Consider the following 144,179-nt stretch of genomic DNA (forward strand, 5'->3'; position numbering starts at 1 on the left):
CCCATTCAAATAACAAATGAAGCATTAATTCAGTTTCATATGTGCAATAACAACAACGAATCGATAGAGCGACCATAGCTCATTCGTTGTAAGCTACCTTATTACTAACCTATTAACATACAAATAAAATAAAATACATAAAAAAAAGTTCGTGATACCAATACAAGATTTTGATACAACTGGCATACAGAAGCCAATGCAATGCTCTACCTCTTTAGCCTGTTGTTTCTCCCAGTCCTCTTTAGACAGAATATTTCAATAGTTATCCAAATACAATGGTAAAAGGGTTTTTTTTTCTCCAAATACAAGAAGACTCTACAAATATACATTATGACATAGACTGAATGTACACGAATGGTATGTTAAACTTTGCAAAGCCAATCTTGAATAGCAAGTCTCAGTGCATGGTTGGGAGTGAGATGCAAGTGATCCAGTCTCAAATTGGTCATCGGGGAAGTTTCTCGGCCATTTTCCAACCATCCACGCAGAGCATCTCCTTCGTAGGTGAATCCATCGGCTGCCACCTGAGGATCGTGCATTATCTCCTGAAAGCAAAACCACCAATAATCCGAGTCAGGTACGGTTCTGCAAAAGATTTTCACAAAAATTCACTAGATTAAATAAATCATCTTGCTCGAGAAAAACCACAGGAATGAAATAAAATTCTGTTCTCTATCCAAATAGGACCTACAAGGCTATTCCAATTTAGCTACTTCAATCACTTCTGAAGCTTAGTTTGTAGTTCACTTAGGGCATACACCAACTTGAAGATTCTTCATGAGCATTACTGAGGCTAATCAATCCTGCTCACAAGCACAACGCTCCCACTTGAATGAAAAAAAGAAAAACCTTGTAGTGTTCTCTAGAAAGCTAAAAAGCATCACAACACAACAGTTAATGCTACATAGCACCTATTACAATTGATGAGCCTTGGCAAGTCGAGCCCAGTATTGCAAATCAAGCAACATTTGGAGCATCAGTAAGATCTCATCTTGTTTAGGCCAGAGAACACGCTCTTGAAAAACCAGCTAGAAGCAAGCTCAAGTTTGAGAGCTTCTATTTGCACACTACAAAAATTCTCAGTTCACACAATTTTTTTTGTTCAGATATCAACTACCGAACGAAAACCCAATTCAGTACTCGATATTGAACAATTGGTTTTTGTTTGGTCGTTTATAATCGAATAATTGAATTTTGTTCAATAGTAATATCTGAAGAGAAAAATTGATGAATTGAGAAAAAGGTCGTGTACAAATAAAAGCTACCCCTCAAGTTTACATTTGCGCCCACAATTCCCCCAGGCAATGTTTTCATGACTCCCCAAGGCGATAGCTAAGTCCATCAGTAATTATTATAGTAAGCCAGTTACTCAAAACTATTTGTATCATACATGGAAAGAAGCACTCACCTTAAGGATAGGGCACAAAAAGAAAGATGGCACTGGTAGTTCTTCTGAGGTATGCAACTGCTCCAGTTCCCTAACCAAACTAGGTGTTAGCTCAGGCCTATCCCTACTGTTCAATTCACAGCATTGCAACCCCAAATCCACCAATTGCTTCGACACAACGTTAGGCCATTCTCCAGCCGATGAATCCAAGATCGACAATCCCACCGGAGTCCTTCCAGTGAGCAGCTGAAGAATGATCAGCCCAAAAGAGTAAACGTCAGACTTAGGTGTCAATGACCCAGTTCTGTGAACTTCTGGATCAGTATATGAGAAAGCACCCTTTGGCTCGGTATACCGCCGGAAACTTGGGCAACGGAGGGTCTCTCCTGGCATTAGTCTACAAATCCCGAAATCACATAGCTTGCAATTGAGATTGGAATCAAGAAGGATGTTTTCCGGCTTTAGGTCGCCGTGTACAATCTTTTCAGGTTTGAACGAGTGCAAGAACAAAAGGGCACTTGAAATTTCAGCAATGATTCGTACTCGAACTTTTTAGACAGAATATTTCAAAACCAGACAATGCAATAGTTATCTAAAGTGTACGGTTATGTCACAGAACCTACAGTGCTAAAGGAGAAAGGATAGATAACAAAAGGATAGATCCGTTTCCCAGACTCAGAGATTAGCACATTGTAAGGTACGTTGTTATCTTGAAGGCAAATGCAGGAATCCGAGACAGCATTGGACAAATCTTCCAGAGTATTTCCACCCTCAAAAACAAGACCTCTGACTGGATAATTTAACAGCTCAGAGATTTTCACCCCACCATTCAAAGTAGTTATCTCCCTAATCGGAGCTTTCTCAATTGGAAAGGGCACAGCCAAGTAATAAGCCTGTAGCCATAAAAATCATAGAACTTTCTTTCCTTTACCAACAGAAAAACTAACTAATTATCTATACTATCTATGCTATTATATAAAGTGCACGTGTCAGTTGGTGTGAATGCTTCCTCACACTTTTTTCGTTTTCCAGAAATGCCCACAACTGCCAATGAGTTTGAACACTGCCATGTGAAGAATCAAACTGACTGAAATATTTCGATTTCCACAAACATGAACGGTTTTACAGACCTTTGCACAACATTGCGTGTGCACCTGCTGCTAGTAAGAGATATGATGACAGAATTGTTATAATCAATTTGAGGGATACGAAAAAGGGGATATTATATGAACCTGGAAATGAAGGTGGTTGATTGTAGCAAATGCACCCAAGCTGTTGTAACCCAATCTGAAGTACGGGTTTCCAGCTTCTGCTGCCATGTAAAGTGCAAGCAAGAAACTCACCCTGTCGATCCTCTGAGGCAGGCATTCAAGAATCCAAGGGATCAAAAGTACATGACCATACTCAATAGGACTAACCTGTTGACGCATAATTAAAATAAACCAGCTTAGCTAAAACTTCTTCTATTCACAATCTTAACATGAAGAGCAAGTAAAGCAGGCATACATTGATGGCCACGACACTTGGAGAATTCTCAACATCGATGGGTGCATTTGGGAAGAACTGGGTTTCATTGTCTTCATCACTTGCTTCAAACTGGAAAAGCACCTTTTCCTGTCCAACTTTAGTGAAGTTGAATTTGTTCCCATCAAAGGGCTGCAGGACCTTATCAACACGAAACTCAGTTGGCCTCTTCTTAAGGTGTCTGCCCTCATTCAGCTGTGCAATGAATCCATACTCTCCCGGGATTACCTGAAAAATCATCATCTATTCTATTATATAAAACACAACTCAGAAAAGTTTTGAAGGATTGTTACACTTTCTTTCTTTTTTTTTCTTTCTTTCTTTTCAAAAGTGTCCATGTTGTTAACTAATCCAGTAAATAACTGTCAATACTTTTCAAATTCAACCCATATTTCCCATTCATCAAATCACCAAAAAAATTAGATCTAAAATTGAAAGCCCATTGCGTATGCACGCATAGCTAGTAATCATACAAGTCCAGATGAACCATATTGAGCAAAGTACTCAACTAAGCAGAATTTAGACTGAAAAATTTAGCTATAAACTATCAAAATGAAGAGAAAGAAAATGGCAAAGACCTTGGTTTCGCAAGCGGTGACATCATAGCGAAAGAGCCCTCTCTGCATACGATCCTCCCACTACCATCAAATGGTAACGATATCAGCTGATTATGATGATTGGTAAATACAAAATTTGAAGCTAAAACTTTCACAATTTACCTCCCCAAGAAGAAGAGAATCCAAGAAAGCAATGGAAGGCTCTATGTAGTCGTGAGCAATTAGACCCTTTTCACCGACAATCTTGTTCACCCTCTTGAAAGCATACAGAGGTAGCTTTGCTCCTAATTGCATGAACATTATGACCAATTTACCTGAATTTGCACTTTCTTAACTGCCTCTGTAAGCAACTGACACCCCATAATATCCTGCACAAGCCAGAGAAAGTTCTCACCAGCGATTTTATTTTTCTAGGAATAGCAATTACATCAGTCAACATTTCAACATTTGAGTATAAGGAATAGTTTAATCAATTTATGCCTAAGTAGCGAAGCAAAGTTGATAACTAAATCTATGCAACGACTCACCCGGAGTCTGAAAAATAACTTGTGTAGCTGTGTAGCTCTCTCATTATCAACTTGGGGAATTATAGATTTGAGCAATTCAGCAAATTGCACTCTAACTTGACACTCAGGTTGGCTACCTTTTGTGCATTTAGTATTCAACTTCTCTAGTACTGAATGTTGGTGTTGGTTGCCGAGAAACTGCTTTTCCATATCTGGGATGTTGGAAGGGTTTTCTTGAGAAACCTGGATCTCTTTAGTTTGAAGGAACCGGACAGAATACTGCTCACAACTTCACAAGATAACATGCAAACACTAGCTTATAATTTTGTAAGAATATCTGTAGTTATGAAGACTACAGATAACAACTTCACAAGATAACATGCAAACACTAGCTCATATTAGATATAGCAGAAGCCAAGTACAAACACAGCTTTAAAAACCACAAAAATGTGAGTTGTCTACTAGAGATCATAAAGACCACCACAAGATTCATACTTGACTGATGAAAAGCCAACATTCAACCCCTATCAAAGTTGGCCGACACATTCAAAACTTGGTAAATAAGAAAGCATTGTATATAGATGATTCACTAATCAAAAAGTGAGAAACCCATATCTTCATCTTCACTCTCCTCTTTCTCTTCCTTCTTCTCCTCAGCTGGAGGTGCTTCAGCAGCTAGGGCTCCACCTCCACCTGCAGGAGCTGCAGCAAAAGCGACACCTCCACCTCCACCAATAATCACCTGCAGTCGAATCAGTTTAGCAAAATATCGGATGGCTTTACAGATCATGAAAAGGGGCCACAGAACAATGAAACAGAAATTAGTATCAAAAGGCACTACATGGACTTGGAATACCCATTGTAGCTTTCTGGTGGCTTTTGAGTTCAGTTGGTCGGCCAAGTTCCTTAACAAAATGCCTCCACTTCAAACAAATATTATCTTTCGTTTTACTGAAACTCTACGCTGTAATATATAGAATAACCTTACATAGTACTTTTACCTTGTTAGTTATTCTTCTTCTTCTTATTCTTCTTCTCTTTCTTTGAAAGGTGAACCTATATTTAATAAGAGCAAGTATTGTAATTAATAAGATATGTTATTTGTCAAAAAAGCTTTGATTAAATGATTGCTCACCTCTTGGGATGAAAATGCATGAGATTGTTGTTGATGTGACATTGGCCGAACAGTGGGATGACTACTAAGTGAATCCATAACCTATCATTCAATAAGAGACTTAAGTTGTATATTAGCTCTAGGCAATTTAAAGTAATAACTAGTAAAAATAATTAAAATACCTGCTGCCTATGTAATGAGTTTGATGGTGCAACAACTGGGTCAACGGGCACGCCTGCAGCTTGCAATTGAGATTCCAAAAACTAAATTCGTGACTGAAAATCTGTGCGTATAGCCTGAATTTGTTTCTCCATTACTTCATTCATCTTCGACTCAAACTGCATTTGATACCGTTGAAGTTGCTCTTGAACTTGTTCCTGAACCTGAGTTTGGAAGAGACGATTCTACTCTTGTGACCGCCTATATCCACCTCTAAAAACATCAGTGGGTGACGGTCCCAATCCAAACGTCCGAACACGGCCAGGTCGCTCTGGGCCCATAACTTGTGTGAAGATTTGCTCCTGTAATGCTGCAGGGTCAGTAGAAGATCCCTCAATGTGCTCTGCTAACTCATTCATTTGAGTCTGCAAGTTTGAATTCAATAATGAGCCTCCAATATAAATATAAATCATATTAAAAGTCCAAAGATAAAGTAGTATCACATACCATAACCTCATTAACTGAATCACTATTTGACGTCCCATCTTTCATGTATGCGGCCATCCACACCTGTGACCGACTAGCAGGAACCCCATTGTTCTTTTTTGTCTCCTATAAATGAAAGACGACCAAAATCTTAAGATAAATAAGAAAATTAAATAATTAAGCAATTAAATATGTGAACAAGTTAAGTAAATAAAATAAACAACTAAGCAAATAACATCTGTTTTTGTAGAACTGGTATAAATTCATTATGGTGCAAATTGTTGACACCTTTTAGCACATATAGACAGATATAGTTGACAAAGAATGAAAATGATGAATGGAGAGAATAATTATACCTCCAGTCGAACTACTGAGAAAGGCTTTCGGCCTGTTCTATGATGTAATGTCTTCTTCTTCCGGATTTTTCTATTCTTCTTGCTTGATTTCTGTCAAATATGAAATTTATTTAAGATGTTATAAACAATTATCATATATAAACATTTTTTCACATAAATAAAATTTTACCGATGCACTCTGAGTGCCCCAATAGTAGACCAAAGCCCGCCACTGATCCTCATGTACTCTATCTGGTCGATGAGCCAACCTTTCTGCATCATTCTTGAAGGGTTTGTATCCCATTGTTTTCACTCGACTTTTCCAATCTCTCCATTTCTTTCCAAATGAAGCCATTATTGTTCTCTTCATGGATTCATCTGCATCCATATGAGCCTGCATTACAATTACAGACACTTGTAATATGCAATGTCAACTACACTTGTAATATGCATTTCATATGGAATACAATTGTAACTTATTTCATATTAAATATCCATATATACCTTTATCTCCCTCCATATGTTATCTTTGTTTTGTTTTGGAACATAATGCCAAGTCGTAAAAGTGAGTGGTGCAAGACTCCCATCTCGTGCCAATACGCCCAAATGTGAAGCAAGGGATGTGTGTCCTTCAACTACTTGATGCAACTCATTTGGAACAACTTTTAAAATGCCATCTTCACTAGTACCCCATTGACCATGCACATATGTGGGACCCCTTGTCTGCTTTTGTGTGGCTTGACTTGAGCTAGGACCTACAAAACAATAGCAGTAAGCTTCATATCAGTTTCTTTATGCTTTTAATTTCAACAAATTTCAACATATCATACCATGGGGTGTTAAAATTTTGCTATCCTTGCTTCTATACCACACATTATGCTTTTAATTATCCAAACTCAATTTTTTTTAAAATAACCATGCATGATGTATGATAGATAGGACTACAAATCTAACTCAAAAACACCATAAGAAAATATCAAGCAAAGTTGATACATACCAGCTGAAACAGAGCCATGTGATGTACTACCGCTACGTGATGTGGTAGGAAGACTGCCTGGTGGATGCCATGATGCCGGTGGATTGGGTATGACTTTCATCTTGAGTGTGGTCTGAGTCTCGTCTGGACTAGAACTACTAGAGCTTGATTGCTCACTTTCACTAGAAGAATGGTCTGAGTCTCATCTGAACTAGAACTACTAGGTGTACTGTTACACCTTGTCTAGTATGCACTCGGAGAACACAAGGAGTTGCTACACGAAATCTCTACGAGATGGACTATAAGCAGTAGAACTACTAATTACAATACAGACTTGTGCTCCTGAACTGTCCAACTGGACAATCCAAGAAGAGCTTCATTAAAGATGACTAGGTATCTCTAATGAAGATTCTTGGACGGGTCTAAGGCTATTTATGCATGCATGCACCATTAATGATTGCATCCCGGTGGTGCAATCTAAATTAGTACTATCAAGCATACTAGAAGCATATCTAGTATGAAGCATATTAATGAAGAAACCAAAAGTTTCTACAATGCTCTTGATAGATTATGATAGATTCAAGAAATACATTGCTCTCTCAAATCAATCAATAATGGAATAATTTTGGCAGGAACTCATGGATGTGGGAAGTTCAAACCCACTACCCAAACCAATAAGTGTACCAAAGCTTGAATTCTTCTAATCACAATCATAGTTATCCACGTTAATAACTATGAAGAAAACTTGTTTGAATTGAAGACCAAACTTCACCATATAATACTACAAATCAAGACAAAGTTACATGCAAGACAATTCTTTTACTTGTTGGTTGATCCATACAGATAAAGGTAAAACCCTTTTGATTTGAGACAGAGAAAGAGAGAGAGAGAGAGTGCAGTTTCACTAAAATGAAAGATCATTGATTTGAGAGTGCAGTTTCACTAAAATGAAAGATCATTGATTGGCTACCACTACACCACTTAATTAGACAGAACAAAACAGCTTCTAGCCCTTGTACTACTCACTTCCATCATCCATATTTCATCATAAAATAATAAATTCTTTTACTTGTTGGTTGATCCATACAGATAAAGGTAAAACCCTTTTTCAACCAACCAACCAACCAACCAACCAACCAACCCTTCTTCCAGTACTTACTAACCAGATACCAACCAGTAGAATCACCTATCAAATTCGTCTTACAATAGAGAAGAAAAGAAAACTTCGCAATCATGAAAAGACATCTAAAAGGGTTAAAGTAGACATACTATTGAAGGTATTTCATTTGGGCCTACCCTCCTAGGAAAGAACATCAAAAACCATATCATTTAAAAGGGCCAGTGTTGTCACATTTCGATTTCTTTTACATCAGTGTACTCTAATACAATCCATTCATGAAAAACATTAGTTACAGCATGCACAGTAGGATAAGTTTTCAAAAAGCTTTGGAACAGGAGAAAAAATAACAAGGAGAAACATGGAATTGAAAGTAAAAACAGAGAATTAAATGAGGAATGAAAAGCAACATGACAATGATTCAAGTAGTGGACATGTGTGTATTTTGGGAGATAATAAAGATATATATATATATATATATATGCATGCGCACGTGTGTGTATTTTGGGAGATAATAAAGACTTTTAACATTTTCCCTTCATTTTTTTTTATCATTAAACCCAGAAGACTTTGAGGCGCATCAGTTCTATTAGCCACTGCTCTCATAACAGACACAGACTCGGCGGTGGAATCCCTTTCGCAACAGCCAAACATAGCAGTATCATTATTAAAGTCTAGTTAATCTCTGGACGTAAATCTGACCATGTATTTTAAACAAAGTGTGTGTACTATTAGAGCAGTGTTTGATCGTTGTGGTTGGTCTCTCATAGGCAAAACATCAAACACCTCGTGGCCATGGCAGTAAAGCGAACATAACATCACTTTTCTTCACCCCCATGGCCAGTTTGCTTCTCATTTGTAATTAAGGATCAAGATGAGTTTCCACTTGTTCACAAACATTCGGCTCCCAGCGTAAAAACAGTAATAAATTTAGGCTATGTTTGGTTGTATGATTATTTTTGATGAAATTAAATAAAATAATTTTATTCAAAACACTGCATAAATTATATTGTGAAATCATATGAAGTGAAATATTGAGTATATGATTTGAAATAACCATCTATGTATCAATGTCAAGCTCTTATAAGTTATAACCCTAGGCAACTCAAACCAACATAATAGCATCTTAATCCTAATTAAAAACACAAAGCACAAGCAAGTGATGGCTAGCCTCCACCGTTTGAGAATGTATGATAAACAAAACCATTAACATTTAAATTACCAAGCATATCTAATTTGATAAAAAGGCCAGATCGGCTGTACAAAACCATTAACATTTAAATTATACATGCAAAATGTACAACAAATCAGCTTGTCAAATCACAGCAACAACAAATTCAAGTGAATTGTGAGTAAAATTACAAAGCTGAATCTCTGAATCACAGAGCTGAACTGACAGAGATAACTAGGGTTTAGACAGTACAAAGAGAGAGAGAGGGGGGGAGAGAGAGTAGCTCACCGATCTGAATCGATTTTGAGAGAGAACTTCGAAATGGCTCGGATGAATCACCGATCTGAATCGATTTTGAGAGAGAACTTCGAAATGGCTCTGATCTTAGACAGCGCAGAGAGAGAGAGAGAGAGAGAGAGAGAGAGAGAGAGCGCGAAAGTGAGAGTGAGAGTGAGAGTGCGAGAGTGAGAGTGAGATTTCCGCGTATACTCCTTGCTTATCATATTCAAAATAAAGGTGAAACAGGAGAGGGGTTGGATGAAAACCATTCCAAGGCGTTTAAAAAACGTCTTTGATTCTTGAAACGGCGCCGTTTCAATTACAAAAAAATAAGACGTTTATAAAACGCCGTTATATATTAGAAACAATGGCGTTTTACAAAACGCCGTTAAAAAAGCTCCACCAAACCCCATATTTCCTGTAGTGGTATTATCATATTATGTGCACGTGATATTTTCGATTAATGAAATTGCACAAAGAGGAATAGATATAAAGATTGACTTGTCTCTCACCAACTATTAAAATGAGTCAAGTTGATTCTATACATATTGTAATTATTACTTTTATTGATCTGAAAGAACTATATCAATCTAAAGTTATTAAATAATAATAATAAAAGTAATTTGGGAACATGCATGGGAGAAGGTTGATAAAACATTGCAAAATGGGTTGACTGTGGGACGGTGCACTCATCCAGATCTCAAAAGCTTTTTTTTTTTTAAATCATTTTTCATTTTTGATAAGAAAATTCAAGGTAGAGGATCTCATTGATGCCTCCATGGTTGGAGTTAGGGCCCCACTTTGAAATCCCCCATCTCACCACCATTCATCTTTTTAGACAAATGGCCCACTTCAAATTAATCAATAAAGATGATAAATGTATGGGCCTAGATATCTTGGTTTCAAGGGTAATATTAATTATTTCTTGATTAAAAAAAATTATTACAATGCGATGAACAATAATAATTTTTTTTAACTGATTAAAGGATCTCCATTTGTGGAAGAATCCGACATAAGGAACTTCAAAGAAGAATCGTAGGTGTCCTCACAAGACGGACTTAAATCATAACTTAACTTCAGATTTATCAGAGTTTGAAATTGAACATAAAAAAAGATAAGAACCATATTGTCATCGTAGAGTCTCAAATTTAGAGTCCTTTGCACACCAAACTAGTGAAGAGTGAGCTCTTCCAAAGCTATCATCTTAATTTGATGGCGGCTATCATCTAATTTATTGTAACCAAAAAAATCCAAACATACACTACCTCTAAAAAAATCCAAAGAAAAAACTATTGCAATTAGCTTAATAGTCAAATTTATGTATCTAATTAGAAAACTATGGTTTCGATTGCCCCTTTCCCATCAATGTAAACCCCACCCCCACCCCCCTCCCAAAAAGAAAAAAGAAAAAAAAAAAAAAACCACAATTTGAGGAAGAGGGATAAAGATTGGAAAATGATAGTGTTAGATAATATCTCAATGGGACCACATAATTAAATGTGGTGTTATCATTTATAAGAAGCCTACAATTTAAGTGATTCAATTTAGTTAATAGGCTTAAGGGTATATGTGTTATGGACCTAATGTGTAGATACTAGTTGTATAATTTCTATTTCTATGAGGGGCAGAAATAGAAATTAAAACATATTGGTTAAAGTTGGTTTTCATTCCTTTTGAACTTCCACAACCTTTCAGTTTTGAAAACCAATAAATAGAAATTAAAACCAATAATTGTTAAAGTTGGTTTTCATTCCTTTTGAACTTCCACAACCTTTCAGTTTTGAAAACCAATTACAACCTTTAAAAGGTTATGGTCCCTATTCCTTCCCAGGTGGAAATAAGAACACTGTCATTTTTTTCCTAAATCCTCTCAAAGAGAAACATAAGGCACCAAAGGGGAAAGGATTAGAAGGCAATAACATAATCAATAACAAAGAGTTCATTGATAATCACGCTTCCGTTTAACCGTTCATCAATGGATTCAGGTATGTCATTTTGTCTTGATTTCTTGATAATACACATGATAAATTATCCAAAGTGTAAGGTTTATGTTCTGAAATTTATGTTGACAATTGGTATCAGAGCATGCATATCATGTGTCTTATCAGAATTGATATGCTTTATTCATTCTATTTAGTTTCCTGGAATCAGATTCTGAATTTTCTTATGGATGTAAATTCTGTTTTTTCCTGTTTTGTTCTATGAAAATGGCAATCTGTTTTCTGGAATTGTAAAATGATTCGGTGGGCAGTTTTTTTTTTTTTTTGTTTAATTTTGAACATCACACCAAAAAAAAAAAAAACTATTTGTTTTTGGACCCGTCAATTCTATTTATATATGTATATATATAATTGGAATTACTGCAGCTTATATAACATATACGGGGTCACAAATTTAGAATTCTTTAAATTTAATGTAATTTCATACAACGTCTACAGAAATTTAATTTTCTAACATTCTCAATATCTGTCAATTCAAACAAGATGTCACAAAAGTGATCTCTCTTGTCTAGATTGTTTTATATGGAATGTTTTGAAGTTCATGTCTGTGTATCTCATGCGGGTATTTATCGGTCCAAAGACATGATTAAGACTTGGCAGAATTACACACACATTTTGTGGTGATAAACATGTGCCAATTGTCAAGAAAACCTAATGTGAATAATAAATCCATCAAAAGATAGATTTGTTATTTGACATAACTTATTGTCAATGTTTGATCATTACAACAAGAATACCACTTACAGTTAATATCACTACCCAAAGGCTTGGTATTAATGTTGTGCTAGGTATCTTGAGATGTTGTCATTAAATTAATTTATTTAGAGATTATCTGTTTGGTAACTTAATGTGAGCATAATTGTTTATTCCTTTTATTTTCTTTTCTATTCAGCTTTAATGTCAACTACTTCAATCTCTGCCAACATGAACAATGTTCCAATGTTAAATGGAACAAACTTTAAGGACTAGAAAGAGAACATATTGATTGTTCTCGGTTGCATGGACATAGACTTGGCATTAAGGATGCCAAAACCGAATGCTCTCACTGCACAAAGTACTCCTGAGGAAGCTGTGTACTTTGAAAAGTGGGATCGTTCTAACAGGCTAAGTATTATGATCATGAAGCGTGGGATTCCAGAAGTTTTTCGGGGTGCAATAACATAGGATGTTACCATTGCCGGCGAAAACGATAAGGCTGAAACAAGCACGCTTTTAGCAAGCTTGATTTCAATAAAGTATAAAGGCAAGGGTAATGTTCGCGAGTACATCATGGAAATGTCTCATCTTGCTTCAAAACTTAAGGCACTGCAAGACCACTTAAGTTATATTATGACAATAAGTCTGCAGTTTTATATTCCAATAACAACAGGAGCTCGACAAAATCAAAGCATATTGATATCAAGTTCCTAGTTGTAAAAGAAAGAGTGCAAAGTGGACAGATTTCCATAGAGCACATTGGGACAAACTCCATGATAGCGGATCCACTTACGAAGGGACTACCACCCAAGGTCTTTCATGAGCACACTGCTCAGATGGGTGTTGTTCTATTTGAGAACATTCTGGTTTAGTGGGAGTTTGTATTTATATTACTGCTTTATGTCAGCCTTGAGTTTTATCTATGTAATTAGATTAATTTCTGCAGAAATGAAATATTCAGTTTATTACGCTCTGTTACGTATTGGGAAGTATTGATCTCAATAAAGTTAAGTAGGACCAGTTGAAAATAGGCATGTATGGATCACATCACATGTAATTTCCATGCTACGCATCCATGATTGATCTATGTCATTTAGTTGTGTTAGTATACGTGACCATTGGTGGGTCGAGTTACGATTGATGTAACGAAGACCGCTTTGATCCTATATTAATATAGTTAATGGACAAGATTGTTTGGATACCCTCAAGTTATGATAACAAATTTCTGAGCTCACTAAAGTTAAGCACATTTTTCAGGATACATATGTAGTCCAGTGGGAGATTGTTAGATAATGTCTCAATGGGACCACATAATTAAATGTGGTGTTATCATTTATAAGAAGCCTACAATTTAAGTGATTCAATTTAATTAATAGGCTTAAGGGTATATGTGTTATGGACCTAATGTGTAGATACTAGTTGTATGATTTCTATTTCTATGAGGGGCAGAAATAGAAATTAAAACATATTGATTAAAGTTGGTTTTCATTCCTTTTGAACTTCCACAACCTTTCAGTTTTGAAAACCAATAAATAGAAATTAAAACCAATAATGGTTAAAGTTGGTTTTCATTCCTTTTGAACTTCCACAACCTTTCAGTTTTGAAAACCAATTACAACCTTTAAAAGGTTATGGTCCCTATTCCTTCCCAGGTGGAAATAAGAACACTGCCATTTTTTTCCTAAATTCTCTCAAGGAGAAACATAAGGCACCAAAGGGGAAAGGATTAGAAGGCAATAACATAATCAATAACAAAGAGTTCATTGATAATCACGCTTCCGTTTAACCGTTCATCAATGGATTCAAGTATGTCATTTTGTCTTGATTTCTTAATAATACATATGGTAAATGATCCAAAGTGTAAGGTTTATGTTCTGAAATTTATGTTGACAGATAGGATTACATATTTAAAAAAAAAAAAAAAAAAGCAAAAAAACAAAACAATGTGAAGAGAGGGAAAAGCACTCACCCACAACAAAGTCATTGTCCACCGTTCACACTTAGAAGTTAAAAGTTACCAACCCCATGGCCCTGCTCAATCCATTAGCTTTTTTGTCATTACTTAAAACCCAACCATGAACCATTCACTGCCCCCATAACTCCAAAATTGAAGAGAGAGAAAGAGAGAGAGTATTGGCTTCCTACATCCTCAATGACTTAAGATCTCTCTTGGAACAATCTTCTGTGTAAATAAAATAATTTGAAATGAATTTAAACAAAATAAATAAATAACATATCGGATTTATTTATCGAACTGAAATAAAATTAAGACCAAGTCGAGTGTGTGACACTCTGTCCTTAAGACAGATTCGCCCCGCTACGGTACTTACGGTTGAATGGCGTCTATCTCCCAGGATACAATGATCTTCACAAATTTATAGAAGCACTTCAAATAAATTTGTTCGGCGAACCAAACCTGTGATCTATACTCTCTTTTATTTATTCTAAAACTAAATATGAAGAATAAATGCACTTAGAGAAAAAATGGACAACAATGAGACCACTTGACTGAATTTTTCGGATCTGAAAATTAGATGCCAAACCTGCTAGAATTGATGGTATTTATAGGCAGCAAACAATTCCGAACAGGTATCAATTTAAAGAAGTGAAAAGGTGCATTATTTCAATTCAAATAAAGTTGACCGTTTGATCTCAAATTCAAACATTTGAAAAAGTGTTCCGTTAGAGAATGTTTCAAATCTGTAGGTAATTTATTATTTAAACTATTTCAAATATATATATATATATATATTAAACTTAATTATATATATATATATATATTAAACTATTGAAATAGTTAAATAAATAAATAAATGAAGAGGTACAAACTTTAAGAAACTTTTTTTAGGAACTTAATATTTGAATTTAGAATTAAATTAAATTCTCACAATTACAAATTTTAGGAAACCACTTAGGAATCCAAAATTTGAATTTAGAATTAAATTAAATTCTTATAATAATTTTTATTAAAAAAATCTAAAAAATTAATGTTAGACTCGAAAACGACGTCAACTTTCCATTCACTCATAAATGATTTTTGACGTTCCGTCTTCACCATGTGACTTGTCACGCGGCAAGGAACAGCCCACTCAAATTTGACCTCAAAATTAACCCAAAATAAACCATATAAAATACTATTTTTCCAACAATCTCAACATTAAGGAGTTTCATGTTGTTCCTGTTTCTCTTTGTAATAGTTGTGTTGGGGTTGAGAAGTCCTTTTGCAGAAGCTCAGAAAGTACCTGCAATTTATGTATTGGGAGACTCATTAGTGGATGTTGGTAACAACAATCACCTCAAGCTCTCTCTTGCTAAAGCTGATTTTCCTCACAACGGCATCGACTTTCTTGGCCAAAAATCTACCGGAAGATTCTGCAATGGCAAAAACTCTGCTGACTTTTTTGGTAACTAAAATTTCACCATCCCATCATAGCCACACTTCACTTTCACTTCTCATCAAGCAAATATCTCTCTCCCTTGAATTGAATCCTATCAATATTGTCAATCATCATATAAAAATATGGTTATTATAATATTATTGAAATCTTAATGCTTAATTTTCTACCTTTTGTTGTAGAAAAGGTAGTTCTTATATTTTTGATTATGTGTCAGTTTAGCTCATGCAATTTTAATTAATTTAGTTTTGACTCTAAATTTATAAGTGATTACCATTTTTTATGAAAAATAAACAAATAAGCGGCATATGTCAAGCGCTTGATGATTATTTTTCGTCAAAAATCGTAATAGCTTTATCAATTAGACATAATTGATATAAAATTAAAAATTAAAAATTAAAATTGAATCAATTGAAAATACATGAATAAATATAATATAAGAAGCAAAATGAGAAGGCTATCAGTATAATTTATTTATTTATTAAAAAATGACAGAATTTACCCATAATCAGATTGTGTGGTGAAGATTAATTTGACAAAATGTAAAGTTCATGAGTAAAATGAATTTAAGCCGTTGATTTCTATTTCAATAATTCTAAATATATAATTTTGAATTTGTAGTCTTCCTTTGAAAAGTGCTTAATAAATATACTTTCAAATTTTTTACAAAAAAATATAAAAAAAACAAATAAATAATATAAACCAATATATATATATATATATATATTAATATTACACTCTCCAAACACTCCTTTATTTTTTTGGTGCCAATTCTCTATTATATGTATCACCTTCATTTCGGTTTAGAAAAATGCTTAGTGCTCCCACTAATTAGGTGGCAGTGGGTCTCATCATTAATGATGTGATGTTTTAGTTTTGGAGTTGTATTTTTTTTTTTTTAAATGCATTAGTGCTATTAATGGTGATATTTTTAATGGAATGAATTATTGTTGTTCGGTTTAATTTTAGTAGGTGAGATAACGTCTCATCATGTACTAATTTTTCTGGGAATTCTATCAGATAAATTTGTCCATCATATGTCATATCTACCTAATGGCCCAGACTGTTTTTTTTTTTTTTTTTCACCAAGCGACGAAAACATTTTGTCCTCAAATTTTTTTATAACAACTTTTTAATATTTTCGCAATGATTTTTGTATTTTCCGATGTATCCAAAAAAAAAAAAAAATATGTCGCCAAAAATCGTACTTCTTGCAGTGAGCATAAAGATCTTCTGATGGGTTGTCATATATATTTGAGCATTATTTTAAATTGATAAGTCATAAGATAATAAGAATAATTACAAATACACTTTTTGAAAGTTTGTTTAAATGTAAATTATTTCTTTTAATTTTAAAAATTACATTTATTTCTTGAAATTTTTAATTTTGTAACAAATGATCTTTTTTATTAATAAATTATTAAATCAATTAACAGTTTTTAATTATATCAAAATTTTATTTCAATTAATAACTAAAATACAATAAATTTTTTTTATAATGAAGTATTTATAATTTTCAAAATTATAAGCGACAATCGAAATTATAAACAAATTTTATGAAGTGTGTTTATAATTTATCTTAATAATTATCTAAGAGGGTAATTTATATGCGAAATTGGGCCGAGCTAGGCCTTTATGGGCCTTAGTACGAAGGGCTGAGTAAAGAGACCATAAAGTTACTCCGGTCTTGAAGAGGCTTAAAGTTAGCCCAATCTCAAGCCCAGAAAGTAGACCGGTCCGAGTTACTCTTGATGTTAGTCCGGTTGAAGGACGCTTTGTGGTTAGACCGGTTTAAGGATGCGTTGAACTTATATCGGTTAAGGCACAGTATGGTTAGTTCAGTCTAAAAGCCTTGCTAAAAGTTAGATCGGTTTAGACTTAACACTGTTGACAATGGAGGAACTGGAGTAAGAACACTGAAAGTAGAACCGAACTAACGATAGTTCGGTCTACTCTGTGGCTCGGCGTAATCATGATTACTTCGGTCATATTGGAGTTCGGCCATGGTAAAAACCATCTCACTTGATTTAAGCAGTGAGGGGGGTGTTGAAGGATAAGCATTATCTTTCAGAAGTATGAATCCTAGGAGGACTCTGCAAGGAGGAGTAGAAGTCCTACTAGGATTGTGCCACGCAAAACCTATAAAAACTCACAAACATCACCCTTGGAGAGGTAACACAACTTTGTTTTCTGGATACACAGAGCTTTTGTCTATTTGTCAAGCTTACTGACTTAGGCATCAGAGAGGTTTCCGGCACACACCCGCCGGCTAGCTCACGTTTGTGTTTTCAGGAAGTAAAGCGACGATGTTTGGAGGAGCGCAGACTTGATCAACAGGATTATACGAGAAGGTTTATTTATTTTCGGTACAATTGGCGTCGTCTGTGGGAAAAACAGAAAACCTCTTGATCAAGCTTTACCTCTTTAGGAACAATGGCGCACATTGAAGAATTACCACAGTCCGTCATCGACGGGCAAACACCAGATGGGGGTGCAAGGCGTGAAGGATTACCTTCTATCCCTCCCATGGCGGACTTGGAGTCCCAACGACATAACTCCAGGAGAGATACTAGGGGGAGGCGGACTCACAGCCCCCGTCACTCTCATTCACAAAGTCCTGACAGGCAAAGGCGGAGGATTGATCCTCAAGTTCTGGAGGACCGCGTGAAGGAGCAAAACAAATTAATAAGGAAGATGGCGGCGGACATGGAAACCTTGAAGCGCCAGATGAAGGGAAAAGAAGTGGCGACAGGAGAGGGGCGCAAAACAAGACGCCCCCTCGCCGCTCAGAAGACCATGGAAGGCATTCCACACCTTCACGAGCAGAGAGTAGAAGTCTTAGGACAAGCGATACTCAGTCTAGAACCTCTAGAACTCGTTACTCCAGGTCTGAGAGAACGAGATCATTGAGGTCTTACACAGAGGGAAGTACTTACTGACCCTCACACTTGCACCAAACATCATCCAAACAGACGGAGTTGCCCAGATCATCCGATTTACGGATCATGCTGGAAGAAAAGGCACGATGGAAGGAGGACACCAGGGCGCGCGACCCACGCAGAGTTTCTGCCCTTCAACGATTGGCCCCTCGATCGCATGAAAGCGTCGAGGTTGGAATGTCATTACCACGCCCTGCCTACGAATCGACGGACAAAGCATTAACGAGGCTGCAGACCTCGCCGTTCGTTCCGGCAATTGAAAACGCGCCCCTACCTACAGGCTTCCTTCAGCCCAAATTCACTACATACGAGGGGAAAACGGACCCCTACATTCACCTAAGCCACTTCCGCCAGGTTATGGCGGTATATCGGCGAAACGAGGCTCTAATGTGCATCCTCTTCCCGTCAAGCCTTAGCGATCTAGGCTTGACTTGGTTTGAAAAACTTCCAAAAGGCAGCATAGCCTCCTAGGCGCAATTGGCAGAGGCGTTTGTCACAAGGTTCAGAACAAACACTAAAACCCCGGTGGAGATTGACCAGTTACTCTCCATTGACATGGGTGAAAAAGAGACGCTAAGGTCCTACAATAGTCGCTACTAGGAGACATTCAACCAGATTGGGGACTGCCCCACCAATCTCGCCATTGCACAGTACAAAAGAGGCCTTCCAGTCAGGAATAGACTAAGGGACTCAATCACCATGACACCACCCCTCACCATGGAAGCCTTGATGGAAAGAGTGCATCAGCACATCAGGGTAAAAGAGGATGGCGCACGTGCCAAAACAAAATCTGGCACGACCACAGTACCAGATAAAAAGACCTCAGCAAAGGTCAATGCGATAGATCGTCATAACAAAAACGGACGTGGTAGGCGAGACAACAGAGAGGACCCGGATAAAAGATGGTTGAGGGTCCGCACGGCCATAACCATGGTATTCAAGAAATCGATCTATCGAATTCTAAGTGAAATAAGAAATAAGCCTTTCGCCAGATGGCCAGCCAAACTAGGGGAAGCGCAGAAGGACTATGACGAAAGATCACGGTGCACCTTCCATAAAGAAAAGGGGCACCGCACTGAGAATTGCACGCCATTGAGACAGCACCTGGAGGAGTTGGTGGCAGCAGGACACTTGGATAAATACATTGAAGAAGGGACGCAACCAGCCCCCCAGGACCATAATAACCCCAACGGGATGCCAGTCGACGCCCCACCTCAAGGAATTATCAATGTGATACATGGAGTCTTTGAACTTGAGCATGTATGCGAGCTCAGGGGATCAATCAAAAAGGCTGAACACTTTAGAGAGGTGCTAAGTGCCCAACCTGCCATCAAGAAGGGGAAGACAGAGGCTACAAACGTCATGTCTTTTTCGGATAAAGACTTGGAACGGATATATTGCCCCCACAATGATGCCCTAATCATCACTCTCCGAGTCAAGGATTTTGACGTCAAGCGGATTCTGATTGACCAGGGTAGTTCATCTGAAATCATGTACTACGAAACATTTAAACAATTGAAGCTGCAAGACAAAGACTTGGCGCCTGCCGTATCTCCCCTAATTGGATTCAACTCTATGCCAGAATGGCCCGTCGGCAAAATAATTCTTCCAGTCAGAGCAGGAAGCGTGACGAAACAAATGGAGTTCTGGGTATTGAAGGTCCTCTCCACTTACAACATCATTTTGAGCAGAACATGGCTGCATGCCATGCGATCGGTGGCGTCATCCTACCACCAAGTAATGCGATTCCCCAACGATACCGGGGTAATTGAATAAGTCTATATCGATCAGATCATGTCGAAGCAATGCTTCATCACGGTGAATGGTAGCCACGCTGCCAAAGGATACGTTCATTCGGTGGAAGAACATGAGAGCAATGAGCTATTCACAGATGTCGGCAAAGTGGCTGATTAGAAAGCGGTGGAGGACTTGGTAGAGATAAGAATAGATGAAAAGAACCCGGATAAGTTCTTTTTGCTCGGTTCGTCGTTGTCCAGCACTGAGAGATTAGAGGTGTTGGAATTTTTGACCTCTAACATTGAAGTGTTCGCCTGGACGCCATACGACATGCCAAGTATTGATCCCAACTTCATCTGTCACCAACTCAATGTCCACCCATCCGCCAGACCAATATCCAACGCACACGCAGATCGGCACTCCACCATGCCGAGATAGTGGCGGAAGAAGTAGGTAACCTGCTGGAGGCAGGAGCAATTAGAGAAGTGCACTACCCAAGATGGATCTCCAACACAGTCGTAGTGTCAAAGAAGAATGACAAGTGACGTGTCTGCGTCGACTATAAAACAGTCAACAAGGCGTGCCCAAAAGACAGCTTTCCTCTACCACGGATAGATCAACTGGTAGACCTAACGGCGGGGCACAAACGACTTAGCTTTCTGGATGCATACAGAGGCTACCACCAAATCGCCATGCATGAACCAGACCAGGAGGTCACATCCTTTACAACTCCAAGAAGACTGTACTGTTACAAGGTCATGCCCTTTGGCCTAAAGAACGCAGGGGCAACATTCCAACGAATGATTACCAAGATGTTTGAACCATTGTTAGGCAGAACAATGGAGGCTTACATCGACGACATGGTGGTCAAGAGCAAGGATGAGAATGACCATCTCAAGGACCTAGGAGAGATGTTTAAATCCTGAAGAAGCACAAGTTGCTCCTCAATGCATCCAAGTGTGCATTCGGAGTAGGATCTGGCAAATTCCTGGGCTTCCTTGTGACCAACCGGGGTATAGAAGCAGATCCCTCCCAGATCAAAGCACTCCAGGATTTGGAGAGACCAAACTCAATGAAAGAAGTGCAGCATCTCACCGGCATGGCAGCTGCGCTCAATCGGTTCATAAGCCGATCATCAGACAGACTACGACCATTCTTCTATGCACTAAAAGCCAAGTTCGAATGGGACGAAGAATGCGACCAAGCTCTGGAAAGCTTGAAAGAATACATGTCTTCTCTACCATTGCTGGTCACCCCAACACCTGAAGAAGAACTCTTCCTGTACCTGACAGTCTCTCAGCACGCAATTAGCACAGTGTTGGTCCGTGCGGAAGGAATTCAACATCTGCCCCTCTATTATGTCAGCAAGACATTGCTGGGAGCCGAAACAAGGTATTTGCCGCTAGAAAAACTGGCATTGGCCTTGATGATGGCCTCAAGGAAGTTGTCGCACTACTTTCACGCCCACACCATAGTCGTCCTCACAGCTTTCCCATTAAAAGCTTTATTTGAGAGGGCAAACTTTTCCTGACGAATCTTAAAGTGGGCAGTAGAGTTGGGACAATTTGACATTAAGTTCCAACCCAGAATTGCGATAAAGGCCCAAGCTTTGGCAGACTTTGTCGCAGAATTCACCCCAGGAAGTTATCATATCTGCCCAGTCGACCTGACTGATACAAACAAACCAGGGATAGAAGTTTGACGCCAGAATAGCGCAACCCCTGGTGTAGGATACTCAATCAGATCCCATGGCAAACCAAACTAAAGACAGCAAGGAAGAAGCGAACCAAGCTATACCGAACCAAGACTCACCAACAAATAAAGACTTGGTGCAATCAGATAGCGAGGGGCAAACAGCAAGCATGGACCTTGAAGAAACCACCAGCAACATTCTTGACCCCACGACATCGTCTGACCCCTCCACTTGCTGGAAGTTGTTCGTTGGAGAGATGTGGAAGCTCTTTGTGGATGGAGCATCCAACCGGCATGGTGCAGGACTTGGCATAGTCCTCATCTCACCAGACGGCCTGGTTGTGGAGCAAGCAATCAACATTGGCTTCCCAGCATCAAACAACGAAGCGGAGTATAAAGCACTTCTTGCAGGTCTCAAAACAGCATTCTACATGAAGGCCACCGAACTAATGGTCTACAGCGACTCACAGCTGGTGGTAAACCAAATTTCTGGCGACTATGAAGCAAAGGATGATAGGATGGCCAAGTACCAAGAATTGGTCAGAATAGAGATCAAGAAATTTGAAGTAGTGAGAATTGAACAGATAGGCAGGGAAGAGAACGGCAGAGCAGACGAACTAGCAGGCTTTGCTTCAATAGCAGATACATCCATCCCTCATCCATTGCTCATCGACTACTTACCAAGACCAAGCATCGAAGACCCCGAAGCAGAAGAAGTATGCTGCGCCGATCTAGGCCCCTCATGGATGGATCCCATCATACTATTCTTGAAAAATGGCGTCCTACCGGAAGAAAAGAAAGAAGCCAACAAAATTAGAGCAAAGTCACAGCGATTTTGGCTCTCCCCATCTCTGGCATTATACAAAAAGTCATTCTCATGACCCTATCTAAAGTGTGTCCACCCCAGCAAAGTGGAAGCATTCTTATATGAGATACACGAAGAGGTGTGCAGAAGCCATCAAGGAGGAAGATCGCTAGCTTACTGGGCCATTTCGCAAGGATACTGGTGGCCATACATGCAGGCAGACTCAGAGAAATATGTGAAGAAATGCGAGAAATGCCAAAAATTCACACACCAAATACATCAACCAGCTAGAGAACTCCTACCATTAACTAGCCCATGGCCTTTCGCAATGTGTGGCTTGGACATAGTAGGACCACTTCCAACAGCACCCGGCAATAGGAAGTTCTTTCTCGCAGCAACAGACTACTTCACAAAGTGGGTGGAAGCAGAAGCATTAGCATCAATCAAGGAAAAAGATGTGAAGAAGTTTGTCTGGCAAAATATCATTACTCGATTCAGCATACCTAAAGCCCTCATATTAGACAACAGCACCCAGTTTGATGGCAAAATCTTTAGAAGCTTTTGTAAAGAATACAAGATAGAGTTCTACAATTCTACACCAGCATATCCTCAAGCAAATGGCCAAGCAGAAGTATCAAACAAAGTTGTCTTGGATGGACTGAAGAAAAGGTTAGAGAAGGCAAAAGGCAAGTGGGCGGAAGAACTTCCTCGTGTTTTATGGGCTTACCGCACCACACCTCGACAATCAACAGGAGAAACACCATTCTCCTTAGCCTACGGAATGGAAGCAGTAATCCCACTGGAAGTTGGCCTCCCCACAATTCGAAGCGAAAATTTTGATCCCGACTTGAATGGAGAAGCCATAACATTGGAGCTCGACCTCGCCGAAGGAAAAAGAGAAAGAGCACTAGTCCACATTGCCTCATATCAACAAGAGTTATCCAGGAAATACAACAAAACAGTACATCCAAGGCAATTCAAGATTGGAGATTGGGTGCTGCGCAAAGTGATGGGAAACACCCTAGTGCTAGGAGATGGCAAGCCAGGGCCTAATTGGGAAGGTCCTTACAAAGTGGTTGGGTTAGCAGGCAAAGGGGCATACCACCTAGAAGACAAGGACGGCAAAGCAATCCCTAGGCCATGGAACACCGCCAATCTCAAGTTATTTTATTTTTAGCTTTCCTCTTTCAAACATGTGTAATTTTTTCTTTCCTCAATAAAACAAATCGATTCTTTTCAGCATAGTTGTTCTCTGTAAAAGTTAGTTTTAGTAAAGTTAGGAACATTGCAAACATTTTATTCTAAGCTGGTTGGAAAAACCAACTTAGAGGTTGGCTGGATTAAACCAACACCCTTCCTAAGCCCAGGATAAGGATCTAGGCTGCAAGACGTTTGGTCAGAATAACTAAACACTTTACTTTAGGTTGGCTGGAAAAACCAATCTAAAGGTTGGCTGGATTAAACCAACACCCTTCCTAAGCCTAGGATAAGGATCCAGGCTGCAGGACGTTTGGTCGGAATAACCAAACACTTTACTTTCGGTTGGTTGGAAAAACCAATCTAAAGGTTGGCTGGATGAAACCAACACTTGGTACTCTTTAACCGAAGTAAAAACATCGGCTAAAAGAGTGGTTGGCTGGATTAAACCAACTCTTATTACTCTTCAGCCGAAATAAGGGTATAAGCTGAAGAATGGTTGGCTGGATTAAACCAACTCTTATTACTCTTCAGCCGAAATAAGGGTATATGCTGAAGAATGGTTGACTGGATTAAACCACTCTTGGTACTCTTCAGCCGAAGTACGCATATTGGCTAAAGAATGGTTGGCTAGTAAGGCCAGTTGGCACAGGTAAGACCGAAATAACGTATCTCGGCCGAAAAGTAGTATGCTTCAAGTTACAGTTAGAAAACATGCTCAAACAGGAAAGTAAACCAAGATTACAGTTGGAGCAATAGAAGTCATTAAAAAAGTCATTACAGGCACAAGCATACAGATCAAACCGGAATAACAGTTAGCACAAAAGAAGATGATTTTCATTGATCAAAGTTCAGAGCAATTACAAGGGAAGGGCTCCCAGCCCGGTTACAAGTCAAAGCAAAACAAAGAAAAAGAAAAAAAAATACAAATTAATTAAAAAGGTCTTCAAGATCGGCTTCAATATCAACCTGAACACCAGTTGCAGATGGAAGATCAGTCTCAGTAGTAACTGGCAGCACGGTGTCAGTCGGTGGCTCAACAGTTAGGTCTTCAAACGTTGGCTCCAACCGAGCTGGTTGACCATTGCCTTGCTTGTTGACTACCGGAGTGTCAGTTGGCTCGTTCTCTTTATCATCGTCGTCGGGCGCTTCAAGGAATTGCTTCTGTAGATCGGCTGCATACTCCGCCAGTGTGGCCGGAATAAAATACTGAGGAGCATTGAAGACCTCGATGTCAGGACCGCAACCGAGCTGCTCCACGGCACCCCTCCAGCCGCACTTGAAGAACAAGTCCTTCGCAGCTTCACACTGTTGGATATATGCAGCTTCGCCTTCCTTGAAGCCCTTCATCTCGGCATCTTCAGCTTTCTTCTTTAAAACGTTTATTTCGGCGTCCTTGACACCCTCAAGTTTCGCCAGTTCCCGCAAATACTTATCTTTCATCTCGGTTAGGGCTCTCTGTTTGTCAGCATCGGCCGAAGCAACTAGGCCGGTCAGACGAGTCACCTCGGCCTCCAGCTCGGCCGTCCTCACTTGTTCTTGTTTGAGCTCGGCGGTTTTGGCTTCGGCCTCTGCCATGGCCTCCCTTGACGTTCTCCTGAGCTCCAACACCCGCTTATGTGCAATGTGGTTCTTCTGAATGGCTTGCAATAGAATAGAAACTTTCCTTTTTAGTCGAGCTGAAAGTAGGAAGAATTAGAAAGGTACAAAAGCAAAAGAGAGTGCTACCTACCAGGATCATTGATTTTGTTGAAGACCGGATGGCCTTCGGCTCGGTGTTTAGCCGATTGTGGTGCTCCATGTCCTTTGGAAGGCACACACTTTTGGCAAGGTTGAAGGCCAGTATGTGATCCTTCTCAGCAACCACCGAATCAGTTTCCTCAATATCTCGGTTCTGATAAGTGAGCTTCGGTGCCCACTTGGAGGTAGCTCGGTCAGATGGCTCTGGTTGCGGACTCGGTGGGTGGCTCGGTGGTAGGGTGGTTTCATCTTCATCAACTAACCGTTGTTCGGTCTGCGTAGTCCGGGCGCGTTTAGTTCGGCGTGATGAAGAAGGTTGTTGAGAAGGAAGGGCCACCACGGTCTCTTGAGTTTGGTTTGGTGGTGGTACCTCGGCTCTGTTTGTCTCGGTCAAGAGGGCCCTGACTCTGTTTCTCTTGGCCATTTCTTCTTCAGTGGTCAGTGGGATTAGTCTAATTTGTGGCAAGGTTGGGTCCGGTTCGGGGGCCTCCTCTAGCAGAAAGTCGATCACTCTCGCTTTTCGGCGGCCGCTGTATCTGTATGTCGGTTCAAAATTTAACAGCTTGGCCCAACTCCGTTCTGGATACCGTAGTGCGGCGCGGAGAGTGCCTAGATTGGGGTAGCTGTAAAGTGTTTGAAGATGGGCTGAATCTGCATAAAGAAGACAAACTGTTAGTTCGGTTCAGGAGCAGCTAACCGAAATAAAGTAAAGCATACCAAAAACCGAAGTAATTATACCAGGTTCTCCTTTATTCCAGTTTATACTTCGGCTAGGGATCTGGGCTTGCTGGTCTTCAAAATTGCCAGACACCCAGAAAAAGTCATCATCGTTTAAGTCCTTATCCGGCGTATCTTTTATTATTTTTTCTCTGCGACGGCGTATCCTAAGGTAGTAGACCCAGCCGTCATCTTTGGAGCCAATGGAGTATTGGTGGAATATTTCGGCTAGACCGAGGTTAAGACCGGCTTGGCGGTTTAGTTCGGCTATACCCATTATTATACGGTAAGAATTGGTGGAAAGCTGAGTTGGGCATATTCTGGTTTGTCTTAGAAATTCACAAATCAAGGGTTGAACAGGGAATCTTAGTCCGATTTCTATTATTGATAGGAGGGTGAAAGGTACATAGCCCTGTTTTCCCCATGGAAGGGTATCTTGTTCGGCCAGAATAAGCTAGACGTCGTCAGGGATGTTGTAATCCCTTCAGAATTCGGCCAGGCCACCAGGGGTTTCTACCAAAAACCTATACTTCCCCATTTATTTTTTAAGTTATGGATAAATTAGTTCGGTCGCAAAATTGTGCTCAGTAGCTCGGTTGGGCGCGCCGTGGAGTGCCTGGGCAACCTAAGTCTGCAAAGTGAAAAACAAAGGGGTTAAGCACAGGTCATTGGACCATGCTACAAAATAAAAGCAAGAATAGGAGTCCTACTTCGGGTGTGTGGGATGCTAAAGGTTGTCTCAGTTTCAACAAGATGCTTAGTAGCTTGGATTAAGCAGGCGGTTCGATAGCTCGGTCTTGGCAAAGCGATTCGTTATCTCGGTTAAAGAGAAGGCTCAATCAGATCGGTTAAGCCTCTAGGGACAGCTTTCTGAGTTCGGTCTAAAAACTTAGAAAGCTGGCTTAGCCCCAAAGACCTAGCTCGGTCGAACGATAAGGTTTCATTATGCTACGTTCGGACTTAGTTCGGTTCGTTTACCTCGGCTAAGGTCTATCAAGAAGTGGTTTGACTTATTCAAACTACTGGTACCAACATGGAGTGCTAGTTCGGTTAAAGTCTCTGATAGAAGGACATTGACTATAAACTACTTTTTAGTTCGGTTATATGGTAATTGTGGATCAAACACTGTTTTATAGATTACTTCATAAAGTTTATGAGGTTCTTATGAAGTTTTTCCTAGAAAACGCAAGGTAGAGCAAGAATATATGTTTTGGAAAAACAGAAACAGTGTGCCAAGAATGAGAGAAAGCAAATGCAAAGACCACAAAACAAAGTACGAAAACAAGGAAAGCAAAATAGAGGTGCAGTGCTTACCAGATGAGAGCAGCAGCAATGGAGAACACGAGCTCAGAGGTTGAAGAGCAATGGAGGCAAAAAGAGAGAGAAGAGCTTGAAAACAGTAAAAATGATCGATGAGGGTGATTCAAAGAATGAAAGGGTTGTTTTGTGGAAAGAGAAGGGGCAAAAGGCGGGAACTGTTCAAATTTTGCGGAGTACGAGGGCGGCGCGACAGCTGCAGTTAGCCAATGTCAGCATGCCACGTGTCATAGGGATAAGAATCGATTCAGTTTCTGTGATTGAAGGGACGTTGTGACCGGACAAGCACAACTCGGCTTAGGTTTAGCTTGGCTGAGAGAGTTTTAGCTCGGCTGGAAAGGCTAAAGGGTTTTTTTTTAGCTCGGTTGAAAAGGTAAAACTTTAACCCGGTTTATAGACAGGTAATCCCTATCATGCTACACAGATGGAATTAAGGGGCAATTGAGAGGGTAATTTATATGCGAAATTGGGCCGAGCTGGGCCTTTATGGGCCTTAGTACGAAGGGCTGAGTAAAGAGACCATAAAGTTACTCCGGTCTTGAAGAGGCTTAAAGTTAGCCCAATCTCAAGCCCAGAAGGTAGACCGGTCCGAGTTACTCTTGATGTTAGTCCGGTTGAAGGACGCTTTGTGGTTAGACTGGTTTAAGGATGCGTTGAACATATATCGGTTAAGGCACAGTATGGTTAGTTCGGTCTAAAAGCCTTGCTAAAAGTTAGATCGGTTTAGACTTAACACTGTTGACAATGGAGGAACTGGAGTAAGAACACTGAAGGTAGAACCGAACTAACGATAGTTCGGTCTACTCTGTGGCTCGGCGTGATCATGATTACTTCGGTCATATTGGAGTTCGGCCATGGTAAAAACCATCTCACTTGGTTTAAGCAGTGAGGGGGGTGTTGAAGGATAAGCATTATCTTTCAGAAGTATGAATCCTAGGAAGACTCTACAAGGAGGAGTAGAAGTCCTACTAGGATTGTGCCACGCAAAACCTATAAAAGCTCACACACATCACCCTTGGAGAGGTAACACAACTTTGTTTTCTGGATACACAGAGCTTTTGTCTATTTGTCAAGCTTACTGACGTAGGCATCAGAGAGGTTTTCGGCACACACCCGCCGGCTAGCTCACGTTTGTGTTTTCAGGGAGTAAAGCAACGACGTTTGGAGGAGCGCAGATTTGATCAACAGGATTATACGAGAAGGTTTATTTCTTTCCTGTACATTATCTATCAGAAAAATGCCATGAAAATAAATGTGCCACATGTATGTGTTGTTCTGGTGATTATGATTCATATGTTTTGGAGTGTTGTTTGGCAGCTGAGAAAGTGGGGTTACCGACTTCACCACCATATCTATCCCTTGTATCTAACAAGAGTGGTAGTAATGCATTCCCAATCACGGGCGTTAGCTTTGCCTCTGGTGGTGCTGGAATCTTTAATAGCACAGATCAACGCTATGCAAGTGTTTTTGCCTTTTATGTTTTTATTTTTAAAAGATTATTTTAACAAAATCTCAAAATAAAATTTTAATTTTGTTAATTTAGATCGTAATCTTCTGATTTGTTCAGTGAAGTAAAACTAATGAAAAAAAATATTTTAATCATTAAACTCAACAGAAAATGATGCATACATACACTGAGTTTAATGACTAAAATATTTTTTTCCCGTCAATTTTACTTAATAAAAATTGACTGATAATTTAGATTGAAAATAAATTAATAAATTTTGATTTATTTTGTTACATAGTCAAACTTTGAGAATTTATTTGTAATTTTTCCTTCTATTTTTTATTTTTTATTTAGGAAGTAGTGAATCTACTTTGTTTTGATCCGTCTTCACCTTTAGAATAGATGCTATGGGGCCACACATGGGCTTTCAAAACTCCTTTTTTCTTCTTGGGGAACTTACTGATAAGTCCCATGTAATAAGTTCAAAACCCAACTAATCCCAAAACAAAATACTTGCACCAATTAGTCCAACACATTTTTAATTGTTACCAAAAAATCCTTTTTTTTTTTTTTAATTTATAGACACTGTTCACATCTTACTACCGTCGGACTTCCGTTTAACGGTCGCCGGAGACTCACCGGAATGTCTAGAATATTGCCGGAAAAAAAAAATTAAAAAACATGTTATGAAACTGTAAAATTTTACAGTTCTAAAGAATGTTATAAAACTGTAAAATTTTACAGTTTTAAACCATGATTCATTCCAGCACCAAAAAAAAAATTTGAAACTGCAAAATTTTACAGTTTTCACCGCCTGTAACTAAAACTCGAAAACTGCTTGTTCAGAATTCGAAAATTTTCTCCATTAGAACAGAAAAACAGAAGTGTATAGCAGAGAGAGAAAAAAAAAAAAAAAAAAAGATCGAAGGGGAAAGACGGATGTCTAACCAAATCTGTGTAGATCTACTCAGATCTGATGTAGATCTGAGTAGATCTATATCAGATCTAAGTAGATCCATTCATCTTCTTCGTCGGAAAATATATCATCTTCTTCGTCGGAGTTGATTTCAATGCTTGGTGGTTATCAATGAACCCCGATCAATGGAGAAAGATATGATCACCGGTGGTCCTCTTCCATGACAAACACGGTGACAGAAAAATGTAGAAAAAAAAACGAGAGAGGAAGGGAAGCAAAAAGCAGAGAGAGAGAGAGGAAAGGACTTTTGGGTGTAATGAAAAAGTTATGGGATTAAATAAAGATCACATGTTTCCCATGGGACCTATGGGTAATTTCTCCTTTCTTCTTTTTCTTTGCTTTTTTTCTTTGTGGATTAAAAAAAAAAGAAAAAAGAATCAAATCATGGTATGAGAAGATATGGGACGAACCATGTACTCTTATAAACGAAAGAGGCAAAATTTAAAAAGTTCGATTATAAACGAAAGAGGCAAAATTTAAAAAGCTATGGTTTATTATGGGGGCAACTCAAATTCAACTCTTAACTTGGGTATTGGGCTGAAGGGGCTTGTTGTACCTATTGGTGGGCTCACTGTCGGTTCTTTCTCTTGATTTAAATCATTTATTTTTATTGAGTAAATAATCTATGTAAAAAATAAATTAATTATTTTTAAAATAATTAACAGTTCAATCTCAAAATTACAATTATCATCTATTTTTTTAAAGAAAAATATTATTCATTCATATGGATTTAGATGTTCAATCAAACTTATTTTTTACATAAATTATTTTTACTTGACAAAGATTAACTGTTTAGAATGTAGATATGAGCTTGAAGTGAGCCCAGCAGTATTCCTTGTTTTAAAAAAAAGATAGTTACAAGTCAGTCGTACGAACGAAACTTATTTACTAATAAGTCCTACTTCAACTTTAAATGATAAATTTATCGGTATAAAAATATTTTTAAAAAATACAATTCAATCACTTACACTTCTCATATTATATTTCAATAAAAATTAACAAAATAAATCAAAACTCACAAACAAAATCAAAATGTCTTAATCATTTATCATTTTGATAAAAATTTCATAGTATCATTACTAGTACCAAATTATCATTTCACAACACAAACATACAATTATATTATATATAATAAAAGTTTATAAAAAAAAATAAAAAAAAAACGACCGTTGAAGATTTATGAGTAAATAAGTTAAGTAAATGGAGCAACAAAACGTGTTTGGTGCCAATAAAAAATGGTTTATTGGCTTGGTCTGTGAATCGTGGGAATAGCAACTAATGGTTGAAAATTTCAAAAACTTGGATTGCGGTGAACGTGGATCGAACACGTGACCTTCAGATCTTCAGTCTGACGCTCTCCCAACTGAGCTATCCCCGCTTGATGTTATCTTAGTCCAGTTTAAATTCTTTTACAGAGACAGTCAATTCCTTTAACCAAACAAGTTGAGTACTACTCCACGGTGTACGAAGATTTGGTGCAACAGCTCGGATCAGCTACTGCACTAGACCACCTGTCCAAGTCCCTCTTCGCGGTTGTGATTGGAAGCAACGACATACTTGGTTACTTCAAATCCGGGTCGGATCTTCCCAAGAAAATCACCCAACAGCAGTATGTGGATCTAATGGTTATGACCCTCAAAGATGTCTTGAAGGTAAATCTTGTAAAAAAAATTTGATAGCTAAAAATTAATTCCAACAATATACCATAGTTAGAGTAATACTAGAGGACGGTTAAATTTTTATATCAAATTTATGTATTATTGATATGACACCTTATATGTCATTCACATATTAGTATAATTGTGAAATTATTGCTCTATAATATAATAAATATAATTAATACTTAAATTTTTTGGTCATGTTAGTAGTCTCACTCCATTCAAGTTATTTACCAAATAAGCTATATATTTTGTCACAATTAACTAAAATTTTAATTTATTTAAGTTAATTTTAAATTATAAGCTATAACAAACAATTAGCATAAACTTCCAAAAAAATTATATAAAAATATAAGTTATAAGGAGTCCTTAAAATTGTACCAAATAGATTGTTGATGATTTAGCTATATATATCCAATGTTGCGTTTGAACTTAGCGTTCTTTATGTGTCCTTAATTTTAAATTTTACTTGCTCATCTAAAACCAGATTCGAGTCTCCTAGCTTTCTTTTGGGCTATACTCATAGATATATCGGAAAAAATCATTACACAAAACAAACAAACAAAAATGATTTCAACAACCCCACCTCAAATTGGAAATTTATGCCAATGATATTGGGTGCGTAAAACACTATTATTGATTTAAATCATATTAATTGATTCACATTTTTTCAAGGACATGACACTAATAATATAACCAAACCAAACCAAGCCTTAGCATTTTTTTTTTTATTTACTCTTTCAAATTGTTATAGTTTCCGTCACTTTTTCTTAGTGGTTGCTCATTTACCATTTTTTTCTTTTCTTACAACATAATATACAGCATATTAGTTATTTTTGTTACTCTCGAAATTGTTATAGATTGCCTCACTTTTTTCTCAATGGTTGCTCATTTAACATTCTTTTTTTTAAAAAAATGGTTTGTAGAGGATGCATAATTTTGGTTCACGAAAGTTCGTGGTGGCTGGGATAGGAGCAGTGGGGTGTTGTCTCTCACAGAGGAATCAGAACAAAACTAGTGAAGAATGCAATGAAGAAGCTAATTACTGGTCAGTTAAGTACAATGAAAGCCTTAAGTCAATGTTGCAAGGACTCAAATCGGAGCTCAATGACATGGACTACTCCTATGTTGACACCTACACCATCTTTTCTAGCTTCATTCAGTCACCCTCCACCTATGGTCCATTTCTTTTCTTCTAATTAGTTATCAAAATGGCAATGTTAGATCCTAAACCAAATCAGCGCTGATTTGTTCAAATTTTAAAATCAAAATGAACCAACTAAATTGAATTAAGCCAAGACGCATGAAAATTGAGATGAAATTGTGCCACTTTTAAAAACGAAACCAACCCAACTCACGAAAGATGAAATTGGTTCGATAATTGAACATGTTTGCCATTTAATCTGAACCATAACTGGAATATTCAGTAAAGCTCTCATGCCATGGAAAAATAAAAGAAGTGTGATCCATTCCTGGTCGCATTGATCCCAATATATATATATATATATATTCAAAAAGACCCATGAATCGTGCGCAGTAAAATGGATTCTCTTTTCTCACAAAGAAGTTTTTGCTCATCTCAAATCTTGGACTGATTAAAAAGTTACTAGAGAGGTAAACAAAAAGAGAGAATTGTTATATAAAAGACAATTTTAGTTTTCAGAATTTGCTTTTTGAAATTTTTTTAAAAAAAGTTTGACTTCTCTCAAATTGTTATCTTAAAATATTTCAAAAAACTTATTATTTTCTTATGATTCACTTTTTTGGGATGTAAATGATTTTTAAAAATTCAAAATTATCTTTTTTTTGGTATTTAATAGTGTTATCAAACTAGTTTCCAATTGTTAGTTTTAAAAAAAATCTGAAAACTAAACCAATCATTCACTTTTCTCTTCTCCACAAATCCAAAAGCCAATGGGTAACTTGCTCTTTTTGGAATTCTTCTCCAATAATTGCAATTAACCACAATATTTTGTCAAATATTCAGGTTTTATTGAGGTTAAATCAGCTTGTTGTGGGTTGGGGAACCTGAGAGCCCAAGTTCCATGCGTGCCCGTTGCCAAGTACTGCTCCAACAGAAGTGATCATGTCTTCTGGGATCTGTACCATCCCACTGAAGCAGCAGCTCACCTCTTTGTCAACGCCGTTTTTGACGGTTCACAACAGTTTGCGATGCCTATGAATGTGAACCAGCTAATCGCTGCATAAACCGAGTGGTGTAAACAAGTGTTAGGGCTGTCCTTAATGCCCTTAAACATAGAAAGGAATACAAAGGACAGCCCTTAAACATAGAAAGGAATACAAAATACATAGAACAGAGAGGATAAAGAAGATGGGATTGTTAACCAATTACCTGGATCAATAATATGTGCATGCATTAGTACAAATCAACTGCTTTACACTATTTGTTCATCGAAAAGAAGTTTTTCTGGAAAACATTTTCTGGTTTTTGGTATGATAAACAATAGTAAACTGAAAATTATTGAGAAATATCACCACCACCCTAAGCTCTATTTGCCTCCAACTGTTCAATTTTCACAAACTAATCAAGCATGGAAATTATTGAGAAATATCATTGTAATACACATTCTTGCATTAGAATGAGAAAAGTTCGAAAATTGTTTGATTCAGATTTAATAGAAATCTGATACCAAAAGGAGAAAAATGGCTTGCATTGGCAGAAATTACCCATTTGTTTACCTTCGGTTTCAGTAGTACTTCAATATTGATACCAAAGGAAGTTTACCTGTGTGTGAATGGTTCTGAAAAACCTGAGAAATTTACAATAGCATTTCGTGATGCCATTGATGAGCGGGAGAAAAAAAGAAGACAGATTTGATGCTTACATGAATCTAAGAAGGAAAGATATCTTGGAAGAAGAGGTTGAGATCCCCATTACAAGCATCAAATGATAACATCTTGTCAATTGTATCCTGCATTTGGTTTACACACGCACAATGATTCATGTGAAAGGTGACATGGAAATTTCTGAGTTTATTCTAACTACAAAACTAGTTTCTGAATAGAAAAGAAAGTACCTTGTATTGTCAATCTTGAGCTAATATTTTATCATTGCACAGTTGGTCAACATGATTATTATTTCCAATAGCATTCAGTAAAGACGCTGCTCTCTTTATAACTTCCTCTGGGACACCTGTATGAACCATTTTATCAGAAATATCAGATTACCGGAGACCTTGGACAATAAAGCCTCTAGTAAAACCTCCGCAATTTGTCATGGAAATGAATGCATGAATTTAAACCTATGACAAATCATGGGAATTGCAGAATGTTTAACGAGTGAATGTTTACTAAAAGATTAAAAAATATGGGCGGAGTATGAAACCCTTGTTTTGCATTTGCCTAGCAATAATAAGGAAGCTTAAGAAAAACACACACACACACACAAAAATTATTGTGAAATGCCTAGCATATTTTTTGAAAACCAGCTATAGTTTGAAACGTACCAGAATTCCCAACAAACACAAACACTATTTACTCACCATAGCTAAGAAGTGCATGTCCAGGAACAAGCCTGCAAGACCAAATTAAAAAATCTGAGTGGGGTTTGATAAAAGGTAATTTCTATTGGAAACTAAATCCGACAGATGATGTGTAACAATAACTGCATAAAGAGATGGTAGAATTTGTCTGAAAGTGTATGAAATTTTCCTTAAGAATACTACACGATATTAAAAATAACTTACCTATATAGAAATACAATATCTTCAATATCTGTACCATCGTCAGGTTGTAGCACACTCATGGTGTAATACTTAATGTTATCAGACTGCAAATAATATATATATATATATATAGATGTGTCACGCAGTTGAAATAGTTAATACTTAAAGTTTTAAAAAGTGCAATGTCTTGTTTATACCTCTTGTATGCAACTATCATTAAACATCTCGGTCAAGTGACTGCAAACCAAAACCTGCAAATTAGTAGAGCATATCCCATCACATGTTGTCTATCAAAACAAATGTGACTAGCAAACCTAGAGGTGGCCTCCAGGAATGCACTCTTAATATGAATTTGCATTTATTAGAAACTCTGGTTGGATAGCGAGTGAGAGCATCAAACCTTTGGAGGATCATAGCACGTGATAAAATGATTTATAGTTCCACCAAGGAGACCAGTGCCATCTGAAATGAATTTTAACAACAGCGTATGATAGCTAAAAAATTACATTTATTGCATGACATATCAAAAGGATAGAAATTATTCTTGGTAAAACCAACCTTCTGTTAGAGTGCCTTTACCAAATTCGTCCAACAAGCATAAAGATCGTGAAGTTGCATGCCTATGAAAGTTCTCGGAATCAATATATATAAATGACTAAGTTGTATACCCTATGGTTCCAGCACCCTTTCTACCATAGATGCCAATCCCATGTCCATTATTAGTAGGTTAGGAGAAAACTGTGTAACTATACCTTAGCATCATTCCAACTTGATGTAGATCAATCATGAATGTTGACTGTTCAGCATTCATAAATTTACTTCCCATGGCACAAAATATCCTATTTTTTGGAATTCTGGTAAGTTCTCATAGTAAAATATGCAAAAAATGCAGTACCAAAAAAATTAATGATACCTAAAGGCCAGGGATATAAATATCGAACTTGTCAGTCAAACCCACAGTAGCAGCATCTGCGGGTACAAAACTTCCAATGTGGGAAAGGAAAACAATTAAAGCTGCCTGAAAAAAAAAAAAAAAAAAAAAAATTATCTTTCGAGATGTGTCAAATAAGTATTTCTATTTATCAAAGATTAGCGCATTTATACAGAACATAAATGCAACATTATTCTTAAAACTTTGACACAAAGAGGAAGGTGAAACACTGACAAACCTTACACTTATAGTTGTCAGATAAAACTATTGAAGAAATAATAAAATTGTTAAAATTGATGTATTATTGATTGTAGTATTGATTCTGTATTACAAGATTGATTAATATCTGATTGATGTGTTACAAGATTTATAAATTACAATTCCTATACAATCTATATATAGAAGAGAATGTGGTAGTAGGTGTAGTGGAGGTGATAGTGGGTTAGGTGAAGTGGAGTGTGTGGTGAAGTGGAGGTAGGTGAAGTGGAGTGTGTAGTGGAGTAGGTGAAGGTAAAGATGGGAAATTCTAACAGCCCCCCGCAAACTCAAGGAGGAGAGAAACTAACCAACTTTAACCAACTTGAGTTTGGAGAGAGTAACAAAACAAGAAAATACATAAAAATAAAAAAGGATAGGAGACACTGTATGGTCGTGTCAGACCGTTGGTGAAGACACTGTATGGGGTGTCATAACGTTGTAGAGGACACTGTATGGTGGTGTCAGACCGATGTAGAAGACAGTTTATGGGGTCATGTCGGACCGTTGTAGAAGACAGTTTATGGGGTCATGTCGGACCGTTGTAGAAGACAATGTTGTGACAGTTTACGGAGTCTTGCTGGACCCTTGTAGAAACTAACCGGAATCAATGTCGGGACAGTTTACAGAGTCTTGTCGGACCCTTGTAGAAACTAACCGGAATCTATGTCGGGACAGTTTACAGAGTCTTGTCGGACCCATAAAGGAGCTAACCGGAATCAATGTCGGGACAGTTTACAGAGTCTTGTCGGACCCCTAAAAAATACACTGTATGATGGTGTATATAGGCTGCCCAAATATATAGATATATGGATATATAGAGTGAGCCCTCAAAAGTCGCGCCCTCAAAAGGCGCGCCCACTTCATCAAAAGGTGTGCCGGACATGATGGCGAGGCACGTGGGCGCCTTGGCTTGCGTGCCCGTTTGTCGGCTGGTGATAAGAGGCGCGCGATGCGCGTGGCTGCCTCGGCTATAAGACAGAGGCTGAGGCTGAGGCAGAGAAAAGCTGCGAAAAACCTCGGAAAAAACAAAAACTCTTCTTCGTTTTGCTGAGAGAGATAGTCCGTAACACTCTGTTGTCTGAGAGAGATTTCTGAGAGAGATACTCTGTTGCGCACGCACCTGCCTTGCTGAGAGAGATAGTCCGTAACACTCTGTTGTCTGAGAGAGATTTCTGAGAGAGATACTCTGTAATACTCTGTGGCCCAGAAAATGGCTTCATCTTCCCGGAGGCTGCTCACTCTCTTTCCCGACCTCAATGAGTCAACAAGAGAGACAACTGGTGCGGTGGCACTGGAACCTCAACCAAGCGCCTCAGGGTTTGCTCCGTTGAACTTTCCTATGCGGTCTGTTGAGCAAAGAATGGCAGTGCAGTCGGATGTGGAGGCCAATCAGTATACTCTGAAGGCATGTGTGGAAAGCATGACGGCGGTCACAAATTTGTCGAACCGGCTGCAGAGTAGGACAAATGAGGTGCAGCATTTAAACTCCCAGCTGGCTCTGCTCCAACGCATGTATAAGGATGCGCGAGCAGAGATAAGCGTGCTGAAGGCGGAAAATAAGGAACTGAAGCGGAAGGCCACCGTGATGTTCCGTTTTGGAGGTCCGCCATATGCTGCAGTGGAGGAGCAGGGAGTAGTGATCATGCCCAGTGGAGTGGGAAATACGGAGGCAACACCGGCAAGGGCCGCCCAGGACGGAGGCAAGAAGAAGAGACCGGCGGCAGAATAGGTTGGTGGGTGGCCGTCTGCAGAAAAGAAAACAAATCTTTTGGGGTTGTGTTTTGGTTTGTTGGTTTTTTTTTTTTTTTTTTTTTGGTGGTTTGGGGTTGTGGTGTAAAATAGTGATCGGGATTAAGCCCAACAGAAATAAAACAAAGATTGTGAGATGTAGAATGTGCTTGGTGATGATTTTGTTTTGGTTTTGTTTAATAATAATAATAAGAATAAAAAAAAAAAAAAAAAGGATAAAAAAGAGAGAATATTTTATGTTATTTTGTTTGTTTTTATTTTTTTTTATTTTTTTTTTTTTTTTATTTTTTTTTTTTTTTGGTAGAGTGGATCACATGGGGACGTAGGGATAATAAAAAACAATGTGGGTATCACCGAGAGATGTCTAGGGGAAATATATTATAATAATAATAAAAAAAGAATATATAGATATAGATTAAAATAAAAGAAAAGGAAAGGGTAACGTGGGTGGAAAAAGGACCAGAGAGAGAATGAGTGGGTTGATTAAAAAAACATGTTTTCATCATAAAGGGCATGTGGGGGACCATGGGAAGACAAGTCTGCATAGTGCTTCTCAGCAAAAGCACGCTCCACAGACTGGAGTTTCAAACCTGTCAAAGTGAAACCTTTCTTCTCAAATCTGCAAATAATCTCACCAACCAAGCCTCTTTGAACACCATCAGGCTTGATCATGACGAAAGTCTGCTCCATCCTTGGGGAGTTTTGAAGTTGAACAAGTGACGAATCAGTGAGTGAATGATTTTTGATTGAGTTGAGTTGAGTGAGAAAATGGGCAAGCGAGAGTGAGAAAGTCTATTTGTGTGGTGGCTCTGTGTGAATGTTGTGTGTTTGCTGTGTATCTGGTGTGTGCGCAAGGCAGGTGCGAACCGAGCTCACAAGCAAACAACAACTGTGATACCGCAGCAGAGTTGTTGTCGGAGCTGGCCAACCGTAGCAGCAGTAGTGGTGTCGCAGACGAGTCGGCGTCGGCGTTGGCAGACGAGTCGGTTTGGCAGCCGCGGGCTCCGATTGAAGAAGAATAAAGCTGGGCCAGTTTTGAGGAAGAAGAAAGAAGCTTGATCGCTCTGTTCCTATCGGAAGGGTTTAGTAGCAGCGGAGTCAGGGTATGTGTAGAGGTCCGGCGGGCGGCCAAGGCGAGGCTGCCGCCCGCCGGTGAAGCAGAATGACTAGGTTCTTAACCTTGCTCTAATACCATGTTAAAATTGATGTATTATTGATTGTAGTATTGATTCTGTATTACAAGATTGATTAATATCTGATTGATGTGTTACAAGATTTATAAATTACAATTCCTATACAATCTATATATAGAAGAGAATGTGGTAGTAGGTGTAGTGGAGGTGATAGTGGGTTAGGTGAAGTGGAGTGTGTGGTGAAGTGGAGGTAGGTGAAGTGGAGTGTGTAGTGGAGTAGGTGAAGGTAAAGATGGGAAATTCTAACAAAAATAGACAATACAATTGACTTAAAGCAAATATTATATAGGATTGCAAATTATACACTTACATCAACACTCAAACATATGACATATATCTACTGATACATGTGGGTGTGAATCATTCGAAGGAGAGAAAGAAAAAGAAAGTGAAGGAGAGCGTGTTAGTTCCATCAAGAGAAATATAATAACTACTAACCTGCTTTATGTAGATACTTTTCCCTGAATAATTGGGGCCAGTGATGATATTAATCCTTCCTGAAGAAGTGTGACTTTGTTAGTTTAACAAGAATAACTAGTATATTCGAATGAGAAAAGACTTTATTGGCGAGTGGAGTAAGAAACCAATATACTTAGAGATGTTTAACTACAAATACCATCATCATGAATCTTTGTATCATTGGGAATGAAAGTATCTACAGTCATTTCCTGCAAAACATGTCTGAATTAACTACTTGTTAGGATTCCTTTGGTGGATGCCCAATTTTTTCTCTAATCTATTATAATATGACCTTGCAAATAAAATCATTGACATATTGTAGACTGTACTAGACAACCTAACCTTCCATTCTGTATATCAAGCAAGTCTTCTGCAGTCAAAGTTGGCCTCACATAATTGTTTTGACGAGCAACCAATGCCAGTGATAAAAAGCTGGGTGACAACATGAAAAAATACAGTGAGGAATTTTCCTTTTCCTTTTTTTTTTTTTGAAAAGTGAAAAAATATCACGACATGAAAACCTAACAAGATATTGCAATGCAAATAAAATAGATGTTACTAAATTACCAGTCATGTTCAGCTGAAAAATTCAAAGCCTTGAGAAGATATGCTGAGAATAGAAGAATTTGTGACACCAAGTCCCCAGTAATTGCCCTCTCCATGTCTTCAAAAAAGGAATGGAAGATAAGACATTAATCTGTTTTTAATTTTTTTAAAAAGCATCATCAAATCACTCATAAGTAAACTGTTGGGGCTACATTAAGTTCATCAATGATTTGGTATAAATCCACATTATTTTTATTTTAATCATAGGTTCCAAAGTTAACTTTTTCAAACTGGCAATGTGTTTTATAAGCATTTAAGCAATGAACACGTGTTTCCCTCAAGTGTCCAAAGCATGTCTGGTTCCACAAAAAAAAAATGATAATAATAATAATAATAATAATAATAATAATAATTTGACACGTTTGGACACATGTTCGGGGTGTCCAATGAGTGTCAATGTTCAATATGCTGTCAGATGCAAACATGGCACTTTTTTTTAGTAATGTATGTGCTTCTTGGCCAAGCAGTTTAGAAATTGTCATCTGGAATAACAACACATAGCAGAAGAGTGAATTAGACTACAGACCTAGGATTTTGTGATATATATCCCCAAGAAGGTTGTCCAATTCTCGTGTCTTCAAGGTGCAATAGAAAAACTTTTCATGTCTCCATCTTCATTTGAGAACTACATTTGGTGGCACATTTTCTAGTATGAATGAAAATATGCAAATTAACTGCATAAACTATTAGTTCCAATTTAGGTCATTGATTGACTTACAGCAAATTCAAAATCTTGAAGATTTTCTAGTGTGGTTTCATCAAGTTTTTCTTCGAAAACACACATCAGGTAACCTACATATAAACAAAAAAGCCATAGCATTAATCAATGTACTAAAGCTTAAAATCAATAACCGACATAGCAATCCCAATTGGCATACTTTAAAAAAAGAAAATGAAAACGAAAAGAATCATAAAAAGTGTTCTTCGGATTAAGAATATTACAAGAAAGCTCTTGTTAAAGCAAGATTCTCATGATCTTTTAAAAGGAAATGTCATATAATATATCATGTCCATGTGTGATTCTAGGACAATTTCAAGATGGATAATAAAATCCAAATTAAAATTTTCAAGTTAATGTAAAGAAGATTACTTTCTATTAGGTGTAAGCAGCGGATATACTGATCCGCCAAAACCGACCGAACCGAACCGAACCGATCCACTGCATTTTGAATGGATGCGTGATGACGAGCGGGCGGTTGCGGATTGATTTTCTCTAATCCGCCAATTTAGCGGACGGATGGCGGATTTGAGGTTCCTTTGACCGCAATCGAACCTCCAAACCGCAAGCACTCCTAGTAATTTATATAAGACTTTGTGTTTTCAGTTTATTTAAATATTTTGTTTGTGTTTTCAATTAAAAAAGAGTTTAAATATTCTGTTGAAAAAAAGTTTTCAACTTGAATATCTTTTTTAAATTGAAAAAAATAAACGTATTATTTATCTATATTTTTTGGTTTTTAAATCTATCTCTAAAAATAATAAATAGAAAATATAATATATGCAGGTTGGTTTTTGTTTTCAAAAACAGATATAGATGTAACAATACAGAGACATACAACCTCTACTACTGCTCTATTCATGATTTTGGTGGTTTGAATTGTTTTTATATTTTAAGAACCATAAATTGTAATACTTTATGTGGATAAGACATGCTGTGATTGCAGTATGTGGATGAGACATGCAGTGATTGTGATATTCTAAAGTTTCAAACTTTCTTGCTTTGGATGAGGTATGCAGTGATTGTAATATTTTTTTAAGTCATTAACTGTAATACTTTCTTTTTTTTTTTTTGAGGAAGTGCACAAGTTGAATTATGTTGCAAATTTATAAAATGTTAAACCGCCAAACCGATTCGCATCCATCCGCCAAACCGCCAATCCGCTCAATCCACATCTGCCGGATTGGCAGACGGATGCGGATTGATTTTTCCCAATCTGGCGGACAGATGGCAGATTGGAGGTTCCGTGGCTGCAACCGACCCGCGCCCACCCCTACTTTTTATAGTTTTTTTTTATTATTATTATTTTGCTCTTATATGTTGCTTGTTTGGTCATGAGCCACAAGTTTTCACAGTTGGAAGACCTCCATGAATGGATGAAAGAAAATAAAGAATAGAAGAAACTAAAGTTGGATGGATCAAACCTGTTCCTCATCAAGAAATCTTCAATCCATATGAAGATGGGATCATTCATTAAATATCTAATGATATTGCTTGGTTAGATTTTTCAAAAAACACTTTTCAAAAAATTATACTTTCTTGTTTTCCGTGTTTTTTTTTGTTTTTACTGAATTTTTTTACTATTTTAAGCAATTTTTTTTTTACTTTTTAGACATACTTAACATAAATATACCTTAAAAGTAAAAAAATTGTGAAAAAAACCTTTTAAAAATTCACTAAATACCAAAAATACAAAAAAAATTACAAGAATTCAGTACGTTTTTTTGTATTTTTATGTATTTATTAATCTTTAAAAATACTTTTCACAAATTTTTTTATTTTTTAGATACATCTAAGTAAGGTGTATCTAAAAAAATAAAAAAAAAAATGTTTAAAATTTTAAAAATATTCACTAAAAACAAAAAAATATGAAAACCAAAAAACTCAATTTTTTAAAAATTTAATCCAAAAAACTCAAACCAAACACAATAATTTTTAAAATTGGTATTGAAACAGAGACCAACCTATTTGATGTAAGAAACTTGTCTCCAGACATAATAGGAAGCCTAGCAAGTTCCAATGATGATACCTGTAAAGCACTTGTGTTATCAAAATATGTGAAGTCCTATCAAATTCATTTCTAAATTTGGTCTGAAAAGAAAATAAGAACAAGCACCTCTTCCAAAAATTCTGGCAATTCCTTATATATTTGTCTCAGCTCATCCAACTGCAATTCAACATGGTGGAATGATTTGTCAGAAGTGGGTTGGGGGGGTTGAGGGGAAGAAGAATAGTTGCAGACATTAAGAAAACTAGCAGCAAGAATATGAAGGACCTTGTATCATCACTCATGAATTTTGTATAACAACAAACTCAATCATTTCACTACTAATCTTGTTATTTGAACATTTTATAAAGAAGGCAGTGGATAGAGTAGGTGGCTTAGGCACAAGGTAAACAAATTAAAATTTTCTAATTCATAACTGTGATAAATAATCCTACCCCATTTGATGGGACTTAAGGCTAGGCTTGATTTGGTTTGATTTGATTTGGTTTATAATTACAATAAATAAGAGAATACAATACTATAGAAAATACCTAAAGGCTTTAATTTTATGAAATAAGATAAGATCACCAATAGGAAGGGTGTATTACCTCATCACAGAACCCTTCTTTCACTATTGTCCCATAACCCTTGTCTTTACTTCTGCTCACATCAATAACACCAATCACCTACACAACACAACACAAACACAAGAAAGTTACTCAAAACGTAATAAAGAAAGAAGCAAGTACACAATTAAAGAAAAAAGAATAAAGAAGAAACTTGTAAAAAACAAAGAGATTAATAAAATCAGTGAATCAATGACTACAGAAATGCAGTACTTCACATTGAAAGCCCTTTTCAACTGCACTTGCAAGGTCACCTGTAATTCTTGCATTGCAAAAAAAAAAAACATCAACAATGGCTTCAACTAAATGATTCCCCCTCGGGCAAGGGATGTGGAGTGGGAATGTTAGGTTTAACATCTTGGCAGAAATAAGAAATGGGAGGTTGGGAATAAGAAAGGGTGACCCAGTGCACGAGGCCCCTGCCAAAGTGGGGCCTGGGGAGGGCAAGATGTAAATAACCAATATAAGGCCTTATGTATCATTTAGCTTCATCTAATATTCATCCATTTCTGTTTGTCTTAGCCACTCCACTAGTTTACATCAGAACTAAAGAAAGTTAAGAAAAGATTTGAACCAAATCAACAACATAGTCATTGGTTACACTGGCAACCAAGCCTTATTTCGTCATTTTCAGACCTTGTTCTAGAATAATAAAAATATATATATATATGTTGTTCTCAATCTAAAAGTTTCTCCAATACAATAATTTCCTCTCTTTTGCACTTTTTTTTTTTCTTTCCTTTTTCTTTTAAACGAGCAGACAGCTTTGAATAAGGCTCTCACAAATAATTAGGGATAAAATATCAAAAGCTTAGTTTCAAGCAAGAGTTCTAATGTTACTAGACTAAAAGTCCTTTAGACAGACACAAATAGAACTTTGAGCACAAGTAAAGGTGTATGGCCAGTAGAGCGGAGTGGGATACATTTTCAGGCATCTTATTGAAGTCATTGGCTACCCTAGATTGAAGGACAGAACTTCCTGATCTCGGAACTTTGAGGAATCTTAGCAAAGTACATACAAAGTAGCCTAATGAAATATTAAGGTCTATAGATAAACTAACCAATTCATATACATAAGCCAAGTCTGTCAAAATGCATGATCCAGCCTGTGACAAATTTAAACACATGAACAAGAGATTGTGAGTATATGTCACACAAATTTAGAAAGAATTAGTTAAACTAATAGTTTTCATACCTATTGAACAATGTCCAAATTCAAATATTTCATTTGCTCTCGAAGACTTCCAGAAATGCCAACTTCAAATATCTTGTTCACATGTAGGAGTGAACAGATGCTCTATAAGAGAAAGTGTAAAATGGATTATTGTAACAACTGTACACGGAACAAATACCATGAAAGAGGAAATTTTACCTTCAGAAAAGCTGTCCAATCGCCAGTTGTACATGCAGAACTTGGGGAGTTGAATTTCTTCCAGAAGCAAAAGCAAAAGATTCATAAATTTAAAATCTGATTAAATACAGATTCATAAAAGAAACATAATACAAATTTTTTTTTGTGCCCATCATTTTGAACCACATAATAGTAAGTGTTCAAAAGAACTAGTGGCAATGTGCTACAACTACAAATTTCAGGCAAAATCTCCATTTCAAAATGACTCTTTTCAGCAAAGCAAAAAAAGGGGCTGTGTGAGGTTATTAAACTGATTTAAAGGTTTGCACTTTTACAAACCTTTAAATCAGATAGAAATAATTAATATATTGAAAGTGTGAAAAATTGCTTAGTTTCCAGCCACTGATTCACGTCTGCAGTTACTAATTGAAAAATGAAGTTTAAATTCTTTATTTTGGAAATAATACAAATGTAGGATATAGATAGAAGAAAGAACATAGGTAAGATATTAGTGCACCTTGAGTATGTGGAGGATATCCTTGACCGACTTCAGAGTTTCCCGTAAAGAAGCCAACAGTTCTTCAGAACAAAGGAAGAATGATATCTTCATTCTGTTAAAGTATATGAATTTTTCGCAAGGTAGATTAAGGATACAGAATTCAAATGCAGGGGAATCCATTTATTAGTTCATGTTTAGTTATGTAATCACCCTTCATGGAATAGTTAGAAATGTGGATTTCTAAATTTCATGCTCAGGGCTTGATTTCAGCCAAACCTCATCTTACAATGCTTTCAGGTTAACAGCCAAACCTCATCTTACAATGCTTTCAGGTTAACTATGTCATGTTCTAGCATTTCAAACTAGTGATTTAGTCCTGATAACATTAAAGTAATCTTGAGGGGATGAAAGGATACAACATTAAGACGACTATTAAGGTCATCAAGATCTAGTATAGGCCTCAGGAACCAGCTCTTAGTGCAAAGTAAACCATCATCCAGGGGTCTTGGGTTAAAATGGTTAGAAGTAGTAGAACAATAAATTTCTCAATTTGAATTTACCTCAAGAGACGTCTACCCATTGGTGTTACACACTGAAATAAGCACAACTAATTTATTCCAAATCCAAAAGATACTGCAGAGTTGAAAAGCAAATGGCTTTTGCATACCTTATTCATCATCCCAAACACAGAGAACCTGCAGTTCAATAATAACAACAAACATTTGTAATCAACAAAAACATCAAGGGTTGTTTCAGCATTTACCCTTCTTTTGCTCTGCCAATGCCCATATGGCTTGGATGTTTGTCTATTTGAAATATTTATTGGCTCAACACTCTCGGTATCTCCATGGTCCGCATCGACTATGCTCCGTGGGGCCTTAACCCTCCTCACATACACCCTCGTGCCACTGAAATCTTCACCGTCCGTGAAGGCACCCTCGAGGTCGGCTTCGTTACTTCCAACCTTGAAAACCGTTTTATTAGTAAAGTTCTTTAGAAAGGTGATGTGTTTGTGTTCCCAATAGGACTCATTCATTATGAAAGGAAGTGCTATCGCGATTGATGGGTTAAGCAGCCAGAATCCTGGTGTTATGATGGTGGCCAACGCTGTTTTCCGATCAAAACCAATGATTTCTGGCGATGTTCTTGCCAAGACATTTCAAGTTAATATGACGGTGGTTGATGCAATTCAGGGAGGGATGTAGGTGATGAAAGAAGGAATGTGAGGAGGATGAAATTTCATTTAAAGTACTTTCTTTGTGATTTTCATGTATCTACTAGGGTTTGTCTTTTTACATTCATGGTATGATGAAGAAATGTTTTTGTGTGTGATAGAGTAAGTTTGGAGGTTTGAGATTTTTAATCATATTTTTAATTGCGTATTCATAATAGGAGCGAAATTTCATTTAAAGTACTTTCTTTGTGATTTTCACATATCTAGTAGGATTTGTCTTTTTACATTCATGGTATGATGAAGAAATGTTTTTGTGTGTGATAGAGTAAGTTTGGAGGTTTGAGATTTTTAATCATATTTTAAATTGTGTATTCATAATTGGAGTGAAACTTACACAATTATACCATGTGAGTTTTGCTTCAATTATGAGTACACAGTAGAAAATATGATAAAAATGTTCTGAGTAAAATTGTTATTGATAACAAAATTTGTATTTCCATTTATTTGTTGTAAGAGCTCACAATTAACTTATTGGATATTGCATTTGTATATTTTCATGATTCATGTTCCTTTCTCTCTTTTCATATTTTTTTTTTTTTGGGTAAAAGTTTAGAAAATAATTTATATACAAAAACTTCACATTACTTTAAATGAACTTATAATATTAATTCACAATCCATAATTAAACCAAATGCATGAATCACAAGGACACAATAATCTCATTAGTAGAAATGTAATTTTTGATATTTTTGTCATTCAAACATAGTTTCCAAACAAATAATGTGATTAGATTTGGAATGGTGTTTTTGATCATTCAAATATATATATATATTTTTTTTCTCTTTAGAGTAATGCTGTGACGATTAAATTTTTATACCAAATTGACTTACCAATCAGACGTGGCACCTTTCACTAAATTATTATTTGTTGGTAATAATTGAAGATGAGAACCCATTGTTGTCAACTTTTAAATTGTTCAATTTCTATCACGCTCCAAGTTCTGTGACAACGCCTCACACTCATTTAAGTGAGCATGCAAGACTAAGAGTCCAACACATAACCAATAATGTAAAATACTCAAATTAAATCCTTAAATATCATAATACTAAAAACCATACAAATAAATAATTCTCATCATATGAAACTGTCCACCAAGTCCACCAATAAAATAAAAAAAAAAAATCCAAGTGCTTAAATCATAATCCTACTCTCGGCACTCCTACAAGTAAAAACCCCGCGCAGCTCTACTCCTCAGAATCTGAAAAAAATAAAATAAGGGTGAGCTAGACAGCCTAGTAAATAACCAACCATTACCGCAAGCTGGATCAAGTATACAAATATATATATATATATATATTGCTACCATTCAATAAATGAACAATTATTTTGTAAGATGGTTTCATAGCTGAAAATAAACAGTGTAGCAATACATTTTAATTGAAAAGACAATGAGATGATTCGACGAAATTTCGTTGTTCAAATTGATGGTTCGATATTCAATAATTCAATGATGCGATTCACAAAACCCAAGTCTTGGTGACTACGGTCACTTAGCTTGTGACAAGGCCCAGAACCACACATAGGCCGGTGGTAAAGCCCCAAAAGAAACTAGTTTATGTGCTAATAAATAATCCCTATTGGCTAGGGTCCAAATCATAGTCAAACTAGAGTGATGTTCAAAATTTAAACAATACACAACTTTTAAATAAAATATTCGATATTTTCAGAATAAACATTTAGTACAATTTTCATAATAGTTCCATAAAATATTCAAATAATTTTCATAATAATATTCGATGCTATTTTATACTTGACCCATATTTTATTTTAAGAGAACATGAAGGTTACGAATAAATACTTATAATTTTAAACGATTCAATTTGAATAAAAAATGTACCAACAGTGATAGAGGGTTACTTACCTCAAACGCTTAGAAATAATATTCCAACACCAACTCCAAACACCCTACTCCACCACTTCAATCACACAAACCTAATAAATAAAACCTCAAATAAATTAATATTTTTATGTTACATAAACCCACAAAAGCCCCACCATTTTAGATTAATTGTGATGGCCCGGGTGTTATCCGTCTTGTTTCTTTTTATTTAACTTCTATTTTGCCTCGTTAGTGTGTCAAGTTCCACTTAAGTTTGGTTGATCTTTCGGGTTGTGGTGATTTGGGAACTCTCCTTGAAATTTCCATCCTTGTTCGTTTCAGTGTTAATGTTTTCCTTGCTTTGGAGGGTGCTTGGTCGAGTCCAGAGTGCCCAGGGGGTTTGGACCAGAAATTCTGGGCTGGAAACCAAGGCCCGCACGTGCGGGGGCCATGGGTCGCACATGCGGGAAAGGGCCGCACGTGCGGGAGGCCAAGCCGCACGTGCAGAATTCAGGGGTTTGTTTGGCTTGCATACTGCAAAATATGCAGGTGCGGAGCAAGGTGTGCGCATGAAGGGCCGTACGTGCGGGGATGGGAGCCGCACGTGCAGGACGTCTGGGTAGTCAGAGGCTCTGTTTTTCTTTCTCTTTTAGGACTGTTTGTATCTCATTTATTTCACACTTTTCTCTCTCTAAAAACACATTTGCTCCCCCTTCTCTCTAGAAAACATCATCAAACACCAAAACTCTTTGATTCCTACAAATCTTGGAGTCTAGATCCACCATCATCCCTCTCTATTTTGGTGAGCAAGCAAGAAGTACATTGTGTGGTGGAGATTGAGCTTTGACAACCTTTGATTTCTAGGGTTTTCCCCTCTCATCATCTCCATTTCTTCATCAAGCTTGAGGTAGGGATTTCTTGAGTTATATATACATGTTTTGCTACATTGATGGTGGTTTCAGAGTTCTCTCAAAGTTTTGTGTTGATTTTAGGGTTTGGGTCATAATGTAGAGAAATTTTAAATGTGGGTTTCCAAAACTCAATCCTTGTTACTCTATGTTGATTGTTCATTCATATAACCTAAGAAATGTGATTTTAGTTGGGATTTACCAAGGAAAGGAGAAGTGTTTTGTCTTGATGTTACCCCTTTCACATTTCCGTTAGTTCTCATTACAATATAATTCCCCTTAAGTAAACATGATGAGAATGCAATAATGGTAATCATTCATTTCATGCACATTAACGATAATTTATCAAATAAGAATGCGACGCAATAATCAATATCTCATAATATTTCTTTATTTTCAAATATCTCTACAACAAGATCAATTAATTTCAATTTCTCATTTCTTCTCTTGCAATGTTATTTCACAACATAACCATGTGCCTTCCATTCATAGCAACAACCACAATCAATCGCCATGCACAATTCATAGCAAGTTAGCCTCTTCAAGACTATATATATGATGTTCTCAACATAACTCTCCAAGATTTTACAATTCTTACATTTCAAGGCACACAACCACTTATCATTTTCCAACAATCCATGTTCTAGTGTTTAACAATTATATGAAAATAACATCTCATTTCCCTTACCTCACATAGATGGCTATTTCTCTAAACATTAATGAAATTTACTTTCATTCACCCTCTTGACATAAAAGAATAAAGAATTTCATAGGTATTTTTCTCATTTGCCAAAATTCCCAAATTCCCAAATTTTAGGGAGTGTAGATGACTTTGATAAGTTGGCCTAAGTGTCCTTGGTGAAAGACCAGAAACCTGTGCGGATAGGTGTCGAGCCTTCCGGTTAATACTGGTAAAAATGACAATTTCGTAGTACTTGTAGAGTCTACTTGTAGACACCAGCCTAAGGATTACCAGTGTCGTATTTACCGCCCCTTATTGATTAAAAATAAGAATGTTTGAAATAAGCTGAGATTGCAAATTTTATTGAAAGATGGTAATCTTTAAAAGAGCATGAAATGGATTTTCTTTAAAAGGTGCGTGACATGGCATTGACATTTGCATTTTTAATTGGAGTTGCATAACTGTATATACTTTGTGGGAATTCTCTACTGGGCTTTATGCTCACCCCTATGGGATTTGGTGCAAGTAAGGATGTTGTGATCCCACCAAGCTAAGGGTGTGGATATGTTTTTGTGAAGAGTAGATCACTCTTTCTTTTTTCGTAATTTTTGTAAAGCCTAGGGCTAATTTGGTATGGATCCGAAAGACCATTTTGTGTAACCGGACTATTGCCTTAGAAGATGTAAGCCCGTAAGGTCATCTCTTTTATTTTATTTTTATTTTGAGACTTTATGTTTCACATGCTATAGATTCAGGTGTTTTCTTATCATTGAATGTATATTTGCATGTGGAACCTTTGTATAAACCATGGAGATTTTTGATACAAAGAATGGAGAATGGTTGTAATTAATGAATGTATGTGGTTGATGTATAATTCATGTTGGGATTAATTCAGGGCGTAACAACTTGGTATCAGAGCTACCAGGTTTGAATACTTGGGGGCTCACGAAAAGTGGTTGCCATACCACGATGGGTTAATTTCGCATGACTAGGAAATGTTTGTTTATTTGAGATTATGTGATAGCATGTTTACGTGACTATGTGGGTATGTGATTGGACTTTTGGGATGTTATTTGCGCCTGTTAGATTCCTTGAAGTCTTCTTAGAAGGGTACTTGATCAATACTCATTCTACTAAGAATTCTTGGTTTTTCATAGGACGAATCTCATCACTAAAGGATATTTCGTATGTGTTTATGTGACTAAGTGCTTATGTGGAGTGAATTAAATTATTTGTGTGATAAAGTATATGGAATTGCTATAGTTTAACGTGTGAGGCAAGTTGCGAGCACATTTGGGATGATGTGCTAAATTATTTACCTTGATTCTCAATTAGAATGTCGGGAAGGATTCGAACACGAGGTGGTAGGGGTGGAAGGCGAGGTCGAGGTCGCCGAGGTGTATATGAGATACCGGTCCATGAGGTCCCAATACAAGAAGAGGTTCTAGGCCAAGTTGACATGGCCAAACAAGTGGGGCAAGCGGAAGTGTCGGGAGAAGCCGGCCAAGTCACAAAAGGGGCTCTAGCCTGGGAGATGGTTGGGGCATTGAGGGAGTCCATGAACATACTTAGGGCGGAGACCCAGGCTAGGGAGAATGTTGTGGAGACAAGGGCGAGCTTCCTCACGAGGGAGTTTTTGCGGGCCAAGCCGGATGAATTCCATGGTGGCCCCGAGCCAAAGAGAGCAGACGAATGGCTTGAACAAACCATGAAGACCTTCGAAATGCTTCACATCGAGGATAGTGAGTTGAGGGTGACCCTTGCTAGCTACTATCTCAAGGGTGACGCAGGCCAATGGTGGAAGTATGCCAAGGGCGGCATAGAACCTACATGGGAGGCATTTGTGGTGGCCTTCCAAGACAAGTACCTACCTCCCACGGCTAGGAAGAGATTGAGGCAAAAGTTCCAAGACCTTAAGTAGCTTAACATGATCGTGGCCAAGTTCGAAGCGGCCTTCTCTAGTTCGTCTCGGTTTGCACCGGAATTAGTAGCAATGGAGGAACGTCGTTGCTTTGAGTTCGAGAAAAGGCTTAGAACTAAGATCCTATTCAAGGTTGTCGGGAACATGATCCGAAATTATGACCGTCTTGTGGAGGCAGCTGCACATGTGGAGATTACGGTTAGGGGTGTGTGCAGTGCGGGTCGGTGCGGTTTAAGAGAAAAATAGAAACCGTATGGCGGGTGGCGGATTAATAAAAATGTCATTAGAATTTGCCATTTTCCTTATCAAAAACCGGCGGTTCGGTTGGCAAATAATGGCGGATTTGCCTTGGCGGTTCGGGCGGATTGGCGGTTTATAAAAAATATAATTCAAATTACAAAACTTAAATTAAAGAGTAAAAAAAAGACGAGAGATACCGTGATGTTAAGCATCTTGCGAAGCTTTCTTCTAATGCAGCAAGTGTAGCAACAACATGATAATATCAATGACTATGCCATCAGTTCATTACAAGCATCTATGGAAGCTACAATAATCAAATACAATACATAAAATTAATATCATTCAGGGTTTACAATATATTGAAAATGTTTACTGTTGAAAAGTATTTAGATTGAAAAGTGAGCTAATGCAAGTTTGCAACATGGCCAGAAAAAAAAAAAGATTGAAAAGTGAATTGGAATCGAACTTTATTTTTTGGATTACTGATATCTTGAATTCCCCTCGAGTAGTAATGTAATACTATATTCTAAGATATAGAACAACAAGCAAACTTAAGTAAAAAAGAATTTTTAGAATCTTATAAAACATGATTTAATAGCGGTGCGGGTCGGTGTGGTTTGGAAGAAAAATAGAAACCGGCGGATTGATAAAAGTGTCACTAGAATTTGCCATTTTTCTTACCAAAAACCGGCAGTTCGATTGGCAAATAATAACGAATTTGCCTTGGCGGTGCAGTTTGGTGCGGTTTTGGTAGTTTCGGCAGTTTCGGCGGTATTATGCACACCCGTAATTACGGTGGAGGTTGAAGAGGAGAGGCTTTGGAATTTGAGGTCTAGGGGCCAAGGGTCGCAAGGAGATTATAGGCCTAATAAGAAGAGTAAGAGCACCCTTTCATCCCAATCCCAGCCCTAGCAACAACAGTCTAGATCTACCTTTCCCTTGCCTAGCGCGAGGTTGGGAAGGGGTGCGCCGAGTGGGTTTTCTTGCTTCAAGTGTGGCCAACCGGGTCACAAGGCCTTTGCATGTCCACAAAAGGGAGGATGACAGCAGATGTTGCCACCACCACCACCTAACCGATCTCAGAGTCAGTCTTAGAGTAGAGGGCAGGGACCTACTTGCTATCAGTACGGTCAGTCAAGGCATATGACGAGAGCATGTCCGCAGTTGGGAGGCGCATCTGGCGCATTTGGGTCGAGGCAGACTCAGAGCCACCAGCAGGCTCACTCAGCTTAGACTTCACGAGTTCATCAGGGAGCCGCTTCGGTTCAGTCAGTACAGTAGGCCTATGCTCCGAGGGATGAGCAGGTTGACCAGAGGGCACAGGGGCGCATGTATGCTATTACCGCGCCAAAGCAGTTGTCAGGACCCTCGGTTGTGAGAGGTACTTTTATTGTATGTAATTCTTTGGCCAGTGTATTGATAGATACGGGTGCGTCTCATTCATTCATATCTGCTGCATTCGCATCTGCATTAGGGTTAGAGGTGGCACAGTTAGCATCTCTGCTCAGAGTAGAGTCACTATTTGGGGGTACAGTTGACTTAGATCGGGAATGCCGTGGTTGCGAGATAGGGGTTGCTGGTCGTAGACTCTCGTTTGCTTTTGTGTTGCTAGACATGTTGAGTTTTGATGTTATTCTAGGCATGGATTGGTTGTCTTTGTATTGGGCAATGATTGATTGTTTCCGACGGAGGGTCACATTGTGCATTTCGGGTGGTGATTGTTTTTATTTTCTGGGGGACAGGGTTGATCGGGTCTTATCACTAGTATTTGATCCTCAAAGTAGGAATGAGCTTAGTGGTCTTTTTGTTACTCTTTTGGATAATGAGAGTGGCGGGACTCAAGTTTAGTTGCCTAGGGTAGTGTGTGAATACTCGGACATGTTTTCCAAGGGCCTTACTAGTTTGCCACTCCACTGTGAGATTGAATTCACGATCGACTTAGTGCCTAGAACGGCACCAATTTCTATGGCGCCGTATAGATTTGCACCAGCAGAGTTGCATGAGTTGAAGATTCAACTCCAAGAGCTTTTAGACAAGGGCTTCATTCGCCCTAGTACGTCACCTTAGGGAGCGCCGACCCTCTTTGCGAAGAACAAAGATGGGTCGTTACGGTTGTGTATTGATTACCGCAAACTGAACCGAGTTATTGTCAAGAACAAATACCCTTTGCCTAGAATAGATGACTTGTTCGATCAACTTAAAGGGTCTTGTTGCTTTTTAAAGATAGATTTGAGGTCGGGGTACCATCAGTTGAGAGTCCGGGAGGAGGACATCCAGAAAACGGCCTTTCATACGCGTTATGGCCACTATGAGTTCCTAGTAATGCCCTTTGGGTTGACCAATGCACTGGCTTCTTGCATGGATTTGATGAACCGAATTTTTAGGGAGTACTTGGATCACTTTGTGGACGACATCCTAATTTATTCAACCTCCGAGGAGGAACTGTCAAGTGAAGGGGTGATCGTAGATTCTTCCAAGATAGACTCTGTACAGGATTGGGAGCAACCTAAAAATGTTTTTGAGATTCGAAGTTTCTTGGGATTGGCGAGGTACTATCGGCGGTTTGTGAGAGACTTTTCTAGATTAGCCACGCCTTTAACTAGATTGACTAGAAAGGGGGTTAAGTTTGTGTGGAGTGAAGCTTGTAAGAAGTCCTTCCAAGAGCTAAAAACTAGATTGACCACGGCACCGGTGTTGATAATTCCAGAAAGGGGTTTGGGTTATACTGTCTTTTGTGATGCTTCTCGGGATGGGCTTGGTTGTGTTTTGATGCAAGAGGGAAAGGTTGTAGCGTATGGTTCACGTCAATTGAAAACTCATGAGAAGAATTACCCCACTCATGACCTAGAACTAGCAGCGGTAGTGTTTGCCTTGAAAATTTGGAGGCATTACTTGTATGGTGAGAAATTTGAGGTTTTCTCCGACCATAAGAGCTTGAAATATTTGTTTTCCCAGAAAGATTTGAATCTAAGACAACGAAAGTGGATGAAGTTCTTAGAAGACTATGATTTTGAGTTGCACTGTCACCTGGGGAAGGCCAATGTAGTGGCCAACGCCTTAAGTCAAAAAATCGTGAGCAGATTGGCGAGTGTGGCCATTCGGGAGTGGGTTATGTTGGGTGAAGTTGGCAAGTTCAAATTGCAATTGGGTGAGTCCAGAGAGGGTGCAGCATTGTTTACATTGAGTGCTCAACCCACCTTAATTAGCAAAGTTGTAGAGGCACAAAAAGGAGATCGTGAAGTAGAGCTAATTCGTGATAGGATCTCCATTGGGAAGGAAGAGAAGGGTTTGAACATCCATTCGGATTAGAGTGTGCGCTACCTAGACCGTTTGTTTGTACCTGAACCATGTAGAGAAGAAGTGCTTCTAGAGTTCCACTACTCACGCCTTACGGTACATCCGGGAGGCACCAAAATGTATCGTGATCTTAGCCGTCAGTTTTGATGGAGGGGTATGAAACGGGATGTCGCATCCTTTGTGTCCAAGTGCCTTACTTGTTAACAAGTGAAGTCCGAACACCAAAGGCCAGTGGGTTTGTTACAACCTTTGCCTATAGCCGAGTGGAAGTGGGAGCACGTTACCATGGACTTTGTAGATGGGCTTCCTAGAACACAGCGGGGCAATGATGCCATTTGGGTAATTGTTGATCGGTTGACTAAGTCCACACATTTCATTCCAATGCGTACTAGCGACTCAGTTGAGCACATGGCAGAGTTGTATGTTAGAGAGATAATTCGGCTTCATGGGGTTCCGATAACCATTTTGTCGGATAGGGATCCTCGTTTTACCGCCTGGTTGTGGCAAAGCCTTCAAGAGACCTTGGGAACCAAGTTGACTTTTAGCACCGCTTATCACCCTCAAACCGATGGGCAATCGGAGCGCACCATTCAAATTTTGAAGGACATGCTTAGAGCTTGTGTCCTAGATTTCAAGGGGTCTTGGAAGAGGCACTTACCGTTGATTGAATTCGCCTACAACAATAGTTATCAAGCTAGTATCGAGATGGCGTCGTTTGAGGCCTTGTATGGCCGACCTTGTAGATCACCAGTCTATTGGGCCGAGGTAGGGGATGCACCATTGTTGGGTCTGGAACTTGTTAGGGAGACAACCGAGAAAGTTGCTCTCATTCAGAAGAGGTTAGCTATGGCCCAAAGCCGATAAAAGAGTTATGCCAATAAGAGGAGACGACCCTTGTCCTTTGAAGTAGGTGATCATGTGTTCCTTAAAATCTTACCTAGGCGGGGTTTGATGAGGTTTGGCAAGAGTGGGAAGTTGTCTCTGAGGTTCATTGGGCCTTTCGAGATATTGGAGAGGATCGAGGAAGTGGCTTACCGGTTAACTTTACCGCCACAACTTTCGAGGGTTCACAATGTGTTTCACGTGTCCATGCTTAGGAAGTACGAACCCGACCCTTCTCATGTGTTAGATTGGCTAGATTCAGAGGTAGATGAGGATGCCTCCTACAAAGAGCGGCCAGTTCAAATCTTAGATACCCGAGAACAAGTGTTAAGAGGCAAAACTATACCGTTAGTAAAGGTGTTGTAGAGACACTATGGGATGTAGGAGGCAACATGGGAAAGGGAGGCAGAAGTCCGCTCCAAGTATCCAGATTTATTTGAGCATGTTTGATTGCTTTCTTTTAATTGTAATGTTACCTTGTGTTGAAGGGAAAACATTTTGCATTGTGGATCACATGTTGTGGTATGTATTGTTGATTTGAGTACAAGGTTATGAAAGAATGATATTTTGTTCTAAATTAGGTCCCTTAGTCTTGTCAATCCCACGAACAACTTTGTTAATTGAGTTGTAAAATTTCCTTACTGTTTTGTCTTCCTCGCTCGAGCGAAGACTACGTCTGGCTTAAAACCTAAAAGAGATGAATGTGCGCTCGAGCGAAGCTTGCGTGGCTCGAGTGGAGAATTGTGTCTGTATAAAAACCTGAAAAAGTTGATTGCTCGCTCGAGCAAAGGTTTCGTGGCTCGAGCAAAGGCACTTATGGAAATCACACGAGTTAAGTTCCTCGCTCGAGCGAGAGAAGCTTCGCTCGAGCGAGCTTCAAAATCCAGGATTTCTATAAGTAGTTGTTTTTCTCCAAAACTAGGATTACTTTTCAGATTTACTTTGAGGTTTTCTAAGGTTTTCTTCTAGAGGGTTTTTGTGAGTTTTCCTTGATAAAATTGAATGAGTATTAAACTCTTGAATTGAGAAGCACATATCAAGGAGGTTGATCGAATACATACAAGAGTATTATTTTTCGGTGGATTCCGAAGATTCAAACGTAGAGTTTCAAAGGTGTTTGATTCTGTACGTAGTCATTGATTCGACAAGTGAAGTTGTGGATTCAACTTCAGGTTGATCAGTTCCGAGACGAAGGCTTGGTGAAAGAGTTACAGAAGGTTTGAAGACAAATTAACTGAGTTGGGTAATTTGTGTGTTATCTTTGTAATCTTTCTTTCTTCAGTAGTGGATTGATTCGTGGCGTTTCGCCCGTGGTTTTTGATTACAATTGAAGGTTCTTCAATTGTGATTTTTCCACGTAAAAATCGTTTGTGTCGATTTATTGTTTATTCCGAAAACAACAATCTAAATCACTTTTGTAAGTGCTTGATGATTTAGATTGTGTGTTTTGAATAATTGGGAATTGGAATATTTTAATCCCGATCTAATCACGAATTACTTAGGATTTTCAATTGGTATTAGAGCGGGTCACTCTTTGTTTTTATCAAAACTATAGGAGTGTGATTTTGTGTGACTAGTGATATGGATTCTATTCGTGAAGGTAACTCGACCCATAGACCTCCTTTACTTGATGGTACAAACTATTCTTATTGGAAAACTCGTATGAGAGCGTTTTTAAAATCCATCGATGAGAAAGTTTGGCACTGCGTGATCTATGGGTGGAGTGAACCTATTGTCACCATTGATGGTGCTGATATTCCTAAACCCCTTGATAAATGGGACACAACTGATTACCAAAACTCAAGTTGGAACAGTAAGGCTCTCAATTCCCTGTTTTGCTCCGTCACACCTGCAGAGTTTCATCATATCTGCACGTGTGAGGTAGCAAAAGAGGCTTAGGACATTCTTGAAACGATTCACAAAGGTATTACTTATGTCAAAAGGTCAAAACTTCAACGCCTCACCTCCGCCTTTGAAACCCTTTTTATGCGTGATGATGAGACGTTTGATGATTTCTATGCAAAACTTAGTGATATCGTGAATTCCTGTTTCACACTCGGTGAAAAAAATCCCTGAAGCTAAAGTTGTTGGAAAAATTTTGAGGTCTTTACCCGAGAGGTTCCAATCAAAAGTGACAGCCATTGAGGAGGCTCATAATGTTGATACCCTCAAGCTTGATCAGTTGGTTGGAAACTTGCAGACTTATGAAGCCCATCAGATTTCAAAGAAAAAACAAAAAGATAGTGTGGCTTTCACTAGTGCTCATGAGACTGCCAAAAGCTACGGAGACTGAATTTGATTTAGAGTCTGAGATGACGGCTATGTTTACTAAACAGTTTTAAAAAATTTTGAAGAAAAAGAAGCCTAACTTCAGAGACCCTATTTCAAAAGACAAGAGTAATGAAAAACCCAAAACTTTTTCACCAAAACTTGCTCCAAAAACTGAAAAGAAGATTGTAAAGGGGCAAGGGGTCAAGTGCTATGAATGTCAAGGGTTTGGTCATATTGCCCTTGAATGCCCTTCGAAAAAGAATCGAAAGAAAGTTTACACTGTGACTTGGGATGATGAAAGCGGGTCTAAGCAAGAACCCGAAGAACCTGAATCCGGTGAAGACGGGGATAGTGCTTTCATGGCATTTTGGTCCACTTGCACTCAACCTCTTCCAAAGCCGGTGGAATTAGCTCATGATCAGAACCTGCATCATGCTCCCACCTTTGATGGGAGTAACTACCTGTATTGGAATATCAGAATGAGGACGTTTCTGAGAGCTTTTGACCCAGATGGCTGGCAAGCCATTGAAGAATATATAGAAAGTGCTGACAATCCGAGCAATCAGAGAGCCTTGATTACTATTCTTGGAGCAATTTCTGATGAAGAACAGCAATGGGTTGCTCACTGCACAAAGGCTAAAGATGCATGGGAAATTCTGAGCCAATTTCATGAAAAAGGAGATTCACCTTCACTACCATCCAGCAACTTTTCTGCCTTAGTTGCCCGACTGGATAAGGTCAAGAAGAATGAGGAGCAAAAAGATGATGATGAAACATCTGAAAACAATGATGAGATTACTGCTGATGATCTACAACAAGCTTACGAAAAGCTTTATGATGAATCTTTGAAATTTGTCTAAAATCAATGACAAACTCACTCTCAAGCTCAAAGCATGTGAAAGCGAGAATGTCTAGCTAAAAGGAGAACTTGTAGCAGCAAAGCAGAATGTCATCAAGATCTCAAATGACAGGCAAGACCTATGTAGAAAACTTCTATCCTGTGAAACTGAAAGGAATGAACTTCTGAAAGTGTATTCCACATATGAAGAGAAGCTTGAAAGCCTTGAGATGTCACAAGCCACATTGGAAGAGATAGTCTGTCAGAAAGATGAAGAACTCCGTATTGCTAGAGCCACAATTGCTATATGGAACAAGGGTTCCAAATCTTTAGAAGACATCCTCAGGTCTCAAAAAATGGGTTGTGACAAAACTGGGCTAGGTTATGGTGCGACAGCTCACAAGGGATAGGCCTCTACTTCACATGACCTGAAGACTCAAGCAAAGGGAAAGTTGAAGGTAGACCAGGGTGATTCCTCTCTTCATTTACCTAAAGGGGGTAAGATCAACAAAAGGGAGGTAAAACCTGTTTTTATTTATCATCATTGTGGTAGGTATGGCCACATTCGTCCTTATTGCTTTGAATTGTTTGGTAAGGTGTCTCAAAAGGGTAGAAATTCGAATACTTTTTGGGTTAGGAGACAACCTTACATGTCTAGGCGGAATACCAAGATTCATGAGGGTGTTCACAACGCCAAGACATTTACCAAGACAACTAGACCTGATTTTGTTAAGACAAAAAAGATTTGGGTGAGAAAAGATGATTTGACTTGTTTAGTTGTTCACACTGCTCTAAAAGCACGTGACTCACACATATGGTATCTTGATAGTGGGTGCTCTCGTCACATGTCCGGTAACAAATCCTACTTCACCTCCCTTGAAAAATATAAAGGAGGAATTGTTACCTTTGGAGATGGCGGCACTTCTAGAGTCATTGGTAAGGGCTCTATAAGTGTTGCTGGTCTTCCCAAGCTTGAAAATGCCTTACTTGTTGATGGTCTTAAAGCAAACCTTTTGAGCATTAGTCAAATGTGTGATTCTTATCATGAAGTATTGTTTTCAAAAAATAAATGTGAAATTTTGGATAACAAGGGAAATACTGTCTTGCATGGAGTTCGCACATCTAATAACTGCTATGAGATTGTTACTACTAATGATCTCACTTGTCACTTAGCCATCATAAGTAACATTGATTTGTGGCATCAAAGATTAGGTCACATGAATTTCAAAGACCTAACTAAGATAGCCAACAAAGAGCTTGTGAGAGGAATACCTAAATTGGGTAAGAATCTGAATCATGTGTGTGGACCTTGTCAACTTGGGAAACAAACCTGTGGCCCTCATAAAAAGGTGAACAACTTTACAACCAAGCGTCCTCTTGAATTGGTTCACATGGACTTAATGGGACCTACTCGCACTGAAAGCATTGGAGGTAAAAAATATATTTTTTTAACTGTTGATGATTTTACTTGTTTTTTGTTGGTAAATTTTTTAAGGGAAAAATCTGATACGTTTGATGCTTTCCAGGCCTTAGTCCTTAAAATCCAAAATGAACAGGGTGTTTCCATTGGGCGTATCATAAGAATCCGAACTGATCATGGTCGTAAGTTTGAAAGTAGTTCATTTTTGAATTTTTGTGATATGCATGGAATTAAGCATGAATTTTCTGCACCTATTACTCCACAACAAAATGGAGTGGTTGAGAGGAAGAACAGAGTTGTTCAAGAAATGGCTAGGGTCATGCTCCTTAGTAAGAAACTTCCTCCAAAGTTTTGGGCTGAAGCCCTAAATACTGTTGTTTATGTCATAAATCGCGTGTATTTAAGGCCTGACACTTTACAAACTCTATATGAATTGTGGAAGGGATTGAAATCTAATGTAAAATACTTCAAAACTTTTGGGAGTAAGTGTCACATTTTCAAAGATAGAGAGCCTTTGGGCAAATTTGACTCCCGAAGTGATGAAGGTATTTTTTTAGGGTATTCAACCACTAGTAGGGCTTTTCGAGCCTATAACCTGTGAACTTCTTCTTTAATGGAATCTATCAATGTGGTTATAGATAACACAAGTTCACCTACTCCAGCAACAAATGAGGATGACAATGGTGAGTCTCCAATCTTGGATACTGAACCACAAAGTCAAAGAAAAGCTGAGGTCCAAGCACAAGAAGTTAAGATAGTACCATCCTCACAGGTAAGTCAAAGTCCAAAGAGTGCACAAAGTGACATCACTCTTGATGCTTCTGTTACCACAAGTCCTGAGTTCAAACCATCCAGTTCAACAGGTGATTAGAAGTGTATCGGATCGAATGAAAACCCGAAGACATATTCGGGATGAGGTATCACATATGTGTTATGTTTCACTAATTGAACCTAAGAATTTTAAAGAGGCCTTGCTAGATGATAGTTGGGTCAATGCTATGCATAAAGAATTAGGTCAATTTGAACGTAACAATGTTTGAACTCTAGTTCCCAGACCTAGAGACATGAATGTGATAGGTACCAAGTGGATCTTTAAAAATAAATCTGATGAGAATGGTACAGTGGTTAGGAATAAAGCTAGGTTGGTTGCTCAAGGCTACACACAAGTAGAGGGTGTTGACTATGATGAGACGTTTGCCCCAGTTGCACGTCTCGAATCTATTCGTATTTTACTTGATGTTGCATGTTTTCTTGGTTTCAAATTGTTTCAAATGGATGTGAAAAGTGCTTTTCTTAATGGGTACTTGAAAGAAGAGGCATATGTTGAGCAACCAAAAGGGTTTGAGGACCCTAAATGTCCAAACCATGTCTACAAGTTGGACAAGGCTTTTGTATGGGTTGCCCCTCGGGCTTGGTATGATAGACTTACTACCTTTCTTCTTGATAATAACTTTCAAAGAGGTAGTGTGGATAAGACTCTATTTGTGAAACATACTAAGTCTCATATTCTTGTTGCTCAGATTTATGTTGTTGATATTATGTTTGGATCCACTGCTGATCATCTTGTGAAATATTTTTCAGATTGCATGACACATGAGTTTGAGATGAGCATGATGGGAGAGTTGTCTTATTTCTTGGGTCTTCAAATTAAACAGTCTCCTTCTGGAATGTTTGTTTCTCAGACTAAGTATGCCAAAAATCTTGTGTCTAAATTTGGTCTTGAATCTGCCAAACATGCCCGTACTCCCATGAGCACCAGTCTTCACCTTTCTAAAGATTCCTCTAGTATTGATGTTGATCCTACCCTTTATAGGAGTATGATAGGGAGTCTTCTTTACCTCACAGCGAGTCGTCCTGGTATTGCCTTCAGTGTAGGTGTTTGTGCTCGTTACCAAGCCAGCCCTAAAGAGTCTCATCTTCTTGCGGTCAAACGCATCATCAAATATGTGAATGGTACATTGGGGTATGGGGTTTGGTTTTCTACTAATACTACAGCTAAAATTACTGATTTTTTTGATGCCGACTGGGCAGGGTGTGCTGATGATAGGAAGAGTACATCCAGGGGGTGTTTTTACCTTGGGAATAATCTGGTTTCCTAGCATAGTAAAAAGAAAAATGCCATCTCTCTTTCGACTGCTGAGGCTGAGTACATAGCTGCAGGGAGTTATTATGCACAAATGCTATGGATGAAGCAAATGCTTCATGATTATGGGATAGAACAGAACACTCTCACACTTTTCTGTGATAACACAAGTGCCATAAACATTTCAAAAAATCCTGTCCAACACTCTCGCACCAAACATATTGACATTCGTCATCATTTTATTCGAAAGTTAGTGAAAGAGGGCCTTGTTGTTCTTGAACATGTTCCCACTGAGCATCAAAAAGCTGATATTTTTACAAAACCCCTTGATCTTCTTCGGTTTGAGTTCCTTAGAAAGACCTTGGGAGTCATGCTCGATCACTAGAGTGTTACTTGTTTCTTGAGTAGGTGTGAGTGTTTTGGCTTTATGTGTGCTTGGATGCTATAATCTCATTGTCATTGATACCTGTTTTTCTTGCATCAAACTTTATATGTACACTACTCATGCTGTTTACAATATCACATTCTTCTTTGTTCATAGCTCATTTTGAATGCCCATGCTCAATAACCTCATGATCTCATTCTGTACACATCCTTAAGATAAATTGTTGCAGGGGTTTCCGCACGAGTGATCAAAGTTCTCTATGGACCACTAATAGTGTTTCTTGTACTTTTACAGTGGAATTGACTAATACTAGTATATCATGGGTGATGTTGAGTCTCTTAACCATCTACCATCATTTTTCACTTCCACGGTTTCTCCTTCAGTTCCTTAAAGTCCGTGCATTAGGAAAAAGGCTACCTTAGAGGCACCAACCAGGCCATCTTTTTTGATTTCATTCTTCTTTGGTTTGGTTTTCATACTCTTGAGCATGAATTCCACCAGTGAGTGCCTACAAGAAAGAAAAGAAAAAAAAATGGACTCATTGATTGAGGGGGAGCCTCCGCATTTACTCAACAAATACCCCATGATTCCTAGTGGTTTGACTTTTCTTTGTGATGTTTAGTTACCCTTGCCAGAGGTCCAGCCATCTGATCACTATGAGGATTAACTCTAGCTCAGTGGACTCTCATGGATTGCACACACACTTTATTTTGTGAGATCTCATGTTGGATTTTGAGTTGTACATTCTCATGTAGCTTATGATCACTGATTATATTTTATCTGCTTTGCTCATGATTTCCAGTGTCATTTTTTTAAAAATTACAAGTTTACATGATTCATGATGTGCAGATTATTTCATCTTAGTATCAATTTTTGCCAATTGTGATCATCTACTTGTGTTCCAGGTCTCACTTCATGATATTGAGTATCTTGCTTTTTGTTTAAAAAAAAAAAAAAGGTTTTTTTGGTTTTGTTTTTTTCTCTTCTTGGCTCGAGCGACGGAGTCCTTGCTCGAGCGTGCTTCTACTACTGCATTAGACCTGAAAGCGTGTGTTTTCGAGCGACAAGTTCTTGGCTCGAGCGACCTCTTGCGCATTTTTGTCCTTACTCGAGCGAGAGAGTCTTCGCTCGAGCGACCTGTCGAGATTCAAATTTTGAAACTATGTCTCTTCAGTTCATTTTTTCCCACCTCTTCGTGTTTCCTCTCTCTCTCCCTTAGGGTTTTCGTGGTCGTTATTGCTGCAATCTTCTGTTGTTTATCTCTTGATTTCGAAGCATTTTCCTTTTCTTCATCTGCATTCTCAGTGTTTGGTAAGTTTTTTTTTCTCTTTGTTTTTACTTCTTCGATTGTAATGGGATTGTGCCTCTGCTCTGTTATACTCTATGGTTTGCTTTTGGTTAGTTCATCTTGTTCTAGAGTTTGTCTCATGCTTCTAGGGTTCATGGTTTTGCACATGTGACTTGGATTTTCTACTAGGGTTTAACATTTGGGATTTCATTTCTGAGGGTTGTTTAATTTGTTTACTTAGTGTTTTAACCTTTTAGTGTTTAATTTGTGATCTTAGTACATTGTTTTTCTATTTACTCTCTTCCTGATTAGCCTATGTAGCATATTGGTGATCTCTATGATTTGTCCTGATATTGATTCTACTGATTCATGCCTTTCATCCATTGTTCCATCTATGATTGTTTGATTATTTCTCTCTCTGTGTTTAGTCATAACATTTATATTATGCATTTTGTTTCATTTTAACTACTGGACTACTAATGTTTGTTTACTTGGGTTTTTTTTGGTTTGGGTTTTGGGATTTCTAATATTTTTTTGGGGTCTCTTGTGTTGTGGGTTGCTAGTTTTTATCTGTCTTTGTCCTGCCTCTGTGTGTTGTTTAGTCATGGCTGAGTCTTCTAAACGTCGCAAGACTACGGTTTCCCATACTTCATTCAACACTGACAAATTCAAGTCTAAAGAAAAGTCTAAGTTGTTTAGGGAGTCATTTGCCACTCGTAAAGTTCATTTAGAGCGAAATGTCCTCCCTAGTGCATTTGAGGTTCTTACCATTCGGTCTTTATTTGATTCACTGGGATGTGATCAAGTGTTGCATTTTTCAGGGCCACAAAATCTGAGTCTCATCCGTGAATTTTATTGCAATATTCATTCAATTCGCAAAGAAATTCTGGTATCCTTTACCACTTGGGTTAGGAAGAAGTCTATTGTTATCACTGGGGATGTGTTTCAGCTATTTCTTGCTCTTCCTGAAGTTGGTAATTTTCATTTTCCATTTCTTACTCGGTCAGGTGTCGATTTTGATCGTGTTGCATCTGAATTATGTGGTGTTGACCGGACTTGGCTCGCCGAGGCACTCATTTAGCAAAATGAGTTGCTTCCTAGGTTCCGTCTTATGAATATCATAGTGTGTGCTAATCTTCATGTCACCACCCATTCCTCGCACATTACCCAGGACCAGGGATATGTGTTGTATTGTATTCATCATAGACTTCCCATTGATCTTTTAGAGATGATCGTTTCCAAGATGATTAGGGTCTTTGAGGGTAGAAAGTCTTTGGGGTTTCCTTATGGGTGTTTGCTTACTCGTTTTCTCACTTCTCTTGATATTCCTGTTTATGATGATGATGAGTTTGCACATCCTATAAAACCCATTACTAAATTGACAGTCTCCCAGAGTCAAGCTCATGTACGGGGAGGTGCGTCGGGGACTAGGAGTTCTGGTGCAGGTGATGATGATCCCCTTGCAGAGGAGGAGGAGTTTGAGGCAGCCACTGCCGGTGCACCTGATCTTCCTAAGATGCGGCCTCGCTCATTTCGTGGCCAGCTGCAGATGTTTGAGCAGTTTGTCACTCGTCACCTTGATCAGTTGGATGCTCACCTTGATACCCTTGACAGCCGACTTGATGAGCAGAGCACTATGCTTGCACAGATTCTCTCATTACTCTAGTTGCAAATTTTTTGTGGGGTATATATATTTGATGTTTTTGCAGGCAGGGTTTATTTTTTTTTTGGGTGCTATATATGATGTATATGGGATACTCATTCTCATGTTGTTTACATGTTTTTGGGATATATGTTTTTGCCTAATCATGATGTGTCTTTGCAGATAGCACAGGATTAGTTTTTTTTTTTGTATGGGCTATATGATGATGTCTTAATGGTTTATTATGTTGCATAACAAATTCTCTCCAAGTTTATGTTGTGCAGATTGGTTCTTTTGTGCAGATTGGTTGTTCCTCAAGATTGGTTTGCCAGTTGTTTTTTTTTTGGTTTTTAGTTGGTTTGTTTAGCTTGCTTGTTCGTTTGGTTAGGAAATTATGTTAGAAAGTTTTGTCCGGGTATTGATAAAGGGGGAGATTGTTAGGTCCCTTAGTCTTGTCAATCCCGCGAACAACTTTGTTAATTGAGTTGTAAAATTTCCTTACTGTTTTGTCTTCCTTGCTCAAGCGAAGATTGCGTCTGGCTTGAAACCTCAAAGAGATGAATGTGCGCTCGAGCGAAGCCTGCGTGGCTCGAGCGGAGAACTGCGTCTACATAAAAACCTGAAAGAGTTGGTTGCTCGCTCGAGCGAAGGTTTCGTGGCTCGAGCAAAGGCACTTATGGAAATCACGCGAGTTAAGTTCCTTCGCTCGAGCGAGCTTCAAAATCCAAGATTTCTATAAGTAGTTGTTTTTCTCCAAAACTAGGATTACTTTTCAGATCTACTTTGAGGTTTTCTAAGGTTTTCTTCGGGAGGGTTTTTGTGAGTTTTCCTTGATAAAATTGAATGAGTATTAAACTCATGAATTGAGAAGCACATATCAATGAGGTTAATTGAATACATACAAGAGTGTTATTCTTTGGTGGATTCTGAAGATTCAAACGTAGAGTTTCAAAGGCGTTTGATTCTGTACGTAGTCGTTGATTCGACAAGTGAAGTTGTGGATTCAACTTCAGGTTGATCAGTTCCGAGACGAAGGCTTGGTGAAAGAGTTACAGAAGGTTTGAAGACAAATTGACTAAGTTGGGTAATTTGTGTGTTATCTTTGTAATCTTTCTTTCTTCAGTAGTGGATTGATTAGTGGCGTTTCGCCCGTGGTTTTTGATTACAATTGAAGGTTCTTCAATTGTGGTTTTTCCACGTAAAAATCGTTTGTGTCGATTTATTGTTTATTCCGAAAACAACAATCTAAATCACTTTCGTAAGTGCTTGATGATTTAGATTGTGTATTTTGAATAATTGGGAATTGGAATATTTTAATCCTGATCTAATCACGAATCACTTAGGATTTTCATGTTTCATTTCATATATCTAGTTTGAGAAATTGTGTTTTGATGAATTGATGAGGAAGAAAATGATAAATGTTGGTTGAACATAAATGTTGTAACTTGAGAATGTTGTTAAAATGATTGTAGTTGCTAGAACACTTCGGTTTGGTGAGTCTATTTAAATTTCGGGGACGAAATTCCCTATGGTGGGGAGGTTGTGATGGCCCGGGTGTTATCCGTCTTGTTTCTTTTTATTTAACTCCGATTTTGCCTCGTCAGTGTGTCAAGTTCCACTTAAGTTTGGTTGATCTTTCGGGTTGTGGTGATTTGGGAACTCTCCTTGAAATTTTCATCCTTGTTTGTTTCTGTGTTAATGTTTTCCTTGCTTCGGAGGGTGCTTGGTCGAGTCCAGAGTGCCCGGGGGGTTTGGACCAGAAATTCTAGGCTGGAAACCAGGGGCCGCAGTGCGGGAGGCCAAGCCGCACGTGCAGAATTCAGGGGTTTGTTTGGCTTGCATACTGCAAAATATACAGGTGCGGAGCAAGGTGCGCACGTGAAGGGCCGCATGTGCTGGGATGGGAGTCGCACGTGCGGGAGTGAGGCTCCGCACGTGCGGGATGTCTGGGCAGTCCGAGGCTCTGTTTTTCTTTCTCTTTTAGGACTGTTTGTATCTCATTTATTTCACACTTTTCTCTCTCTAAAAACACATTTACTCCCCCTTCTCTCTAGAAAACATCATCAAACATCAAAACTCTTTGATTCCTATAAATCTTGGAGTCTAGATCCACCATCATCCCTTTCTATTTTGGTGAGCAAGCAAGAAGTACATTGTGTGATGGAGATTGAGCTTTGACAACCTTTGATTTCTAGGGTTTTCCCCTCTCATCATCTCCATTTCTTCATCAAGCTTGAGGTAGGGATTTCTTGAGTTATATATACATGTTTTGCTACATTGATGGTGGTTTAAGAGTTCTCTCAAAGTTTTGTGTTGATTTTAGGGTTTGGATCATAGTGTAGAGAAATTTTAAATGTGGGTTTCCAAAACTCAATCCTTGTTACTTTATGTTGTTTGTTCATTCATATAACCTAAGAAATGTGATTTTAGTTGGGATTTACCAAGGAAAGGAGAAGTGTTTTGTCTTGATGAAAAACCCTAAAATTTGGGGATTTTGGCAAATGAGAAAAATACCTATGAAATTCTTTATTCTTTTATGTCAAGAGGGTGAATGAAACTAAATTTCATTAATGTTTAGAGAAATGGCCATCTATGTGAGGTAAGGGAAATGAGATGTTATTTTCATATAATTGTTAAACACTAGAACATGGATTGTTGGAAAATGATAAGTGGTTGTGTGCCTTGAAATGTAAGAATTGTAAAATCTTGGAGAGTTATGTTGAGAGCATCATATACAATATATAGTCTTGAAGAGGCTAACTTGCTATGAATTGTGCATGGCGATTGATTGTGGTTGTTGCTATGAATGGAAGGCACATGGTTATGTTGTGAAATAACATTGCAAGAGAAAAAATGAGAAATTGAAATTAATTGATCTTGTTGTAGAGATATTTGAAAATGAAGAAATATTATGAGATATTGATTATTGCGTCGCATTCTCATTTGATAAATTATCGTTAATGTGTATGAAATGAATTATTACCATTATTGCATTCTTATCATGTTTACTTGAGGGGAATTATATTGTAATGAGAACTAACGGAAATGTGAAAGGGGTAAATACGTTGGTAAGTCCAGTTAGGGGGTGTAGATGACTTTGATAAGTTGGCCTGAGTGTCCTTGGTGAAAGGCCAGAAACCCGCGCGGATAGGTGTCGAGCCTTCCGGTTAATATCGGTAAAAATGACAATTTTGTAGTAGTTATAGAGTCTACTTGCAGACACCAGCCTAGGGATTACCAGTGTCATATTTACAGCCCCTATTGATTAAAAATTGGAATGTTTGAAATAAGCTAACGAGGAGTGATAGTAGTGGTAGTGATATGGAAGTAGATAGTGTCGACTGCCGGCGAGGAGTGATAGTAGTGGTAGTGATATGGAGAGATCGGTAGATTAGGTGGACAAATAATTGACATGTGGATACATAGGTATGATTGAACTGGCTGGTACCCCTGTCTTTGACCTTGGCCTGACTGATAACCCCTAGAATTTCGGGGCCCAGAAATGTTCCCCTTTCCAATCAGTTGTGGGCAAGACCTTTTAATGTGACCCAACTGTCCACAATAGTAGTATGCAGGCGATTGACCCCTTTCTTGGGTTGGACTTTGAGAATAAGCTTATTGTTGACGACTAAGATTTCGATTACAATTTGAAGCCTTGTGGCCCTGCTGGCCACATAGAAAACAAGTGACACGGTTGGGCTCGTACTTCCTGAACTTCTCATAGAAACGGATCTTGATGACTTGGTTAGTTGGGGCATGGACTGAGAAGATGAAGAAAATGAACTCTTCGATTTCTTGGAAGATTGAGAATTGCCTTTTGATTCGATATAGTTTAGCCTTTTATGCCTTTGCCTTGCTTCCTCAGCCTCTATCATAATCTCCACATGCGCTGCAGCTTCCTCTAGCTTATCATACTCCCGATACACATGACCCATCACCTTCATTAGTATTTTAGGCCTTAACCTTTTCTCAAATTCGAAACATCAACATTCTTCAGTAGCTATGAGTTTAGACGCAAAACGTGCCAAACTAGTGAACATAGCTTCAAATTCCGCCACTGGTGTGTCTAGTTGTCGCAACTCTTCAAATTGTTTCTGCAACCTTTCCCTGGCTGTAAGAGGCAAAAACTTCTCTTGAATGACATGAATGAACGCCTCCCAAGTATGCTCCACTTTGTGCTTTACTGTCTTCCACCATTGATCGGCCTCTCCTTTCAATTGATACGCCGCTAAGGCCACGCTAATCCCCATCATTGATGTCTAAAATCTCAAATGATTTAACAATATGCTCTAACCATTTATCCACCTTCATAGGATCAGGCTCGCCACTATACTCCGCAAGGTTAGAGCGGAAGAATTTCTTCTTCAAGAAAGAGACTCGGGTTTCCCCTTTGATTGTCCTTGCCGCTTGCTCGACTAGAAGGATTTCCTTGGATTCGTGGAGGGTGCCCGTCATCTCTCTGGTTAATGCCCTCATTGCATCTTGGGCCGGCGGAACGGCTGTATCATTCTGCCCTAGCCCTTCTTCTTGGCGAGGGAGATCTTACTGTGTCAGCGTAGCCCGACGATCTCTATGGGGTCTACCTCGACCCCCTTTTCCTCGTCCTGACATACTATATGAGAACAAGGAGAAGAATTTAATTCTCAACACACACACGATAGATGCTAACTATCATATTACACGCACCAGTTAAATGCACCATCAGGCAATTAAATCACATAAGGCACACCACATACTCACATAAACACATAGTGCACAGATGAATTACTCCCCCAGGACTTTAACTAGTTCCTTGGCACTCAGAGATTTCCTAGTGGAAAAAAGCATTGATCATGTGCCTTTCCAAAAGGATTTCAATGATTGCAATGGACACAAGTCGTGTCCGAAGAGTTTAACTCCATACTTACACAATCAAAGAAATCAATTTAAGACACACAAAACAATCCACTATTTCTCTTATCTAACGTAATAGCCCTATGTGGCAAAGCCGATTCCCACGAGCTTCAGGTATTCAACCCGGTTCACTCTGATACCAAATTGTGACGTCCCGAAAGACCCTTTTCATACAATTGCACTTCCAAGTAATGTCAACATACAAGATCTAGGCAAAATAAAACAATAGAACCATTTACTCATAGCTTTCTTTCTTTTTGAACTATTCCCAAAATGAAAGTTTACATAATTGTTCCATTACATTCCTCAAAATATTTAAAACAATTCAAAGAAAAGAGGTAAGAAGTTAACACTAGTACTCCAAAGGGCATCTTTCTTATCACAATGCTCTACCCAAAGTTAGGTCTAAAAATCAATTTAAAAAAAAATACAATCATCATCACCACGTCCCCAAGAAAACTTCAACAAAACATGCTAGCTCTATTGGCATCATCGCTTGATAGGTGCCTCATCCTCAATTCCTAAAAATTGTTAGTTTTTGGGGTGAGTATAAGCTCAGTAGGTGATACATTTAACAAATTATATAATCATTTGAAAAATTTATGCATCATGCAATGCCTTTTATGGGAATGTATGAATAGAAGGTAAAACAATGCCGGAGTACACTATTGTTATGATGCAATGTATTGTACATGTCTCATCTTTCCCACATTCTCAACAGGCAGTAACTCAACCATGACATCCACAGGTAAGAGCCCAAAATCAAACATACATGGATTATTATAGTCATATATAAAAAATAATCTCACATTTGCCAACTCTAGAAACGGCAGGACAATGGGCACCCAAAACATCACAACCTTCCACATTTGCCGACTCCATAAACGGTAGGGACGTGGACACCCAAAACCATCCGTTTTCTACATTTGCCAACTCTAGAAACGGCGGGCTCGTGGACACCCCAAAACCTTTTCCCACATTCGTTCAGCGATATGCACAGACAGGGCAATTGGGCACCTTGACTCCCCACTCGGGTACCAAATACAATACACAACTCAAATCCAACCCGACTCATTACCCAGACTCATAGACTATTTACCTTCTTCCAACTTTCAACCGTTTACACAAAGGTAGAACCAAAAAGAAATGAATAATGGATATGATGCATGAATTTATAAACAATGCATTATTTTTCTAAGATGATATCAATTCATAATAATCCACCTTTTCACATTTCATAATTCAAGGATCTACCATCAAGCAGTCATCATCTTCTTCTCAAGGCTTACATTAAGAAGGAACCTCCAATCTTACATTTCAATCTCAAAGTCAAGTAATTACACTCAGTTTCATGTTTTAGAAATCAATTAAGCAAAATCCCTGTTTATAAATTAAATTTGAAAACTAAGGTTTGAGTAAAATTAGGGTTTTTCTCTCTTTTATGAAATTGAGTTAACTATCCATCATAAACAATGACATTCCATCATAATAAGTTTAATTCCTTCAACAATGAAACTACTGGGAGCGTGAAATCTACGCTCAAGCGAGGCATGCAAAATTGCCATTTACTAGGAGCTAAAGATCTACGCTCGAGCGAGAAAAGCTATGCTTGAGTGGAGCGAAAACTCAGGTATCACTTGTGGTTCTTAGAGTCTCTACTCTGGGCATGTATTTCACTTTTCCTATAGGAAAATGGAAGATGAAGAAGAAGAACAAGAATATTCGTGTTTACATAGATGGTCCTTTTGATATGATGCACTATGGTTACTACAATACTCTCCGTCAAGCTTGAGCCCGCGACAACCAACTCGTCATCGGTGCGATTAGAGATTGTAGGGCGATGGTCAAAAGTGGAGGTGGAAGTGAGAGTAAAGGTAGATGAGTTAAGGTTTGAAGGTTATGGCTGCTAGAGGTGGTAGTTGGGGTAGGGTAGAGTTAGGGTTTGATAGGTTGGGGTGTAAGGATGGAGGTTATGATCGATATTATAATGTTTGTAATGAGAGAATTGGATTTTTTGTATTGTGTAATGAGAATTTTTTGTTGTGTAAGTAGAATTTCCTGTAATTCTTTAGTTGATATTCACTTAAAATTACATTTTGTCCCTTCCAATTTCAAATCAAGTTAATTAACTGTTTTAATTGATGTTAAAATATATTTCGATTAACAATTTTAGCACTTTTATTGTTGTATAAAAAAATAGTTTACAATTTTAATTTTTTGTTAATTTTCTTGCATAAAAAATATAAATAAAGGGATATTTATAATTTTAAAATTGCAAGAAATAATTTATATTTTAAACAAATCTCATGAATTGTATTTGTAATTGACTTTATTTGGTTTGGACTTTGGAGAATCAGCCTTGGCAACAACCTGTCACAAATATAAATTTTTCTTTTTCTCTTTTAGAAAACTAGTGGTAACCTGTGCTATGTATGACATGTAAAAAAATTAAGGGAATTATTTTTAAAGTTCTCTGATATTAAAATTTTATAAGATAAAAGACATACAATATTTTCATAGTAGTTGAGGGTCCTTCAACATTTTCATAAAAAAATTCAATTTAGAGAAATTCCAGCCCGACTCAGAGAAATTTTAGCCTCGATACAGAGACATTTCAAACAAATTTCAAAACACAGAGAAATTCTATGTTTTGAAATTTTTTCTGTGTTTTAAATTTTTTTTAATTTGAAATTTCTTTGGTTTACTCACAATTTTCTCTGTGTTTTGACCAATAGGGTTTCCTTAATCATTAACGCCCACTCACCATCTTAAAACGTCTCTTTCCCTCTTTCTATCCATTTGTAGAGAATCCATGGCCCTTTTCCCTTTCCAATCCCCCTCCAAAACCCAATTTTCTTCTTGAAATCATCACTCCACACTTCTTTCTCACCAAAACCCTAATTCATATCCATAGAATTTTCTCTCTCATTCTTACTCTCAGAATTATGTTCTGGATACATATTTTTATCTTTCTATAAATCTTAATTTTGGCCATTAAAATGGTGGTTGTGATTGGAGATCGTTACCTTGAATCTCTGGTGAAGTTCATAGAGAAGCAATCGGATCCCTTGATCGAAGGAACCCTAGTTTTGAGGTTGAACCCCGTCGGTCTCTGCTACATACAATCTAGACTAGAAGCGCTCAATGAGCTCAAGGGACTCCTCGCCGAAACTCTGGTTGATTATCTCCGCGCTTACGTCTACGTAAGAGAGTTAAATGGTAGAGAGAGAGAGTGTTGAGTGGATTAGTGCGAAGAAATGGACAAGGGACCTTAAGTTACAAAAAAAAATTATTGTGGACCTCTCTTACAACCAAAAGTTGGAAAGGGATATTAGACTAATTTTTCCTAAAATTAATAATATATTTTTATACAAAATAATATAAATAGTTAAATTTTTGTATGCAAATTATGAAAACAAAGAATATTAAAATTTAAAATTTAAAATAAAAGTTCCACAAATTTATCATAATTTATTTATTAATTTTTAATTTGTCACAAATTCAATCATGTAACTTTCAAACCCCTTGCTAGAATAACCTAATTTTTAATTAAGTAAGAATCTATGCGGAAATTAAAAAAATTGAATTAAATTTGAATAGGTTTGGGCAGAGATACCAAATAACTTGAGCAACCAAAACAAAATTGTATATATAAATATATAAAATTATTTACTAATTATTTTATAAATAATAAATAAAATTAATTAAAAATTTAATATTAATGAACAAAAGCTAAAGCAATACATTTAAGATTTTCTAACAGAAAGTTTCTTGAAAATATTTAAAAAATGAGTTGATATTAAAAAAATACTTTTTATAATGGCACAAAATAATTTAAATATGATTTTTCAGAAATTATTTTTAATTTAAAAATTACAATAAAATATTAAATAGAATAAAAATAAATTTCTTACAAAATAAAAGTATTTGAATAAAAAAAAGCATAAGAAGAAAATTTAATGTAATATTCTCATAAAATCTGAAAATAATTCTAGATGAACAGTAAATTATCACCTATAACTTTTTATTAAAAAATAAAAAAAAAAGACTTAACGAGTCATCACTTTTAATAAACTAGTGGTGTGGCACATGCGATGCATGTGCAATTCAGATAAATAAGCATAAAAACAAATAATAAAGAAATTAATGCAATAATATGTATATTGTCTAAATGGTAAGAGTGTTCTTAATGAAACCCAAGGTCTTGGGTTCAAATCTTACTCATGCCTTTGAATAACATTTTTTTATTTTAGGATAGAAAAATTTGCCACGTGGCAGAAGGAGAAGCTACCACACTATTAGACACCAACTCATGTGCTCACATATATAATAGTATAGATAAATAAATAAATAATGTTTTTTCTAATTTGTTTTAGCTAAAGTTACTTTTTAGCAATTTGCGCCAAAAATATTTTTATTTTTTTAGTTTAATTTTTTAATTGACAATTGAGATTAAAAAAAATTAGTAGGATCCACCATATTTGGCAAGTGCTAAAAAAGTCTAAATGAATTATAAATTATCACACGTAACCCCCATTTTTTTATTATAAAAAAAATAAATTTCACAAAAAATCACTTTTAACCCAAAAAAAAAACATTTATTTCTATTTTATTTTAGAAAAAAGTCACTTCTTAGCTATTTAAGCCCAAATATATATATATATATATATATATATTTTAATTTGCTTAATTGACGATTGAGATAAAAACAATTTAATAGAATCCACCATGTTTGGCAAATGCTAAAATAGTCATTCATTTTCTTAATTTTTTTTTGTCTTTTATTAAAAGAAAAATTTATTAAAAAATATTATTATTCAAATCCTTATAGTTTAGAAGGATATAATTTTTTTTATAAAATTTAAAACTAAAAAAGAAAATAAATAAAAGTAATTTTTTTTAATAGCGATTCATAATTTGAACACGTATTTTTAAAACAAATTATATTTAGACTAATAATATTATGACACATGTGAATATTGATCTCATTCTAATTATAATAATATAATAATTTGAAGAAGAATTTAAATTTGAAATTTTATTTATAATTTAATAAAAGATGCATGATTTAAGGAATGAATATTGATTACATTCCAAGTATGGTAACATTATTTAAGTAAAAATTCAAATTTGAAATTTTATTTTAAGAATGTACAATTAATATATAGACCAATCATATTGTGACACGTATTAATAAAAATTAAAAAAATTAAAAAAATAAGAAAAAAGAATTGTAATTTTCAATCTTAATGGGATGACAATATTTTATAATTATAATAATATATAGATAGATGATTTATAAATAAAAAAATTCATTCATAAAAATCATAGTGGCATTTTTTAAAAATTATAAATAATTTTAATGAGTCTTTTTAAGGGCACACTTATACCAATTCATTGTGTATGAATTTTTGTACAAATTAGTGTGTTTAATACCACACTTTTTTTTTTCTCCTCTTTTTATTTAACAAAGAAAAATACTCTATACCATTTTTCTTTTATGGCTAATTGTCCAGGCTAACTTATGCACACCTCAACTAATATTCTATATCATTTTTTTTATGACCAAATATTCCGGCTAACTTACGACTAATACTTTATACCATTTTTTTTTATGACCAAATATCCAGGCTAACTTACGACTAATACTTTATACCATTTTTTTTTTTTTTTTGGACCAAATATCCAGACTATAACTTACCCACGCAAAGCGTCCCCTTCACGTAGATCGGATAAATCTCAGACAGAGTTCGCAAGCGTGGCTCCAAAGAACGAATTGCTCTTAATAAGAGTTGAATCTGAGACTTAAAAAGAACACACTCCTAAGTCTCAAGTTGTACCCACAAAACCAACCCCTTAGAATTTACCCTGCACCATATTATAATGAGTAAATTACACTAACTTTTCTTAAGTTAAAATATATATATATATATATATATAACAAATTCTATAATTTTGACATAATTACACTTTTTTTTCCTTTTAATAAGGTCAGTGTTGAGTTGGTTGGGTCACTGACCTTATGCTCACCCCTAACTGGGATTGCACCCATGGATTGGAGACAAACCTTAGCCAAAATAAAAATAAGGGTAAATTACACTGACACCCCCTGAGGTTTATATTTATTATAGTTCTCTCTCTCACATTTGGGAAATTACACTAACCCCCTTGTCAGTGTAATTATTTGACGGTGTTAACTTTTAAGTTAAAATGACATATTTACCCTTAACCTTTTGTAGCTCGGCTTTTTCGTGCCCCTTTTTGGAAACTTGAAAAGAAGCCCTACAGTTCGAACTCCCGTGGTTCTGAATCTAATCTCACGAGTGCAATGTGAAACTGATAATCACCAAAGAGTCCAAATCCGGCAAATCGTTTAGAAAATTGATTTTAGGATAAAAAATTCAAAATTGGACTGCTTTGCCAGATACAGAGTCGCCACCTAAATATTTTATTTTGGGGAAATTTAGGAAACCCATGACTCATGCCAAAGGCCATGTGTTCGTTATCACCAAAGTCGCTTCGGCTCGGGAACTTAGGTATGAGAGGGAAATGTTATGAATTGAGCACCCTTGCTCGCTCGATCAAAGATCGACCTCTACTAATCATGATATAATTTTTTTATCAACATTACATGTTCTTATTCCGGTTATTAAACTAGCATTACTTATGTGATGTGCACAAGCAAATATAGACTAGTTTGCTCAATTTGGAACAATTCAACTCATGTTTGTTTGTGAAAATGGTTTGAATTTGCCACCTCAAATGGACTTAAAGTTTGCGGATTTGCCACTCAACAAAGTGGGCTTAAAACATACATTCGTTGAATTGTTCCAATTCAAACAACAAGTCTTCATCCACAAGCATTCAAACAGTTTATCAAGTAAGCACTTAGCCTCATGGCAAGCATGCTAGACATGGCAACACTCACATTCATGCAAGTATGCTAAAGCATAAAACTCACCTAGTACTCCAAGCTAAGATAAAACAAAAGAGTTAGAAAAAATTTGCATGATTCCTAACTATACAAGATGCCTAATGCAACATATGCAATATGCAATTAATAGGCTCGGCTACTAATATGACATATGAATTAATTTGATAACATGCGGTTAACACATATTCAAAAAAGGTATTGAAATAACAATGCAGTTTGAATGATGCGCCGAGCCTCGGTGCATGCAATACGAGATGAATGTATGCAAGCATAAGGTATGCTAATCGAAATATGTCCCTAATCTAACCATCAAAAGCGATTAAGTAAAAGGGAGAAAGACGTGGGGTTGGAAGACATACACATTATTACATTTTGCTCTCATGAAGAAGAGTCCGAATGAATAAACTAAGCTAAGCTAAGCTAATTAAGCTAATTAGGCTAAGCTAATTATTACAAACCAAATGAATAACTAGCTAAACTAATTAACTAATTATTACAACACGTTTAACTAACTAGTAAGCTAACTAATTAAATTACAACGCAAATGTAAACAACCTAAGCAATTAAGGTATTGAACTACGGTGCCACTACTCCGCCTCGGGAAGTAAAAGATGCACATGCTTGGTTTTTTCCTGAAAAGACCTCCATTTTGCTCTCGAAAGCCTCTGTTTGCAGAGTTGAACATCTCCAGAATCTTTCTGCTCCACCTTACCAACATTCTGCTAAAGTTTACATCAGTGGCCAGCTGGCCATCTGCCGGCCATCTATGGCGCACTGTTGGCCATGAATGGTGGCCTGCCAACCACTAATGCACTGGATCACCATGCTGCAACAGAGTACAAACAGAGCAAAAAAAGGGTTTTTCCAAGGATTATCTGCACAATTTGCCTCTCCTTTTCATGGACAAATCCAAGGAGTTGTGAACTTAAGCCACAAACCACCAATCTAAGCAATTGCATTGCATGATGGCTTGTGCTTCAAGGTGTGCAAGCTTAATGAATGCAAAACAAGCCACTCAAGAACCATCACCCTATCATACATGATCAAGGGCAATGGAGACCTAGGAAACTTGAAACATTTCATCACTTTGAGTATGAAAATGTTCTAATTTTTCTTGTGTTCAATTAACATCCGATTGAACACACAACACACAAGTTATTATCTTGCTCAATTTTAGTCCCAAGTTGTTAGTTACTCATTTTAACTTACCAACCATTCTTTAATCCAATTAAGTCCAAAAGGTGAGTTAGAGTCCTCTAATGGAAAGAAGGCTCAAAACACAAGTTGCTTTGGGTATGAAAGAAGTCTCATACTGTTGGTAATGAACCCCCAAAGGGATTAAACCATTAAGTATGAAACCTCAATTCCACACTTAGGCAAACAAATGACTTGAAATAACTTTAAAAAGAAAAACCAAGAAATGAGGGAGGTTGTAGAGGTGATTAGTGCTAAAATGAAGTGCAAAACAACATCTAAGCATGCAATCAACTCAAACAAGAGGTGCCTAATGGCCTAAAACACCAAACTTTTGAGGACTATTACACTACAACCATGCAAAACAAGACTCAACTGACCCAAACATTCCAAAATAGAGCTAAAGAAGTTTAAAATAGAGGCAAAAACATGCTGGAACAAAGCTACAAAAAGCTAGAAAATCATGCTAACACATAGAGTTAACTAGGCCAACAAACAAGACACAAGGAGGGGAGGCTAACCCCTCCAATTTTGGACTTCAAAACAAGTTTTTTGCCACTGAAAATACTCTAAAATTCAATGTTTAAAGGCCCAAAAAAAGATGGTTTAAAGATGGGAAACACAAGTGAAAAAGCCTTACAAACAAGGTACAAAGAAGGGTGAACCACCCCCTACCTTAAAATGGCTTCAAACCACAAATTTCAGCCCATTTTGACAGAGTTTTTTATATCTCAAGAATGACTCAAAATAGTGGGAAAAGATGGAGAAACAAGTTGTAGACACCCTATTTTTTGACCGACCTTAAGACTCAAACGTCATCGATTGAGCGCTCGGTGATTGTGCATGTTGTGCTCATTTTGAGGTTTCGGAGTTTTTGGCTGGGAGCCTTGCCTCCAGGCCTTTGAACTCTTTGTGCTTTGGCTCGGTTTGCAGACCGAATCTTGTTTTCCCTTCCCTGGAGGGAGGGAGAGGTCTTGTAGACCATCCTTTTATGGTCGTAGACCACTTTTTGTGGTCGTAGGCCACTTTTCCCATTTGGAGACTAGTTTCTGATTTTTAGAGCCTTTGGCCACGCGCCTTGTCTCGGGACCGCTTAATGTTCTCCGTTTGGCGTGGTTTTTGAACCACATCTTGTTGCCTCTGCCTAGAGGGACACTGTGGTCAGGGAGACCACTTTTGTGGTCTTAAACCACTTTTGATGCGTGTAGACCAGTTTTCGAGGCTCTCGACTGCGCGTCTTGCCTCCTGATCTCTCGTCTTGCATCCTTTTTGGTTTGTTTTTGGTACAAACCTTGTTTTCCTTGTTTGGAAGGTGGTACAAGGGTCAGAGACCAATTTTTCCCCTTGGAGACCACTTTTCCTCCTGCTAGCCAGTTTTCTAGTTAGGAAAGTGGTTTTCTTGGTCTTTGGGCCATCTTTTTTGGTCGGCCACCACACCACCACCTTGCTTTCAGTGTGTAGACCACCTCCCACCAGTGGCCGACCACTTCCACTGGTCGGCTGACCAGTGCAAGTAGCTGGCCGGCTTTCCATAACCTTTTTGGAGATATTTTCATCCAACTGGTACAGCTGGAAGGCACCAGAACCATCCTCTATACACGTGTATGGAGGGATGGTTTTGAACCTTAAGCTTGCTCAACAAGCTTAGCTTTTGGTTCTCTATAAGAGAGAACCTCCTCCTCCCTCCTCTAGGTTCAGAAAATCTTGGTTGAGATATAGATACACAATTGTCTCTATATTTCCTTGTTTGCTCTTGTTTTGTGCTTTAAAGTGTCATTTTGTCTCATTTTTCACACAAACACACACTCAAACACCATACTCTTGGAGCTGAGGTCCCTTGAAGTTCTTTTTGGAGTTCTTGGACTAGTTTAAACTCAAAGAAGTTGCTGGAGTTGCAGCTTTGAAGGTGGTCTTCAAGGGTGAACTTTTAACCTTTTAAACCCTCATTTTTGCTTAAGCTTTTAGCCCTACTTGTATGCTATTTTAAGCTTAAATTCCTACTGCAAAAAGTTCTGATTTTAGTCCTTAGCATGTTTGTTTAAGGTCACTTTTGTGTTTGGGGTGATCTACCCCCTCTTAGGCCTTGTTAGGCCTTGTTTTGAGCCATCCCTTTTGGCTCTTGTTCTAGCCTTTGTATGACCTTTCTACCACTGAAATCCAGAGGATTTTCAGTGATAGAAAGGTGGTTTTGGGGTCCTAAATAGGAGAGGGTCATCCCCTCTCCTTATGTTTTGAATACTTGTTTCATATGCCTCATGTTTGAACATGTTTTTTAAGCTTGTGTTGGCTTGTTCTTAGCATGTATTTGGGGTTATTTTCAGATGGCATGCCACTGTTTTTGGTTGTCTTGATCATCCCTTGCATGCATAATACACTTCTAGTGTAATCCTCACAAACTAGCTTTGTATGCTTCATGAAGTAACATGTCATTCTAGCTTGTTTTGAGTCCATTTCAGCATGTTCTTGGTGTTGTTTTACCATGATATACCTCTGTTAAGGTTTGGTTTAATGGCCCTATGCATGCTTCTTGTACTTGTAGTGCATTTTCATGAATTAGCCTAATGTGTCTCATGCTTTAACATGTCATTTTAGCATGCTTTTGGCTTAACTTTAAGAAGCTTTTGTCCATGTTTTAGCATGCTCTAGCTCTGATTTGTGTTGTTTTGGTCATGCATGCCATTCTTTGTAGCTATAGTGCATTCTAGCTTGTTAGCTTTGTGTATGAAGTCCACTAGCATGCATTGCTTGGCCTATTTGAATGATTTGGCATCATTTCATATGTGATTTCAGTCCATGTTTCATGGCCATACACTCACATCTTTCACTTATTCAATGCGTTGGAGGGTTGGTCCTTTATGCCTTAAACATGGGTCATTGCGTATGCCTTCATGCCTAAGCTTGCGAACTATCATTTCAAGGTGTTTTTGGGGTTATTTTGCCATGATATAACTCTGATTTTTGTTGGTTAAGTCATCCCATGCTTGGTCTTGGTAGGTGTAGTGTTATCCTTCCTTTTGGCCTTGCATATTTCATGCCTTATGCCCTTCATGCTAGCATGTTTTGGCTTCCTTCCATGCATGTTTTAGACTCATTTTGACATGTTCTAGGACTGTTTTGGGTTGCCTTGGCCATATGCTTCATGTTTTACATAGTTGTAGTACAAGTGCCTATGCTAGCTTCAAGCCTTAGGTACCATAGCATGCTTCATTTGTGTTGTGTACATGATTTGGCATCACTTAACATGACATTTCAGAGCATATGGCGTTACCATGTTCCCACTTCATTCACTCTTTAAGTGCCTTTGAGTGTTGTGCTTTGTTGCCTTGTTTATGGCCTAGCATGTGTAGACGTGCCCGAACGTCACGGCTCCGCGCGCGAATGGCGCGAAAATCCATTTTGTTCTTAAGCTACTACAGTTCGGACTCAATGTTACGGTTCTGAATCTAATCTCGCAAAGTGCAATGCAAGACCGATAAATCATCAAAGAGTCCAAATCCGGCAAATCGTTTTGGAAAACTGATTTTTATAAAGAAGTGTCAAACATGGACTGCTTTGCCAGACACAGAGTCGCCACCTAAATATTTTATTTGGGGAAATTTAGGAAACCCTAACTCGTGCCTAAGGCCTCGTGTCCGTCATCACCAAAGCTGCCTCAGCTCGGAAACTCGGGTACGAGAGGGAAAGGTCATGTAATGAGTACCCCCACTCGCCCGATCTAAAGATCGGCCTTTACTAACATGATATTTTGTTTTTCAAAACACATGCGTTCTTATTCCAGTTTATTAGCTAGCTTACTATGTGATGCGCACAGCATACAAGTATAGACTAGATTGCCTAAGTTGGAATAAAACATCTCGTGTTTGTTTGAAAATGGTTTGAAGGTGCTACTCGCAAATAGGCTAAGACGTGGATTTGCCACCCACAAGTGGACTTAGAAAACATGATTTTGCCACTCTCAAATGGGCTAAAAAAGAATTCGCATTTCAATGAATTGTTCCAATTCAAGCAATCTAACCTTTACCCACAGGCATTCAAGCAGTTATATCATTTAAGCAATTAGCCTCATGGCAACACTCACACACATGCAAGGATGCTAAAGCATAAACGCTTACAGTGTACTCTGAGCCAAAACAGAGAACTGGTTAGAAATCATGCATGATCCTAGTTCATGTTAAGATGGCTAATGCAACACATGAAAAATGCAACTAGAAATAGGCTCGACTATCCTAAGATGGCATATGAGATGCAACTTGATAACATGCTGTTGGACACGTATTCAAGTAAATGAATTGAAATACAATGCAGTTTGTATGATGCGTCGAGCCCGGTGCATGCAAGATAGATGAATGAATGCAAACATGCAAGCATAAGGATGCTAATCAAAACATGACCTAGAACTAACCATCGTAAACGGTTAAGTAAAAAGGAGAAAGACGTGGGGTTGGAAGACATTCACACATGCACGCACACTTATTACAAAATTTGCCCTCTCAACGGAGGGTCCGAATAAATAATACAAACCAATTAATTAACTAACTACCCTAGCTAATTAATTATTACAAAATCAAATCGAAACAAATAACTATTCTAAGTTATCAAAAGCACTGAAATGGCCTCGTGATGAGGAACGCATGTGCGCTCGGCCGGCTTCTCTCGGAAATCCGTTGCCATGCCTCATGTTGCCTCTGTTTGCACTGTTCTGCACCTCTGAAAACTGTGCCAACTTCTGTAATGCTTCTGACCTACCTCATAGACATTCTGAGAGGCCATCGGCCCAGAGGGGTAGCCATCGGCCAGTGGATAAGGGTCATCGACCACTTTTGAGTCCATCGGCCAAAAATTGTTAGCCGATCGGCACACTGGATAGCCGATCGGCCATCTCTTCCTGCAAAATCCTCCTTTTGCTGCAGTAGAGTACAAACAGAGGCATGGCAATACATTTGTAAGAAAATATTGTGCAACTACACCCCTTATCATGTTTGAAACTCAAAGGAGTGTAGTGCTCGACCCTCGAGCCATCTATCACGCATTACGATACATGATGGCCAAAGAGGCCAAGTTGCACAAATCAATATGGAATGAATGCACAAAAACACGCAAATGCCTTAAACTCTGAACAGTAACTAAGACAATAGCAATTGATAAATGTTTGACTCACATAAATCAATTCACAAACTATTTCCATTACATGACCACTGTGACCATGTTTCATTTCATTTTCCATTTCTTATCGAATTGTTAATTCATAACCATGGCTCAGAACCTGGCCAAACAATTTAAATGAAATAATAACTCATACTAAACATTTCCCATTTCACAATAGATAAGCATACTAGCTATATCAACACTTCGACAGATAAGTCTATGAGCTGTATCAACACTTCAACAGATAAGCATATGAGCTATATCAACATTTCAACGGACAAGCATATGAGTTGTATCACCGGAGTCCATCCCTATCTTCTCCCAAACAATAACCGGTTTAGAGGTCCATCCCCTATCTTTCCCTAAACCGTGGAGTACATCCCCTATCTCCTCCCACACAACACAATGTATATAAACACGGATCATATACATAATCAATCAATACATAAAATTAATGCATTACTTCAACCGTCATACTCGATGACCCATCCAATTGATTAGTTTTAGTTTGCCTAATCATCAGGCATTGTCTAATACAATCAAGACTACCCTCCACCGGTAGCCCAAAGCAATTATTTCTAAACAGATAATAAATGCGTCAACAGATAATTTATCAATATTTTCAAAAGTGAGCGATTAATAAATCCAACTTCACTAGTCCTTCTCATAATGAGCCAATTTCATTATATTCTACTCAATTCCATATTTTCTCAACAAGTGTTATTAATTACACTAATGACCCATATATATCCAAACATGGCATTTTTTTCCTTTTTCACAATATTGACCCCAAGGATCCAAATATTACCAACAACCTCAATATACTCATTTTGCAACCCAAATACATATTTATGGTTCAAAATAAACAAAGCCCTCTTTTTAAAATTTCACATTTTGAAACCCTAAATTCCAAAACCCAAAACCATTTATACAAAAACTCAAAATCTAGGTCAAAACCCATAAGAGTGAGTAGGAATCCCTACCTCAAATTCGAAGCTCAAAAGGAGAAGATAAAGAAATCCAAAGTGCTCCAAAACCCAATATTCTTGGATCAAAACGAAGCCCTCGACAATCAATACGCTTTTTACAAAGGCCGAAGGATAGGGGGACACTCTAACTAGATCAAACCCTAGAGAGAAGGGAGATTCTAGAGAGAGAGGCTCTCAAAAATGTTGTTAGAAAGTAAGAGAGAGAGAGTGAATGTAAAAAGAGATTCAAAAATGCCTAGCTGCCAACTGATATACGACACTTCCGCTCGAGCGGAGAATAGAACACTCGAGCGTCAAGCACAAAAATCTGGACACACTCGAGCGCAAGAAGGCCCGCTCGAGCGCCAAGACACAAGAATAAAGTACATCCGCTCGAGCGCAAAAACCAGTAAGCTCGAGCGTAGATTTTTCCCTCCCAGAACTTTCACAGACAAAGTACTACCCGCTCGAGCGCAAACATACCCGCTCGAGCACGACCGCTCGAGCGTAAAGAAACCCGCTCGGGCGTGAAAAACACAGCTGCAGAAGTTTTGCAGAGGCACGAGATACTGGGAGTGTGTAAAACCCGCTCGAGCGCAAGAAGGCCCGCTCGAGCGGACAACCAAAAACCAAACCCCGCTCGAGCGCAGAATGACCCGCTCGAGCGTAACACCAAAAACCTGGGCAACAACACTTTAGACCAAAACTCAACCCACCTGTTCGAAACACGCCCAACACATCCTAAAACTCAAACACAAAGAGTAAAGGATAGGAATGAGAGTAAGACAACAACACATCCACAGAACCGAGTCCGGATTACAGTTAAATAACAAAAGGAAAAACCGGGATCGCTATAACCTCCCCCCCTTAAAGAATTTTGTCCCCGAAATTAAATACAAGTTCTCAAAAACAAGTTTTCTCCATTCCCAACAACATTACAACACAATATTGAACCACCCGACCTATTACCGGTCAATCTCATCTCTTTTTAAGAGGCAAATCGCATTATATAACAACCTGCATTATCAACATGCATTCCTTTGATATTTCCCAATTTCAACACATTCTCCACAATTCTATAACATTTGCAACATTAATATCATGCATGCATTTCCACCATATATTTAACATACACAATATTAAAACAAACTTCCATTTTGAGGCAAGTTTCAAAACATACTTCCATAAACCAAAACATTTACAATGTTTTACAACTTAAGACACATATAATGCTCTTAAAGTTCAATAATATTACAAAATCTCAATACATGATCACACATCAACAAACATGTCCGGATATTTTTCACGAACTTCCAACTCACGTTCCCAAGTGGCTTCCTCCACTCCGTGATGCTTCCACAAAACTTTCACCAAGGGAATGGTCTTGCCTCGCAAGACTTGATCCCGCCTATCCAAGACCCGAACCGGTCTCTCCTCATACGAGGCATCCTCATCTACCTCTAAGTCGGTCCAATCCAACACGTGCGATGGATCCGGCTCGTGCTTCCGAAGCATACTAACATGAAATACGTCATGTACCCCGGACAACTGCGGTGGCAAAGCTAAATAATAAGCAACCTCCCCAATCCTCTCAAGGATCTCAAAGGGACCGATAAACCGAGGGGATAACTTCCCACTCTTCCCAAACCTCATCAAACCTCGCCTCGATGATATTTTCAAGAAAACATGATCACCCGTCTCAAATGCCAAAGGCCTCCTCCTACGGTCGGCATAGCTCTTTTGGCGACTCTGGGCTGTAACAAGCCTCCTACGGATAAGCTCAACTTTCTCCGTTGTTTCTCTCACCAACTCCGAGCCCAACAAAGGTGCATCACCCACCTCGGCCCAGTAGACTGGAGACCTACAAGGTCGGCCATACAAGGCCTCAAATGGTGCCATACCGATACTCGACTGAAAACTGTTGTTGTAGGCAAACTCCACCAAGGGCAAGTGCCTCTCCCATGTCCCACTAAAGTCTAGGACACAACCTCGAAGCATATCCTCAAGGATCTGAATAGTACGCTCGGACTGCCCGTCAGTCTGAGGATGATAAGCCGTACTAAAGGTCAACTTAGTGCCCAAGGCACTCTGCAAAATCTGCCATAACCTAGCAGTAAAACAAAGATCTCTATCTGAGATGATCATCACTGGGACCCCGTGCAACCTCACTATGTCCCGAATATACAAGTCGACAAAATGATCTACTAAATCTCTCACGCACATAGGGATAAAGTGCGCCGACTTAGTCAACCAGTCTACAACCACCCAAATAGCATCACTACCCCGCTGGCAACAGGCAAGGGTTGTAACAAACCCGCTAGCTTCTGATGCTCGGCCTTCACTTGCTGACAAGTAAGGCACATAGACACGAAAACTGCCACATCTTTCTTCATCCCCCGCTACCAAAACTGGCGACCCAAATCACGATACATCTTAGTACCTCCCGGATGCACCGCAAGGCGTGAATGGTGAAACTCTCGGAGTACCTCCTCTCAGTAAGACTCCTGCACAAACAAACGGTCTCGGTATCTCAAACTCTGGTCGGGATACACAGACAAACCCTTCTCAACCTTCCCACCGGAGATCTTCTCCCGGAGGGATTCTACATCAAGGTCACCTCCCTATGCCTCTAACACTCGGCTCACAAGTGTAGGCTGTGCAACAACGGAAAACAAGGCCGCAGCCTCGACAGATTCACCCAAAAGCAAATCGAACTCGCCAAGTGCCCCCAACATTTCCTACTCCCGGATGGCTACACAAGCTACATCCCTAATGGATTTTCTGCTAAGGGCATCGGCCACAACATTGGCCTTTCCCGGGTAATAGTGCAACTCAAACTCGTAGTCCTCAATAAACTCCATCCACCTTCTCTGCCTCAAATTCAAGTCCCTCTGTGTAAACAGGTACTTCAAACTCTTGTAGTCCGAGAATACCTCGAACCTCTCACTATAAAGGTAGTGCCTCCAAATCTTCAAGGCAAAAATCATGGCTGCTAGTTCTAAGTCATGTGTAGGGTAATTCTTCTTGTGAATTTTCAACTGACGTGAGCCATAGGCTACCATTTTCCCCTCTTGCATCAACATACAACCCAAACCCTCTCGTGAGGCATCACAATAAACCGCATAACCCAAACCTCTCTCCGGAATAATCAAAACCGGAGCGGTGGTCAATCTAACCTTCAACTCTTGGAACGACTTTTCACAAGCCTCACTCCATAGAAATTTGACCCCTTTCCGCATTAACCTAGTCAACGGCGAAGCTAGCCTGGAGAAATCCTTCATGAACCGACGGTAGTACCCAGCTAATCCCAGAAAACTGCGGGTCTCAAAAACACTCTTAGGTTGTGCCCAATCTTGCACTGCCTCGATCTTGGATGAATCAACAAACACCCCTTCCCCGGATACCACATGGCCTAAGAACTTGACTTTTCCTAGCCAGAACTCGTACTTCCCAAACTTGGCATACAGCCTATGGGCTCTAAGTAGCTCAAGCACCACTCTCAGGTGTTCCTCGTGCTCCTCCTCCGAAGGGGAATAAATCAGAATGTCGTCCACGAAAACGACTACAAAGCGATCTTAGAATTCCCGGAAAATCCGGTTCATCAAATCCATAAAGACTGTCGGTGCATTGGTGAGCCCAAATGGCATCACCAGAAACTCATAGTGGCCATACCGCGTACGGAATGCCGTCTTCGGAATATCCTCCTTCCTGACCCTCAACTGGTAGTAACCCGATCTCAAGTCTATCTTAGAGAAACAACGGGAACCCTTCAACTGGTCAAACAGATCATCTATACGAGGCATAGGGTACTTATTCTTAACCGTAGCCCGATTCAACTTTCGGTAGTCGATACAAAGTCTCAAGGCACCATCTTTCTTTTTAGCAAAGAGGGCCGGTGCTCCCCACGGTGAAACACTAGGGCGAATAAAACCCTTATCTAGGAATTCCTGGAGCTGAATCTTCAACTCACTCAATTCGGCTGGGGCAAAACAGTAAGGTGCCATAGAAATCGGCGCCGTGCCGGGCACTAGATGAATGGAGAACTCAATCTCTCGGTGAGGTGGTAAACTAACGAGATCCTCGGGGAAAACATCCGAATGCTCACAAACCACCCTTGGTAATACAATCTGGGTCTTATCACACTCACTACACATAAAGCTAGCAAGAAGACCACTAAGCTCACCCCGCCCTCGCGGATCATACACCGGTGGCAAAACACTACCAACCTGATCCCCCAAGAAATGGAAACACTCCCCACTCAAGGTACATACTGTGACCCTTTGGCAGTAACGATCAATAACTGCCCGGTATGACGATAACCAGTCCATACCCAAAATAACATCAAAACCCTTCATGGGCATAACTACAAATGGAAACGGAAGCCGACGATCGGTGACCTCTATATCACAACCTCTACATCCTTGTTTCAAAATCAATTCACTCCCAACAGGTGATACAACACAAATAGGAGATGCTAACTGTGCCAACTCCAAACCCAAAACAGATGCAAATGCAGCAGATACAAAGGAATGAGACGCACCCGTATCAATCAATACACTAGCAACCGAGTTGCAAAACAGAAAGGTACCTCTCAAAACAGATGGAGCTGGTACTAGGTCCTGCGCGGTAACAACATACACGCGCCCTGTAGGCCCCTGATCCACCTGCTCACTCCTTGGAGCAAACGACTGCTGCACAGACTGGAACGACGAAGCTTCCGGATTGGCCCTCGAGGCCTGCAAAGATTGAGTTGGCTGAAAACCCTGCGTCTGCCTAGAACCAAACGCTCCTGAAGTGGCACTCAACTGTGGGCAAAACCTCTTCAGGTGCCCGGGCTGACCACACTGATAACAAGAAAAAGGCTAGCCCCTGCCCTGACGCTGGCCCTGAGGTCGAGCTAAAAAAGAAGCAGCTCGCTGACCTCCTCCCTTCTGTGGGCAAACTGAAGACTTGTGACCCAGCTAACCACATGTGAAACAAGTCAAGCCTCCCTGATTACCTTTCCCGGAGCCTGCACTCGGCACTGGAAAGGTTGATCTAGCCAGACCACCCTGAGACTGCTGAAGGTTAAAACCCCTCTGTCTCCTGCCATCACCCTGGCCATCTTGGCTCCTCTTGGAGCCTCTATGCTTCTCCTCATCCTCCTCCTGCATCATAATCTCCATATGAGCTGCAGCATCCACCAGACGTCTATACTCTCGAATGAAAGACCCTTCAACCCTCAACTTGAGTCCACGCCTCATCTTCCGTTCAAACTCAAAGCAACGGCGTTCCTCGAACGCCACCAGCTCAAGTGCAAACCTGGACAAACTAGTAAATGTGGCCTCAAACTCAGCCACTGACAAACCCTGCTGCTTAAGCTGGCAAAACTGTTCCCTCAGCTTCTCCCTAATAGCTGAAGATAAGAACTTCTCCTAGAAGGCATCTACAAAAGCCCCCATGCACCACCAACACTACCCTTCTCATACTTCCACCACTGGCCCGCATCTCCCTTCAATTGGAAGGATGCCAAGGTCACCTTTAAAGCCTCATCCTCGATGCCAAGCATCTCGAACGTCTTCTCCATCTGTTCCAACCACTCGTCAGCCTTAAGTGGCTCCTTCGAATCCCCAACAAATTCGTCCGGGTTAGACCGGAAAAACTTTCTCTTCAAGAAAGAAGGCCCTGCCTCAGCAACGTGGGCCTGAACTTGATTCCCAGCTCTGAGAATACCCAAAGCTCCTGCTATCTCTGGGCCAAGGCACTCATAGCCTGTTGACCCGTTGGCTCGGCCACATTGGCCTGACCAACTCCCTCTTGTTGTGCTGGAATATCATCCGGTAAAGGCATCTCCTGCCTACCACGCCTACCACGTCTCCCTCCACGTCCTCGTACTCGTCCTGACATCCTAATAAAGGTGACAAGAACATTAGTACATTCATAAATGTGCCGAAACTAAAACACTCGCGCCCTAATACATGGCTAACTGTAATTCACTCCACATAAGCACATAAACACATAAGCACTTACGGATTTCATTTCCGGATAATGATAGTCCCGAGGCGTTACTAGAGTTCCGATTAGAAACAGCATTGACCAAGTGTTTTTCCAATAAGACTCACAGAAACCCAAGGGTCCAATCAATATCCTAGAAACTAAATCCCATACCCAAGTAGTCACATAAACATGTTATCACATAAGCACATAACAGTACACACAAGTCTCTAACAAGCGAGACAAACCCATTGTGATACTAATCACTTTCCACGTACCCAAAGTATTCAAACCCGGTACGCTCTGATACCAAGTTGTAATGCCCTCAAAATAATACATAGAACCCATCATCTTAGACATGCAATGATATAAGAGAAATAAACATCTTTCTATTCATCATAGTAGTTCTTACAAAAGTATTACATGTTAACAACAAAAGCAATTGGCCTATGGGCTTACAGCTTTCCAAGTCAACACTTGGTTACAAAAAGAAGAGTGCTAGCTCAAATACATATTAAGCCCTTGGCTTGAATTTACATGTAATACATCAAAAGAAAGCAAAACAACAAAACGATCCGTCTGCCTCTAGCCTCCCAAGCTATGTCCTTGGAGGTGGCATGCTACCTGTACCTGAAAATAATGTCCCATATTGGGTGAGCCAATGCCCAGTAGAGATATGCTAAACACAATATAAACAGTAACTAAGACAATAGCAATTGATAAATGTTTGACTCACATAAATCAATTCACAAACTATTTCCATTACATGACCACTGTGACCATGTTTCATTTCATTTTCCATTTCTTATCGAATTGTTAATTCATAACCATGGCTCAGAACCTGGCCAAACAATTTAAATGAGATAATAACTCATACTAAACATTTCCTATTTCACAATAGATAAGCATACTAGCTGTATCAACACTTCGACAGATAAGTCTATGAGCTGTATCAACACTTCAACAGATAAGCATATGAGCTATATCAACATTTCAACGGACAAGCATATGAGTTGTATCACCGGAGTCCATCCCTATCTTCTCCCAAACAATAACCGGTTTAGAGGTCCATCCCCTATCTTTCCCTAAAACGTGGAGTACATCCCCTATCTCCTCCCACACAACACAATGTATATAAACACAGATCATATACATAATCAATCAATACATAAAATTAATGCATTACTTCAACCGTCATACTCGATGACCCATCCAATTAATTAGTTTTAGTTTGCCTAATCATCAGGCATTGTCTACAACAATCAAGACTACCCTCCACCGGTAGCCCAAAGCAATTATTTCTAAATAGATAATAAATGCGTCAACAGATAATTTATCAATATTTTCAAAAGTGAGCGATTAATAAATCCAACTTCACTAGTCCATCTCATAATGAGCCAATTTCATTATATTCTACTCAATTCCATATTTTCTCAACAAGTGTTATTAATTACACTAATGACCCATATATATCCAAACATGGCATTTTTCCCCTTTTTCACAATATTGACCCCAAGGATCCAAATATTACCAACAACCTCAATATACTCATTTTGCAACCCAAATACATATTTATGGTTCAAAATAAACAAAGCCCTCTTTTTAAAATTTCACATTTTGAAACCCTAAATTCCAAAACCCAAAACCATTTATACAAAAGCTCAAAATCTAGGTCAAAACCCATAAGAGTGAGTAGGAATCCCTACCTCAAATTCGAAGCTCAAAAGGAGAAGATAAAGAAATCCAACTAGATAAGTGTCAGCATTTATCAGATAAATGTTTGCTTTTAAAAAAAATAAAATAATTGATTTGTATCTTAAAAAAATGTGATGTTAAAATTTTAAATTTAAATTTTCTATGATATCTTTAGCTCCTTATCTTTATCCAAAAATTAAATTTGAATTTAAAAACTAAACCTCCAAAATACATTATCTTTAAATTAAGTTTCCATATAAATTTGAACATCCACCAATAAAACCCAACATTGGAAACAAACCCCCAACAAAATCCTTTCCTTTTTTTTTCCCCTCTTAACGCAGTGATGATAATAAAAATTTCTTTAAGGTTTTAATATTTTATATCTCCTAACTCCAATAATTTATTTATTTTTCCTCTATAGGGAAGATTATAATATACATAGAGCTTTACACGCAATCCCTCGAGGTTAATCATTTTTTTAACTGAAATCTATTTGAAACCATAAAATTCCACGTAATTTTTTTTTTCATTTTTATTCTATTGTATATTTTAATGGTACATCTGTTCAAGCAACATGTTCAAATTCATATAAATTTATATACGATCTATATAGTTTTTCATAAAATCTACTTAGGTCTATAAACTTCTTCATGCAATTGCTCTAGATTTATAGATCTTTGCTTGTAATTTGTGATAGTACTTGAAAATAATTTTTATTGAATAATTCATGCATATTACAATTATCAATCACTTCATTTTAACTCACTATAATATATATATATATATATATATATATATATATATGTATGTATGTATGTATGTATGTATATTATGCATGTTTCTCAAATATATCATTTGTCCTATAATATTTGGTACAACTACTATTATACATTTTTAGTCTCTATTGATCTAATTATTAGTTATATATGATATCTTAAAAATTCATTTCAATGATTGATTGCAATTATTAAATTGATTTTTTTTTCTAATCTTTTATTTATTTATTTATTTATTTTTGTATTGTTTTTATTCTCACTTTTGTCTATGCTATTGTTTATATGAGAACTTTATTAATAAATTGCGTGGTATAAAAATTATCAATATTTAGTTTGAATAATTATCATATATATATATATATATATATTTGGATCGGCGAAAGTCAGTTGTTAGATATTATTCATATTGTTTAGCTTAAGTATGAGATATTATGGCTCTTTTTATTAAATGATTAGTTTTATATTAAGATATTTTTCTTCTTAATCTTATTTCTTTTCCAAAAAAAACTTGAGACTCCTTATGGGAAAAAAACTGATCAACTAATAGTATCAATTTGGTTTCTATTGAATCATCCTTTAATCATGTTTGCTAAATTTAAAAATTAAAAACAACTATCTTATTGATACAAGTAACACAATTTAATGGGATTAGACATGACTACAATTCAATTATATCTATTGGCTAAATTAAAAAAAAAATTAAAATTAAAAACATCTATTACATGGGGCATAATCCAATTGGGTTAAACATTTTGACTGTAACTTAATTATAACTATTTATTAAACTTTAAAAAAATAAAAAATTGAACATTAAAAATACTTATCTTGTTCTACTACAAATAAAAATAATAATAATAACACCTAATTTTTTTTAGATGGTGAAAACACTTAAGTATTAGATAAATTAATTAGCATCTGAGGTCATGATCATTTGGGTCAGATATTTGACTATATCTCAATCATAATTATAAAAAAATGTAATAAATATAAAAAGAAAAAATTCATAATCATTAGACTATTTACCATGTCGCCCGATGTTCACTTAAGAAAAAGAAAAAAAAAATCTTATTGCGTGAAGGTTCAAAATTTAGAACACCCAACAAGATAAGGCCTAATTTTGATGTATATTTTGTTGGAAATGGTTATAAAATTCTGGATAAAACCAGAATTTTTTCCTAAGTTCGGTCTATTTTTTAGGTGGGCCCCGAGTGTCGATTTACTCAGGTCAAAGTGGTAACGCGTTCTATGCCGCGTTGTGATTCACGTGGTATATTTGGTTGCTTAAAACCATTACCGAGTGAATGGGAAATTGAAGCCAAAGTGTGCTCCATGGAAATGGAGTTTTGGTGGAAATTCCTTAAGGTGGTAAATTGGCTTGTCCCACATTGATTTGGTGGGAAGTTTTGAAAGGGTTTATAAGGCTTAGGTTAGATACTTGGGGTGTGCCCCAAGGGGTACCCAAGTGTTTTAGAGGGAGAGGTTATGGGCAAAATGGGCTAGACCCATTGGACCCAAAAATCACCACACGTGCGCGCCGTCGCCGCCGTCCGTCCGGTCGGGCGGGCTGGGCCTGGGCTTGGGCGCGGGTGTGTGGTTGGATTGGGCTTCTAATCTTTTTGGGCCAAAAACATTTGAATTTAATTTTATTTTTTATTTAAATAAAATCCAGAATTCAAATTAAACTGGTTTGGATTTATTGTTCATCCAAACAGGGCCCTTCCCGTTTTCAAACAGAATTAAACTGTTTTGGATTTATTGCTCATCCAAACAGAGCCCTTCCCGTTTTTTATCTGTTTGATTGATTAACCCAACAGATTCAAATCTGTTTAAATTTGAATCTAACAGGTTTCATACCTGTTCAATTCAAAACCAAGAGTCACCTTTACATCTATAAATAGACTAGCCTCCCATTTGGATTTCATTCCAATTTTCGTACTCCATCCTCTGCATATTATATTCTTCATCTTGCTGCATTTTATTTCCGAAAGAAAGAGTGTAAATACTTAGTGTGTTCGTAAGGCAAACAATTTGTAGTGCTACTATTGTTTGTGGTAAGATCATTTCATCCTGGGAGATAGACGTCCAAATTCTGAAAGCACCGTGGAGAGGACGAATCTGTCTTAAGGACACAATGTTAAACACTGGACTTGATCAGAAAAGTTATTCAAATAAATTAACCAAGTAAGTTGTTTAATTTTATTCTATTTTTATTTATTTATTTAATCATATTTTATTTTTGTTTTTGTAACAAAATAAAATCTATGGTTTTATTTATTTATTTATTATTTCGAGTTTGATTTTTGTAATCAAACAAATTCTTTCTTTTTCTTTATTTCTTTAAATTCTAATTGTTGTTGTGTACACAATAGAATTAAATCTTTTAAATACAGTGAAGATTGTCTAACATATTTTACTACTAAAAATTACCACATTAAATCTTTATCATAATCAAAATCTACTAACTCCACCTTAGATTCACATCACAACTAAAATCACATCTCTTTTTCTCTTTCAAATTTAAATATTTTTAATAAAATATTAAAAATAAAGAGAAATTTAAATCAAGATTGTGCAATATGTATATACTTTAGAAGGCTTTATTATTTTTAATTTATAAATAAAAATTTGACTCTCCTGTGCATAGCACAAGTTTTATGCTAGTATATATTATATGAATGTATATATGTATATATAATTGGCTTTGTCAACATAGGAATATATATATATATATATAATATTTATATGTATGCATTCGTTTGCCAGCTCAACCTTTTGTTCAAAAGAAAGTTGCCCAATACATTGATCATCATCTGATCATGTGGCCTATCCACAGAGAAGAATTGATTGCCGGTTGATTAGCCACAATTAATCTTGCTATTATTAATTTATTGTGCAAAAAAAGTAAAAGTATAAAGTGGCAACCAGTATAGCGATCCCAGTTTCCCCTTCTTTATTTATTGTATTCCAAACTCGGCTCCGTAGATGTGTTGTTGTCATATTTTCATGTCTATCCCTTACTCTTTGTATTTGAGTCTTGGGTTATGTTGGGCAGGTTTGAAATAGGTTGGTTGTGTTTGAAAACCTAGAGTTGATGCCCAGATTTTGGCCTTCACGCTCGAACGGGGATTTTGACGCTCAAGCGGGCCCTTCGTTTTTGCTTCTCCGCTCGAGCGGGCGTTTTGACGCTTGAGCATAGTTTTTCATCTCTCAACATTTTGCTCTGTAGGTCTTCGGATGCTCGAGCGGGGCTTTTGATGCTCGAGCGGACCTCTTTGATTTTGTTCCTCCGCTCGAGCGAGGATTCTAACGCTTGAGCGAGGACCATGTCTGCAAATCTTCTGAAAGTGTGCAATCGACGCTCGAGCGGCGCTTTTCATGCTCGAGCGTGAGTCTGTGTCTGACGCTCAAGTGGGGAGTTCCACGCTCGAGCGGGGCGACTTTTATATCAGTTCGAGTTTTGACTTTTTGGATCACTTTTCAACTTCCTTTCTCTCTCTAACTTTTCAAAACCTCCATTTGAGAGCACCTCACGCTAAACCTCACCTTCTCTCTAAGAAATCATCTAGCCCTAGTGATCTCCCACCTTTGGGTCTTTGTAAAAAGTGTCAATCTTGGTGTGGGCTACATTTTGATCCAAAAATCTTGGGGTTTGGAGCACTTCAAAATTCTTCATCTTCTCCATTGAACTCCGAATTTGAGGTAAGGATAACTATTCATGTATATGGTCTTTAACATAAGCTTTTGGTCATTTTGATTTAATGCTGATATTGGGTAATTTTGGGTATTAGGGTTTCAAAAGTTATAATGAGGGGTTTTGTTATTTTGACCCACATTTGTGTATTTTGGGTCATAAAATGAGGGTATTGATATTATTGAAGATATTTTGAGCCTTTGGGTCAATATTGAGAAAAAGGGAAAAAAAAAGCCCTAATTTTATTGCGATTAATTATTTTGTATAATTAATTTGGAAAGTTATGGAAATATGAAATTGAGTTAAGAATAATGAAATTGAGTAATTTTGAGAATGAATGGTGGAGTTGGATTGATTAATCACTCACCTTTGAAATTGTGGATAATTTTATCTGTTGATGCATTTATTATCTGTTTAGAAATATTTGCTTTGGGCTATCGGTGGAGGATAGTCTTGATTGTTGTAGACACTGCATGATGATTAGGTGAATTAAAACTAATCGGTTGAATATGTCATCGAATATGACGGTTGGAATAATACATCAAATCTATGTATTGATTGATCGTGTATATGATAATTATTTATATGCATTGTATTGTGTGGGAGGAGATAGAGGATGTACTCCATGGTTTGGGAGGAGATAGGGAATGGATTCTTAAACCGGATGTTATTTGGGAGGAGATAGGGGATGGACTCCATTGATACAGCAAATCTGTGTATCATTTATGAAGTATGGAAGTGTTTTGTTATGACATTGATACAACAAATACGTGTATCTATGATGAAGTATGGAAGTGTTTTGATATGAGTCGTTGTCTCATTTAATAAGGAAATGCTTTAAAATGAGTCGTAGTCTCATTAAATTGTTGGCCAGGTTCTGAGCCATGTTATGAATTGAATAATGGTCAAGTAAAGGGAAATGAAATGAAACATGGACATACTTGTCATGGGACTGAAATGTGTTATAAGTTGGTTTTGTGAGATTAAACATTTATCAAATGCTCATGTTTTAGTTATTGCTCATATTATGTTTAGCATATCTCTACAGGATATTGACTCACCCTATATGGGACATTATTTTCAAGTGCAGGTGATATGCCGCCTCCAAGGTCTTAGCTTGGGAGGTTGTGGAAGTTAAAGGCTTCTCTTTTTGTGATTAATTGTGTATTACATGTAAATCAAGCCAAAGGCTTATTTTGTGTTTAGAGTTAGCACTCTTCTTTTGTAACCAAGTGTTGACTTGGAAAGTTGTAAGCCCGTAGGGCATTTACTTTTGATGTCAACATGTAATACTTTTGTAATGAACACTCTGATTAATGAAATTATGCTTTATTCTCTTATGTCTAAGCATGTCAAGATTGTATGATTTATGGGTTTATTTTTTAGGGCGTTACAACCAGAGACACGTATCACAGATAATTTTTAAGGAATGCTGATGTGACATGATGAGTGTGCTAGTGAGGTAGCATGATAATATATTAAATGGAGAGTAAGAGTTAGCTATTGCAACTATTTGAAAGTTAGTTACTTAGATCAAAGAGTCAAGATCAAGTCAAACACAAAATCTACAAAGTTGTTCTTATCAAACATGTGATACGGATAATGTTGAGGAAATCATGGCATCTTGAGGAAATCACAAGCTTGTTGAGAAAATCGTGGGTTTAGATTATCTCTCTCTCATGTGGTTAGGCCTATAAATAGGCCAAGAGAGATACAAAGATCAATCGTCTCAAACAACTCACAATTTGTGATATTAGCTTCTAGTTAAGAGTAGTTGAATTAACAATTTTAAGAGTAAATCAATGTTAGTTTTTTCCAATCTCCATTTCTTTTCTTCTGTCGATTGTTGTTTTTTTCAGTTCTTTGTTCTTGTTTAAGTTTATACAACTTGTAACAAGTGACAATTTATTTGAATAATGCATATTTTGTTCTGTTCTGCTTTTTCTTTATTTAATTACCTTCAGGGAAGTCCTTAATCTATTTAAGGTACAAAACTCAACTAAAAGGCTGATCTTTTTGTGTTTATGTGAAAATTCATTTAAGAATGTCAATCAATCACTGTCGATTGGGCTTAAGCCAAAATTTTGCCAATAGCCCCCCATGTGATTTTGGACTAAAATCAAACCATTAACATCGTTAACTATAGATGTGAAATAACTATAATACTTTCAAATCTTATATTTTTTGTCATTGTCTTTCTCTCATCTCTTGTACATATAATTTGCAATGTCTAGTATGAATTCAATTAAATCACAATTAATCCAAAATATTTAACTATTTATTGTAATTACTAACTTTTTAATCTAATTTTAATTTAATTATATTTCTAGATCACAATTAATCCAAAATATTTAACTATTTATTGTAATTACTAACTTTTTAATCTAATTTTAATTTAATTATATTTCTAGATCACAATTAATCCTAAATTCTTAATTATTTATTATAATTTCTAACATATTAATCTAATTTTAACTTAATTACATTTTAGATCAATTTTTAATTATTTTTTATTTTATATTTTATTTAATTATATTTTAAATCAATTCTTGATTATATTTTATGTTTTAGATCAATTGTTAATTATATTTTAATTTATTTTAATTAACATATTAATCTAATTTTAGGTTTAAAAAATGGGGGTAAAATTGTCTTTTTATTGTATTAATTTCATTATAATTTTTCAGAAAACAAAACTCACTCTAAAAAATAGTTTGTGCAATACACCTTCTGTTAGTTTGGATGGAAAAACAATTAGCACTTTAGTCCAAAATCATGTAACACCCCCAAAATAATACAATAAATACAACCCAAAACATAAATAACAGGTGCATAAATCAGAGTGTAAAGTCCTTTCATTTCATAACATTAATAGTACAAAAGGGTTTAACATAAGTAAATGCCCTTTAGGCTTACACATTTCCAAGCCTTGGCTTGGTTACAACAAAAGTGAGACTAGCTCATATAATTTTAGCCCTAGGCTGTACAAAAATAAAACAAAACAAGAAGTTCTTGCTTCCCAAAGGTCCCTCCAATGCTATTGCGTTGGTGGAGGCATGCCATCAATACTTGAAAATATTTTTTCCAAGTAGGGTGAGCCACAAACCAGTAGAAACAATCTAACACAGTATATGAGGTTTAACGAAGATATAAGTGCAATGTGTATATACAATGCTAGGGATAAAACATTCACATCTTTATATAGTCATAGAATACCAAGTTCATATTTCATTCCATTTTCCTTCAATCCATTTCAATACATGAGTCAATGTCATTATTTTTCAATAACCCAAATGAGACTACAACTCAATCATTCAACAATTACATAATCAACACACAGGCACTTCAAACTGCCATTTTACGGATATTTCATCCGCGGGATTGGCACCCATGTATAAATTTCGGGACTTTCACCCAAGACACTCCGATCAACTTAATTATAATGGAGTCCATCCCCTTTCTCCTCTCAAACAATCATACATATACAATGTATTAAAAAACATAATCAGACATGGAGTACATCTCATTTCTCCTCCCAAACAATCATACATATACAATGTATTTGACAATAATCATATTCAATGATAATCAACCATGGATTAGTTTCAATTTACCTAATCCTCATGCAATTTTTACAACATTCAAAGCTATCCTCCACCGATAGCCCAATACAGATATTTCTAAACAGATATATGTATACTCAAGACAGATAATGTATTCAAAATTTCCAAAAATGAGATATATCATCTACTCAACTCCACCATTTGTTTCAATACTCATTCAATCTCATGTTTACAATGCCAATTTCATTTATTTATACAAAATAAATATCATAAATCATTTTAGGGCAAACCCTCTCTTTTCCTAAAAATCAACCATGTGCCAAAACCAAGAATTTTGATCTCATACGACATCATTTTCAAAAGCCACAATCATTTATCCCTCATTCATCAAAACCCTTTTTTCTATTTTACATCCAAACCCTAGGTTTGTTCACATTACCCCCAAATCCCACCATTGTTACACAACGACAAACAACTAAGTTAAAAACTATATTAAAGTGTAGAAAATTCCTACCTCAAGCTTAGAAGACCAATGGAGCAAGCACAAAACCCCAATGACGCCAAAACCAAACTCCAATCAAATCAAAATGAAGCTTCCAAGATGCTCTACCATTTTTCCAAAGACGCTAGGGTGATGAGATCAAAGGATTTATGTCAAAATGTAGAGAGATAGAGAGTATTTTAGAGAGAAAGAGTCTAGATCTAGGTTTTTAGAAAGTTTTAGAGAGAGAGAAGAATGAAAAGGTGATATGAAATGTCACTTTTACAATCTAATATGCGCACAGTCCGCTCGAGCGGAAGAGTTGACGTCGAGCGCCAAGACACATGAACAAGACGTTCACCGCTCAAGTGCAAGAAATCTCCACTCGAGCGCAAGAAATCTCTGCTTGAGTGTAGAAAACATACATCCAGAAGTTTTGTAGACAACAAACCAACATTCGAGCGCAGAAAAGGCCGCTCGAGCGCCCATCCGCTTGAGCGCAAGAAACACTGTTCGAGTGTAGAAAACACTCTCCTAGTAGTTTTACAGACCTGTAAAGTACTGAGAGTTCGCAAATCCTGCTCGAGCATGAAAAGTTCCGCTCGAGCGGAGGAGCAAAATTACAAAGCCCACTCTAACGCGAGAAAGGCAGCTCGAGCGGAGGAGTAAAAATCTGGGCAACAATAGTTTGGAAAAATAAGCAACCAACCTGTTCCAAACACACAACCACAACCCGATAACCAAAATAAAGGGGAAACAAGGGAAACAAGATATGAATCATTATTCAAAACCATACAAACCCGAGCCTAGAATACAACACGTGACGGGTCAAAACCGGGATCGCTATAAATCAAATGGGGACTTTCTGACTATATTTGAATGATAAAGGGGTAATGCTCCATCACCAAACCACAAGGGGTAAAATGAATTTAACCCTAAAAATAAGCAGTCTCAAGTAGTTAGTAAGGATCTCTAGGAAACACTACCATCAAATTCTTGAAAAAATTAAAAAAAAAAAAATACCCTCCTAAGGATAGCGATAACCAATGGTGTAAATACACATCTCCAAGTTAATTTGCAAATGAATAGAAAAAAATACCACAATAACTACTCAAATTGTAAAATTTCATTAGTCAAAGCTAAGGCATAGCTTAAGTTGTTCAGTGAGTAATTGACAACTTTGGCTCAAGCAATACCATAATGGAAGTGCTGCCAAGTGTAACTTGACTTTTCCGCGCCCCCTCTCGGAAGATGAATAAGCTCTATAGTATCGAACTCCCGCGGTTCTAAATTTGATCTCACAATTGCAATGTAAAATAGATAATCACCAAAGAGTCCCAATCCAGTAAATCTTTTGGAAAATCGATTTTAAATCAAATTGCCAAAAATGGACTTCTTTGCCAAATACAGAGTCACCACCAAAATATTTTTGAGAAATCTAAGAAACCCATGACTCGTGTCAAAGGCCACGTGTCCGTCATCACCAACATTGCCTTGGCTTGGGAACTTAGGTACGAGAAGGGAAGGTCATGAATTGAGCACACCCGCTCGCCCGATCAAAGATCAGCCTCTACTAATCATGCTATGAATCTTATTTATATTATATGCTCTTATTCTGGTTTATTAGGCTAGCATTACTATGTGATGCGCACACACACAAGTATAAACTAACTTGCAAGAATTGGAACACTTGATTCATGTTTGTTTTGAAAATTATTTCGAAATATGTACCACTTGAAAAAGTGATCGCATATAAACATTACTCAAATTATTCTAATTCAAGCAACTAGGCTTCATCCACAGCCATTCAAACAGTTTATCACTTAAGCACTTAGCCTCATGACAAGCATGCTAGATATGGCAACAATCACACACATGCGATATGCTAAAGCGAGTAAAGGCTCACCTAATACTCCAAGCCAAAAGAGAAATGAGTTAGAAAAATGCATTATTCCTAACTTATGCAATATGACTAATGTAACACATGCGATATGCAATTACTAGGCTCGGCTACTAATATGGCAAATAAAACAATTAAATAGCATACGGTCTAAGCACGTATTCAAAGAAGCGTTAAACTAACAATGCAAGTTAGAATGATGAGCCGAGCCTCGGTGTATACAATACAAGTGGATGCAAACATGGAGAATGATAAACAAAACATGATGTTTTAATCTAACCATCGTAAGCTAGTAAATAAGAGGGAGAAAGACGTGGGGTTGGAAGACATACACGTTATTACATTGCGCTCTCACGAAGGAGAGTCTGAATGAATAAAATAATTAACTAGCTAACTAATTAAAGCTAAACTAATTATTACAAAACAAATGAATAATTAACTAAACTACTTAACTAATTATTACAAACTAAATTAATTAATTATTCTAGCTAATTAAAATAATTACAACATGAGACGAATTAGCTATTCTAACTAATTAAGTACAAAGCCACTATTTAAGCACAACATTAATATATGCAAATATATGCAACACGGATCCCGAGGAATGATGGTGAGCTCATGCATGAACGCGATTTTCACTCGAAAAGTCACTGTTTCTGCTACTGAATGCCTCTATTGCACAGTAGAACACTTGCACCAATTTCCACCTCCAAACCAACTCTTTTCTGCCTCAGGAGAAAATTGCTTGAATTTACATTGGTGGCCGGCAGGGGGCTTGCCGTCCACTGATGGATGGCAAGCCCCCTGCCAGCCACTGATGATAGAACTCCCCTACTGCAACAGAGAGTATAGCGACCCTAGTTTTAACCAATCTCTTTTGGTGTTCCGGACTTGGGTTTGTATGGTTTGGATGGTGGTTCATGTCTTGCTTCCCTTGCCTTCCCCTTAATGTTGGTTATTGGGTTGTAGTTGTGTGTTTGGAACAGGTTGGTTGCTTGTTTTTCCAAGCCTTTGTTGCCCAGAATTTGGCGCTTCTGCTCGAGCGGGCTTCACAAATTTCGCTCCACGCTCGAGCGGGCATTCGAGTGCTCGAGCAGGGATTGTATCTGCAAAAACACTAGGAGAGCGTATTTCACACTCGAGCATAGGGTTTCACGCTCGAGCAGGAGTATGTGTCTGAAACTCGAGCAGGGCTTTCCACACTCGAGCGGACCGCGTTTTATCAGCTCACGAAAATGACATTTCAGATCACTTTTTGCAATCCTCTCTCTCTCTCTCTCTAAAAGTCTCCAAGATCCAGATCTAGAGCCTCTCTCTCTAGAAATCATCTTTTCTCTTTGATTTCTCCAAATCCATTGGGATTTTGGCGATAGTTCCCTTATCAAAGTTGTGTAACTTCTCGAGGGCTTCATTGTGTGCGGTGGAGATCGAGTTTCACTGTCGTTGATTTTGGGGGTTTCAACTCTTTTCTTCTTTATACTTGAGGTAGGGAATTTCTACACTCTAATATGGTTTTTAGCTTAGTTATTTGTTATTGTGTGTAGATGATGAGATTTGGTTGTGGTTTGGACAAATCTAGGATTTGGGTGTGAATGAAAAGAAGGGTTTTTGATGAAATTGGCATAAGTGGGTTTGAGGTTTGGATACAAGGTTGTATTGTGCCCAAATTGTTGTTTTTGGCGTTTGGGTTGATATTTGGTAAGAGAGGGATGTTGCCCTAATTTGATTAAATCATTATCTTGCATAAATAATTGGGATTAACATTGAAAATGTGAAATTGGAAGGTTGTGGTTATAATTGGTGATATTGGATATGTATTATGTCACCTATGTAAGTTTTGAATAAAATATTTATTTTGAGATTGAACTTCTCTTTAGAAATAATTGTATTAGGCTATCGGTGGAGGATAGTTATGATTATTGTAAAAATTACATGAGGATTAGGCGATTTAATGCTAATCCATTGTTGGTGTCATTGAATATGACCATGTTATAAATACATTGTATATGTATGTTTATTGGGAGGAGAAAGGGAATGTACTCCATATGTAATTATGTTTATAAATACATTGCATATGTATATTTGTTTGGGAGGAGAAAGGGGATGGACTCCATTTAAAGCAAGTTAGCCAGAGTGTCCTGGGTGAAAGGCCCAAAATTTCATATATAAATGGGTGCCGATTCCTTCGGACGAAATATTCGTAAAATGGCAGGTTTGAAGTGTTTATGTGTGTTTTGCATAATTGGAAAAACCATTGAGTTGTAGTCTCATTTTGGTTGTTGAAAGATAATGAATTTAACTCATAAATTGAGTAGCATTTATGAACTGAAATGAATTGAAGAAAAAGGAAATAAGGTTAGGTCTTAGTGGCATATGAATTCACAGGCCTTGTGGATGTTTTAGTATCGGTATTGTTTATGCATGTAGTATTTATACCTTTGCTAAACCTCATATATTGTGTTAGATTATCTCTACTGGGCTGTTGGCTCACCCTATACGGGGAATATCATTTTCAGGTGCAGGTGAGATGTTTCCTCCAAGGCAATAGCATGGATGGACTTTCGAGAAGCAAGAGCTTCTTATTTATGCCTTATGTGTGTATGTTTATTATTTGTAAAGCCAAGGGCTTAAGATGTAATAAGCGAGACTCAATTTGTGTAACCAAGCAATGACTTGGAAAGATATATGCCTACATGGCATATAACTGGTTATTGAACTGTGAACTCTGACATATGAAAATATGTTGTTTTCTCATATTTATTCCGTATATGAGTTATCTTTATTGTATTATTTTTGGGGCTTCACAACTTGGTATCAGAGCGTACCGAGTTTGAATACTTTGGGTACGTGGGAAGTGGTTGGTACCACAATAGGTTTGTCTCGCTTGATTGAGATGTTAACATGTATTGTATGTTTATGTGATAACATGCTTATGTGATTATATGGGTATGGAATTTAGTTCCTAAGATGTTGATTGAGTCTACAGGTTTGTGGAAGTCCTATTAGAAGAGCACTTGATCACTGCTATTTCTACTTGAAACTCTAGTAACGCCGCGGGACAGTCATTATCTGGGAATAAAATTCGTATGTGTTTATGTGACTATGTGCATACATGGAATGATTTATTGTTGTCCAATGTATTAGGCCCCGAGTGAGTTAAATTTGGCATGTTTATAAATGTGCTAATCCTGTTGTTACCTTTATTAGGATGTCAGGACGTGGACGTGATAGTAATAGGCGTGGTAGGCCTAGGAGGCTTGAGATGCCTTTATCGGATGATATTCCGGCACAGGAAGAAGGAGTTGGTCAAGCCAATGTGGCTGAACCGGTTAATCAACAGGCCATAGGCACCTTAGCCCATGAAATAGCTGGAGCATTTAGGGAGTCTATAGACATTCTCCGAGCTGAGAATCAAGTCCAGGCCCAAGTAGCTGAAGCAGGGCCATCTTTCTTAAAGAGGGAGTTTTTTCGGTCGAATTCAGATGAGTTTTTGGGTAATCCTAAGGAGCCATTGAAGGCAGATGAGTGGCTAGAACAGTTAGTGAAGACATTCGAGATGCTTGGCATCGAGGATGATCAGTTAAAAGTGACCTTGGCGTCTTTCCAGTTGAAGGGGGATGCGGGTCAGTGGTGGGAGTATGCGCGTGGGCGTATTAGGGGAACTTGGGAGGCTTTTGTTGAGGCTTTCCAGGATAAATTTCTACCTCCCACAGTTAGGGAGAAGTTGAGAGATCAATTCTCTAAATTGTTGCAGTTGAACACGCCAGTGGCTGAGTTTGAGGCAACCTTTACTAGTCTGTCGAGGTTTGCGCCTGACTTGGTGGCGACTGAGGAGCACCGTTGTTTGGAGTTTGAAAAGAGGTTAAGGACCGGGCTAATGTATAAAGTTTCCGGTTCCATGACTAGAGATTATGGGCGCCTTGTGCAGTCTGCAGCCCACCTTGAAACTATTATGCAGGCAGAAGATGAAAGGATGAGGGGCTCCAGGAGAATCAGGATAGTGAGGGAGACAGTAAGAGGCAGAGAGGTTCCTACCCTCAGCAGTCCCGGGCAACTCGGTCGAGGGCCACTTTTCCAATACCGAGTACAGGTTCTGGGAGAGGTGGGCAGGGAGATTTTACTTGCTTTAAGTGTTGTTAGTTGGGCCACAAGTCTCTAGCTTGTCCTCAGAGAGGAGGAGGACAGCGAGCAGCATCATCTTCGGCTCGTTTTCAGAGCCAGAGTCAGAGAAGAGGCCAGCCTCTCACTTGTTATCAGTGCGGGCAGGCGGGGCACCTGAAGAGGTTTTGCCCACAGTTGGGTGGTACACCTGGTGTGTCTAGTTCGAGACAGACACAGGGTTACCAGCCGACACAGTCAGCACAGGCCTTGAGGGCCAATCAAGGAGCCTCTTTGGCTCAGTCTGTGCATCAGGCTTATGCTCCGAGGGGTGAGTAGGTTGAGCAGAGGCCTACTGGACGTATGTATACAGTTGTAGGGCCAGATCTTGTACTTGATCCTTCTATAGTGAGAGATACCTTTTTGTTTTGCAATTTAGTTGCTAATGTGTTGATTGATACGGGTGCATCCCATTCTTTTATTTCGTATGCGTTTGCATTAGTTTTGGGTTTGGAGTTGGCACAGTTAGCATCTCCTATTTGTGTAGAGTCACCTATTGGTGGTCAAACTGTCTTGAGACAGGGATGTCGGGGTTGTGACATCGAGGTTGTTGGTCGTCGATTACCGTTTGCATTTGTATTGATTGACATGCTTAGTTTTGATGTCATATTGGGTATGGACTGGTTATCCTCATACCGGGCTGTTATAGGTTGCTACCATCAGAAGGTTTGACTGCATTTGTATGTACCTTGAGCGGTGATTGTTTTTATTTCTTGGAGAACCGGGTGGATAGAGTCTTATCAAGGGTATATGATCCACGTGGGCGAAGTGAACTTAGTTGTCTTCTTGCTAGCTTTCTGAGTAGTGTGTGTGATGAAATTCAGGTTGAATGACCGAGGGTAGTTTGTGAATACTCGGATGTTTTTCCCGAGGATCTTATCAGTTTACCGTCTCACCGAGAGATCGAGTTCTCTATTCATCTAGTGCCTGGCACGGCACCAATTTCTATGGCTCCATATAGATATGCACCTACTGAATTGAGTGAGTTGAAGATTCAACTCCAGGAATTGTTAGATAAGGGTTTTATTCGCCCTATTACTTCACCTTCGGGAGCACCGGCCCTCTTCGCTAAAAAGAAATATGGAACCTTGCGACTTTGTATAGATTACCGAAAGTTGAAGCAGGTTACAGTTAAGAATAAGTACCCAATGCCTCGTATAGATGATTTGTTTGATCAATTGAAAGGGTCTTGTTGTTTCTCTAAGATAGACTTGAGATCGGGTTATCATCAGTTGAGGGTAAGGGAGGAGGATATCCCGAAGACAGCATTCCGTACGCGGTATGGCCATTATGAGTTTCTTGTAATGCCTTTTGGGCTAACTAATGCTCCAGCTGTGTTTATGGATTTAATTAATCAAATCTTCCGTGAATTCTTAGATCGTTTTGTGGTTGTCTTTGTGGATGACATTTTAATTTATTCACCTTCTGAAGAGGAACATAAGGAACATTTACGAGCAGTACTTGAGTTACTTAGAGCCCACAAGATGTATGCTAAGTTTGGGAAATGTGATTTTTGGCTGGAAGAGGTTAAATTCCTAGGGCATGTAGTGTCAAGGGAAGGGGTGACTGTAGATTCATCCAAGATAGAGGCAGTGCAAGATTGCGCACAACCTGAGAATGCTTTCGAGATTCGTAGTTTCTTGGGGTTGGTGGGGTATTACCGTTGGTTTGTGAAAGATTTCTCTAGACAAGCTTCACCTTTGACTAAGTTGACGAGGAAAGAAATCAAATTCATGTGGAGTGAGACTTGTGAGAAGTCGTTCCAAGAACTTAAGATTAGACTCACCACTACTCCAGTATTGATTATACCAGAGAGGGGTTTGGGTTATTCAGTATATTGTGATGCTTCACGGGAAGGTTTAGGTTTTGTATTGATGCAAGAGGGTAAAGTAGTAGCCTATCGCTCATGGCAGCTGAAAACACATGAGAGAAATTATCCCACCCATGACCTAGGGTTAGCAGCAGTGATATTTGCCTTGAAGATTTGGAGGCACTATCTGTATGGTGAGAAATTTGAAGTGTTCTCTAATCACAAGAGTCTGAAATATCCGTTTACACAGAAAGACTTAAATTTGAGACAGAGGAGGTGGATGGAATTCATAGAGGATTATGATTTTGAGTTACATTATCATCCCAGGAAGGCCAACATTGTGACCAATGCTTTGAGTAGAAAGCCAACTAGCAGTGTAGCATCTATCGCCATCCGAGAATGGGTAATGTTGGGTACTCTTAATAAGTTTGACTTGCATCTGGGCGAGTCTGTTGAGTCTACGGCTTTGTTTTCAATAGTTGCACAACCTACACTTATGAATCAAGTGTTGGAAGCGCAAAAGGGTGACCTTGAGGTGAAATCGTTCCGAGAGAAGATTTCCAATGAGAAGGTAGAAAGAGGTTTGATTGTGTATCGCGACCTGAGTGTAAGATACCGTGATCGCTTGTTGGTATCGGAGTCTTGCCAAGAGGAAGTACTCTAAGAGTTTCACTATTCGCGCCTTGCGGTGCATCCGGGAGGCACAAAGATGTATCATGACCTTAGTCGCCAGTTTTGGTGGAGAGGTATGAAAAGAGATATGGCTGCATTTGTATCGAAATGTCTTACTTGTCAACAAGTGAAGGCCGAGCATCAGAGACCAGCGGGTTTGTTGCAACCCTTGCCTATAGCTGAGTGGAAGTGGGAACATATCACGATGGATTTTGTTGTGGGTCTTCCGAGGACTCAACGGGGTAATGATGCCATTTGGGTGGTGGTTGACCGTTTGACTAAGTTAGCACATTTTATTCCTATGCGTGTGAGTGACTCGATAGATTATCTTGTCGACTTGTACATTAGAAACATAGTGAGGTTGCATGGGGTCCCTGTGATGATTATTTCGGATAGAGATCCACGTTTCACTGCTCGGTTGTGGCAGAGTTTGCAGAGTGCCTTGGGCACTAGATTGACTTTTAGCACAGCTTACCATCCTCAGACTGATGGGCAATCCGAGCGTACTATTCAGATCCTTGAGGATATTCTCCAAGGCTGTGTCCTTGACTTTAAGGGTTCATGGAAGAGGCATTTTTCCTTAGTGGAATTTGCCTATAACAATAGTTTCCAATCAAGTATTGGCATAACACCATTTGAGGCCTTGTATGGTCAACTGTGTAGATCTCCAGTGTGTTGGGCCGAGGTGGGTGATGCACGTTTACTGGGTCCAGAGTTGGTTCGAGAAACTACAGAGAAAGTTGCACTTATTCGTAAGAGGCTAGCTACGGCTTAGAATCGCCAGAAAAGTTATGCTGACCGTAGGAGAAGACCTTTGTATTTTGAGGTGGGAGATCATGTCTTTTTGAAGATATCACCTAGACGGGGTTTGATGAGGTTTGGGAAGAGTGGGAAGTTATCTCCTCGGTTTATTGGCCCTTTTGAGATCCTTGAGCAGATTGGGGAGGTTGCTTACCGTTTAGTGTTACCGCCACAAATTTTCTGGATTCATGATGTGTTTCATATTTGTATGCTTCAGAATTATGAGCCTAATCCATCGCACATGTTGAATTGGACCAACTTAGAGGTAGATGAGGATGCTTCGTATGAAGAGAGACCGGTGGAAGTCTTGGATAGACGGGATCAAGTTTTGCGAGGCAAGACAATTTCCTTGGTAAAAAATGGAAACATCACGGAGTCAAGGAAGCGACCTGGGAATGTAAATTAGAAGTCCGAGAGAAATATCCGAATTTGTTTGTTAATGCATGAGCATGTATTGAGAATTTATTGTATTAATGAAAATTCTAAGCATTGTATATGTTTTAACTTATGAAAACATTGTATATGTTATGGTTGTTTGGGAAGAACATGGATTCAATATAAACAATGCTTATGTTTTGAGAATTTGGAATATTTATGATGTTGTATCATTTTTGGAAGCATTGTATATGCTATGTACGATTTTTTGAAAATTTGGACTTTGGTTAAACATTGTAAATGTTTTGGGGAAATTGAAAATTTCATTTTAATTTGGGACCTGTAAATCGAGTCGGTGTGAATAGATGACCGGAAGATGGGCCATGGTGTTGAACTTGTGGGAATAACATGGTTGTGAATAGTTCAATTATGTTTTAGAGCCTGATTTTTAATTTCAGGGATGAAATTTCCTAAGGTGGGGAGGTTATAACGACCCTAGTTTTGACCCGTCTCTTGTGGTATTCCGGACTCGGGTTTGTATGGTTTGGATGGTGGTTCATGTCTTGCTTCCCTCGTTTTCACCTTAATGTTGGTTATTGGGTTGTAGTTGTGTGTTTGGAACAAGTTGGTTGCTTGTTTTTCCAAGCCTTTGTTGCCCAGAATTTGGCTCTTCTGCTCGAGCGGGCATTCTTGCGCTCGAGCGGGCTTCACAAATTTCGCTCCACGCGCGAGCGGGCATTCGAGCACTCCAGCGAGGACTATGTCTGCAAAAATACTGGGAGAGCGTATTTCACGCTCGAGCGCAGGGTTTCACGCTCGAGCAGGAGTATGTGTCTGACGCTCGAGCAGGGCTTTCCATGCTCGAGCGGACAACATTTTATCAGCTTGCGAAAGTGACATTTCAGATCACTTTTTGCAATCCTCTCTCTCTCTCTCTAAAAGTCTCCAAGATCCAGATCTAGAGCCTCTCTCTCTAGAAATCATCTTCTCTCTTTGATTTCTCCAAATCCATTGGGATTTTGGCCATAGTTTCTTCATCAAAGTTGTGTAACTTCTCGAGGGCTTCATTGTGTGCGGTGGAGATCGAGTTTCATCATCATTGATTTTGGGGGTTTCAATTCTTTTCTTCTTTAAACTTGAGGTAGGGAATTTCTACACTCTAATATGGTTTTTAGCTTAGTTATTTGCTATTGTGTGTAGATGATGAGATTTGGTTGTGGTTTGGACAAATCTAGGATTTGGGTGTGAATGAAAAGAAGGGTTTTTGATGAAATTGGCATAAGTGGGTTTGAGGTTTGGATACAAGGTTGTATTGTGCCCAAATAGTTGTTTTTGGCGTTTGGGTTGATATTTGGTAAGAGGGGGATGTTGCCCTAATTTGATTAAATCATTATCTTGCATAAATAATTGGGATTAACATTGAAAATGTGAAATTGGAAGGTTGTGGTTATAATTGGTGATATTGGATATGTATTATGTCACCTATGTAAGTTTTGAATAAAATATTTATTTGGAGGTTGAACTTCTCTTTAGAAATAATTGTATTAGGCTATTGGTGGAGGATAGTTATGATTGTTGTAGAAATTGCATGAGGATTAGGCAATTTAATGCTAATCCATTGTTGGTGTCATTGAATATGACCATGTTATAAATACATTGTATATGTATGTTTATTGGGAGGAGAAAGGGAATGTACTCCATATGTAATTATGTTTATAAATACATTGCATATGTATATTTGTTTGGGAGGAGAAAGGAGATGGACTCCATTTAAAGCAAGTTGGCCAGAGTGTCCTGGGTGAAAGGCCCAAAATTTCATATATAAATGGGTGCCGATTCCTTCAGACTAAATATCCGTAAAATGGCAAGTTTGAAGTGTTTATGTGTGTTTTGCATAGTTGGAAAAACCATTGAGTTGTAGTCTCATTTTGGTTGTTGAAAGATAATGAATTTAACTCATAAATTGAGTAGCATTTATGAACTGAAAATGAATTGAAGAAAAAGGAAATAAGGTTAGGTCTTAGTGGCATATGAATACACAGGCCTTGTGGATGTTTTAGTATCGGTATTGTTTATGCACGTAGTATTTATACCTTTGCTAAACCTCATATATTGTATTAGATTATCTCTACTGGGCTGTTGGCTCACCCTATACGGGGAATATCATTTTCAGGTGCAGGTGAGATGTTTCCTCCAAGGCAACAACATGGATGGACTTTCGAGAAGCAAGAGTTTCTTATTTATGCCTTATGTGTGTATGTTTGTTATTTGTAAAGCCAAGGGCTTAAGATGTAATGAGCGAGACTCAATTTGTGTAACCAAGCAATGACTTGGAAAGATGTAAGCCTACATGGCATATAACTGGTTATTGAACTGTGAACTCTGATATATGAAAATATGTTGTTTTCTCATATTTATTCCACATATGAGTTATCTTTATTGTATTATTTTGGGGGTGTCACAGAGAGCAAATAGTGTAGAGACAGTATATTTTCAAGGGTTTGTTCGCACAATTTACCCCTCCTTATCATGAACATATCAAAGGAGTTGTAAACTTGGTTCACAAACCATCAATGGACGCAATTTCATTACATGATGGCTTATGAACCAAAGTGTGCAAGTTCAATAAATGCAATAAAACATGACTCTCAAAACCACCTCCCTATCATGAAAGATCAAGGGAAGTAGTTAACAATGAATCTTGAACCATTTTCATCACTAATGAGTATGAAATGACTCAAGACTCAAATTAACGTCCGATTGAACCCAAACAAGTTATTATCTTGCACCTTTTTATTCACCAATTTTTTTACTCAATTTTAGATTACCATCCATTCTTTAGTCAATTGAGTACAAAAGGTGAAATTAAGTCCTCTAATGAAATGAGGACTTAAACCAAGAGTTGCTTTGGGCATGAAAGAGACATCATACCATTGGTAATGAACCCCAAAGGGATTAAACCATTAAGCACAATACCTCAAACTCATGCTTAAACAAACAAGTGGCTTGACATAACTTTCAAAACAAAGAAAAAGCCAAGAAAGGAAGGAGGTTACAGAGATGATCACAAATATGGAAAGCTTGAAATAAATACTATCAACTCAAATAGGTTGGTGGCTAAGGCCTAAACCACCAAACTTATGAGGACCATTACACTACAAGCATGCAATACAAAGCTCAAATGTAACAAGCAGTTAAAAATAGTCCTAAAACAGTACCAAATAAGTCCTAAATCATGCTGGAATTGAGATAAAAATAGCTAGAACAATAAGCTAAAACATAGAGCTATATAAGCTAGTGAACAAGACACAAGGAGGGAAGGCTAACCCCTCTAATTCTGGACTTCAAAAAGTGTTTTTAGCCACTGAAATAACTCTGAAATTCAGTATTTAAAAGCTCACAAAAAGGTGACAACAAGGTGGTAAACACAAGGGTAAAGGCCTTGGAAGCTAGGTAGAAGGAATTGTGAGCCACCCCTCCACCCTTATCAGCCTTAAACCACAAGTTTCAGCCCAAAATTTTAGAGTTTAGACAGTCCAAAAACAGCCCAAAATAGTACAAAAAAGTGCTAGAATTAAGACAAAAATAGCTAAAATAATAAGCTAAAACATAGAGCAATTTAAGCTATTAAACAAACCAAATGAGGGGTGGCTAACCCCTCCATTTTGGGACTTCAAAACTACTTTTTTAGCCTCTGAAAACCTTTGAAAACCAGTGATAGAAAGCTCAAAAAAAGTTGATGAAGAGATGGGAAACACAAGTGTAAAGGCTTAGAGAACAAGGTTCAAAGAAAGGTGATTAACCCCTCTACCTTTAATAGCCTTAAACCACAAGCTTCAGCCCATAAAAACAGTTGAAAAACAATTCAAAATCAGCAAGAAAATATAGAAAAGAAGTAGTGCAAAGATGCTCAAAATTATACCTCTTGAAATGGAATAACACTTTTGTTCACAAACCAACAAGTTCTCACTCTCAATGGCTGAAATTTGGACTCAATAATCTCAACATAGAGAGCTCCAATATTGGTTTAGGAAGTGTAAATAAAGGGTGTATAGGTTGCAAGATAAAGATAGAGAGAGAATTTCAAGTTTTGGAACTTTTGAAATTTTTTTCAACCTTAAACCATGAAGGAAGGTCCCCTATATATAGAAAAACAGCCCCTCAAGTCAAAAATATCAAGCTTGGAACAGCTGGAGCTTTTGGAAGACAGCTAGCCAAAAATATCTGTGTTTTTTCACCAGTGGCCCGCAGGCCAGAAGTGTGAATTGCCGGCCACCAAAAATCTGCTTCCAGGCCCGACTTCAAACAAGCATCTCCTTCATCTGGACTCAGTTTTAGGTCATTCTTGAGTCTAAATTGAAGCCCCGGAAGTTCACTTTCCAATGGTGGTGGCTTCACAACTAAATTCTAAGTGTTCAAAGAGATAGGACTGATTTAGTGAAGGCTGCTCAGTTCTCCCTTAACGGTATCATGCTCAACCATTTCCCCAACTAGTTTTCTTCCCTCTCCTTCAATTTTCTTCAACTCCAAACCTTTAAATAAGAAGTTTTTAAAGATTTTTCAAAGAGTTCACCTCCCTTTCATTTATCTCCACATTGTCCTTACTCGGTTTACCGAAAAGTGTAACTTTTAAACGAAATGCGAGCCTCGGAACATCGTAGAGACATTTTCAAAAATATTTTGAAAGTGAGGGTTTTAAGGTCTAAAATAATTTTGGTCAAAAATAGTTTTGGTCAAAATGGGGTGTAAGGTTGGGATTTAGAAGCTCTTCTTGCTGAAGAAATTGAGCGATTAGACAACGTAACTTTCATCATCGAGTGATCAACCTAAGGCGCCCAAGTCTTACGGGCGGTCAAAAATATGGTGCCTACACCAAGCAATCTAGAATCACACATATAACCTTGTAGTCCTCATCGCAAGCTACTAAAATCAAGTCGCATTCTTATCTTATAATTGACACAATAAGTTCCAGCCTCTGGGTTTAGCCTCTTAGCCACTTCTTGCTGCAACTCTACAAGTCTCAATGACAAAGACAAATGAAATTGCAATAACTTCTCTATATGTTGCTTTTATAGTCACAATATTCGCATATTGTAATGTTGTATCATGTGGTTTGGCGTGAACAATAGTAGCCGAGGGTTAAGCAGAAGGAAGATGATCAGAATTCGATTGTGAGCTTTGTTCCAGATCAACACACGGGTCGATTCATTGAGCTGATAACAACCAGCATTGTTTATATTGCGAGGTGGCCACCTGTCGATACTACTCTACATGAACGCTTCAATGTAGATTTACTAACTGCGAAAGGAAGAATCCAAATAAGAGAAATTACTTTCTATTTGTTTATGCAAAAAGCTCAATATATATTCTACTAGAAGAGTCCATCTAGTTGAAATAACTACCAAGATCATAAGCAACATTATATTTTAATTTATGAAAGTGCAAGCATATACCTTGGAGGTTTTCCACAACATCCTTAAGTTTCATTTTTGAAGTTTGTAGGATATCTTCCAAGGAAATTTTAATTTTAACTCCAGATTTGTTGCATTTTCTTTCTGATGTCTTTATTGTGCCTCCAAATTTGTTGCCTTTTCTTTTTGACAGCCTTTACTGTGCTTTTCTCTTGCGTACAAGTAATAGAAATGTTGTTAAGTTCTGTACCACCAACATTACTTCCACTATTTATGGCATTCACTGATTATTGATCTGATGAATCAACTTGCATTACCTCAACTTCACTTTGTAAGGGTTCTGACCGAGGCAAAGATATAGTAGTTTGAGGCATTTGAACACGACCAAGTTTCTCACCATTTTGAATACCAATTTCTTCAAAATGTAATTCTTCCCCAAGTTCTTTTCTAGAAGCAACCCTAAGAGTACGGAAATCTTTCCTCATTGTTTCCAATATTTTTATCAATGAGGTATGTGGGTTTCATTTGTTTCATTGCTCACCAACATAAAGAACTCTAGCACATAAATATCATTTCCAGTGCGACTGCTCTGCAAGCATATTGCAAAGAACCACTTAATCTAGCCTTTTGTGCATTAGTGTGCCAAGGGTTACTTAGGCTAAGTTGGGTTACATCCCTGCAGATTACCATATTAGTGGACAAAAGTGCTCCCCCAACAACCCCCATTCCTTTTTTTAAGTGATGCACATAATTGGCACTTGCAAATGCAGAGTAGTCAGGTTTGCTGTGACAACTTACACCATGGATGTCACCATCAACAAGAGGCCTACATAACGAACCTACCCTACATGAGACCCATGCCAAAGCTAAAGGTAAATCATGAACATCATATACCATTTCCAACACATTCTCGATTTCATCCAAGGCAATTTCACGAGCTTCATATTCATCCTCATCCTAGTTTGAAAGTATTGTCACATCCAGGTATTAGTCAGAAAACATTACTCACCATATTAATTTAAGAAAAATAAAAAAAAACAAATTTGACATTACAATATAGTTAACAACTGTTGGTAGTTAAATTTGTCAGTTGTTAAAGTGTTTGTTAACTATGCTGAGAGGGGTTAACACACAAAAGAGAAAACACATTAACAACTGACAAATTTAACAGTGTTTAACACTTCCACTAAAGCATTATTTTTCTCTTTGAATAGGCAAACCCCCACCAACTTATTACACAAACAAACACACCACTGTAGATGTTCTAAGAGAGAGAGTGTAATGAGTAATCAATTCTAACAAGATATTGAAAATGCCATTTTGTGAGTGAGTGGAGGACTAACCTCAAATTCTTCATATATTTCATAGAAAAAATAGTAGTTACAAATTAGAAATCCAGGGATTCCCATTGGGAAATACTACCATCAAATTCTTGAAAGAGAAAAAATAAAAGTTTGTTAAGGAGGGTGATAACCAATGGGATACATGCACATCTCCTAGTAAGTTTGCAACTGAATAAAAGAAATACCACCATAACTACACAAAATATAAAATTTCACTAGTTAAAGCTAAGACAGTTTAAGAGGAAGTTCTTATTTAACAAGATTCAAGTTGCTCAGTGGGGACTTACAAGATTGTAAGTGTTTTGCTAGGCAAAACTTCTATTGTGGTATTGCTTGATCCAAATTTGACAATTGCACCCAATTAAACTCTCTGGTGGGTGCACCTGGCAACTTTGTCAAAATAAATACTGAGAGGGTAATTTTTGGGAAAATTGGGCCGAACTTCTAGTTTGGTTTTTAGGCCCAAAACGCAGTGGACTAGGTAAAAAGGCCGTACAGAATACTCCGACCCAGAAGGGCAAAGTTACTCCGGCCTTGGGAAGACAAAGCTACTTCGGCCCAAGGAGGCAAAATTACTCCGGCTCGAGAAGAGATCGTTACTTCAGCACAAGGAAGAGTAAAATTACTCCGGTCTGGAGGCAATTCACAGTTAGGCCGGTCTCAGAGTTAGTCCGGTCGCAGTATATTCTGAGAAGACCGGTGTCGGAATTAGTCCGGTCGTGACTTTCATCGGTTAGGTCGGTCCGAACTTGTTACCTGGAAGTTTGATCTAAGCGCATCAAGGTCGAACAGGGCAGCCGAAGTAAAGAGTTGAAGGAGAAGACCGAGCTAAGGATAGTTCGGCCTTCTGTGGCTCGGTATAGCCAAGTTTACTTCGGTCAAAAGGAAGTTCGGCCGTAAAGAAAACCATCCCACTTGGTTTAAGCAGTGGGGGAGGGTGTGAAAGGATAAGCATTATCCTTAAGAGTATGAATCCTAGGAGGACTCTGCATGGAGAAATACAAGTCCTACCAGGATTGTGCCACGGGAAACTTATAAAAGCTCACAAGCATCACCTTGGAGGAGGTAATTGAACATAATCTTTCTGAGAACTTAGAGCTTTGTCTATTTGTCAAGTTTTCTGACTTAGGCATCGGAGAGGTTTCCGGCACACACCCGCCGGCTAGCTCACGTTTGTGTTTTCAGGTGACAAAGCGACGTCGTACGGAGGAGCGTGGATTTGGTCAACAGGATTATACGAGGAGAATTATTTCTTCCTCGTACAATTGGCGCCGTCTGTGGGAAGAACAGACAAGAACAAAAACCTCTTGACTAAGCTTCTCCTTTTCTCATTCAATGGCACACATTGAAGACTTGCCACAGTCCGCCGTCGACGGACTAACTCCAGAAGGGGGCGCAAGGCGTGAGGGATTACCTACTGTCCCTCCCATGACGGACTTGGAGCCCCAGCAACATAATTCCAGGAGGAGTGGCAGGGGAAGGCGGAATGGCAGCCCTCGTCACTCTCAAAGTCCCGACAGGCAAAGGAGGAGGATTGATCCTCAAGCCCTGGAAAATCGCGTAAAGGAACAAGATGAACTAATTCGAAGAATGGCGGCGGACATGGAGACTTTAAAACGCCAGATGAAGACTAAAGATATGGCGACAGGAGAGGGGCGCAAGCATAAGACGCCCCCTCGCCACTCAGAAAGTCGTAGTAGGAATACTACACCCTCTCAAGGAGAGAGCAGAAGCCTCAGGACAGGCGACACTCACTCCTTATCTTCAAGGACTCGTCACTCCAGGTCTGAGAGGATGAGATCCGAAAGATCATACACTGAAGGAAGCACGTATTGGCCTTCACATTCACACCAAACCAGATCCAGACAAACCGAGCTACCCAGGTCATCCGACTTACGAACCGTGCTAGAAGAAAAAGCACGATGCAAGGAAGATGCCAGGGCAAGGGATCCACACCGAGTTTCGGCCTTACAACGGTTGGCTCCTCGGACGCACGGAAGCGTCGAGGTTGGAATACCAATACCGCGACCGGCCTACGAACCAACGGACAAGGCATTGGCAAGACTACAGACCTCGCCGTTTGTCCCAGTGATCGAAAACGCACCCTTACCATCAGGCTTCCTTCAGCCGAAGTTCAATACATATGAAGGGAAGACGGACCCGTATTCACACTTGAGCCACTTTCGCCAAGTCATGGCCGTATACAGGCGAAACGAGGCCTTAATGTGCATACTTTTCTCATCAAGTCTGGGCGACCTGGGCCTGACTTGGTTCGAAAAGCTCCCAAAGGGTAGCATAGCCTCCTGGGCCCAATTGGCGGAAGCGTTCGTAACAAGGTTTCGGACAAACACAAAAACACCGGTGGAAATAGACCAGTTACTCTCCATCGACATGGGTGAAAAAGAGACCCTCAGATCTTACAACAGTCGCTACTGGGAGACATTCAACCAAATTGGAGACTGCCCAACCAATCTAGCCATTGCGCAGTATAAAAGAGGTCTACCAGTAGGGAATAGACTAAGGGATTCAATTACAATGACGCCACCCCTCACCATGGAAGCCCTGATGGAGAGAGTGCATCAGCACATCAGGGTAGAAGAAGATGGCGCACGTTCCAAAGCCAAAACAAGTACGGCCACGGTACCAGAAAAGAAAACCTCAGCAAAGGTTAATACGGTGGACCGAAGTAACAAAAACGGACGTGGCAGACGAGATAACGGAGAAGACCCAGACAAAAGATGGCTGAGAATTCGCACTGCCATAACCACGGTGTTCAAAAAACCAATATATCGGATTCTGAGCGAAATCAAGGATGAGCCTTTTGTCAAGTGGCCAGCCAAGCTTGGGGAAGCTCAGAATAATTACGACGACAGATCACGGTGCACCTTCCACAAAGAAAAGGGGCACCGAACTGAGAATTGCACGCCCCTAAGACAACATTTAGAAGAATTGGTGGCAGCAGGCCACTTGGACGAATACATTGAAGGAGGAGCGCAACCGGCCCCCCAAGATCATGACCAACCCAACAGAATGCCAAACGACGCACCACCGCAAGGCATTATCAATGTAATTCATGGAGTTTTTGAACCTGAGCGCGTATGCGAGCTTAGAGGTTCAATCAAGAAGGCTGAACACTTTAGGGAAGTATTAAGTTCCCAACCCGCCATCAAGAAGGGGAGGACAGAGGCAACAAACGTCATGTCCTTTTCGGATAAGGACTTGGAGCGAATTTACTGCCCCCATAATGATGCCCTGGTTGTCACTCTCCGAGTCAAGGATTTTGACGTCAAGCGGATTCTGATTGACCAGGGTAGTTCATGTGAGATCATGTATTACGACACATTCAAGCAACTAAAGCTGCAGGACAAAGACTTGGCACCCGCAGTTTCTCCCCTGATTGGATTCAACTCCATGCCAGAGTGGCCTGTCGGCAAAATAATCCTTCCAGTCAGAGCTGGAAGTGTATCAAAACAGGTGGAGTTCTGGGTATTGAAGGTCCCCTCCACCTACAACATCATCCTGGGCAGAACATGGCTGCATGCCATGCGTTCGGTGGCGTCATCATACCATCAGGTAATGCGGTTCCCCAATGACGCCGGTATAATTGAAGAAGTCTATGGCGATCAGATCATGTCAAAACAGTGCTTCGCCACAGCAAATGGAAGCCGAGCTGCCAAAGGATACGTTCATTCGGTGGAAGAACCAGAGAGTAATGAACTATTCGCTGACGTCGGCAAAGAAGCTGATCAGAAAGCGGTGGAAGACTTGGTGGAGGTAAAAATAGATGAGAAGAACCCGGATAAGTTCTTCTTGCTTGGCTCATCATTGTCCAGCGCTGAGAGATCAGAGGTCATGGAATTCTTGACCTCTAATATCGAAGTGTTTGCCTGGACACCGTACGACATGCCAGGCATTGATCCAAACTTCATCAGTCACCAACTCAATGTCCACCCATCCGCCAGACCAGTTATTCAACGTACACGCAGATCGGCACTCCACCACGCCGAAATAGTGGCAGAAGAGGTGGGCAACCTACTGGAGGCAGGAGCAATAAGGGAAGTGCACTACCCAAAATGGATCTCCAACACCGTCGTAGTGCCAAAAAAGAATGGTAAATGGCGCGTCTGCGTCGACTACAAAACAGTCAACAAGGCGTGCCCAAAAGATAGCTTCCCTCTACCAAGGATAGATCAACTGGTGGACTTAACGGCAGGACATAACCGACTTAGCTTTTTGGATGCATACAGAGGCTACCACCAGATCGCCATGCACGAACCAGACCAAGAGGTCACTTCCTTCACAACACCAAGGGGGTTATATTGCTACAAGGTCATGCCCTTTGGCCTAAAGAACGCAGGGGCGACATTCCAAAGGATGGTCACCAAGATGTTTGAACCATTGTTAGGCAGAACAATGGAGGCGTACATCGACGACATGGTGGTCAAAAGCAAGGATGAGAATGACCATCTGAAAGACTTAGGCGAGATGTTCCAGATCCTGAAGAAACACAAGCTACGCCTCAATGCGTCCAAATGCGCATTCGGAGTTGGATCTGGCAAATTCTTGGGCTTCCTGGTGACCAACCGAGGTATAGAAGCCGACCCCTCTCAGATCAAAGCGATCCAGGAGTTGGAGAGACCAAACTCAGTCAAAGAAGTGCAGCATCTTACTGGTATGGCGGCTGCACTCAACCGGTTCATAAGCAGATCGTCGGACAGACTACGACCGTTCTTCCAAGCTTTAAAGGCCAAGTTTGAGTGGGATGAAGAATGCGACCGAGCTCTGGAAAGCTTGAAGGAATACATGTCTTCCCCACCACTACTTGTCACTCCAGTACCTGGTGAAGAACTCTTTTTATACCTAGCAGTCTCTCAACACGCAGTCAGCGCAGTGTTGGTTCGTGCAGAAGGAATACAACACTTGCCCATCTTTTATGTCAGCAAGACATTGTTGGGAGCCGAAACAAGGTACTTACCATTGGAGAAACTAGCATTAGCATTAATGATGGCATCCAGGAAATTGGCGCACTACTTTCATGCCCACACCATAGTCGTCCTCACGGCCTTTCCATTAAAAGCTCTGTTTGAAAGGGCGAACTTCAGTGGGCGAATTTTGAAATGGGCAGTAGAGTTGGGACAATTCGATATCAAGTTCCAACCAAAGACCGCAATAAAAGCTCAATCTTTGGCAGACTTCGTCGCAGAGTTTACTCCTGGAAGTCATCATATCTGCCCAGTCGACCTGACTGACTTAACCGAACTAGGGACGGAAGTTGACGCCGGAATATCGCAACCCCTAGTGGAAGGTAGTCAATCAAACACCAAGGCAGACCACACCAAGGACAACAAGGAAGAGACGAATAAAGGCTCACCAGCAGTTCAAACAGAGGACGAAGGGCAGACAGCCAACCAGGACTTTGAAGAAAACACCCTTCTTGACCTCACGACATCATCTGATCCTTCCACTTGCTGGAAACTATTCGTTGGAGAGATGTGGAAGCTCTTTGTGGACGGAGCATCCAACCGACATGGTGCAGGGCTTGGCATAGTCCTCATCTCTCCAGACGGCCTGGTTATAGAGCAAGCAATCAACCTTGGCTTCCCAGCATCCAACAATGAAGCAGAGTCTGAGGCGCTTATCGCAGGACTCAAGTCAGCACACTTCATGAAAGCAGCCGAACTAATGGTATACAGTGACTCTCTGCTGGTGGTAAACCAAATTTCGGGCGAATACGAAGCAAAGGACGACAGAATGGCCAAGTACCAAGAGTTAGCCAGAACAGAGATCAAGAAGTTTGATGTGGTAAGGATAGAACAAATTGGCAGGGAGGAAAACAGCCGAGCGGACGAGCTAGCAGGCTTGGCCTCAATGGCAGATACATCGATCCCACATCCATTACTCATCGACTTCTTACCAAGACCAAGTATAGAAGACCCCGAAGCAGAAGAAGTGTATTGCGCAGAATCAGGGCCCTCTTGGATGGATCCCATCATCCGGTTCCTAAAAGACGGCATCCTACCAGAAGAGAAAAAAGAAGCCAACAAAATAAGGGCGAAGTCGCAGCGGTTTTGGCTATCTCCATCTTTGGCATTATACAAGAAGTCATTCTCTGGGCCTTACCTCAAGTGCGTTCATCCCAGCAAAGTAGAAGCCTTCCTGTTTGAAATACACGAAGGGGTATGTGGAAGTCATCAAGGGGGAAGGTCGCTCGCCTACAGGGCTATTTCACAAGGATATTGGTGGCCCTATATGCAAGCAGACTCAGAAAAATATGTGAAGAAGTGTGAAAAATGCCAGAAATTCGCGCACCAAATACATCAACCAGCAAGAGAACTCCTACCTTTAACTAGCCCATGGCCTTTCGCAATGTGGGGCTTAGACATAGTAGGACCACTTCCAACAGCACCCGGAGGCAGAAAATTCTTTCTCGCAGCAACAGACTACTTCACAAAATGGGTGGAAGCAGAAGCATTGGCATCAATCAAAGAAAAAGATGTGAAGAAGTTCGTTTGGCAAAATATTATCACTCGGTTTGGCATACCAAAAGTACTGATCTCAGACAATGGAACTCAGTTCGACGGCAGGATCTTTAGAAGCTTTTGTGAAGAGTACAAGATAGAGTTCTACAATTCCACACCGGCATATCCCCAAGCAAATGGGCAAGCAGAAGCATCAAATAAAGTCGTCTTGGATGGACTAAAGAAAAGGCTAGAGAAAGCAAAAGGCAAATGGGCGGATGAACTTCCTCATGTTTTATGGGCCTACCGCACCACACCTCGGCGATCAACAGGAGAAACACCATTCTCCTTAGCGTATGGAATGGAAGCGGTGATCCCACTAGAAGTTGGCCTCCCCACAATTCGAAGCGAAAATTTTGATCCAGACTTAAATGGAGAAGCCATAGCCTTAGAACTCAACCTTGCAGAAGAAAGAAGAGAAAGAGCAATGGTTCACATCGCCGCCTACCAACGAGAGTTAATCAGAAAATACAGCAAAAAGGTTCATCCAAGACAGTTCAAGATTGGGGATTGGGTACTACGCAAAGTAATGGGGAACACCTTAATCCCAGGAGACGGCAAGTTAGGCCCAAATTGGGAAGGTCCTTACAAGGTGGTTGGGTTAGCAGGCAAAGGGGCATACCACCTAGAAGACAAGGATGGCAAGGCAATCCCTAGGCCATGGAATACGGCCAATCTCAAGTTATTTTACTTTTAGCTTTTCCCTTTTTGGACATATGTAATTTTTTCTTTCCTTCAATAAAATGAGCAATTCTTTTTAGCACAAAATATTCTTTGTAAAAGTTAGTTTTAGAAACTATGTTTATTGCAAGCATTCTATAGTTAGCTGGAAAAACGAACTCGGGGGTTGGCTGGATTAAACCAACACCCTTCCTAAGCCCGGGATAAGGATCCAGGCTACAGGACATTTGGTCGGAATAACCAAAAACTAGAAGTTAGCTGGAAAAACTTACTTCAATAGTTGGCTGGAATAAACCAACACTTATTACTCTTCAGCCGAAGTAAGTGCAAGGCTGAAGAGTGGTTGGCTGGAATAAACCAACACTTGTTACTCTTCAGCCGAAGTAAGTGTAAGGCTGAAGAGTGGTTGGCTGGAATAAACCAACACTTGTTACTCTTCAGCCGAAGTAAGTGTATGGCTGAAGAGTGGTTGGCTGGAATAAACCAACACTTGTTACTCTTCAGCCGAAGTAAGTGTATGGCTGAAGAGTGGTTGGCTGGAATAAACCAACACTTATTACTCTTCAGCCGAAGTAAGTGCAAGGCTGAAGAGTGGTTGGCTGGAATAAACCAACACTTGTTACTCTTCAGCCGAAGTAAGTGTAAGGCTGAAGAGTGGTTGGCTGGAATAAACCAACACTTGTTACTCTTCAGCCGAAGTAAGTGTATGGCTGAAGAGTGGTTGGCTGGAATAAACCAACACTTGTTACTCTTCAGCCGAAGTAAGTGTATGGCTGAAGAGTGGTTGGCTGGAATAAACCAACACTTGTTACTCTTCAGCCGAAGTAAGTGTAAGGCTGAAGAGTGGTTGGCTGGAATAAACCAACACTTGTTACTCTTCAGCCGAAGTAAGTGTATGGCTGAAGAGTGGTTGGCTGAAATAAACCAACACTTGTTACTCTTCAGCTGAAGTAAGTGTAAGGCTGAAGAGTGGGTGGCTGGAATAAACTAACTCTTGTTTCTCTTCAGCCGAAGTAAGTGTAAGGCTGAAGAGTGGTTGGCTGGATTAAACCAACACTTAATACTCCTAAGCCGAAGTAATTATGTCGGCTAAGGAGTGGTTGGCTGGTAAGTATAGTTTAGCCAACCAAAAACCGAAATAACACTTGGAGTAATAGAAGACATTACAAACGCAAGCATACACAATAACCGGAATAAGAAGAAGTAAAATTTTCATTCAAAGAGAAGTCATTACAAGGGGGCTTAGTTCGGTTACAAAGGAGAAAAAGTAAAAAATCAAGAGAAAAGTTCATCAATTTCAGCATCGAAAACCGCGTCAGCATCAACTTGAAGACCGGTCTCCGGAGGGAGCTCATCCACACTAGGGCGAGCCACTTCGGCTACGGTTCCACTGGGAGGTTCTACAGTTAGGTCTTCAGCAGTGGGCACCAACCGAACTGGCTGGTCCACATTTTCGGCCGGAGTATCTTCATCAGAGGCATCATCAGAGTCATCTTCCAAAAACTGTTGTTGCAGAGCAGCCGCGTACTCCGCCAGGGACTTCGGTATAAAATAATCTGGAGGGTTGAAGACCTCGGTCTGTTGATCTTGACCGAGCTTCTCCACTGCCGCCCTCCAGCCGCATTTAAAGAACAGCTCCTTTGCAGCGTCACATTGTTGGACGTAGGCGTCTTCGGCCTTCTTGTAACCTTGTTTATAGCCCTCCTTTTCGGCCTCCACCATGTTTTTTCTTAATTCACCTATTTCGGCGTCTTTCCTCCTCTCAAGCTTCACCAACTCCCGCAAATACTTGTCCTTCATAACGATGGCAGCTTTCTACTTCTCCGCTTCCGCCGAATTAACTAGATCGGCAAGACGGCCGTTTTCTGCTTCTAGCTCGGCCATCCTCTTTTCGGCTTGTAGTAGTTCGGCCGACTTGGCTTCGGCTTCCGCCATTGCCTGCCTTGTGGTTTTGCGGAGCTCTTGGACTTTCCTATAAGTGACATTGTTCTTTTGCAAAGCCTGGCAAAACAAAAATCTCATCTCAGCCGAAGTAAAAGTTAGAAAATTTAGACAGGATAAAGCAGACAGCTACTTACCAAGATCATGGACTTGGAAGCAGACCGAATTGATTTCATTTCGGTGTTCAGTTGCTTCAAGTGGTGCTCCATGTCCTTGGGGAGGCACACACTTTTGGCCAGGTTAAAGGCCAGTTGGTGGTCTTTTTCAGCCACGACCGAATCAGTGGCTTTGATGTTTCGGTCATTGAAGATCAAAGGCGGAGCCCACTTCGGAGAACGAGCTCGGTCAGTTTGCTCTGGTTGGGAAGCAGGACGAGGACTTTGGGGGACGGATTCGACTTCGTCAACAAGTTGCTGTTCGGCTGACGCAGATCGGGCGCGTTTTGAAGGGCGCGATGAAGAAGGCCGTTGTGAAGGAAGGGCTACGACGGCGGGCTGAACCTCAGTAGTCGGTGTTACTTCGGCCCTAGTAGTTGCGGTCAGGAGGGCCCTAACTCTGCTCCTTTTCGCCATCTCTTCTTCTGCTGTTAGAGGGACAAGCCTTATCTCGGGCAAAGTTGGGTCCGGCTCCGGTGCTTCCTCGAGAAGAAAATCGGTTACCTTTGCTTTGCGGCGACCGCTGTAACGGTAGGTCGGCTCGAAATTTAGAAGCTTGGCCCAATCTCTTTCTTTAACCCGAAATGCGGCTCGCAACACTCCGAGGTTGGGATAGCTATACAAGGAATGGAGATGGGCAAAATCTGCAAAAAAGAGAAGTGTTAGTTCGGCTAATAGACTAAACAACCGAGATAACTTACAAAGCAGAAGACCGAAGTAAAATTACCAGGCTCTCCCATTTTTCAATTTATAGGTCGGCCAGGAATTTGAGCCTGAAAATCCTCAAAGTTCCCAGAGACCCAAAAGAAATCATCATCGTTAAGATCTTTGTCCGGAGTGTGCTTAATTATCTTCTCTCGGCGGCGGCGAATTCTAAGGTAATATACCCACCCAGCATTCTTTGAACCGATGGAATACTGATGGAATATTTCGGCTAGGCCGAGATTTAGTCCGGTTTGATGATTTAATGCGGCTATTCCCATTATGATACGATATGTATTGGTAGACAGTTGGGTGGGGCACAACCTAGTCTGTCTAAGAAATTCGCAGATTAGCGGTTGAACAGGAAACCGTAGTCCGGTTTCTATTATGGATTGAAGGGTAAAAGGGACGAAGCCTTCATTGTCCCAGGGAGTAGCATCTTTCTTGGCCAATACCAGTTGGACATCATCAGGAATCTGGTAGTCCTGCCTAAATTCGGCCATGCCACCAGGGGTTTCGACTAAATATCTATACTTACCCATTTGTTGTATAAATTACGAATAAATTATTTCGGTACAAAAATTTGGCTCAGTAGCTCGGTTGAGCACACGCAGGAGTGTCTGGGCAACCTAAGTCTGCAAGGTAGAAAACAAAGGGGTTAAGCACAGATCGATTGACCGCGCTACAAATTATAAGCAAGATATACAAATCCTACTTCGGCTTAGTGGGCTGGTTCTACCTCGGCTCTTCAGAATGTTTGTTAGCACGGTTTTGAGCACATTAGATCGGTTTAACGTCTAGGGGCAGCTTTCTAAGTTCGGTCTAAAAAACTAAGAAATCTGGTCTAGTCCCAAGGCCTAAAACGGTTACAGTATGAGGAAAGTTACTTCGGTTGAGCTCTTAGGGGCGGCTTTCTAAGTTCGGTTTAAGAACTAAGAAAGCCGGCTTGGCCCCAAAATCTTAGCTCGGTTATAGACCGAAGTACCTAGTTCGGTATGAGCAAGCTTGTTCGGTGATCCTATCTTGGCTAGAGTGGGTCAAAAGAAACTACTGATATTCCTACAAGTTCTAGTCCGGCTATGTTCTGAATCTATTCACATATATGACACAAACAGTATCCAAGTTCGGTCGGGACGTGATTCTGGATCAAAATCGAAATTTTTTCTCTAGGGTATATGACATATACATAGAGTTCTAAATAGAAGTACAAAAGCGAATCAGAAATGGACAAACTGTTTGCAAAAAACATACAGAGCATGGAAAGCAAAATACGAAAACAAAGAAAGCAAGAAGGATAGGCTTGCTTACCTGTATAAGAGAGAAGCTAGAAATGGAGGCAATGGCAGCAATGGAGGCACGAACACAGTAAAACTCAAAAACTCAGGAACCAGGGGAGAAGAGAAAGTGAAGAATCGAAGGTGAGTGATTCAAGAAGGAGAAAGGCTGTTTTGTGAAAAGGGAGAGAGAAAATAGGCGGCAAAAAGAGGCGGGAACAGTACGAAAATTCTGAAGGACGGCGTGACAGTTGGCCACAGCCTATCAGAGTTTGCCACGTGTCACGGGAATGGGAAGCGATACAGTCGCTGTGATTGAAGAGACGTTTTTGACCGGACATAGTTGTACCCGAGGTAAACTTAGCTCGGCTGGAAAGGCTAAAGGATTTTTAGCTCGGCTGAAAAAGCATGACAAACTCTAGCTCGGCCAGAAGGCTGGTAATCCCAATCATGTTGCATAAATGGAATTAAGGGGCAATTGAGAGGGTAATTTTTGGGAAAATTGGGCCGAACTTCTAGTTTGGTTTTTAGGCCCAAAACGCAGTGGACTAGGTAAAAAGGCCGTACAGAATACTCCGACCCAGAAGGGCAAAGTTACTCCGGCCTTGGGAAGACAAAGCTACTTCGGCCCAAGGAGGCAAAATTACTCCGGCTCGAGAAGAGATCGTTACTTCAGCACAAGGAAGAGTAAAATTACTCCGGTCTGGAGGCAATTCACAGTTAGGCCGGTCTCAGAGTTAGTCCGGTCGCAGTATATTCTGAGAAGACCGGTGTCGGAATTAGTCCGGTCGTGACTTTCATCGGTTAGGTCGGTCCGAACTTGTTACCTGGAAGTTTGATCTAAGCGCATCAAGGTCGAACAGGGCAGCCGAAGTAAAGAGTTGAAGGAGAAGACCGAGCTAAGGATAGTTCGGCCTTCTGTGGCTCGGTATAGCCAAGTTTACTTCGGTCAAAAGGAAGTTCGGCCGTAAAGAAAACCATCCCACTTGGTTTAAGCAGTGGGGGAGGGTGTGAAAGGATAAGCATTATCCTTAAGAGTATGAATCCTAGGAGGACTCTGCATGGAGAAATACAAGTCCTACCAGGATTGTGCCACGGGAAACTTATAAAAGCTCACAAGCATCACCTTGGAGGAGGTAATTGAACATAATCTTTCTGAGAACTTAGAGCTTTGTCTATTTGTCAAGTTTTCTGACTTAGGCATCGGAGAGGTTTCCGGCACACACCCGCCGGCTAGCTCACGTTTGTGTTTTCAGGTGACAAAGCGACGTCGTACGGAGGAGCGTGGATTTGGTCAACAGGATTATACGAGGAGAATTATTTCTTCCCCGTACAAATACCATAATAGAAGTTTGGCCTAGCAATCTAGATCATTGCATACAATCTTGTAAGTCATCATCAATACTTATTAAAACCCGTTCACCTTGCTCATCTATATACACGACATCATAAGTTCCAGCCACTAGGTTTCACCTCTTAGCCACGTCTTCCTGCAACTGTATGAAACTCGATGACAAAGACAGATAAAACCTCACTATAATATCTCCATATTTGCTTTTACAATCACATCTTTCGCATCTTACATCATTGTATCATGTGGCTCAATAGTAGCCAAGACTTGAGTAGATAGCAGATGATCAGAATTCAAATGTACGAAGGTTGATGATCAGAATTCAATTGTAGGGTTTGTTCTTGATCAACACACAGGGCAAATTCATTGAGCTGAGAGCAACTAGCTTCATTTATCATGCGAGGTGGCCACATCGCGATACCAATGTAGATTTGCTCACTGCAAAAGAAAGAATCCAAATAAGAGAAATTATTTTCTATTTGTTTCTGCAAAATGCTCAAATATATATTCTCTACCAGAACAGTCCATCTAGTTGAAATAACTACCAAGATCACAAGTAAACATTACATTTTATTTTATGAAAGTGTAAGCATACCTTTGAGGTTTTTTTTTTTTTTTTTTTTTTTTTTTTTTTTTTTTTTTTTTGCAGCATTCTCAAGGCTCATTTCAGAAGTTTTTAAGATATCCTCTATTGGAATTTTAATTTTAACTTCAGTTTTGTAGCCTTTTCTCTTTGACGTCCCTAGTGTGCCTTTTTCTCTCTCCTTCACTTTGTAAGGGTCCTAACCGAGGCAAAAATATAGTAGTTTGGGGCATTTGAACAAAATCTAGTTTCCCAACATTTTGAAAATCAATTTCTTCAATACATAAATCTTCCTCCATTTCTCCAGAAACAATCCTAAAAATTTGGAAACTGTTGCTCATTGTTTCCAATATTTTCCTGAATGAAGTATGTAGGTTTTCACAGGCTTTGTTGCTCACTGGCATGAAGAACTCTAGCACATAAACATCATCTCGAGTGAAACTACTCTGCAAACATATTGCAAAGCAACCACTTAATCCAACCTCTCGTGCATAGTGTACCAAGAGGTATTCAATTAGACTAAGTTGGGTTACATCCGAGCAGAATACCATTTTAGTATACAAAAGTTCTCTCCAAACACAACCCCCAGAACTTTCTTTTAAGTGATGCACAATATTGACCATTCTAAATTCAAAGTAGTCATGTTTGTTTTAATGACAACTTACACCAAGGATGCCACCATCAACCAAAGCCATGCACAGACAGCCTGCCCTGCATGAGACCCATGCATGAGCCAAAGGTAAACATGAACTTCACATACCACTTGCAACACCTCCTTGATTTCAGCCAAGGCAATTTCACAAGCTTCATTTTTGTCCAAATCCTGATTTGAAAGTATTGTCAGAAAATGTTCCTCACCATATTAATTTAAGAAAAATTAAATACCAAATTTGACGTTGAGTTACAGTTTGCCACTTACTAATTGCATGTGACTGTGTTCAACTGCAAATGAACAATTTAGACCTACATTCTACAGGGGAATGACAAGATACAACTGAGGAATCTTTTAAACTCAAAAATGTAGAATAATTTTTTCCCAATAAAAGGAAGCATATAAGAAACTCTATAATGGAAAAAAATTCAGTCACACTTAAATAAGCCCAGAAATGCAACAAAAATATACAATTTTTCGTTTTGCCTTTTGTTTCTTTCTACCTTGGAAACTTGTACTGAGAAAAACCAAAAAACAAAAAAGCATTATTTCATCTTCAATCTTCATAGGCTAAAAAAGTGTTTAGTTAACATTTGAAATTACAGGTAGAACGAATTACAAAATTCATTGTATCAATTTGGTTCTTGTAATTTCAGTTATAACAGTTTTGCCATTTAATTTTACATTTTGTGTCAATTAATCAAATTGATAAAGACCGTCAAGATGGCGAAAAATAGTCACGTATTCCACACACTATATTCAACATGGAAAAGATGAAAAAATGAACCAATAATACTTATCCTAATGGTCCATCTAATTTACCTCTTGTGTCAATTTGACCCTTGTAGTTTTGATTTTTAAAAAATTTTCCTTTAAACTTTTTAATTATGTTTGATTCAGTGTTTTAAAAAGTGCGCCTAGGCGCTAAGCGAGGTGAGGCGCAAGGGCCGCGTTCAAAGTAGGCGAGGCGAGGCAAGGCGAGGTGAGTTACGAGAAGCACAGGCAAGGCGCTGAGGCACGCGCCTTTCGATTAGGCTCAAGGCGCACACTTTGTGCGCTTCGCCATCGACTGAGCTGTTTTGTGTTTATGTACTAGCCATCGACTGATCTGAGCTTCGACATCAACTAGACTCGTCCTCTTCAGGTTCGACTCTGCTTCTTCTTTTCTCTCTCTGCTTCTTCTCTTCTCTCTCTGCTTCATCTTTTCTTCTCTTCTTTCGTCGTCTTCTCTCTCACTTCTGTCAAGCTCATGATCGCTCTCTCTCTCGCCCTCTGTCTCACGATTGCGGTCTCTCTCTTGCTTCTGTCTTGTGATCGCCATCTCTCTCTCGCTTTTGTCTTGCGATTGCGATCGCGATCTCTCTCTCTCTCTCTCTCTCTCTCTCTATCTCTCTCTCGCTTCTGTTTCTCTTTCCCTTCTTGATTCATATATATATATATATATATATAATGTTATATTATACCTATTTTATAATATATAATATACTTATAGATAATATATAAAATATAATTGATTCATATATATATAATATTATATAATACCTGTTATATAATATATAATATACTTATAGATAATATATAAAATATAATATATATATATATATATATATATATTTATACATAGTAATAAAAAAATAAACACATGTATGTAAAATAAATAAAAAATTTAATTTAAACACATTATTTAAAAATATAATAAATAAATAAAATAATATATATATTAAAAAAATTAATTTTTTTTTCTTCTTCTCTTCTCTTCTTATTAAAAAAATTAATAACATACATATTAAATATTTGCTTATGTTGAAAATTGTGCTATATTAATAATTTGCTTAACTCTATAACTTGCGCCTCACTTTGGTGAGGCACGCCCCTCACCTCGCGCCTCGGCGCTTAAGCTCCAGGTGACCTTGGCGCCTCAATGGGCCTAGAGCTTTTTAAAACACTGGTTTGATTGATCCAATTATAAAGGCTAATACATGTGGCTCACATGGTCACTCTAGAGAAGCATATTAGAGAAATCACTACACTTCTACAAGATCCATTACCAACAAACTCTCTCTCTCTTAGTCCAACCATCACTATAATGGTAAGCAACACAACCACCACTATTTCTTCCTTTCCTCTTGTCTTTCTCACTCTGGAGTGACAATTTCCACACAGCTCTGTGTTGCGGAAACCCAGAGCCTACGAATGTGAAGCAACACTGAATCAATTTGTCAAGGAGGAACAAAGAGTCCACTTGCTTAACACTAGGCCCCAACACATATTGTTGAAACTCATACCTACTTTAAAAGTTTAACTTGTAACGGGTGAGCCGATCTAATGTATATTAAGACTCACTAATATGAGACTCTACCATCACACATGCTCAAACACTTCACTTCATCTCATTATCTCTCTCATGTTCTTTTAGAGTAGCTATGAAGCCACACATGCTATTTTATTGACAAAAAACCTTATAGCCATTTTCTATTTGAACCAATTAAACACAAATAGCAAATTAGGGACAAATTTTTACAAATGAAACTACAGGAAGACTGAATTGACACAACGAAAAAAATTTAAAGACTGGCAATGTAATTAATTTTTAATCCTTTTTCCATTTCGATGATGTAAAATAGGCACGTGAGAAGCATGTGGCTATTTTCCGTACGTTAGGAGCAAAAAGTATTTTCTGTTAAAAATCCTGACAGTAATTATGAATTGGACCAATTAAACAACAACTATGAGATTACAAGGAAAAGACTGTTGCAAAATTGAAATTGGAACTATCGAAATCAAATTGACACAAAAATTATATCTTTAAGTCAAACACAATTAGCCTATGAATGCTCTGCTCAATCACCGCCTTAACGCTAACATCAGTATAAGGAGAACCAGTAAGAAAAACAGAAACCAAGAGGTTGAGGTGACTTTCAAGATATACCCAAAGATACACCAAAAAAATGAAAGCAAAGAAAAAAGAAATCACTTGTCCCCTCTAGGGACATTAGTCCAAATTCATGTAAATCAAAAAAGCATATACAGTAAATCTTAAATAATCCCGTTCTAACTCAAATTTATTTACAATAACACATTATAATTTAAATTTAAGTACATTACACTTTGCCTCCTTAAGTTTCAGCAGTTCCTCGCTTTGGTCCTTCAAGTTTTTTCCCACTTTGATCCCTAATGTTTCTAATTTTTCCTAGTTTCATCCAATAGCCAACACCCATACACAATTGGATGAAGGTATGATACGAGTAAAGGAGTGGTAATATTACCAAATCATTAGTTATGTTTGGATGGAAAAAATCAAATAAAAGGAATAAATTTCTTATTGTTAGGAATTCTATTATTAATAATTGTGGGGATATATTTTCTGAGTACCAACATGCGGCAAGGTGACGCCAATGTGTCAGCCGAGGTGCCACATGTCCTGGTCATTATGCCGAGGTTATCTCGGCGTTGCCGAGGTTATCTCCGAAGATATCGGAATCTGAGATAAGCGAATAAGGGACAAGAGTCCTAGAATGAAGAGGAGACTTAGTCAAGATGAGGATAAAACTCTTAGGGAGTTTATCTTTATCTCTTGAGGAGTCCAAAGTAAGTACTGAATTGGAGTCCATAGAAGTCACGCTTCTAGTGGGACTAGGATTGAGTTAACTATAAAAGAGAGACACCCCCGTGGGTCTACGGTACGCATTTTATGCTTTGAGCAGTGAGTTTAGCACTTGATTATCTTTGAGAGATATACTGACTTGATCGTCGGAGTGCCCCGGGTGGAAGAACCACCACCGGAGCCTTCTCTTTCTGTTACAGGTTAGCTGAAGCCATCTATTCTGCCGGTGCTCTCTAGCTGATTACTAAACGGGCAGTGTGATCAGAAAATCACTCACACAATAATAATATTTATGTGTTAATATAATTCAAATGTTTGGTTTTGTTAACAATCCTCGTAAGAAGCATGGACACTTCTAATAAGGTGATGTATCTGTGTCGTGTCCACGTTGGACACCGACACTCTTTTGACACTTTCCCGACACATGTCCGACACTCATCAAAACGTGTCATATTTTTTAATTTTTTTTAAAGACCCAGACACTCTTTGGACACTTGGAGAATATACGTTTTTGTCGCTTAAAGACATGTGTCTATCAATTAGACACAAGTGAAACTAATTATAAGTTTAAACAAAACAACTTAAGGTACAATATTAAAACAAAAACCATATAAATTTATAAAAGTTAGTGTCATATTGCATTTTTTATTATCTTTGAATGATATATTCATAAATATAACATATAATAAATATATAAATTATCTATTTATACGTGTCCCTTACATGTCGTGTCCTGTATTTTTGGAAAATTAACATGTCAACGTGTCCGTATCATATCCGTGTCATGTTGTATGTCCATGTTTCTTAGCAATCCTCTATGCAAATAATAATATAATATAATTTTAAATATTATGTAACCATCTACTTGTTTTATTCTTAAATAAGTCATATTACTTCAAAAATATGAGATTCCCGTGGGGATATAGGAATAGGATTTCCATTTATAGAGTGTTTCAATCACTGGAATTGAATGGTAATGTCGTTGGAATATCTATTCTCATGTTTAATCCGGTAAAAAGGAAAAATATACATCATAAATGAAATCACCATTCACCAATTTAGGAGAATGGTCATTTCATTGGAATTTCAATGGGAAGCTAATGAATAACCATTCTATTGAATCCTAAAAATAATTCCAATGAACAAAACACAACCTTAGAACACACCCAAACAACGAAAGCATTCTTGTTGCCACAATGATACTCTGAACCAAGAATCGATAAATTGTGTTACTTCGATTCAGAAGGCCTTGCAACCTCACGATACTTGCTTTGCATAGAACCATCAGTTCAATACAATCACATTTGTTATTTGGTTTATTGGTTAGATGATTGTACGAACCACATTATAGAAACAATGTTGGGGTATATCATATATGGTCTATGTGACGCCCCAAAAAAATTTTTTTTTTTTTTTTTTTTTTTTGAAACGTCATAAGAATTTAAATAACAATAACTTGCTAGATAAAATTTTAACTACTAGTTAGGAACTTTTAAGTTCTTACAAAGCCAAAGTCCAACGACAGAATAAAACTACAAGTTCACACACAACGTCACAACATAGTTTAATCCTAATACAAGGGATAACAGGATTTTATTCTGACAAAATATTGACTCTAAGTCAGCCAAGGTTCGATATTGGCAGCAGCTCCAATTTCAGCCTCAGTCCCTTCTTCAACATAATCTGGCATGAAACGCCAGGGCAACAAAATATATGCCATGAGTTTTGCAACACAGTAAGAAAACGTAACCAACCTACCATTCTTTTTAAGAGACAAATAATAATATTCTAAACATGAGATAACAATATAATTATACACAGAAATTACAACCATTAGAATAGTTTCAGTAATTTTAATAATTTAGGTGACACTCGAAATCTCACCAAAGAGATTTAACTCACCAACCACTAAGCATGGCAACGGTTAATTTGAAACCCTCCCTTGGTCAAATATTTAAGTGTTACCAACCGTAACTACCAGGGATGCCCACGTCCGGAGTTATATACCCAAGTAGTGGCATCCGTGGTCTGCCCCAAGGAAACGGTCTGCCAGGGGTAAGCAACCTCCCTGTGTGCCACTTGCACATCCACCCTTATTCCAAAACCGAATACCGAAAAGGGTTCAAATAAGTCCCGTGCCATCTTAGAGTTTCGCAACACAATTTACGTGAGAATTCTCAAAACCAGGGCTCACCCTGAACAACCGGTGTTAACCGTCAACTCTTAATTCCGTACAGTCTTTAAACCAAGACTCACCCCGAACAACTGGTATTTAACCGTCAATTGTTAACTTTGTATATGTCGTTAATCATTTCAGTTAATTTTGATATTAATCACAAATAACTCCAAATTTTTAATCACAAGTAATGTTATACCAACTCATTAAAATTCCCAATCATAAAATATTGCACGTGTCACACAATACTAAATAAAAGGACAGAATTTAAATAAACAATTTATTTAAACCATGGTATGAAATAATAATTTAGATACAAGAATTAAACCCTAAATACACACATGCACATTTTTTTTTTATTTACAAAATTAGACTAGCATAATATTAAAGTGGTGATTTTATTCTGTCCAGAAACATTTTCAGAGCATAAACCTTGCAAATAAAATTATAAATACATTACTTATACAACTCTAAAATTCATATCAATCTACAGGATACTCAATAAACATGTTATGGTTATTTTTCAGAAAGATTTTTCCAAAAATAACTTATAAATAATTCTAAAGAAATTCCAAGGGTGTTTATGACACAGATTTGTCACATTTCCTTACATTAATTCCATGCTTAAATTTATAGATAAAACCCATAATCTAAAATTTTATCATGAAACTAGACTTCTCAAATTTCATCTTTTAGTTAGAAATTTCCAGATTTGGCTTAGTATAGAATTTTAAATAAATTTTCAAATACATGGTAAAATCTGTCTCACAGTTTCAGATTTAGTTAGAAATTTGTATAAATTCGTAGAAAGCTCGAAAATTGTTTCCAAAACTTTCTGGATAAACTAGACATCATTATAAACAACTTTGTAGAAGAAATCATCTCAAAATTCTGAGTATAAAATTGTCTAAAAATTCGGGTAACATGCTGGCAGATTCAAGACAGATTATTCTCAACACAGTTTCAGATTTAGTTAAAAATTTGTATAAATTCGTAGAAAGCTCAAAAATTGTTTCCAAAAATGTTTGGATAAACTAGACATCATTATCAACAACTTTGTAGAAGAAATCATCTCAAAATTCTGAGTATAAAATTGTCTAAAAATTCGGTAACATGCTGGCAGATTCAAGACAGATTATTCTCAACACTGTTTCAGATTTAGTTAAAAATTTGTATAAATTCGTAGAAAGCTCAAAAATTGTTTCCAAAAATTTCTGGATAAACTAGACATCATTATCAACAACTTTGTAGAAGAAATCATCTCAAAATCCTGAGTATAAAATTGTCTAAAAATTCGAGTAACATGCTGGCAGATTCAAGACAGATTATTCTCAACACAGTTTTAGATAATGTATCAAATGTACATAATCGGAAAAATTTCAATTATATAAAAAAAAATGAGAGGGTTGAGAGGGTTTTATTACTTAGTAATAGAGTGACAAAATGGTTGAGAATTTTGGCTTCTTTAATCTCCTACTCTTCTTCCTCTCCTAACACCAAGCTTGGTGGCTTTGGGGATTTCTCTCTTCTTCTTCTTTTTTTTTTTTTTTTTTTTTTTCTCACCGGATGCTTGCATGCACAAGGAAGGCTTGCATGCATATAAATATTGAAGACATCTCTCTCTCCCTCTCATTCTTTCCATTATTTTATTTTCTCAAAAACATTCCATTCCCTTTCTCCAAGTTCTAAGAATGAGCTTTCCCTAAATTTTATGGTTTCCTAATTTCTAAGAGATGGTGGGTTTGGTAGGAACTATGGGTTGTTTGCCCATGGTTTGTTTGTTTGTATTATTTTTTATTTTTTTTATTTTTTTTATTTTTTTTTTTTGTGTGGGTTTCTGAAAATTGACACACTAAGATTTTTAACTAAGGTATTTAGTAAGAATAGTTATTATATTGAATCATAATTAAAATAATTTATAAACAACAAATATTGAACACCCACAAAATTATTATTCTTAATAATGTCTTGTTAGTGATTGATTTGAGTCAATTTAAAACTAACTTTTACACTAATGTATAATTCAAATAGACTGTAGACAAAATTAATTAATAAATTTTCTTTAAAGAATAATTAAAAGATGGGTTTTTCACAATCTACCCTCCCAAAAGAAAATTTTGTCCTCGAAATTAATTCGTACCTTTAGACTCGAATAGTTGAGGGTAATTGATACGTATCATATCTTCTCGCTCCCACGTTGACTCTTCCGTCCCACGATGTCTCCCGAGAACTCGAGCCAATGGTATAGTTTTGCCTCGTAATTTCTTCTCGCGACGATCTACAATCTTGACAGGCTTTTCTTCAAATGTCACGTCTTCATCAAGATTAATTTCCTCCCAATTGATGATGTGAGAAGGGTGTGGCTCGTATTTCCGTAGCATAGAGACGTGGAAAACATTATGCACTCCAGCCAGTTGAGGCGGTAGAGCCAAACGGTACGCCACTTCTCCTATTTTGTCCAAAATTTCGAAGGGCCCTATGAAGCGAGGTGACAATTTTCCCTTCTTTCCGAAACGAACAACTCCTCGGCGAGGCTGTATTTTCAGAAACACATGATCTCCAACTTTAAATGCTAAAGGTCTTCTCCTTTGATCTGCATAGCTTTTCTGCCTACTCTGAGCGGTCTCAAGCCTTTGCCTAATTAGTTTCACCTTCTCGGTAGTTTCCTGAACTAACTCTGGCCCTAAAAGAGGTGCTTCTCCGACTTCTGTCCAACATATTGGTGATCGGCAAGGCCGTCCGTATAAAGCTTCATACGGTGCCATACCAATACTTGCTTGAAAACTGTTATTGTAAGAGAATTCGACTAGTGGTAAATATTTCTCCCAACTACCTTTAAAGTCCATCACACAAGCTCGAAGCATGTCTTCTAAAGTCTGAATTGTTCTTTCCGATTGACCGTCAGTTTGAGGGTGAAAAGCTGTACTAAAACACAACTCTGTACCCAAGGCCTTTTGCAGACTTTGCCAGAACTGTGACGTAAAACGAGAATCACGATCTGACACTATTGAGACTGGTACTCCGTGCAATCTAATGATTTCTCGAATAAATAATCGACTTAAAGATTCGAGTGTGCCTGCTGGTCCTATTGGTAGGAAATGTGTCGTCTTAGTTAATCGATCAACCACCACCCAAATTGCATCATGGCCTTGCGGCGATCGGGGTAATCCCGTTACAAAATCCATTGTTATGTGTTCCCATTTCCACTTAGGTATTGGTAAAGGTTGGAGTTTCCCTGCCGGCCTTTGATGTTCTGCCTTCACTTGCTGACACGTCAAGCACTTAGATACGAATTGAGCAACGTCCTTCTTCATTCCACTCCACCAATACTGTCGCTTAAGATCCTGGTACATCTTATTTCCTCCCGGATGAACCGCAAAAACCGAATGGTGAAATTCTTTAAGTATTTCCTCTCTTAATTGTTCGATGTTTGGCACAAAAATTCTACCTAAATACCTTAAACTACCATCTTGATGGAGCGTCCAATCTGGTGAAGATTCCCCGGACACTAATCGGGCCTTGATGGAGTCGGTCTCCTGATCAAACCTTTGGGCTTCCAACACTTTGGTAAGAAGTTGGGGTGTTGTAACTATTGTAAACAACCTACCCCTCCCATTCTGAGTCTCTGGTTGTAACTTAAACTCATTCACAGTGCTTACCATTTCCCATTCTTTAATTGATATGTTGGCTACAATCTCTCTTGTCTTTCGACTTAGTGCATCTGCTACAACATTAGCCTTCCCGGGATGATAAGATATGGTGAATTGGTAATCTTCAAGGTACTCCATCCAGCGTCTCTGCCTCATGTTCAAATCTCTTTGTGTGAACAAGTACTTTAAGCTTTTGTGATCGGTAAATATCTCAAATTTTTCGCCATAAAGGTAATGTCGCCAAGTCTTAAGTGCATAGACCACAGCTGCCAACTCCAGATCGTGAGTAGGATAATTTTTCTCATGATTCTTCAATTGTCTTGATCCGTAAGCTACTACCTTCCCGTTTTGCATTAACACACTACCTAACCCTTCCTTAGAGGCATCACAATAAACAGTGTACCCAACGTCACGTTCGGGTATGACTAATATAGGAGCGCTTGTCAGTCTCTTCTTGAGTTCTTGAAATGACTGTTCACACGCTTCGTTCCATTCAAACTTTACTCCTTTTTGCGTTAGGCGTGTCATCGGCTTGGCTAATTTGGAGAAATCCTGAATGAATCTCCTATAATAACCTGCTAATCCCAAGAAACTACGAATCTCAAACGTATTCTTAGGTTGTTTCCACCCCATCACTGCTTCTACTTTAGCAGGATCCACTGATATCCCTGATTTAGATACAACATGACCTAAGAACTTTACTTCCTTTAGCCAAAATTCACATTTGCTAGCTTTAGCATACAATTGGTTTTCTCTTAGAATTTGCAAAACGGTCCTCAGATGTTGCTCGTGGTCTTCCTCCGATCGTGAGTATATCAAAATATCATCAATGAATACTAGCACAAATTGGTCCAAATAGGGGGTAAAGATTTTGCTCATTAAACTCATGAATACCCCAGGAGCATTTGTCAAACCAAATGGCATTACCACAAACTCATAGTGGCCATAACGGGTTCGAAATGCAGTTTTGGGTATATCTTCTCCTCTAACACGAAGTTGGTGGTATCCCGACCTAAGGTCAATTTTGGAAAAACATTTTGAACCTCTTAATTGATCAAACAAGTCATCAATTCTGGGTAAGGGATATCGATTTTTAATGGTGGCTCGATTTAGTTGTCGATAATCGATGCACAATCTTAAGGTCCCATCCTTCTTCTTTGCGAATAATGCTTGCGCTCCCCAAGGGGACGTGCTTGGTCTGATGAACTTCTTACTCAACAGTTCTTGCAACTGCTCCTTCAATTCTCGAAGTTCAGCTGGCGCCATACGATGTGGTGCTATTGAAATCGGTGAAGTCCCGGGTTGAAGCTCAATCGTGAAATCTACATCTCGTTTTGGAGGTAATCCTGGTAATTCGTCAGGGAAAACGTCAGCGTACTCGCACACCACATAAGGTAATCCTGGATCCTCTCGATTTTCGTCTTCCAAAATTAGGCTCGCCAACCATCCAGTTAGTTGATCATGCCATCGCGACTTGCGACACGTTGGAGTTAGAGAATCTTGTCTATCCCCTTTAAATTGGACTTTCGTGCCGTTAAGGGAGGATGCTGTCACTGTCTTACAGTAACAATCAATAATGGCTCGATGAACTGACAACCAGTCCATTCCTAGGATGACGTCAAAATCCGACATATCCATAACTCTTAGATCACAGATCAAATGTGAACCGGAGATTTCTAGCTCGCAAGTTTTACATACTAGTTTTACTCGGGTTTGACCTCCTAAGGGTGAAGCAACACTCATAGCTATCTCTAACGCTTCTGGCTTTAAACCCAAACTTGTCACACATGCAGTGGATATAAAAGAATGCGAAGCTCCAGAATCAAATAATACTTTAACCCAAGAATTCATAAGGATTAACATACCTTGAATTACTGATGGGTTATCAACATCTTCTTCTTCTTGGAGAGCATACATTCTTCCTACTGCCTGTTGGTTAGTCTCTCCCAATTTCTTTCCATTTCCAGCTCCTTGTGGTTGTGTTCTTGGTCGGCCTGCATTCTTAGAGGCTTGAGGCTGCCCCTTGTTAGTCTGGGCATGTTGAGTAGGCTTAGAACCTTGCCCTGGTTGGCATTTGTTGTATGGTTGTGCCCCTCGCTGATCCATAAAATACTTCCCTCCTTGAGGACACTCACTTCGACGATGCCCCTGTTGACCACATCCGAAACATCTTCCTTTCCACTCACTTACAAAGTTTCCTCGATTC

At 38.5% G+C, this 144,179-nt stretch overlaps 5 protein-coding genes, 1 long non-coding RNA gene, 1 other non-coding gene and 1 pseudogene across 8 annotated transcripts in view; 2 read left to right on the plus strand and 6 right to left on the minus strand.

Moving 5' to 3' along the window:
* Nucleotides 1–1,977: 1,977 nt before the first annotated feature.
* Nucleotides 1,978–3,768, minus strand: LOC145796398 (GDP-L-galactose phosphorylase 1-like). The gene is made up of 5 exons (XM_082881491.1): nt 3,631–3,768; nt 3,490–3,549; nt 2,894–3,139; nt 2,620–2,805; nt 1,978–2,280 (listed from the first exon to the last, which is right to left on the minus strand). Exons 1-5 carry the CDS (start codon nt 3,766–3,768, stop codon nt 1,993–1,995), a joined length of 918 nt encoding a protein of 305 aa, XP_082737617.1. The 3' UTR covers nt 1,978–1,992.
* A 1,724-nt stretch (nt 3,769–5,492) lies between these two features.
* Nucleotides 5,493–7,165, minus strand: LOC114278977 (uncharacterized). Its single transcript, XM_082881492.1, has 6 exons — nt 7,066–7,165; nt 6,573–6,823; nt 6,259–6,462; nt 6,090–6,179; nt 5,755–5,859; nt 5,493–5,672 (listed from the first exon to the last, which is right to left on the minus strand). The coding sequence occupies exons 1-6, from the start codon at nt 7,163–7,165 to the stop codon at nt 5,493–5,495; spliced, it is 930 nt and encodes a 309-aa protein (XP_082737618.1).
* An 8,281-nt stretch (nt 7,166–15,446) lies between these two features.
* On the plus strand, nt 15,447–34,618 carry LOC114282144 (GDSL esterase/lipase At5g55050; the record flags this gene model as incomplete). The annotated part of the gene is made up of 5 exons (XM_028224794.2): nt 15,447–15,711; nt 29,164–29,303; nt 31,685–31,921; nt 32,854–33,106; nt 33,915–34,618. Coding segments are annotated over 5 exons (1,116 nt in total), but the record flags the coding sequence as incomplete, so codon positions are not given.
* TRNAF-GAA (transfer RNA phenylalanine (anticodon GAA)) lies at nt 31,575–31,647 on the minus strand. Its single transcript has one exon. It is a non-coding gene; the product is annotated as a tRNA-Phe (tRNA).
* LOC114282143 (DNA mismatch repair protein MSH5-like) lies at nt 34,460–46,655 on the minus strand (annotated as a pseudogene). Its single transcript, XR_014336853.1, has 25 exons — nt 46,625–46,655; nt 46,407–46,534; nt 46,009–46,095; nt 45,513–45,569; nt 45,336–45,437; nt 45,202–45,246; nt 44,123–44,200; nt 43,644–43,694; nt 43,492–43,556; nt 41,528–41,601; nt 41,336–41,434; nt 40,771–40,867; nt 40,546–40,635; nt 40,361–40,425; nt 40,183–40,241; nt 36,555–36,631; nt 36,366–36,452; nt 36,172–36,233; nt 36,014–36,075; nt 35,811–35,864; nt 35,635–35,717; nt 35,431–35,462; nt 34,966–35,081; nt 34,774–34,860; nt 34,460–34,698 (listed from the first exon to the last, which is right to left on the minus strand). The product of XR_014336853.1 is annotated as a DNA mismatch repair protein MSH5-like (transcript).
* Nucleotides 46,656–46,837: 182 nt separating this feature from the next.
* On the plus strand, nt 46,838–47,195 carry LOC114282137 (putative germin-like protein 8-1). Its single transcript, XM_028224787.2, has 2 exons — nt 46,838–46,933; nt 47,016–47,195. Exons 1-2 carry the CDS (start codon nt 46,838–46,840, stop codon nt 47,193–47,195), a joined length of 276 nt encoding a protein of 91 aa, XP_028080588.2.
* Nucleotides 47,196–137,612: 90,417 nt separating this feature from the next.
* Nucleotides 137,613–140,022, minus strand: LOC145794877 (uncharacterized). Its single transcript, XR_014334840.1, has 2 exons — nt 139,748–140,022; nt 137,613–137,830 (listed from the first exon to the last, which is right to left on the minus strand). It is a non-coding gene; the product is annotated as an uncharacterized LOC145794877 (long non-coding RNA).
* Nucleotides 140,023–140,799: 777 nt separating this feature from the next.
* The window catches only part of LOC145796399 (uncharacterized), a 4,162-nt gene continuing 782 nt past the window's right edge, over nt 140,800–144,179 (minus strand). The window contains exons 1-3 of the mRNA XM_082881493.1: nt 143,034–144,179; nt 141,780–142,163; nt 140,800–140,857 (exon numbers count right to left, since the gene is read on the minus strand). The exon at nt 143,034–144,179 is cut by the window's right edge and continues 782 nt beyond it. Coding sequence (XP_082737619.1) covers nt 140,800–140,857; nt 141,780–142,163; nt 143,034–144,179 — 1,588 coding nt within the window. The remainder of the gene's footprint in view (nt 140,858–141,779; nt 142,164–143,033) is intronic.

This window comes from Camellia sinensis, chromosome 7, assembly GCF_055761805.1.
Source record: "Camellia sinensis isolate YWXY chromosome 7, ASM5576180v1, whole genome shotgun sequence".
In the NCBI taxonomy this organism is placed as follows: domain Eukaryota; kingdom Viridiplantae; phylum Streptophyta; class Magnoliopsida; order Ericales; family Theaceae; genus Camellia; species Camellia sinensis.

Bases quoted from the DNA above. Each gene is read 5' to 3' on its own strand.
- LOC114282137 (XM_028224787.2), top strand. From the start codon at position 46,838: ATGGTCCGCATCGACTATGCTCCGTGGGGCCTTAACCCTCCTCACATA. The intron at 46,934-47,015 runs GTCGGCTTCGTT...TGTTCCCAATAG, and splicing joins TCCGTGAAGGCACCCTCGAG to GACTCATTCATTATGAAAGG.
- LOC145796398 (XM_082881491.1), bottom strand. From the start codon at position 3,768: ATGTTCATGCAATTAGGAGCAAAGCTACCTCTGTATGCTTTCAAGAGG. The intron at 3,550-3,630 runs GTAAATTGTGAA...ATTTGATGGTAG, and splicing joins ATTCTCTTCTTCTTGGGGAG to TGGGAGGATCGTATGCAGAG. The intron at 2,806-2,893 runs GTATGCCTGCTT...ATGCGTCAACAG, and splicing joins CAAGTGTCGTGGCCATCAAT to GTTAGTCCTATTGAGTATGG.
- LOC114278977 (XM_082881492.1), bottom strand. From the start codon at position 7,165: ATGAAAGTCATACCCAATCCACCGGCATCATGGCATCCACCAGGCAGT. The intron at 6,824-7,065 runs GTATGTATCAAC...ATTGTTTTGTAG, and splicing joins ACATGGCTCTGTTTCAGCTG to GTCCTAGCTCAAGTCAAGCC. The intron at 6,463-6,572 runs GTATATATGGAT...ATTGTAATGCAG, and splicing joins ACATATGGAGGGAGATAAAG to GCTCATATGGATGCAGATGA.